This window comes from Ranitomeya variabilis, chromosome 4 (assembly GCF_051348905.1).
Source record: "Ranitomeya variabilis isolate aRanVar5 chromosome 4, aRanVar5.hap1, whole genome shotgun sequence".
Lineage (NCBI taxonomy): Eukaryota > Metazoa > Chordata > Amphibia > Anura > Dendrobatidae > Ranitomeya > Ranitomeya variabilis.
Genome location: NC_135235.1, coordinates 474,580,736 through 474,724,914, shown reverse-complemented (window position 1 = coordinate 474,724,914; position 144,179 = coordinate 474,580,736). Strand labels below are relative to the sequence as shown.

Here is a 144,179-nt window from a genome sequence, read left to right as displayed (position 1 = left end):
CTGTCCTCGCTGATAGATGTTATTTCAGCTTGTTGGCAGATTCTAGCTGATAGATGTTATTTCAGCTTGTTGGCAGATTCTAGCTGATAGATGTTATTTCAGCTTGTTGGCAGATTCTAGCTGATAGATGTTATTTCATCTTGTTGGCAGATTCTCGCTGATAGATGTTATTTCAGCTTGTTGGCAGATACATTACACTACCATGATCTCTGCACCGCACACGATTATACAAGTGAACCTCAGCTCTATTTATACCCCAGTAATGGACGAACATTTTAACTTATGGAGACTTAAAAAAAAAAAATCAAAAGTGACCTGTTGACAAAATGATGCACCCCTGCTGACAAATTGACCCGCCCCTGCTGACAAATTGACCCGCCCCACTGAACGATTAGGAGAAATATGTTGAAAAGTTGTTTCTTTTTGCCACCAACTCATTTGCATAATCCAGTGAGCGAGCGCTCTGATTGGCTGGCTGTAGTTTCCTGCATCTGCAGCTGTCATAGACCGGAACGTGATTAGGACAGGACAGGTCGGCTGAAAGAGGGACATGGCTCTATCTATCTATCAATCACATCCTATACTTAATCTGGAGTGTCATATTATTTATATATGTGTATACCATGTACATATATATACATATATTTATTTCGCAATCTCACTGCATATTATATACAGTTCTGGCAAAAATTAAGAGACCACTGCAAAATGTTCACTTTGTCTGATTTTTCTCTACATAGGTATAATTTTGAGTAAAATGTAAATTGTTCTTTTATTCTATAAACTACTGACAACATGTCTCTGAAGTTCCAAGCAATACATTTTGTATTTATTTTCTGAAAATGAGAAATGGTCAAAATAACAAAAAAAGCAGTGCTTGCAGACCTCACTTAATGCAAAGAAAACAAAAACAACAATACTAATGTTTTAACTCAGGAAGAGTTCAGAAATCAATATTTTGTGGAATAACCATGATTTTTAATCCCAGCTTTCATGCGTCTTGGCATGCTTTCCACCAGTCTTTCACACTGCTTTTGGGTGACCTTATGCCACTCCTGGTACAAACATTTAAGCAGTTCTATGTTTGATGGCTTGTGACTATCCATCTTCCTCTTGATTACATTCCAGAGGTTTTCAATGGGGTTGAGGTCTGGAGATTGGGCTGGCCATGACAGGGATTTGATGTAGTGGTCCTTCATCCACACCTTGATTGACCTAGCTGTGTGGCATGGCGCATTGTCCTGGTAAAACCAGTCCTCAGAGTTGGGAACATTACCTGAGCAGAAGGAATCAACTGTTTTTCCAGGATAACCTTGTATGCGGCTTGATTCAAACGTCCTTCGGAAAGATTAACTTGCCCAATTCCAGCCTTGCTGAAGCATCCTCAGATCATCACTGATCCTCCACCAAATTTCACAGTGGGTGCAAGACACTGTGGCTTGTACGCCTCTTCAAGTCTCCATCTAACCAATAGATGAACAGATGTTGGGCAAAGCTGAAAATTAGACTCATTTGAGAAGTTTACCTTACTCCACTCCTCTGTGGTCCAATCCTTATGGTATTTCTCAAACTTCGGCCTGGCTCTCCTTTGCTTCTCATTGATAAAAGGCTTTTTTCTAACTTTACATGACTTGAGTCCTGCCTCTAGGAGCCTGTTATGAATTGTTCTTGCCGTGCACTTCACTAAAGCTGCCATTTGCCATTCCTTTTAAAGATCACTTGATAAGATCCTGCAGTTGCTGAGTGACATTCGAATAAGATGACGGTCATCCTAGTCAGTGGAGAGTCGTTTTCGCCCTCTGACGGTCTGTAGCTTTGTTGTCCCCAATATCTGCTGCTTGACCTTGTTGTAATGGACTGCCATCTCAGAAATTTTAAGGATGGAGGCACCATGACGCTCACTGTGTCCCTCTGCTAGTAAAGCCAGAATTAATCCCTTCTTTTCCTCACTCAAGACTTTTGTTTTCAACTCCTTTGACATGGTTAAAAGTTATTTTTTCATTACTATTACTTTTGGGATATTACTAGCACTTGTTTTGCCATCCAGCTTGTCCTATTGCAAGTGGATTGTGATGACCACAGCAGTGTTTTTTTATACTTTCCGGTATAATATTTGGTTCAGGTGATCACCTAATCAGAAGCACATTAAGTAGAATGAGGTGTACTCTGGCTGGAATTCAACTGACTCTGGAATGGAATAGCTGTCAGGAGAAGCTGATTTTTATAAAACTGTGGAGTGGTCTCTTAATTTTTGCCAGAGCTGTACAATTCACTCTGCATAGTCCAAAATACAGTATAGCATAATGTACACCCCAAGGTTTTCCATACAGTATAATGCACCCCATGGTCCTCCATATAGTATAATTCACATCCCATAGTCCTCCATATAGTATAGTACACTCCCTATAGCCTTCCAAATAGTATAATGCATCCCATAGTCTTCCATATTGTATAATGCAACCCAAAGTCCTCCACAGAGTATAATGCAGCCCCATAGAGTACATATAGTATAGTGCACTCAACATAGTCCTTGGTAGAGTATAATGCCACCACATATAATATACTGCAGCCCCAGCGAGTATAATGCAGCCACAACGAGTATAATGCAGCCCCATAGTCCTCCAGTACTATGGCTACCACGTACCCTTTGAGTTTGAAAAAAATATATAATACTCACCTCTCCGTGGTCCCTCGCTGCTATGGGCTCTGCTGCACATCTTCTCAGTAGCTCCACTTATGTCACAACGTGGCGCGCGATGAAGTATCTTCATCACGCCGCTGAGTCAGACGTAGAGGAGTAATTATAGGCGAGTGAGCGTCACATTCAACTGTATCAACATCTATGATGCCGATACAGTTGAATGCACGATGGAGGGGCGGGGTAGGCGCTAGGGACAGGCCCCACTGACTCATGGGCCCCAGAGTGGCCACGTTGTGTGCCAATATTAGCAGCATGCCACTGGCTGGGGTCTTCTGAAAGAGTTGGGGCCCTAGGCAAATGCCAAGTTTTCCTGCCCCTAATGCCAGCCCTGTATACACATGTTGGAAATACACACACACACACACACACACATATATATATATATATATATATATATATATATATATATATATATACTTACATTCTCGCACACACACATGGCTGTAGACTCTTCACTTCCCAGTATTCCTATGTCAGGGGTAATGTGGAGGACATGTGACGGCTCTGTCACCACTGTGGATGTGATGTGAGGTAGATTATTGTACTATAGAAGAGGATACAGGATCACTGCTCTGTCAGCTCCAATGCAGAGATGAATGACAGAGGGCAGTGCTGGGGCAGATACTAACAATGAATGAGGTTGCAGTGGGCAGGCAGAGGGCAGTGCTGGGGCAGGTACTAACAGCCAATGAGTGTGTACTGGATGGGCAGAGGGCAGATGCGGCGCTTACTCTGGCTGCAAGCTTAGAAATAAAGCCCCGTAAGCTGCCTGGTCTGGAGAGCCAGATCTATACAAACTAGGTCCAGGGAATGAAGTGAAATTGAGGACAAACGAATGGTAGAAACAAAAATCAAAATGTATAGGGGTGTTGAATATTGCAACACAGCACAGATTAGCTTAAAAGAAAATTGGATTTTGGGGTTGGACATCCTCTTTCAGTCTGGTACTTGCTGTGTAGGGTCAATTCTACTCTATAGACCAGTGTTCTCCAACTCCATTTCAAGTCCTCAAGAGACACCAACAGATCATGTGTTCAGGATGACCTTAGTATGACCCAGGTGATGGAATCATTGCCTGTGCAGGTACTACAATTATCACCTGGGCAATACTAATGAAATCCTGAAAACATGACCTGTTGGTGGCTCTTGAGGATTGGGTTGGGGTCCACTGCTATAGACCAACATTCAGCCTATGAATTAACATTTAGAAGATTGGAGAAAAGCAGCACAAACCTAAAATATTGTGCGGGTGTGGCCACAGTGGGATTTGAACCCACAACCCCAGCGCCGCAAAAGTCACTAAGCTCTGAGCCACCAAACCTGTAAGAAAAAAGTGTGTCCGTGCAGAGTCAACTTCATATCGCCTAGTTCCGACTGAAGCCTGGCCATGTCCTGTCAGCCACATATGAGAACTGTCAGATCTGCCTATCTGTCCCATGCGCCTGTCCTCGCTGTTATTTCAGCTTGTTGGCAGATTCTAGCTGATAGATGTTATTTCAGCTTGTTGGCAGATTCTCGCTGACAGATGTTATTTCAGCTTGTTGGCAGATTCTAGCTGATAGATGTTATTTCAGCTTGTTGGCAGATTCTAGCTGATAGATGTTATTTCAGCTTGTTGGCAGATTCTAGCTGATAGATGTTATTTCAGCTTGTTGGCAGATTCTTGCTGATAGATGTTATTTCAGCTTGTTGGCAGATACATTACACTACCATGATCTCTGCACCGCACATGATTATACAAGTGAACCTCAGCTCTATTTATACCCCAGTAATGGACGAACATTTTAACTTATGGAGACTTTAAAAAAAAAAATCAAAAGTGACCTGTTGACAAAATGATGCACCCCTGCTGACAAATTGACCCGCCCCTGCTGACAAATTGACCCGCCCCACTGAACGATTAGGAGAAATATGTTGAAAAGTTGTTTCTTTTTGCCACCAACTCATTTGCATAATCCAGTGAGCGAGCGCTCTTATTGGCTGGCTGTAGTTTCCTGCATCTGCAGCTGTCATAGACCGGAACGTGATTAGGACAGGACAGGTCGGCTGAACGAGGGACATGGCTCTATCTATCTATCTATCACATCCTATACTTAATCTGGAGTGTCATATTATTTATATATGTGTATACCATGTATATATATATACATATATTTATTTCGCAATCTCACTGCATATTATATACAGTTCTGGCAAAAATTAAGAGACCACTGCAAAATGTTCACTTTGTCTGATTTTTCTCTACATAGGTATAATTTTGAGTAAAATGTAAATTGTTCTTTTATTCTATAAACTACTGACAACATGTCTCTGAAGTTCCAAGCAATACATTTTGTATTTATTTTCTGAAAATGAGAAATGGGCAAAATAACAAAAAAAGCAGTGCTTGCAGACCTCACTTAATGCAAAGAAAACAAAAACAACAATACTAATGTTTTAACTCAGGAAGAGTTCAGAAATCAATATTTTGTGGAATAACCATGATTTTTAATCCCAGCTTTCATGCGTCTTGGCATGCTTTCCACCAGTCTTTCACACTGCTTTTGGGTGACCTTATGCCACTCCTGGTACAAACATTTAAGCAGTTCTATGTTTGATGGCTTGTGACTATCCATCTTCCTCTTGATTACATTCCAGAGGTTTTCAATGGGGTTGAGGTCTGGAGATTGGGCTGGCCATGACAGGGATTTGATGTAGTGGTCCTTCATCCACACCTTGATTGACCTAGCTGTGTGGCATGGCGCATTGTCCTGGTAAAACCAGTCCTCAGAGTTGGGAACATTACCTGAGCAGAAGGAATCAACTGTTTTTCCAGGATAACCTTGTATGCGGCTTGATTCAAACGTCCTTCGGAAAGATTAACTTGCCCAATTCCAGCCTTGCTGAAGCATCCTCAGATCATCACTGATCCTCCACCAAATTTCACAGTGGGTGCAAGACACTGTGGCTTGTACGCCTCTTCAAGTCTCCATCTAACCAATAGATGAACAGGTGTTGGGCAAAGCTGAAAATTAGACTCATTTGAGAAGTTTACCTTACTCCACTCCTCTGTGGTCCAATCCTTATGGTATTTCTCAAACTTCAGCCTGGCTCTCCTTTGCTTCTCATTGATGAAAGGCTTTTTTCTAACTTTACATGACTTGAGTCCTGCCTCTAGGAGCCTGTTATGAATTGTTCTTGCCGTGCACTTCACTAAAGCTGCCATTTGCCATTCCTTTTGAAGGTCACTTGATAAGATCCTGCAGTTGCTGAGTGACATTCGAATAAGATGATGGTCATCCTAGTCAGTGGAGAGTCGTTTTCGCCCTCTGACGGTCTGTAGCTTTGTTGTCCCCAATATCTGCTGCTTGACCTTGTTGTAATGGACTGCCATCTCAGAAATTTTAAGGATGGAGGTACCATGACGCTCACTGTGTCCCTCTGCTAGTAAAGCCAGAATTAATCCCTTCTTTTCCTCACTCAAGACTTTTGTTTTCAACTCCTTTGACATGGTTAAAAGTTATTTTTTCATTACTATTACTTTTGGGATATTACTAGCAGTTGTTTTGCCATCCAGCTTGTCCTATTGCAAGTGGATTGTGATGACCACAGCAGTGTTTTTTTATACTTTCCGGTATAAGATTTGGTTCAGGTGATCACCTAATCAGAAGCACATTAAGTAAAATGAGGTGTACTCTGGTTGGAATTCAGGAATGGAATGGCTGTCAGGAGAAGCTGATTTTTATAAAACTGTGGAGTGGTCTCTTAATTTTTGCATAGTCCAAAATACAGTATAGCATAATTGTTATGATCCAGCGACCTTGGAGCCGCATGAGACTTTCTCTGGAGTAGGAGGAAGCTGTACTGACCGCAAACCCTAAACTGACACCGCAACTAGAAGTAGCCGTGGGGTGTACCTAACACATCCTAGACACCTCGACCCAGCCGGAGGACTAAATACCCCTATAGATGGAAATGGGAATTCTATCTTGCCTCAGAGCAGAACCCCAAAGGATAGGCAGCCCCCCACAAATATTGACTGTGAGTATTAGAGGAAAGACACACACAGGCAGAAAACAGGATTTAGCAAAAGAGGCCACTCTAGCTAAATAGAAAAGGATAGGACAGAATACTAAGCGGTCAGTATAAAAACCCTAAAAATATCCACAGCAGATAATACAAAAATTCCACCATCTAACTAAAGACATGGAATGTATATCTGCATCTCCTGAGAATCCAACTTGACTAAAAAAATCCAAACACCGTCTAAGCTGGACAAGGAAAAACAATGAATAGCACTGAATTGTAAAGCACACAGCATGTGTGCTGCAGAAAAAAAAAACAGACACTTGCTGATTTGGCAGAAGGGCAGGAGGAACCAGATAGAGATGCAAAACCTCCAAGAACAATGGACAACTGGCAATGGCTAATGAATCCTGCACACCTAAATACCCCAGTCAGAGCTGCAATCAGCAGGGACACCTGCCCAGGATTGCAACCCAGGGAAACCTGCATTACCACCAACAACCACCGGAGGGAACCCAAGAGCAGAATTCACAACAGTACCCCCCCCCCCTTTGAGGAGGGGTCACCAAACCCTCACCAGAGCCCCCAGGCCGATCAGGGCAAGCCAGATGAAAGGCACGGACCAAATCAGCAGCATGGACAGCAGAGGCAAAAACCCAAGAATTATCCTCCTGGCCATAACCCTTCCATTTGACAAGGTACTGAAGCCTCCTCGAAAAGCGAGAATCCAAAATCTTCTCAACCACATACTCCAACTCCCCATCAACCAACACAGGGGCCGGAGGATCAACAGAGGGAACAACGGGCACCACATATTTCCGCAATAAAGATCTATTGAAGACATTATGGATAGCAAAAGAGGCCGGAAGGGCCAATCGAAAAGACACTGGATTAATAATCTCAGAAATCCTATAAGGACCAATAAACCGAGGCTTAAACTTAGGGGAAGAAACCTTCATAGGAACATGACGGGAAGACAACCAGACCAGATCCCCAACCCGAAGCCGGGAACCAACACACCGACGACGGTTATCAAAACGTTGAGCCTCCTCCTGAGACAACACCAAATTGTCCACCACATGAGCCCAAATCTGCTGCAACCTGTCAACCACAGAATCCACACCAGGACAGTCAGAAGGCTCAACCTGCCCCGAAGAAAAACGAGGATGAAAACCAAAATTACAAAAGAAGGGCGAAACCAAAGTAGCCGAACTAGCCCGATTATTAAGGGCAAACTCGGCCAATGGCAAGAAAGCCACCCAATCATCCTGATCAGCAGACACAAAGCATCTCAAATAAGTTTCCAAAGTCTGATTAGTTCGCTGGGTCTGGCCATTTGTCGGAGGATAAAATGTGGAAGAAAAAGACAAATCAATGCCCAGCCTAGCACAAAAGGCCTGCCAAAACCTAGAAACAAACTGGGAACCTCTGTCGGACACAATATTCTCTGGAATACCATGCAAACGAACCACATGATGAAGAAACAACGGAACCAAATCAGAAGAGGAAGGCAATTTAGGCAAAGGCACCAAATGAACCATCTTAGAGAACCGGTCACAAACAACCCAGATAACCGACATCCTCTGGGAAACCGGAAGATCAGAAATAAAATCCATAGAAATATGCGTCCAGGGCCTCTCAGGGACCGGCAAAGGCAAAAGCAACCCACTAGCACGGGAACAACAAGGCTTGGCCCGCGCACAAGTCCCACAGGACTGCACAAAAGAACGCACATAACGTGACAAAGAAGGCCACCAAAAGGACCTACCAACCAAATCTCTGGTACCAAAAATACCAGGATGGCCAGCCAACACAGAACAATGAACCTCAGAAATCACTCTACTAGTCCATCTATCAGGAACAAACAGTTTCCCCACTGGACAGCGGTCAGGTTTGTCAGCCTGAAATTCCTGAAGAACCCGTCGTAAATCAGGGGAAATGGCAGAAAGGACCACCCCTTCTTTCAGAATGCCGACCGGTTCAAGGACCTCAGGAGAATCAGGCAAAAAACTCCTAGAGAGGGCATCAGCCTTAATATTCTTAGAACCCGGAAGATACGAGACCACGAAATCAAAACGGGAAAAAAAGAAGGACCATCGAGCCTGTCTAGGATTCAGCCGTCTGGCAGACTCGAGGTAAATCAGATTTTTATGATCGGTCAAGACCACAATACGGTGCTTAGCTCCCTCAAGCCAATGTCGCCACTCTTCAAACGCCCACTTCATAGCCAACAATAGACATCATAATTGCGTTCAGCAGGCGAAAACTTACGGGAAAAGAAGGCACACGGTTTCATCAAGGAACCAACAGAATCCCTCTGAGACAAAACGGCCCCTGCCCCAATCTCAGAAGCGTCAACCTCAACCTGAAACGGAAGAGAAATATCCGGTTGACGCAACACCGGGGCAGAAGTAAATCGGCGTTTAAGCTCCAGAAAGGCAGAGACAGCCGCAGAGGACCAATTCGTTACATCAGCGCCTTTCTTCGTCAAATCGGTCAAGGGTTTAACCACACTGGAGAAGTTAGCAATGAAACGGCGATAAAAATTAGCAAAGCCCAAAAATTTCTGAAGGCTCTTCACGGATGTGGGTTGAATTCAATCATGAATGGCCTGAACCTTAACCGGATCCATCTCTATAGATGAGGGAGAAAAAATGAAGCCCAAAAAAGAAACCTTCTGCACTCCAAAGAGACACTTAGACCCCTTCACAAACAAAGCATTATCATGAAGGATCTGAAATACCATCCTGACCTGTTCCACATGAGACTCCCAATCATCGGAAAAAATTAAAATGTCATCCAAATATACAATCATGAATTTATCAAGATAAGTCCGGAAGATATCGTGCATGAAGGACTGAAAAACAGATGGAGCATTAGAGAGCCCGAATGGCATCACAAGGTATTCAAAATGGCCTTCGGGCGTATTAAACGCAGTTTTCCATTCATCACCCTGCTTAATACGAACAAGATTATATGCCCCCCCGAAGGTCAATCTTCCTAAACCAACTAGCCCCCTTAATCCTAGCAAACAAATCGGAAAGCAGAGGTAAAGGGTATTGAAACTTGACCGTGAGCTTATTCAAGAGGCGATAATCAATACAGGGTCTCAAGGAGCCATCCTTCTTAGCAACAAAAAAAAATCCCGCTCCCAACGGTGAAGAAGATGGCCGAATATGCCCTTTCTCCAAAGACTCCTTAACATAACTCCGCATGGCGGTATGTTCAGGCACAGACAGGTTGAAAAGTCGGCCCTTAGGAAACTTACAGCCTAGAATCAATTCAATCGCACAATCACAGTCCCTATGCGGTCGAAGGGAACTGTACTTGGGCTCATCGAATACATCCTGAAAATCGGACAAAAACTCTGGAATTTCAGAAGAGGAAGAAGAGGAGATTGACATCAAAGGAACATCATTATGAACCCCCTGGCAACCCCAACTAGTCACAGACATAGACTTCCAATGCAACACAGGATTATGTACCTGCAACCATGGAAAACCCAGCACGATAGCATTATGCAAATTATGCAACACCAGAAAACGACAATCTTCCTGATGGGCTGGCGCCATGCACATGGTCACCTGTGTCCAAAACTGGGGCTTATTTTTAGCCAAAGGTGTAGCATCAATGCCCCTTAAAGGAATAGGGTTCTGCAAAGACTGCAAGGGGAAACCACAACGCCTGGCAAACTCAAAGTCCATTAAGTTCAAGGCGGCGCCTGAATCCACAAACGCCATGACAGAAAATGATGACAATGAGCAGATCAAGGACACAGATAACAGAAATTTAGGTTGTACAGTACTGATGGTAAATGAACTAGCGATCCTCTTTGTACGCTTAGGGCAGACTGAAATGACATGAGAAGCATCGCCACAATAAAAACACAACCTATTTTGACGTCTGAATCCTTGTTGTTCCGTTCTAGACAGAATCCTATCACACTGCATTGGCTCAGGCATCTGCTCTGAGGACAACGCCACAGCGCGCACAGTTCTGCGCTCCCGCAAGCGCCGATCAATCTGAATGGCCAGAGACATAGAATCACTCAGACCGAAAGGCGTGGGAAACCCCACCATAACATCTTTAACGGATTCAGAAAGACCCTTTCTGAAAATTGCCGCCAAAGCATAATCATTCCATTTAGTCGACACAGACCATTTTCTAAATTTCTGACAATACAATTCTGCCGCTTCTTGACCCTGAGACAGGGCCAACAAGGTCTTCTCCGCTTGATCCACAGAATTAGGTTCATCATATAATAATCCTAAAGCCTGAAAAAAGGCGTCTACATTAAGCAAGGCCGGATTCCCAGATTCCAGGGAAAATGCCCAATCCTGAGGATCGCCACGCAGCAGGGAGATGACAATTTTAACCTGCTGAATGTAATCACCAGAGGATCGAGGTCTCAGAGCAAAAAACAGTTTACAGTTGTTTTTAAAACTCAAAAACTTGGACCTGTCCCCAAAAAAACAAATCAGGAGTAGGAATCTTAGGCTCTAAACCCGGAGTCTGAACAATATAATCAGAAATACCCTGTACCCTAGCAGCAAGCTGGCCTACACGAGAAGCTAATCCCTGAACATCCATGCTAGCACAAGACTCCTCAGCCACCCAGAGAAAAAGAGGGAAGGAAAGACAAAGCAGGCTACAGAAAAAAAAATGGCTCAACACCTTTCTTCCCTTCTTCTGAGATGCATTTAACTCATTGTGGCCAGTTGTACTGTTATGATCCGCAGACCTTGGAGCCGCATGAGACTTTCTCTGGAGTAGGTGGAACCTGTACTGACCGCAAACCCTAAACTGACACCGCAACTAGAAGTAGCCGTGGGGTGTACCTAACACATCCTAGACACAGCCGGAGGACTAAATACCCCTATAGATGGAAATGGGAATTCTATCTTGCCTCAGAGCAGAACCCCAAAGGATAGGCAGCCCCCCACAAATATTGACTGTGAGTATTAGAGGAAAGACACACACAGGCAGAAATCAGGATTTAGCAAAAGAGGCCACTCTAGCTAAATAGAAAAGGATAGGACAGAATACTAAGCGGTCAGTATAAAAACCCTAAAAATATCCACAGCGGATAATACAAAAATTCCACCATCTAACTAAAGACATGGAATGCATATCTGCATCTCCTGAGAATCCAACTTGACTGAAAAAATCCAAACACAGTCTAAGCTGGACAAGGAAAAACAATGAATAGCACTGAATTGTAAAGCACACAGCATGTGTGCTGCAGAAACAAAAACCAGACACTTATCTTTGCTGATTTGGCAGCAGGGCAGGAGGAACCAGACAGAGATGCAAAACCTCCAAGAACAATGGACAACTGGTAATGACTAATGAATCCTGCACACCTAAATACCCAAGTCAGAGCTGCAATCAGCAGGGACACCTGCCCAGGATTGCAACCCAGGGACAACTGCATTACCACCAACAACCACCGGAGGGAACCCAAGAGCAGAATTCACAACACATAATGTACACCCCAAGGTTTTCCATACAGTATAATGCACCCCATGGTCCTCCATATAGTATAATTCACATCCCATAGTCCTCCATATAGTATAATGCACACCTCATAATCCTCCATATAGTATAGTACACTCCCTATAGCCTTCCAAATAGTATAATGCATCCCATAGTCTTCCATATTGCATAATGCAACCCAAAGTCCTCCACAGAGTATAATGCAGCCCCATAGAGTACATATAGTATAATGCACTCAACATAGTCCTCGAGAGAGTATAATGCAGCCCAATAGAGTATAATGCAACCCGAATATAGTACATATAGTATAATACACTCGCCATAGTCCTTTGTAGAGTATAATGCCACCACATATAATATACTGCAGCCCCAGCGAGTATAATGCAGCCACAACGAGTATAGTGCAGCCCCATAGTCCTCCAGTACTATGGCTACCACGTACCCTTTGAGTTTGAAAAAAATATATAATACTCACCTCTCCGTGGTCCCTCGCTGCTATGGGCTCTGCTGCACATCTTCTCAGTAGCTCCACTTACGTCACAACGTGGCGCGCGATGAAGTGTCTTCATCACGCCGCTGAGTCAGACGTAGAGGAGTAATTACAGGCGAGTGAGCGTCACATTCAACTGTATCAACATCTATGATGCCGATACAGTTGAATGCGCGATGGAGGGGCGGAGCAGGCGCTAGGGACAGGCCCCACTGACTCATGGGCCCCAGAGTGGCCACGTTGTGTGCCAATATTAGCAGCATGCCACTGGCTGGGGTCTTCTGAAAGAGTTGGGGCCCTAGGCAAATGCCAAGTTTTCCTGCCCCTAATGCCAGCCCTGTATACACATGTTGGAAATACACACACACACACACACACACACACACACACATATATATACTTACATTCTTACACACACACATGGCTGTAGACTCTTCACTTCCCAGTATTCCTATGTCAGGGGTAATGTGGAGGACATGTGACGGCTCTGTCACCACTGTGGATGTGATGTGAGGTAGATTATTGTACTATAGAAGAGGATACAGGATCACTGCTCTGTCAGCTCCAATGCAGAGATGAATGACAGAGGGCAGTGCTGGGGCAGATACTAACAATGAATGAGGTTGCAGTGGGCAGGCAGAGGGCAGTGCTGGGGCAGGTACTAACAGCCAATGAGTGTGTACTGGATGGGCAGATGCGGCGCTTACTCTGGCTGCAAGCTTAGAAATAAAGCCCCGTAAGCTGCCTGGTCTGGAGAGCCAGATCTATACAAACTAGGTCCAGGGAATGAAGTGAAATTGAGGACGAACGAATGGTAGAAACAAAAATCAAAATTTCAGCTTGTTGGCAGATACATTACACTACCATAATCTCAGCACCGCACACGATTACGGTATACAAGTGAACCTCAGCTCTATTTATACCCCCAGACGAACATTTTAACTTATGGAGACTTAAAAAAAAAAAAATCAAAAGTGACCTGTTGACAAAATGATGCACCCCTGCTGACAAATTGACCCACCCCTGCTGACAAATTGATACATATATTTATTTTGCAGTCTCACTGCATATTATATACAGTTCTGGCAAAAATTAAGAGACCACTGCAAAATGTTCACTTTGTCTGATTTTTCTCTACATAGGTATAATTTTGAGTAAAATGTAAATTGTTCTTTTATTCTATAAACTACTGACAACATGTCTCTGAAGTTCCAAGCAATACATTTTGCATTTATTTTCTGAAAATGAGAAATGGTCAAAATAACAAAAAAAGCAGTGCTTGCAGACCTCACTTAATGCAAAGAAAACAAAAACAACAATACTAATGTTTTAACTCAGGAAGAGTTCTGAAATCAATCTTTTGTGGAATAACCATGATTTTTAATCACAGCTTTCATGTGTCTTGGCATGCTTTCCACCAGTCTTTCACACTGCTCCTGGCGCAAAAAATGTAAGCAGTTCTTCTTTGCTTGATGGCTTGTGACTATCCATCTTCCTCTTGATTACATTCCCGAGGTTTTCAATGGGGTTGAGGTCTGGAGATTGGGCTGCCCATGGCAGGGTTTTGATGTGGTGTTGTCTTACCAACTCAATTTAAACCTACAGCTCGCTCACTAACATGCAAGTTAGACACAACTGAGAACAGTTCTTGTGGTAAAACAAAGTATTTTATTCATATATAATAGCAATTTTTAGCATGAATTAAAGGATATATAGTGACTATCAGAGTCATGTCATAAACATACAACAAATTACATAGGAATGAATAAGCATCAATATATCAACGGAAATTGTAGCATCACACCTCAATCGGAGGGACCTCGATTTAGTGAGGAGGAAAATTCCAGGAAAACATCAAGACGGCCAGCACGTCTGCTTCATCTGTCTGAAGAAAGTCCCTACCTCACTGAATCATCCCCATTCTTTTATATTCTTTTCTCATCTGACTATATCCGCTTCTGCACAGTACATTCTACAAAATCATCATTATATACTGTGGAGAAACGGGGTCGGTGGGTGCTCTGGTCCGCTGGCCCGGCTGTCTTTAGCAAGACTGCATGGACCACGGCTCATACCACTGAACGCCTGCTCTATCTCCCCGTGGGCAATACACTACACAGACAACACAGGGTTAAGATAAAACAGTGTGGCAATACTTTATTGAACCACAACACACAATAGCAAACAGAACAATCCCACTATGACTGGAATTGTTTGGTTACATGGGCGCATATAAAAGATCACTGCGTCTCCATGTGTTTCCAGTATGACATGATGTCAGAGCTCCCAGGGTCGCTACTCCATCTGTGGATGAACGCACAGAGAAGGGGTAACGACAAGCATAGGGAGATGACCAAGAACTGTCCATAGAGTCCATACAAGGTCCAAAGCCAGTTGACATGATGTCATAGCTCCCAGGGTCGCTACTCCATCTGTGGATGAACACACAGAGAAGGGGTAACGAGAAGCATAGGGAGATGACCAAGAACTGTCCATAGAGTCCATACAAGGTCCAAAGCCAGTTGACATGATGTCATAGCTCCCAGGGTCGCTACTCCATCTGTGGATGAACGCACAGAGAAGGGGTAACAACAAGCATAGGGAGATGACCAAGAACTGTCCATAGAGTCCATACAAGGTCCAAAGCCAGTTGACACGAGAGTCACCACCTGGCTTATCTGACCATCTCCATGGAACCAGGCAACCAGCGGGTCCCAACCCTGGCTTCCTCCAAACATATCCATGGTTCAGAGATGGTCACTGGATCAGATCTGTGTCCTTCCTACTGGAGCCGAAAACCCCTAGGTTGTATCCTATAGAATCCTAGATCAGTGTCCCTCGTGATGGTGCCATGATGAATTGGCTGCAGTCCTTTCTCTTGTCTGTTGGGTGGTTTGCAGAATGTTTGGCTGGTAGCGCTGTCTTACTTCAGACTCTCAGGATGTGAACTCTGAGTCATTTTATACCCAAGGCATGTAAGCTATTTTTAGAATTATCCAGGGTCTTTCAGTCCAACACCAAGATAAGGTAAACAATGGTGATGGGATTAAGTAGCACTATTAGGCCATGTTCACACTCTGCGGCGTGCTCTGCAGGTTTATCCCGCAGCGGAATTGATAAATCTGCAGGGCAAAACCGCTGCGGTTATCCCTGCAGATTTATCGCGGTTTGTTCCGCGGTTTCCGCTGCGGGATTACTCCTGTACTATTGATGCTGCATATGCAGCAATATGCAGCATCAATAGTAATGATAAAAATAATAAAAATTAGTTATACTCACCCCCTCTGATGTCCGGATCTCCTCGGCGCTGCACGCGGCGCTTCCATTCCAAAGATGCTGTGCCGAGAAGGACCTTCGTGATGTCACGGTCATGTGACCGCGGCGTCATCACGGTCATGTGACCGCGACGTCACCACAGGTCCTGTTCGCACAGCAAACCTGAGACCGGACGGCCGCGTGCAGCGCTGAGAGGTGAGTATAGCATTATTTTTTATTTTAATTCTTTTTTTTTTACACTATTTATGGTTCCCAGGGCCTGGAGGAGAGTCTCCTCTCCTCCACCCCGGGTACCACCCGCACATTATCCACTTACTTCCCGCAATGTGGGCACAGCCCCATGCGGGAAGTAAGCGGAACAATGCATTTCTATGGGTGCAGAATCGCTGCGATTCTGCACAAAGAAGTGACATGCTGCGGGTTTTAAACCGCTGCGTTTCTGCGCGGTTTTTCCCGCAGCATGTGCACTGTGGTTTGCGGTTTCCATAGGGTTTACATGTTAATGTAAACGCTATGGAAACTGCTGCGGACCCGCAGCATCAAAATCGCCGCGGATCCGCGGTAAAAACCGCTAAGTGTGAACATGGCCTTAGCATATAAGCACACATCAATAAACAAAGCTTAACCCACTCAATGTACAGTCACTATTACAGACTTAAGGTACCGTCACACTCAGCGACGCTGCAGCGATATAGACAACGAGCCGATCGCTGCAGCGTCGCTGTAGAGACGTCAAACACAGCAGCTCCGTAACGATGCAGGAGCGATTCTGTGACGTAACGGTGACTCACTTATCGTTCTCACAGGTCGTTAGCTCCATGTAAAACATTGCTGGCATCGTTGCTTTTGCTGTCAAACACGACAATACACGCCGACCTGACGACCAAATAAAGTTCTGGACTTCTAGCTCCGACCAGCGATATCACAGCGGGATCCAGATCGCTGCTGCGTGTCAAACACAACGAGATCGCTAACCAGGACGCTGCAACATCACAGATCATTGTCGTTCTCGTTGTAAAGTTGCTGCGTGTGAAGGTACCTTTACACAGTATGTTAGATAGTATATCAGTGGGCAAGTCTGTCTTCTTGATCCACCAGACATAAACACTTAAATTCACAAGCCAATGTGCAGATAAAAAGCCAGTTCTTTTGTTTTTGCAAAACATGGTTGTCTGGGAAATTAAGATACAATCTGGTTTCTTCACATATACTTCATCACGCACTGTCTTGCGCAATGAAGACTTCCAGAACCTTCTAGCACGTGATTACCTTTTAAGGTCATGCGCAGTTAGTTGTTTTTCCAAGGGTCTTATCAACTATTTTGTTCTTTTTCAAGGTTACTATACTCCTGTTTTGTGAGTAAGGGTACTGTCACACAGTACCATTTTGATCGCTACGACGGCACGATCCGTGACGTCGCAGCGATCGTATGATTATCGCTCCAGCGTCGTAGACTGCGGTCACACGTTGCAATCACGGCGCTGGAGCGATGCCGAAGTCCCCGGTAACCAGGGTAAACATCGGGTAACTAAGCGCAGGGCCGCGCTTAGTAACCCGATGTTTACCGTGGTTACCAGCGTAAACGTAAAAAAAACAAACAGTACATACTTACATTCCGGTGTCTGTCCCCGGCGTTCTGCTTCTCTCCACTGTGTAAGCGCCATAGCCGGAAAGCACAGCGGTGACGTCAGACGTCACCGCTGTGCTCGCTTTCCGGCTGGCAGACGCTCACACAGTGGAGAGAAGCTGAGACGCTGGAGGACAGACACCGGAATGTAAGTATGTACTGTTTGTTTTTTTTACGTTTACGCTGGTAACCACGGTAAACATCGGGTTACTAAGCGCGGCCCTGCGCTTAGTTACCCGATGTTTACCCTGGTTACAAGCGAACACATCGCTGGATCGCTGTCACACACAACGATCCAGCGATGTCAGCGGGTGATCAAGCGACGAAAGAAAGTTCCAAACGATCTGCTACGACGTACGATTCTCAGCAGGATCCCTGATCGCTGCTGCGTGTCAGACACTGCGATATCGTAACGATATCGCTAGAACGTCACGAATCGTACCGTCGTAGCGATCAAAATGGTACTGTGTGACAGTACCCTAAGAAGAGCTAGTTTCAACTTGACTATTCTCTTTCTGCAGCCATATTTTGTCCTATAATAACCTTGCACTCATACTCTAGAGCAAGAAACCATATTGATCACTATATATGTCTGGATACCTATCTATTACATCCATACAATCATCCTTGTCCCATTTGTATCACAATCGGTCCTTGATCAATTGGTTTGTTGCTGTTGCTGTAGGTCACCATGAGTACTTTTAGCTTCCTACAAAACATTTTATAGGCTATGAAATAATTCCACACAGATAATAGAATTATTAAAATAGCCATTACCAATACTGGATAAATTAACCAATTCAACATTTGCTCTGCAGAAGAAGAATATCCCATATATATATCAATATTTTATATAAGGAGTCATCACATTTGATTTTGAAACACTTGCTTTTTTTCACAAAGCATTTAGCACAATACATGATTATCTTAATAATTATATATATTAAAACAATAAGCAACATAATTTGACAAGCGCCTTGCAAAATTCCCACTAACCATCCTCCGATCCCTTTGAACCAATTAGTAGGATTAAGAAAAGAGAAAGTATTGGACCACCAACTACCTCTATTTTCATTATTATATCTTTGGTATTTTTCTCTTAGTCGTTGTATATTATCTAATTTAACTTGTAATTGCTCTTGAGGATCTATGTAATGACAGCAAGCAGGACCTATAATTTGACACATTCCTCCTTGCGCAGCAGTAAGATAATTGAGCACTAAGGTATGTTGGTTAGTAACTATTACCAATTGTTGCTGCACGGGAACAGTAGTATTCAATATTTCTAATGTTGTATATATTTGATCATCTAGATAATTTGTGGATTCCACTAATTTATCCCACATTTGCATAATCATTGGATATATAAACAAAGTACTAAAAATGTATTTTCTATTCCCATTTGAACTACATGAAGTCGTCCTGATTCCCTAGGTTTATTATCTGCAGCTTTTTTGAATATCATCTGTTTAGGTCAGTGGCGGACACTGACAGCTTTGGGCCCCTGTGCAAGAAATGTGTCTGGTCCCCTCCCTGCCCAGCATGCTGCTAATGGTGAGGGCAATCTGGCTCCGAACAACAAGCCAGATTGCCCTCATTATCAAAGATTTGGTTCTGCTGGTTCCAGCGCAGTCAGACTTGCAGTCAGGTGACAACTAGTGTCCGTTGTCAGTGACTAGAACACTGCAGATACGGCTGACTCTCTAGTTGGCACATGAAAGCAAGTGTGCGATGCGCCTCCTTGTGGTTGTTGAGGGAGGATCTAAATTGATCCTTCACGGTTGACTCAGTGATTTCCAAATTAATCTGCAGGGTGTTGCCGGCAACTGAAAATGACCAGACGGAGACGTGTGCCACCTGTATGGGGGATCGAGCAGATCTCTGGCCCCCGTTTTATTGTGTATCGCTTTTCATAATCATAGAAATTATACTTCAACCAATCAGCATAAGAACACGCTCACAGTTCTTAACCTATAAGAATGCAGGAAAAACCTAACCTATAAGGATACAGATAAACCGGAAACTACATATATGGTCATGTTTTCTTGGCATAGAAAAACACATACTAACAGGTGTCTCAGTCTTGTATAGGGAGTCTCTTATCTGGTTCATGCCAGGACATTCTGGCCTTGGAGCAGAGCATAAACAATAGCCTAGTTGAATACCAGGCTTGTGAACAACAAGATAAAGTTACTTCATGGCAGCTATAACCTTTTACCTAATTAAATAACAGAATTTATCTTTAAGCAACAAGAAAATGGAGTCAAAAACACAAAATGGAGAACCTTTCTAAATTTGTCCCTTCACATGGTTACGTGAGAACTTCTGGAACCGGCAGAGCCCAACCATGTATATATTATATTACATACAGTTTATGTCTGGCATCTGATAGTATACTACAAATAAAAGTATGGAATACTGTACTAGATTGCACTATTCCATACAACAGTATCATGTACAAGCCCCCACACAGCTCTCCCTATATACAATATGTGCACCCACATACATAGCCTCCTATATACAGTATGAGCCCTCACAGAGCCCCCTGTATACAACAGGAGCCCTCACAGAGCCCCTTATATACGACAGCAGTAGCATTCACAGAGCCTCAATGTATACAGCAGGAGCCCTCGCAGAGACCCCTATATACAGCAGGAGCCCTCACAGAATCTGTTATATAGAGCAGTAGCCCTTACAGAGCCCCTATATACATCAGGAGCCCTCACGAAGCCCCCTATATACAACAGGAGCCCTCACAGAGCCCCTTATATACAGCAGTAGCACTCACAGAGCCTCAATATATACAGCAGGAGCCCTCACAGAGCCCCCTATATACATCAGGAGCCCTCACAAAGCCCCCTATATACAACAGGAGCCCTCACAGAGCCCCTTATATACAGCAGTAGCACTCACAGAGCCTCAATATATACAGCAGGAGCCCTCACAGAGCCTCAATATATACAGCAGGAGCCCTCACAGAGCCCCCTATATAGAGCAGAAGCCCTCACAGAGCCCCTTATATACAGCAGTAGCACTCACAGAGCCTCAATATTTACAGCAGGAGCCCTCACAGAGCCCCCTATATAGAGCAGAAGCCCTCACAGAATCTCTTATATAGAGCAGTAGCCCTCTCAGAGCCCCTTATATACAGCAGTAGCACTCACAGAGCCTCAATATATACAGCAGGAGCCCTCACAGAGCCCCCTATATAGAGCTGAAGCCCTCACAGAAACTCTTATATAGAGCAGTAACCCTCACATAGCCCCCTATATACTGTACATCAGGAACCCTCACAGAGCCCCCATATACAGCAGGAGCTCTCACAGAGCCCCCTATATAGAGCAGGAGCCCACACAGAGCCCCCTATATACATCAGGAACCCTCACAGAGCCCCAATATACATCAGGAGCCCTCACAGAGCCATCTATATGTAGCAAGAACCCTCACAGAGCCACCTATATAGAGCAGGAGCCCACACAGAGCCCCCTATATACAGCAAGAGCCCTCACAGAGCCCCATATATACATCAGGAATGCTCACAGAGCCCCAATATACATCAGGAGCCCTCACAGAGCCATCTATATATAGCAAGAGCCCTCACAGAGCCCCCTATATAGAGCAGGAGCCCTCACAGAGCCCCCTATATAGAGCAGGAGCCCTCACAGAGTCTCCTATATAGAGCAGGAGCCCTCACAGAGTATGTTATACACAGCAGGAGCCCTCACAGAGTCTCCTATATACACACCATGATTTCTCATATAGCCTCATATATACAGTATGAGCCATCATATATCCTCTACATACAGGAACAAATCACACACACATTAAAAAAAAACAAAACATACCTCGCTCCTGAGTTGCCCACCAGGACAATGAGGATACTTGGTCCTGGGTCGAGACACACTTAAAGGGAATGTGACGGTGGCTGCGACCACGTCCGTGGCCCTGGGCACTCAATTAAAATAGGAAAAGTCTTTAAAGGGAAATTGGTAAAAAAGTTTATTCGTGACGCCCCCTGTGGTTCTCGGTCACAGGGACCGACGCTGCTTAAAGGGGTCCTCTGGGGTGATGTTGTTGCAGCAAGATGGTGTCGCTTCCCACAGGTAATGCAGGGTCCCCAGGGCTCCCAAGGTGTATGGCAAGGATGGTGGGTTGCTGGTAAATAACGGATGACACGAAGTTGTAGTCTTTACCTGGTTTACTAATGGTAGCAGGCCTCAGTCCAGGGTACTGGCAACAGGTGCAGAAGGAGTCCAGGCAGTCTGAAAACAAGTGGTAATCTCCCTTAGCAGGTCAGGTTGGGAGCCTTCCTCTATGCACTGGTTTTCTGGTCCCTTGCTAGTTCGCTGGCAATGTGCCCTTTTCTCTCTCCTGTCCTGGGACAGTACTTGCACGGCAGGCAGCTTGAGCTGTATTCTTGGGGGTCCCTGACATGGTGACTCCAGGCTCTATCTGCTGCGGTGCTTCAGGAATGGTATGGGCAATTAACATACAGTCCTATGCCCTCCTGTTCTGCTGTGGACCTAGTAGTTATCCACATCCTCGGGCTCCCGATGCCCGGTTTCTGCGCTCTGGCTTACAGGAGGCTCAATTTCAGACTCCCTGAGCTCTAATCACTCCTCTCCCTTCACTGTCTAATCCAGACTAACTCCTCCTCCAGACCAGGATGGAAATCAGGGAAGTTCCCCTAAAAAAGGGTCCTGAGCTCCCCCTTTTGGCCTGGAGTTAGAATATGTGGTGTGTAAGATTTACTTGCCAAAGGGATCCCACTTGTCTCCAGGCACAGCACTACCCTCCCCGAGAGGAAGGCAGCATCACTGTGGTACCCGAACTCCTGGGGTGCCACATTCCCCCCCCCCCCCCCGTTAAATCCAGTACTCCTGGACTGAGAAAAGAAACATAAACATCAGGTAAAAAAGGTGCAAACATTTTTGGAAATACATTCAAACAGGCAAATAAACTTCTTCCCTTACGGGAGGCACTTTTGGCTTTAAACGTTGCACACATATTTACAATTGCACAACTGGTTTTATACCAGGATGTCCTTGTCAATATTTAACAGTACTGATGCAAGGGACCCGTCATAAACCCCCAACGTAGGCTTGGGTGGGCTACAAGGCACATCCAGACCCGGTGTTCACCACGCAAGACGGTTTTAACGTCAGGCCTGTTAAGAAACAAGGCCCTACCCACACTGGCCATGTGGGCAGAACCAGGGTGCACCTTGAGGGTGCCAACTGTGTACAATGACAGTTTTTGGGGCCCACTGTTGTAGAGTCTCTTCTGGTTCAGGATGGTTTTGAATCACATTTTCCTCTGGCATTTCCAACTGGGGAAATGTCAAAACAGGTAACACTATGGCCTGATGTACTTGAGTCTAAGTCTGGGGAAAATCTCCAAGAACAGTATGGATTCTCTTTTCCTCTTCTTCCATAGGTTGAGAAGTACTTGGATCTTTTTCTTTGTCTCTCAATTTGTCAGGGCATACTTTAAGATGATCCCTTGATACCGCAGTTGAAGTTTCTCCTCTATCTTTGCTTGTGAGACACACTTTAGCATTGTCAAAGTTTGATTGTAAGATGGTATATGGTTCTGCTTCCCACTGGTCATCAAGTTTATGCATTCTCCTTTTACGCTTTAGCACTTGTTCACCTGGTGGCAATGGATTTGCAGGGGCATGCTGATTGTAGTTTCTCTCTTGTTTTTGTCTTGCCTTAGACAAGCTTCTTTCTACACACTCTTGTACTTAGCGGTATTTCTGTTGTTGCTCAGTATCCCAATCTGCATCTGGTGAGGTAGTTTCTGGGGTTAGGACTCCCATATCTAGATCAACAGGTAATTGTCTAGATCTTCCTCTCATCAGGTATGCTGGATTGCAGTTGGTGGAATTCACTGGGATGTGATTGTACAAATCTACTCTGGCAACTTCTCTGGCCATAAGTTTCTTTCTTCTAAAAGCAAGGTTTTCAGTAAGTCAATTACCACTTGATTTATCTTTTCACACGTACCATTTGTTTGTGGGTGGTACCGGGTTGTTGTTATCTTCTTACATCCGTACAGGTTGCAGAACTCCTAGAATACGTCCGCTTCAAAGGCTGGGCCTTGGTCGGTAAGTACCTTATAAGGGTATCCGTGTGGTAGACAAAAGTGTTGTTGTAAAGCTTTGGCTGCTGTCTTCACTGTCTGGTCCTTGACAGGCACGACTACCAGGAATCTGGAGTAATGGTCCACAATGGTCAGAGCATAGACATAGCCTGACCAGCTTAGAGTTAGCTTCACATGGTCTAAGGCCACCAGTTCAAGTGGCTGTTTGGTGACTATGGGCTGTAGGGGAGCCCTCTGGCTGTCACGGTCCTTTCTGCACTGGTTGCATGGGCCACACTCTCGGCACCACTTTTCAATGGCTTTTCTCATACCAATCCAGTAGAACCTTCCACGGAGTAGGATCTCTAACTTCTTCCATCCGAAGTGTCCTGCTTCATCGTGGTACGCTTCCAGAACCATAGACGCATCTTGTCTCGGGACCACTATCTGCCAGACCAACTCGTGAGTGCGTGGGTCAACATTCCTTCGGCACAGCTTAACGTTGTAGATGAACAATTTGCCCTTCTTCATCCACAGCTGTTGAGTCTCTTGTGGAGCATCTGGACCAGGGTGTGAATCTGCTTGCGTAAGCAGCTCTTTGACCAGATGGACCGCGGGGTCACTGTCCTGCGTCTCTGCCCATCCATGGTGGGGCAATGGGTTCAGCATAGCTTCTTGCTTGTTATTGCGCTTCTGGATCTTCTCCCACTTCGGGTAAGTTGGGCATCTTGGACAGCACATCGCCATTTGCATTCTTGTGCCCTGCACGGTATTTGATGGTGAATTCATAGTTGGACAACCAGTGAATCTTGCTGAGGCCAGGTAGTGTTTGAAGCGTTCTGTTAAGACCCAGACTATGGCAAAGAACTTCAGCTTGAAGGAACTGTAGTTTTCAGAGTTCCTTTCAGTGGGACGAAGCTTCCTGCTGGCGTAGGCAATTACTCTTTCTTTGCCTTTCTGCACCTGGGACAGCACTGCTCCCAATCCCACATTGCTGGCGTCTTTTTGGATGAGCAAAAGACTCACAGACTCACAACAAAAGCGTTGTTGTTTGCCTCGTTTTTTTTTACGGTGATCACTGAAGGGGTTAACTAGATGCGGCGATACTAAATATGTGTACTTTTTTTTTTTAATTATTATTTAGATAAAGAAATGTATTTATTGGAACAATATATATTTTTTTTTACACATGTAAATATTTTTTTTTCTACTTGTTTACTTTGCCCCAGGGAAGGCCATGACCATATATCAGCGATCTGACACTTTGCAGTGCACTGCGTCAGATCAGGGATCTGACAGGCACTGCAGGGAGGCTTGCTGGTGCCTGCTCTGAGCAGGCGCTTGTAAAGGTACCGTCACATTAAGCGACGCTGCAGCGATATCGACAACGATGCCGATCGCTGCAGCGTCGCTGTGTGGTCGCTGGAGTGCTGTCACACAGACAGCTCTCCAGCGACCAACGATGCCGAAGTCCCCGGGTAACCAGGGTAAACATCGGGTTACTAAGCACAGGGCCGCGCTTAGTAACCTGTTGTTTACCCTGGTTACCAGTGTAAATGTAAAAAAAACCAAACACTACATACTTACATTGCCGTGTCTGTCACGTCCCTCGCCTTCAGCTTCCCTGCACTGTGTAAGCGCCGGCCCTAAAGCACAGCTATACCAAACACTGAATTGCAGTTACATAGTTACATAGTTACATAGTTATTAAGGTTGAAGGAAGACTGTAAGTCCATCTAGTTCAACCCATAGCCTAACCTAACATGCCCTAACATGTTGATCCAGGGGAAGGCAAAAAAAACCCATGTGGCAAAGAGTAACTCCACCATGGGGAAAAAAATTCCTTCCCGACTCCACATACGGCAATCAGACTAGTTCCCTGGATCAACGCCTTATCAAGGAATCTAATATATATACCCTGTAATATTATACTTTTCCAGAAAGGTATCCAGTCCCCTCTTAAATTGAAGCAATGAGTCACTCATTACAACATCATACGGCAGAGAGTTCCATAGTCTCACTGCTCTTACAGTAAAGAATCCGCGTCTGTTATTATGCTTAAACCTTCTTTCCTCCAGACATAGAGGATGCCCCCTTGTCCCTGTCTCAGGTCTATGATTAAAAAGATCATCAGAAAGGTCTTTGTACTGTCCCCTCATATATTTATACATTAAAATAAGATCACCCCTTAGTCTTCGTTTTTCCAAACTAAATAGCCCCAAGTGTAATAACCTATCTTGGTATGGCAGACCCCCCAGTCCTCTAATAACCTTGGTCGCTCTTCTCTGCACCCGCTCCAGTTCAGCTATGTCTTTCTTATACACCGGAGACCAGAACTGTGCACAGTATTCTAAGTGTGGTCGAACTAGTGACTTGTATAGAGGTAAAATTATGTTCTCCTCATGAGCATCTATGCCTCTTTTAATACATCCCATTATTTTATTTGCCTTTGTAGCAGCTGCCTGACACTGGCCACTGAATATGAGTTTGTCATCCACCCATACACCCAGGTCTTTTTCATTGACGGTTTTGCCCAGAGTTTTAGAATTAAGCACATAGTTATACATCTTATTACTTCTACCCAAGTGCATGACCTTACATTTATCCCCATTAAAGCTCATTTGCCATTTATCAGCCCAAGCTTCTAGTTTACATAAATCATCCTGTAATATAAAATTGTCCTCCCCTGTATTGATTACCCTGCAGAGTTTAGTGTCATCTGCAAATATTAAAATTCTACTCTGAATGCCCCCTACAAGGTCATTAATAAATATGTTAAAAAGAAGAGGGCCCAATACTGACCCCTGTGGTACCCCACTGCTAACCGTGACCCAGTCCGAGTGTGCTCCATTAATAACCACCCTTTGTTTCCTATCCCTGAGCCAGCTCTCAACCCACTTACACATATTTTCCCCTATCCCCATTACTCTCATTTTATGTAACAACCTTTTGTGTGGCACCGTATCAAAAGCTTTGGAAAAGTCCATATATACTACGTCCACTGGGTTCCCTTGGTCCAGTCCGGAACTTACCTCTTCATAGAAGCTGATCAAATTAGTCTGACATGATCGGTCCCTAGTAAACCCGTGCTGATACTGGGTCATGAGGTTATTCCTCTTCAGATACTCCAGTATAGCGTCCCTTAGAATGCCCTCCAGGATTTTACCCACAGTAGAGGTTAAGCTTACTGGCCTATAATTACCGAGTTCAGTTTTTGCCCCTTTTTTGAATATTGGCACCACATTTGCTATACGCCAGTCCTGTGGTACAGACCCTGTTATTATGGAGTCTTTAAAGATTAAAAATAATGGTCTATCAATGACTGTACTTAGTTCCTGCAGTACTCGGGGGTGTATCCCATCCGGGCCCGGAGATTTGTCAATTTTAGTTATTTTTAGCCGCCGCTGTACTTCCTGCTGGGTTAAGCAGGTGACATTTAATGGGGAATTTTTATCACTAGTCATATTGGCTGCCATGGGATTTTCTTTTGTAAATACTGATGAAAAAAAGTCATTTAGCATATTGGCTTTTTCCTCATCCTCATCCACCATTTCACCCAGACTATTTTTAAGGGGGCCAACACTGTCATTTTTTAGTTTCTTACTATTTATATAGTTAAAGAATATTTTGGGATTATTTTTACTCTCTCTGGCAATGAGTCTCTCTGTCTCAATCTTTGCTGCCTTGATTTGCTTTTTACAGAATTTATTTAATTTTCTGTATTTATTTAATGCCTCCTCACTACCTACTTCCTTTAATTCTCTAAATGCTTTCTTTTTGTCCCTTATTGCGCCCCTTACAGCTCTATTTAGCCATATTGGTTTCCTCCTATTTCTAGTATGTTTATTCCCATACGGTATATACTGTGCACAGGTCCTATCCAGGATGCTAATAAATGTCTCCCATTTTCTTTGTGTATTTTTGTGTCTCAGGATATCGTCCCAGTTAATTGCACCAAGATCCTCTCTCATTCGTTGGAAATTTGCCCTCCTGAAGTTTAGTGTCCTTGTCACCCCCCTACTACCCATCTTATTAAAGGTTACATGAAAACTTATTATTTTGTGATCACTATTCCCCAAGTGACCCCCAACCCTTATATTTGATATGCGGTCTGGCCTGTTGGTTAATATTAGGTCTAGCAGTGCCCCCCTCCTTGTTGGGTCCTGAACCAGTTGTGAAAGGTAATTGTCTCTCATAGTTGTCAAAAATCGATTACCTTTACTGGAACTGCAGGTTTCTGTTCCCCAATCTATTTCAGGGTAGTTGAAGTCCCCCATAATAATGACTTCTCCTTGAGTCGCAGCTTCATCTATTTGCTTTACGAGGATATTCTCCATTGCTTCCATTAGTTTTGGAGATTTATAACAAACCCCTATCAGTAATTTATTATTTTTTCCCCCTCCCCTTATCTCCACCCACAGGGACTCTACATTTTCATTAAATTCACCTATATTATCACGCAGGATGGGTTTTAAGGAAGATTTTACATATAGACACACCCCACCCCCTCGCTTATCTGTACGGTCATTTCTGAACAGGCTATAGCCCTGCAAGTTAACAGCCCAGTCATGGCTCTCATCCAGCCACGTCTCAGATATCCCCACCATGTCATAATTATGCTCCAACAACATTAGTTCTAATTCGTCCATTTTGTTGGCGAGGCTTCTGGCATTAGTATACATGCACTTGATGTTACTCTCTGTACCTCTATTCTTTCTTAAATTATTAACTGTTCTAACCCCACCCCCCATGCCACCGCCACCCCCAACTTCCTTATTTGTGCCCAGGTCTCTATCTGCACTATCTTCCCCTCCTATAAAATGAATACCCTCCCCCCCAATCCCTAGTTTAAACACTCCTCCAACCTTCTAACCATTTTCTCCCCCAGCACAGCTGCACCTTCCCCATTGAGGTGCAGCCCGTCCCTAGCGTAGAGCCTGTAGCCAACTGAGAAGTCGGACCAGTTCTGCAGGAACCCAAACCCCTCCTTCCTACACCAATTCTTAAGCCACTTATTAACCTCCCTAATCTCCCGTTGCCTCTCTGGCGTGGCACGTGGTACAGGCAGTATTTCGGAAAATACCACGTTGGAGGTCCTTGCTTTCAGCTTGCAGCCTAATTCCCTGAAATCATCTTTAAGGACCTTCCACCTACCTCTAACTTTGTCATTTGTGCCAATGTGCACCATGACCGCTGGGTCCTCACCAGCCCCTCCCAGTAATCTGTCCACCCGATCAGCGATGTGTCGGACTCGAGCGCCAGGTAGGCAGCACACCGTCCGACGATCCCTGTCTTTGTGACAGATTGCCCTATCTGTTCCCCTAATAATTGAGTCCCCCACTACCAGCACCTGTCTGGCCTGCCCTGCTCTCCTTTTTCCCTCCTTACTGGAGCAGTCACTCCTCCGGCTTTCAGAGGACATGCCTGGCTGCAGCAGTGCTACCCCTGTACTGGCACCCCCCTCATCTGCCAACTTAGCAAACTTATTGGGGTGTGCCAGATCAGGACTAGCCTCCCTGGCACTCTTCCCTCTACCCCGCCTTCTATCTGTCACCCAGCTAACTGCCACACTGTCCTGCAGCTCCATCCTACCATCCCCCTCCTCATCTATCCCATTGAGCGTCTGCTCTGTGAGCAGAAGACTCCTCTCCATATTGTCTATGGATCTCAGTGTTGCCAGCTGCACATTTAGATCCAGTATCTGGGTTTCCAAATGCACAATGTGCTCACATCTCGCACAACAGTATGCACCCTCGACCGGCTGGTCAAGGACTGCATACATGTGGCAGTAATTTTATTGCTAGATTATCTGTCAGTGCACGACTACAGGTTTACGTATGCATTTGTTTCGGCCTTTATATATTCATGTATGTCATATTGGACCGTTACATGTTTAGACAGGATACATTTTGTACATATATATAGCACTCCATGCAGTGTTGTTATTTCATGATATTTGTGCTTAGGGGTGGTGACTCATGGTTCTGTATCCAGACCTTTTTAAATGGTTTTATATGTTTGTCATGTTCTTTGAGGTGTAATTAAACATTTTTTGATATTTTCACATATTTCATGGGTGTGCATACCATTATTGGTCGAGTCTTTTTTCTTTTGTGTTTATACCATACTGTATAATGGCCACACAGTGCTCCATACTGTATAATGGCCACACATGATGCTCCATACTGTATAATGGCCCCACATGATGCTCAATACTGTATACTGTATAATGGCCACACATGATGTTCCATACTGTATAATGGCCACACATGATGCTCCCTACTGTATAATGGCCACACATAGTGCTCCATACTGTATAATGGCCACAAATAGTGCTCTATACTGTATAATGCTGTATGATGCTCCATACTGTATAATGGCCACACATGATGATCCATACTGTATAATGGCCACACATGATGTTCCATACTGTATAATGGCCACACATGATGCTCCCTACTGTATAATGGCCACACATAGTGCTCCATACTGCATAATGGCCACACAGTGCTCCATACTGTATAATGGCCACACAGGATGCTCAAAAATGCTGTATAATGGCCACACACGATGATCCATACTGTATAATGGCCACACAGTGCTCAATACTGTATAATAGCCACACAGTGCTCCAAACTGTATAATGGCCCCACATGATGCTGCGTACTGTATAATGGCCACACATGATGCTCCATACTGTATAATGGCCACACATGATGCTCAATACTGTATAATGGCCACACATGATGCTCCATACTGTATAATGGTCACACATGATGATCCATACTGTATAATGGCCACACATGATGCTCCCTACTGTATAATGGCCACACATAGTGTTCCATACTGTATAATGGCCACACATGATCCATACTGTATAATGGCCCCACATGATGCTCAATACTGTACAATGGCCACACATGATGCTCAATACTGTATAATGGCCACACATGATGCTCCATACTGTATAATGGCCACACATGATGATACATACTGTATAATGGCCACACATGATGATCCCTACTGTATAATGGCCACACATAGTGTTCCATACTGTATAGTGGCCCCACATGATGCTCCATACTGTATAATGGCCACACATGATGCTCCATACTGTGTAATGGCCACACATGATGCTGCGTACTGTATAATGGCCACACATGATGCTCCCTACTGTATAATGGCCACACATAGTGTTCCATACTGTATAGTGGCCACACATGATGCTCCATACTGTATAATGGCCATACATGATGATGCATATTGTATAATGGCCACACAAGATGCTCAATACTGTATAATGGCCACACATGATGCTCCAAACTGTATAATGGCCACACATGATGCTCCATACTGTATAATGGCCACACATGATGCTCCATACTGTATAATGGCCACACATAGTGCTCCATACTGTATAATGGCCACACATAGTGCCTCATACTGTATAATGGCCACACATAGTGCTCCATACTGTAAAATAGCCACACATGATGCTCCATACTGTATAATGGCCACACATGATGCTCCATACTGTATAATGGCCACACATAGTGCTCCATACTGTATAATGGCCACACATGATACTGCGTACAGTATATGGCCACAGATAGTTACTCCTACACAAGCAGCTGTGCTCCGTACACCTTGCACATACGGCTCGGCTCCGATCCGTACACCTCGTACACACCCGGCTCCGCTCCGCACACCACACACACGCGGCTCCGCTCCGCACACCTCGAACACACATGGCTCCACTCCATACATCTCACACACACACGGCTCTGCTCCTTACACCTCGTAGATGCACAGCTCGGCTCCGCACACCTCGTACACACACGGCTCTGCTCCGTACATCTCACACACATACGGCTCCGCTCCTTACACCCCGCACACATACAGCTCTGCTCCGTACACCTCGCACACACACGGCCCGGCTCTGTACACCTTGCACACACACGGCTCCGCTCCGTACACCTCATACACACCCGGCTCCGCTCCTTACGCATCATTCACACACGGCTCCTCTCTGTACACCTTGTACACACACGGCTCCTCTCTGTACACCTTGTACACACGTGGCTCCTCTCCGTACACCTCGTACACACGTGGCTCTGCTCCGCACACCTCATACACACCCAGCTCCGCTCCATACACCTCGTACACACACGGCTCTGCTCCATACACCTCGCACACACGGCTCTGCTCCATACACCTCGCACACACACAACTCTGCTCCATACACCTCGCACACACCCGGCTCCGCTCCGTACACCTCGTACACACACAGCTCTGCTCCTTACACCTCGTACACACACGGCTCCACTCTGTACACCTTATACACACACGGCTCTGCTACATCCACACTGTAAAACCCCTAATGACCCCACACATAAGCTTACCCTCGTCCAGCAGTAAGCACTGCATGCATACACGGAGGTCCCGATCATGTGACCCCTGACTCCTCCCCTCCTGTGACCTCATCACAGGTCCTGTGCGCACAGAGCAGCGGCAGCCATAAATGTGGTGTGCGGATCTCTGCGGTGGAGGTATCTGTGGCTCTGCAGTGCGGGACAAATACGGTCCCACCTGTGACCGCGAGACAGACTGTCAAAATCGGGACTGCCCCGCGGAACACTGGACGGTTGGGAGGTGTGATAATCGCGTACCTCTGGTTGTGACCTAGAACCCACAGCTTGAGGTACTCAGAGAAACTGCTAAAAAACTTCACCATATCCTACACAAGGATGACCGGCTAAAGACAATATTCAAAGACCCTCCCTCACTATGCTACAGGCAACCTCCAAATTTAAGAAACCTCATGATACCAAGTTCAGTGCCCTTAGATACACAAAGAGAATCTTATCACTGCAATGTGACGAGCTGTATAACCTGCCCTCATGTAGAGACCAAAGACAGGGTACAGACCCAACACACAGCAGGACTTTAAGATTCCCGGGACATTCACATATCCTTCTTCCAACGGTGGTGTACTTGATTCTGTGAACTATATTGTCTTATTGGGGGCCTCTATGTGGGAGAAACAGGACAAAAACTGAGAGCAAGGATGTGGTCTCATCGCCACACAATTACAGACAAAAAAAAACCATTTACCTGTGGCCAAACACTTCTGTAGTCTGGGCGCAAGATAAACAATATGAAAGATGTCATATTAAAAGGCAGTTTTAAATCACAAGAACATCCCAGGGTTTGGGAATACAAACGTATTAGAGTCTTTGATTCCATCCACACAGGACTAAGGCTAATTTCACACTAGCATTCGGAAGGCCTGCGGACGAAAGCCTTCTTCCTCCATGAAGCCCCCCCACTGCCGCACCTCTTCCTTCAGCTCCGCCTACGTCGGCATGCGTCCTGCGTACCCTATCTTTAACCCCTTAAGCCCCGAGGGTGGTTTGCACGTTAATGACCGGGCCAATTTTTACAATTCTGACCACTGTCCCTTTATTAGGTTATAACTCTGGAACGCTTCAACGGATCTTGGCAATTCTGACACTGTTTTCTCGTGAGATATTGTACTTCATGATAGTGGTAAAATTTATTTGATATAACTTGTGTTTATTTGTGAAAAAAATGGAAATTTGGCAAAAATTTTGAAAATTTCGCAATTTTCCAACTTTGAATTTTTATGCCCTTAAATCACAGAGATACATCACGCAAAATACTTAATAAGTAACATTTGCCACATGTCTACTTTACATCAGCACAATTTTGGAACCAAAATTTTTTTTTGTTAGGGAGTTATAAGGGTTAAAAGTTGACCAGCAATTTCTCATTTTTACAACACCATTTTGTTTTAGGGACCACATCTCATTTGAAGTCATTTTGAGGGGTCTATATGATAGAAAATAACCAAGTGTGACACCATTCTAAAAACTGCACCCCTTAAGGTGCTCAAAACCACATTCAAGAAGCTTATTAACCCTTCAGGTGTTTCACAGGAATTTTTGGAATGTTTAAATAAAAATGAACATTTAACTTTTTTCACACAAAATTTACTTCAGCTCCAATTTGTTTTATTTTACCAAGGGTAACAGGAAAAAATGGATGCCAAAAGATGTTGTACAATTTGTCCTGAGTATGCCGATACCCCATATGTGGGGGTAAACCACTTTTTGGGCACATGACAGAGCTCGGAAGCGAAGGAGCGCCATTTGACTTTTCAATGCAAAATTGACTGGAATTGAGATGGGACGCCATGTTGCGTTTGGAGAGCCCCTGATGTGCCTAAACATTGAAACCCCCCACAAGTGACACCATTTTGGAAAGTAGACCCTTAAGGAACTTATCTAGATGTGTGGTGAGCACTTTGACCCACCAAGTGCTTCACAGAAGTTTATAATGCAGAGCCGTAAAAATAAAAAATCATATTTTTTCACAAAAATGATCTTTTCGCCCCCATTTTTTTATTTTCCCAAGGGTAAGAGAAGAAATTGGACCCCAAAAATTGTTGTGCAATTTGTCCTGAGTACGCTGATACCCCATATGTGGGTGTAAACCATTGTTTGGGTGCATGGCAGAGCTCGGAAGGGAAGGAGCGCCATTTGACTTTTCAATGCAAAATTGACTGGAATTGAGATGGGACGCCATGTTGCGTTTGGAGAGCCCCTGATGTGCCTAAACATTGAAACCCCCCACAAGTGACACCATTTTGGAAAGTAGACTAGACCCCTTAAGGAACTTATCTTTATGTGTGGTGAGCACTTTGACCCAACAAGTGCTTCACAGAAGTTTATAATGCAGAGCCGTAAAAATAAAAAATCATATTTTTTCACAAAAATTATGTTTTCGCCCCCAATTTTTTATTTTCCCAAGGGTGAGAGAAGAAATTGGACCCCAAAAATTGTTGAGCAATTTGTCCTGAGTACGCTGATACCCCATATGTGGGTGTAAACCATTGTTTGGGTGCATGGCAGAGCTCGGAAGAGAAGGAGCGCCATTTGACTTTTCAATGCAAAATTGCTTGGAATTGAGATGGGACGCCATGTTGCGTTTGGAGAGCCCCTGATGTGCCTAAACATTGAAACCCCCCACAAGTGACACCATTTTGGAAAGTAGACCCCTTAAGGAACTTATCTAGATGTGTGGTGAGCACTTTGACCCAACAAGTGCTTCACAGAAGTTTATAATGCAGAGCCGTAAAAATAAAAAAATCATATTTTTTCACAAAAAATGATCTTTTCGCCCCAAATTTTTTATTTTCCCAAGGGTAATAGAAGAAATTAGACCACAAAAGTTGTTGTTCAATTTGTCCTGAGTACAACGATATCCCATATGTGGGGGTAAACCACTGTTTGGGCGCATAGCAGAGCTCGGAAGGGAAGGAGCGCCATTTGACTTTTCAATGCAAAATTGACTGGAATTGAGATAGGACACCATGTCGCGTTTGGAGAGCCCCTGATGTGCCTAAACATTAAAACCCCCCACAAGTGACACCATTTTGGAAAGTAGACCCCCTAAGGAACTTATCTTGATGTGTTTTGAGAGCTTTGAACCCCCAAGTGTTTCACTACAGTTTATAACGCAGAGCCGTGAAAATAAAAAAATTTTTTTTCAGATAAATTATATTTTAGCCCCCAGTTTTGTATTTTCACAAGGGTAACAGGATAAATTGGACTCCAAAAGTTGTTGTCCATTTGTCCTGAGTACGCTGATACCCCATATGTGGGGGGGGGGGACCACTGTTTGGGCGCATGGCAGAGCTCGGAAGGGAAGGAGCGCCATTTGGAATGCAGACTTAGATGGATTGGTCTGCACGCATCACGTTGCATTTGCAGAGCCCCTGATGTACCCAAACAGTACAACCCCCCACAAGTGACCCCATATTGGAAACTAGACCTCCCGAGGAACTTATATAGATGTGTTTTGAGAGCTTTGAACCCCCAAGTGTTTCACTACAGTTTATAACGCAGAGCCGTGAAACTAAAAATTCTTATTTTTTTTCAGAAAAATGATTTTTTAGCCCCCAGTTTTATATTTTCACAAGGGTAACAGGTTAAATTGGACCCCAAAAGTTGTTGTCCAATTTGTCCTGAGTACGCTGATACCCCATATGTGGGGGGGAACCACTGTTTGGGCGCATGGCAGAGCTCGGAAGGAAGGAGCGCCATTTGGAATGCAGACTTAAATGGATTGGTCAGCAGCCGTCACGTTGCATTTGCAGAACCCCTGATGTACCCAAACAGTACAAACCCCCCACAAGTGACCCCATATTGGAAACTAGACCTCCCGAGGAACTTATCTAGATGTGTTTTGAGAGCTTTGAACCCCAAAGTGTTTCACTACAGTTTACAACGCAGTGCCGTGAAAATAAAAAAATCCTTTTTTTCCCACAAAAATTATTTTTAGCCCCCCAAATTTTTATTTTCCCAGAGATAACAAGAGAACTTGGACCCCAAAAGTTGTTGTCCAATTTGTCCCGAGTACGCTGATGCGCCATATGTTGGGGTAAAGCCCTGTTTGGGCGCATGGGAGAGCTCGGAAGGGAACGAGCACTGTTTTACTTTTTCAACGCAGAATTGTCTGGAATTGAGATCGGACGCCATGTCGCGTTTGGAGAGCTCCTGATGTGCCTGAACAGTGGAAACTCCCCAATTCTACCTGAAACTAATCCAAACACACCCCTAACCCTAATCCCAACTGTAACCCTAACCACATCCCTAACCCTGACACACCCCTAATTCTAATCCCAACCCTAATCCCAACCGTAAATGTAATCCAAACCCTAACCCTAACTTTAGCCCCAACCCTAACTTTATCCCCAACCCTAACTTTAGCCCCAACCCTATCCCTAACTTTAGCCCCACCCTAACTTTAGCTCCAACCCTAGCCCCAACCCTAGCCCTAGCCCTAACCCTAGCCCTAACCCTAGCCCTAACTCTAGCCCTAACCCTAACCCTAGCCCTAATGGAAAAATGGAAATAAATACTTTTTTTAATTGTATTATTTTTCCCTAATTAAGGGGGTGATGAAGGGGGGTTTGATTTACTTTTATAGCGTTTTTATATCGGATTTTTATGATTGGCAGCTGTCACACACTAAAAGACGCTTTTTATAGCAAAAAAGTTTTGCGTCTCCACATTTTGAGACCTATAATTTTTCCGTATTTTGGTCCACAGAGTCATGTGAGGTCTTGTTTTTTGCGGGACGAGTTGACGTTTTTATTGGTAACATTTTCGGACATGTGACAGTTTTTGATCACTTTTTATTCCAATTTTTGTGAGGCAGAATGACCAAAAACCAGCTATTCATGAATTTCTTTTGGGGGAGGCGTTTATACCGTTCCACGTTTGGTAAAATTGATAAAGCAGTTTTATTCGTCGGGTCAGTACAATTACAGCGATATCTCATTTATATCATTTTTTTATGATTTGGCGCTTTTATACGATAAAAGCTATTTTATAGAAAAAATAATTATTTTGGCATCGCTTTATTCTGAGGACTATAACTTTTTTATTTTTTTTGGTTATGATGCTATATGGCGGCTCTTTTTTTGCGGGACAAGATGACGTTTTCAGCGGTACCATGGTTATTTATATACGTCTTTTTGATCGCGTGTTATTTCACTTTTTGTTCAGCGGTATGATAATAAAGCGTTGTTTTTTGGCTCGTTTTTTTTTTCTTACGGTGTTCACTGAAGGGGTTAACTAGTGGGACAGTTTTATAGGTTGGGTCGTTACGGACGCGGCGATACTAAAAGTGTGTACTTTTATTGTTTTTTTGGTTTTTTTTAGATAAAGAAATGTATTTATGGGAATAATAATTTTTTTTTTCTTCTTTATTTAGGAATTTTTTTTTATTATTTTTTTTTACACATGTGGAAATTTTTTTTTAAACTTTTTTACTTTGTCCCAGGGGGGGACATCACAGATCGCCGATCTGATAGTTTGCATAGCACTCTATCAGATCGGCGCTCTCACTCATATCGCTGCAGGCTGCAGCTTTCATCTGCAGCCTGCTCCGGACCCGGAAGTACTCCCTGCAGGACCCGGATGCAGCCCCACGGCCATTTTGGATCCGGGGCCTGCAGGGAGGAGACGCTCGGTACAAGGTGAGTACATTCCCTTTTACCGATCGTCTCAAGGAAGCACGCAGGGAGCCCCCTCCCTGCGCGATGCTTCCCTCTACCTCCGGTACACCGCGATCATGTTTGATCGCGGTGTGCCGGGGGTTAATGTGCCGGGGGCGGTCCGTGACCGCTCCTGGTGCATAGTGCCGGATGTCAGCTGCGATAGGCAGCTGACACCCAGCCGCGATCGGCCGCGCTCCCCCCGTGAGCGCGGCCGATCGGCTATGACGTACTATCCCGTCACTGGGAATTAAGTCCCAGGTCACCTTGACGGGATAGTACGTCATATGGGATTAAGGGGTTAACATTGGGTATGCAGGCAATGCGGATGTATGCGGATCCCTCAGCATGCGTCGTTTTGAAGCTGCGCCAACCGCAACAAAATCTAACATGTTGCATTTGACGCAGATCAGCGCAGGGTCAAGACGACGCATGCGGAGGCATCCGTATGGCCTGCGTACCCAATGTTAAAGGTAGAGTACGCAGGATGCATGCAGACGTAGGCGGAGCTGAAGGAAGAGGCGCAGCAGTGGGCGGGGCTTCACGGAGGAAGAAGGCTTTCATCCGCAGCCCTGCCGAATGCTAGTGTGAAACTAGCCTAAATCTGTCAGGAGGATTTATGACTCACTAGAGAATCTGAAAAATCTGCTCCAAAGAAGTTGAGGGCACCAGGCCTTTGATCTTACTTGGATATTGGGACTATAAAACTTTCACAGCACTAATCTAGCCTAATTAAGGATTCTTTCTCTGAGCTCAGTTTGTTTGTTTATTCAAAGGTTAATTTATTATACCATGCCCCTCTTTTTTTGCTGTTTGTGCATATAAATTTGTGTTTCTTCAGAAACTTTGTGTAATAATTATAGGGGATAACTCAGGAGACTCTTTGCGTGGAACTACAGGACACAGTTTTATAAGTGGTAAAGTCTATATTATCACACGGTGATTCAAACAGGTGCAGAGAGAAACTCAAAGGGGTTGTCCACTACTTTCAATTAACCCCCCAATGTCTCCCCACAGGGCCCATGATGAATTGTGCAAATACCTTCCGTTGCCTGTGAGCGGCGCTATGCTGGCGGCTGAGTCCGGGTCACGTGACCCCCAGGCTGCAGCCGCCGCTTATTTCCACCGACGTCGCGTCAATTTCCAGACTCTGGAAATTGACGTGACATCAGCAGCAGGCATGACCAGCCTCACAGTCAGCAGTCACTCATCAAGAGTGACTGGGCTGTGGGCGGCGCTGGTGGCTGCAGGGCTGTGCTGGGGGTGGGCGGGGCTAGGCAGGGATGTGCGGGCGGGGCTAGGCAGGGATGATTGTGCGGGCGCCGGGGGTCTGCGGGCCGGCGCCGGTATGTGCGGTGGTCTGCGTGCCGGCGCCGGGATGTGCGGGCGGTGCTGGGGTCTGCGGTGGGTCTGCTGGCCGCGCTGGGGTCTGCTGCGGGGCGGTGCGGTGGTGGTGGCGGCGGCGGGGGTGTCTCTGTATGCAGGCTTTGTCCGATGGGACTACAAGTCCCATCGGGCTCTGCCTGCTACAGTGACAGTAAGTGACACATTAGCCAATGATGGGACAGTAGTAGTCCCATCATCCGGCTAATGTGTTGAATGTAAAAAACAAAACAAAAAACACATATACAGTACATACAACACACACCATATGACATGTGACATCATGCAACGACATGTGACAAGTGGCAACATGCACCATGCGGCGACATGCAACATGCGATGACATGTGTTAGGGGTCGAGTTCCTGCCTCTGCACAGGGGGAATCTCGATCCATCTCCGCTGCGGTCTCCCATAATTCTCCTGCCGCAGTGGAGCCTGCTCAGCGGAGGCGTCGGTCCCAGCGTCATGCTCAGTCTGACACTGTGCGAAGGGTTACTGCTGTCCTTCCAGCTTCTGCCATTGTGGCCAGTACTGGTCAGCAGCGAGCAGACGTCTTTGGGACCAAGTCCTACTTTTCCTCTTCTGAGCATGCCCAGGGTAAGATCTCTCATTGGAGATCAAGGGTCACATGCTCAGGTACTGCAGCAAATCCTATTGGTCCTCTAGGAAGGTCCTGAAGGTGTTCTACGTCTGTGGCAGTCTCTCATTGGTGCTTCTAGGAAGGTCCTGTACTTGCTGCAGCTATAAGAGGTGCGCATGACCGCACGGCCATGTGCTAGTGTCAATTCATGTACGAGCTCAGCGCCAGTGTGGTCATGTTTGTGTGTGTATTCAGGGACCCGGCTGAAGTAAGCCCCTAGAATGCTGGCACCTCTGACGAGGAGTTTGTTGTGTGTGTATTCAGGGACCTGGCTGAAATAAGCCCCTAGAATGCTGGCACCTCCGGCGAGGAGTTTCGTGTGTGTGTATTCAGGGACCTGGCTGAAATAAGCCCCTAGAATGCTGGCACCTCCGGCGAGGAGTTTGGTGTGTGTGTATTCAGGGACCCGGCTGAAATAAGCCCCTAGAATGCTGGCACCTCCAGCGAGGAGCTGCGTGTTTACATTTGACTGCATGACCACCATCTGCTCTACTAAGTAGCTGTGTTCCTCTGTGAGCCAAACAGGGCACAGCGTTATCCTTGCTAACAGACTCTATGAAGTAACAGAGTCTGTTTATATTACTAAATTGTACCGCCATATCTAGCTGCAGGTGCTTTCCTACACGGTGGATCCCGGGTTGCGAACGCACCAACTTCTAATAAATATATATATTCGGTGCGTTCCGCCAACCCTAACAACATGCAACATGCAGCATACAATGACATATGACAAGCGACAACATGCAACATGCGATGACATGCAGCATGCACCATGCGGCAACATGCGACGACATGCACCATGTGGCGCCATTCACAATGCGACATGCAACATATGCCATGCAACATGCGATGACATGCAACATGCAGCATGCAATGACATGTGACATGCGACGACATGCAATATGCGACATGCGATGACATGCAGTATGCAACATGTGACGACATGCACCATGCAACATGTGACATGCAACATGCCACATACAGTACATACATACAGTGCATACATACAACATACATATAGACATACAGTACATATAACATAGAGTACATACTCACCATCACTTGTCACCTTGATCCCCGAAGCCAGTGTCATCTGTAAAAAATATTAAAATAATAAACACTATACTCCCTGATCCGCAGAAATCCAATTAAAACGACGATCTCTTTTCTAAGCCATAAGGGAGATAGATTGAACAATACGGGTTAGATGGACGCCATTATAGGGGTGCAAGTTGCCCCCTTCTATATCAGACTCCATAGTTCCTCCCCCTCCCCCCTTTTTTTCATCCTCTCTCCTCCCCCATATTCCTCTTCTTAGTCTCATTCTTTCCGTTCGTGTTTATACCATTATTACTTGGAGTGACCTAGCTCCTCTTGTTTGGGTCGCTCTCTTTCAGAGGATACCTCATATGTATCACCAAAGGTCCTACAGTCTCCCTGGATAGGGGATACCTACATCTGCCATGGATTTTTCTTTTCTTTTCAGATCTTGTTGGACTTGATTGAAAATGATTTTGACCTGAAAGTTATACTATTTCGGGACTTGTTGGTTACAGGTCTTGATATACAGTTGTATATGAGATTTCTTTTTGTACTCAATACTTTTTATGTTGTTGAATCCTTTGTTCCTTGTTTGTTTTGAAGTTCTTTTCAATAAAAAACAGATTAAACATAAAAGGACGATCTCCCGCGGAGAGCAGGAGCATCAGCTGATGCGACCGCTCTCCAGGGGCTCCAGGAATACAATGATGGAAGGTATCCTTCCACAATGTATTCCTCACAATGTATTCCTACGCCCCTGTGAGAAAATAGTCCCTAGTCTCACTTTATGCCATTGCTGTGTGAGAAATTTTCCCAGGCAGCAATTGCCATAAAGTGAGACTTTTGTCTCCTGTCAGTGTGTCACTGAGGGTCCTATAGAGCAGTGACATCACCCGATGTCACTGTTCTATAGGGGAGATCGTCGTGGGACACTCGTTATTAATTGGACTACGGCGGCAGGTAGTATACGGTTTATTATTTTACGTTTTTTGCAGGCGCTGAAGTATGGTAAGTATGGTTAAATGAAGAATATTAAAATTATTTTTTCCTAATGTGTGTGTTTTATTAACCCTTTTTTAGTACTGGATTAATAATGGATAGGCATCTTATTGACGCCTCTCCGTTATTAACCCGACTTAATGTCACCTTACAATAGCCAGGTGACATTAACCCCTTATTACCCCATATCCCACCGCTACACTGGAGTGGGAAGAGAGGGGCTAAGTGCCGGATTTGGCGCATCTTACAGATGCGCCATATCCAGGGCAGCTGCGGACTGGTATTTGTAGCCGGGGGGGGGACCAATATCCATGGCCCCTCTCTAGGCTATGAATATCAGCCCGCAGCTGTCTGCATAGCCTTTCTGGCTATAAAATATAGGGGGACCCCACATCATTTTTTGGGGGGGTCCCCCTAATTTAATAGCCAGTAAAGGCTACGCAGACAGCTGCGGGCTGATATTCATAGCAGGCTTCAAATATTGGCCCCCGGCCATCGGCTTTCCCCCTCTGGTGCAGAAAATTGCGCGGTCGCCCACGCCGTTTTTTTAATTAAATTAAACGCTCATTAACCCCTTAATCCCATACGACGTACTATCCCGTCAAGGTGACCTGGGACTTAATTCCCAGTGACGGGATAGTACGTCATATGCGATCGGCCGCGCTCACGTGGGTAGCGCGGCCGATCACGGCCGGGAGTCAGCTGCCTATCGCAGCTGACATCCGGCACTATCACGGACCGCCCCCGGCACATCGCGATCAAACATGATCGCAGTGTACTGGCGGTACAGGGAAGCATCGCGCAGGGAGCGATGTACTCACCTTGTACCGAGCATATCCTCCCTGCAGTCCCCGGATCCAAAATGGCCACGGGGCTGCATCTGGGTCCTGCAGGGAGTACTTCCGGGTCCGGAGCAGGCTGCAGAGCAGCCTGCTCCGATGAAAGTATGATCGCCGATCTGACAGAGTGCTGTGCAAACTGTCAGATCGGCGATCTGTGATGTCCCCCCCTGGGACAAAGTAAAAAAGTAAAAAAAAAAAAATTTCCACATGTGTAAAAAAAATAAATAATAATAATTCCTAAATAAAGAAAAAAAATTATTCCCATAAATACATTTCTTTATCTAAAAAAAACCAAAAAAAACAATAAAAGTACACATATTTAGTATCGCCGCGTCCGTAATGACCCAACCTATAAAACTGTCCCACTAGTTAACCCCTTCAGTGAACACCATAAGAAAAAAAAAAAACGAGCCAAAAAACAACGCTTTATTATCATACCGCCGAACAAAAAGTGGAATAACACGTGATCAAAAAGACGGATATAAATAACCATGGTACTGCTGAAAACGTCATCTTGTCCCGCAAAAAACGAGCTGCCATACAGCATAATAAGCAAAAAAATAAAAAAGTTATAGTCCTCAGAATAAAGCGATGCCAAAATAATTATTTTTTCTATAAAATAGCTTTTATCGTATAAAAGCGCCAAAACATAAAAAATGATATAAATGAGGTATCACTGTAATCGTACTGACCCGAAGAATAAAACTGCTTTATCAATTTTACCAAACGTGGAACGGTATAAACGCCTCCCCCAAAAGAAATTCATGAATAGCTGGTTTTTGGTTATTCTGCCTCACAAAAATCGGAATAAAAAGTGATCAAAAACTGTCACGTGTCTGAAAATGTTACCAATAAAAACGTCAACTCGTCCCGCAAAAAACAAGACCTCACATGACTCTGTGGACCAAAATTTGGAAAAGTGATAGCTCTCAAAATGTGGTAAAGCAAAAAATATTTTTTTCAATAAAAAGCGTCTTTCAGTGTGTGACGGCTGCCAATCATAAAAATCAGCTAAAAAACCCGCTATAAAAGTAAATCAAACCCCCCTTCATCACCCCCTTAGTTAGCGAAAAATAGAAAAATTAAAAAAATGTATTTATTTCCATTTTCCCATTAGGGCTAGGGTTAGGGTTAGGGTTATTGTTAGGGCTAGGGTTAGGGTTAGGGCTAGGGTTAGGGTTAGAGCTAGGGTTAGGGCTAGGGTTAGGGCTAGGGTTAGGGCTAGGGTTGGAGCTAAAGTTAGGGTTGGGGCTAAAGTTAGGGTTGGGGCTAAAGTTAGGGTTAGGGTTAGGGTTGGGGCTAAAGTTAGGGTTAGGGTTTGGATTACATTTACGGTTGGGATTAGGGTTGGGATTAGAGTTAGGGGTGTGTCAGGGTTAGGGGTGTGGTTAGGGTTACCATTGGGATTAGGGTTAGGGGTGTGTTTGGATTAGGGTTTCAGGTAGAATTGGGGAGTTTCCACTGTTTAGGCACATCAGGGGCTCTCCAAACACGACATGGCATCCGATCTCAATTCCAGCCAATTCTTCGTTGAAAAAGTAAAACAGAGCTCCTTCCCTTCCGCGCTCTCCCGTGCGCACAAACAGGGGTTTACCCCAACATATGGGGTATCAGCGTACTCGGGACAAATTGGTCAACAACTTTTGGGGTCGAAGTTCTCTTGTTATCCTTGGGAAAATAAAAATTTGGGGGGCTAAAAATCATTTTTGTGGGAAAAAAAAGGATTTTTTATTTTCACGGCTCTGCGTTGTAAACTGTAGTGAAACACTTGGGGGTTCAAAGTTCTCACAACACATCTAGATAAGTTCCTTGGGAGGTCTAGTTTCCAATATGGGGTCACTTGTGGGGGGTGTCTACTGTTTGGGTACATCAGGGGCTCTGCAAATGCAACGTGATGCCTGCAGACCAATCCATCTAAGTCTGCATTCCAAATGGCGCTCCTTCCCTTCCGAGCTCTGCCATGCGCCCAAACAGTGGTTCCCCCTCACATATGGGGTATCAGCGTACTCAGGACAAATTGGACAACATCTTTTGGGGTCCAATTTATCCTGGTTTCCTTGTGAAAATACAAAACTAGGGGCTAAAAAATCATTTTTCTAAAAAAAAAAATAAATAATTTTTATTTTCACGGCTCTGCGTTATAAACTGTAGTGAAACACTTGGGGGTTCATAGCTCTCAAAACACATCTAGATAAGTTCCTTAGGGGTCTACTTTCCAAAATGGTGTCACTTGTGGGGGGGTTTTAATGTTTAGGCACATCAGGGGCTCTCCAAACGCGACATGGTGTCCCATCTCAATTCCAGTCAATTTTGCATTGAAAAGTCAAACGGCGCTCCTTCCCTTCCGAGCTCTGTCATGCTCCCAAACAGTCGTTTACCCCCACATATGGGGTATCAGCGTATTCAGGACAAATTGCACAACAACTTTTATGGTCCAATTTCTTCTTTTACCCTTGGGAAAATAAAAAATTGGGGGCGAAAATATCATTTTTGTGAAAAAATATTTTTTATTTTTACGGCTCTGCATTATAAACTTCTGTGAAGCACTTGTTGGGTCAAAGTGCTCACCACACATCTAGATAAGTTCCTTAAGGGGTCTAATTTCCAAAATGGTGTCAACTTGTGGGGGGTTTCAATGTATAGGCACATCAGGGGCTCTCCAAACGCAACATGGCGTCCCATCTTAATTCCAGTCAATTTTGCATTGAAAAGTAAAATGTTGCTCCTTTCCTTCCGAGCTCTGCCATGCGCCCAAATAGTGGTTTACCTCCACATATGGGGTATCAGCGTACTCAGGACAAATTGTACAACAACCTTTTGGGTCCATTTTCTCCTGTTACCCTTGGTAAAATAAAACAAATTGGAGCTGAAATAAATTTTGTGTGAAAAAAGTTAAATGTTCATTTTTATTTAAACATTCCAAAACTTCCTGTGAAACACCTGAAGGGTTAATAAACTTCTTGAATGTGGTTTTGAGCACCTTGAGGGGTGCAGTTTTTAGAATGGTGTCACAATTTGTTATTTTCTATCATATAGACCCCTCAAAATGACTTCAAATGAGATGTGGTCCCTAAAAAAAAATGGTGTTGTAAAAATCAGAAATTTCTGGTCAACTTTTAACCCTTATAACTCCCTAACTAACTAAAAAAAATTTTGGTTCCAAAATTGTGCTGATGTAAAGTAGACATGTGGGAAATGTTACTTATTAAGTATTTTGCGTGACATATCTCTGTGATTTAAGGGCATAAAAATTCAAAGTTAGAAAATTGCGAAATTTTCGACAAATTTCCGTTTTTTTTCACAAATAAACGCAAGTTATATCGAATAAATTTTACCACTAACATGAAGTACAATTTGTCACAAGAAAACAATGTCAGAATCGCCAAGATCCATTGAAGCGTTCCAGAGTTATAACTGTTGTGAATTCCGTTCTCGGACTCCCTCCTGTTGTCATGAATGGTACTTCGGTGAGTTCTGTCCTTGGACTCCCTCTGGTGGCTTTGAGTGGAACTGCTGGTCCTTGAGGTTGGCTTGCTCAGCTGCTCTCGTTTATTGCTATGCTGGCTTCCCTATTTAACTCCACTCTGATCGTTACTTCATGCCAGCTGTCAATGTCTCAGTATTGGTTCAGATCTCTCTTGGACTTCTCTGATGACCTGTCTACTCCAGCAGAAGCTAAGTCCCTGCTAGTTCATTTGTTGTTACTGCTTCCTGAATATATTTCTTGTACTGCTAAATTCTAGTCCAGCTTGCTATCATGATACTTCCTTGCTAGCTGGAAGCTCTGGGGGTGCAGAGTTGCACCTCCACACCGTGAGTCGGTGTGGAGGTCTTTTTGCATACTCTGCGTGGTTTTTTGTAGTTTTTGTGCTGACCGCATAGTTCCCTTTTCTATCCTCTGACTATTTGGTGAAGACTGGCCTCCTTTGCTGAAACCTGTTTCATTCCTGTGTTTGTGACTTTCCTCTTAACTCACAGTCAATATATGTGGGGGGCTGCCTTTTCCTTTGGGGAATTTCTCTGAGGCAAGGTAAGGCTTCTATTTCTATCTTTAGGGGTAGTTAGCTCTTAGGCTGTGAAGAGGCGTCTAGGGAGAGTTAGGTACGCTCCACGGCTATTTCTAGTGTGTGTGATAGGAGTAGGGTTTGCGGTCAGCAGAGTTCCCACTTCCCCAGAGCTTGTCCCTATTTCTAGTTTAACCATCAGGTCATTCTCCTAACCACCAGGTCCATAACAGTACAGCTGGCCCACAAAGTGTTAATGCATCTGAAAAGAGGGATAAGAGAAGTTCTGAACCCATTTTTTTTTCTTTGCAGTGTGTTTTGTCTTTCTTTTCCCCTTAACCTCTGGGTGGTTCAGGACTCAGGTGTAGATATGGATTTTCAAGGTTTGTCCTCTTGTGTGGATCAACTCGCTGCAAGGGTACAAAGTATTCAAAATTATGTGGTTCAGAATCCGATGTTAGAGCCTAGAATTCCAATGCCTGATTTGTTTTCTGGGGATAGATCTAAGTTTCTGAATTTCAAAAATAATTGCAGACTGTTTCTTGCTTTGAAACCTCGCTCCTCTGGTGACTCCATTCAGCAAGTAAAAATTATTATTTCTTTGTTACGTGGCGACCCTCAAGACTGGGCATTCTCCCTTGCGCCAGGAGATCCTGCATTGCTTAATGTAGATGTGTTTTTTCTGGTGCTTGGATTGCTTTATGACGAACCGAATTCAGTGGATCAGGCAGAGAAAATCTTGCTGGCTCTGTCTCAGGGTCAGGATGAAGCAGAGGTATATTGCCAGAAGTTTAGGAAGTGGTCTGTACTTACTCAATGGAATGAGTGTGCCCTGGCAGCAATTTCAGAAAGGGTCTTTCTGAAGCCCTTAAGGATGTTATGGTGGGGTTCCCCACGCCTGCTGGTCTGAATGAATCAATGTCCTTGGCCATTCAAATTGATCGGCGTTTGCGCGAGCGCAAAGTTGTGCACCATTTGGCGGTGTCCTCTGAGCAGAGGCCTGAGCTTATGCAATGTGATAGGACTTTGACCAGAACTGAACGGCAAGAACACAGATGTCAGAATGGGCTGTGTTTTTACTGTGGTGATTCCACTCATGCTATCTCTGATTGTCCTAAGCGCACTAAGCGGTTCGCCAGGTCTGTCACCATTGGTACTGTACAGCCTAAATTTCTTTTGTCTGTTACTCTGATTTGCTCTTTGTCGTCCTACTCTGTTATGGCATTTGTGGATTCGGGCGCTGCCCTGAATTTGATGGACTTGGAGTTTGCCAGGCGCTGTGGTTTTTTCTTGGAGCCTTTGCAGTATCCTATTCCTTTAAGGGGAATTGATGCTACGCCTTTGGCCAAGAATAAACCTCAGTACTGGACTCAGATGACCATGTGCATGGCTCCTGCACATCAGGAAGATATTCGCTTTTTGGTGTTGCATAATTTGCATGATGTGGTCGTATTTGGTTTGCCATGGCTACAGGTTCATAATCCAGTATTGGATTGGAAATCAATGTCTGTGTCTGTTGGGGATTTGGTTTGGTTGTCTTCTCGTTATGTTCCTATGAAGGTTTCTTCTCCTAAGTTTAAGCCTCGTTTCATTGGTCCTTATAAGATTTCTGAAATTTTCTGAAATTCTCAATCCTGTGTCATTTCGTTTGGTCCTTCCAGCTTCTTTTGCCATCCATAATGTGTTCCATAGGTCGTTGTTGCGGAGATATGTGGCGCCTATGGTTCCCTCCGTTGATCCTCCTGCTCCGGTGTTGGTCGAGGGGGAGTTGGAGTATGTGGTAGAGAAGATTTTGGATTCTCGTATTTCAAGACGGAAGCTTCAGTACCTGGTTAAGTGGAAGGGCTATGGTCAGGAGGATAATTCCTGGGTTGTTGCCTCCGATGTCCATGCTGCCGATTTAGTTCGTGCCTTTCATTTGGCTCGTCCTGATCGGCCTGGGGGCCCTGGTGAGGGTTCGGTGACACCTCCTCAAGGGGGGGTACTGTTGTGAATTCCGTTCTCGGACTCCCTCCTGTGGTCATGAATGGTACTTCGGTGAGTTCTGTCCTTGGACTCCCTCTGGTGGCTTTGAGTGGAACTGCTGGTCCTTGAGTGTTGTGAACTCCGTTTTCAGGCTCCCTCTTGTGGTCACAGATGGTATTGTGTGACTTTGGTTTTTTGGCTCCCCCTGGTGGTTTGGTTTATTATCCTGCGGGTCTGGCTGGATCAGCTGCCTCGTTATTCACCAGGGAGGCTCCTATTTAGCTCTGCTTCACTTCCACTTGTTGCCGGCTGTCAATGTATTCAGTGCTATTCTGATTACTCCTGATTATCTCGTTTTCTGCCTCTTCAGGATAAGCTAAGTTCTGTTTGAATATTTTTTGCTCATCTGCCTGCAATATGATTTCTGTGTATGATGAGTCTAGTCCAGCTTGCTAACATGTGATTTCTTTTTGCTGGTAAGCTCTGGGGTACGGAGTTGCTTCCCCCACACCGTTAGTTGGTGCGGGGGCTCGAGCAATCTCTGCGTGGATATTTTGAATAGGGTTTTTTATTGACCGCACAGTGCCCTTCCTATTTTCTGCTATCTAGTATTAGCGGGCCTCATTTGCTAAATCTGATTTCATCTCTGCGTTTGTGCTTTCCCCTTAACTCACCGTTAATATTTGTGGGGGGCTATTCTATATCTTTGGGGTCATTCCACTGAGGCAAGAGAGGACTTTCTTTCCCTCCAGGAATAGTCAGTTTCTCAGGCCGTGAAGAGACGTCTAGGATTTTTAGGTAACGTTCCACGGCTGCCTATAGTTGTGTGCGGATAGGATCAGGTTGCGGTCAATCTAGTTACCACTTCCCCAGAGCTAGTAGTCTGTTCAGTTACTTAGCTAGTCCGACCTGCGATCCTTGCCACTAGGATCATAACAGTACAGCCGGCCGGTAAAGTGTTAATTGCATGGCAGAAGCAGGAGAAAAGAAGCTTGGAGATATTTTTTTTTTTTCTTTTGCTGCCGTGTGTCTAGCTGCTGTGTGTCTGGCTTCTCTCCTCCTCTTAATCTTGGTGTGGCTCTGAGTTCAGCTGCTGATATGGATATCCAGGGTTTAGCCTCCAGTGTAGATCATCTTGCTGCAAGGGTACAAAGTATTCAGGATTTTGTTGTGCACAGTCCTATGTCAGAGCCTAGAATACCTATTCCGGAGTTGTTTTCTGGAGATAGATCTAGGTTCCTGAATTTTAAGAACAATTGCAAGTTGTTTCTTTCTTTGAAACCTCGTTCCTCTGGGGATTCTGTTCAGCAAGTTAAGATTATTATTTCTTTCTTGCGTGGCGAATGGAAGATTGGGCTTTCGCATTGGCTCCAGGGGATCCTGCATTGCTCAGTGTGGATGCGTTTTTTCTGGCCCTTGGATTGCTCTATGAGGAACCTAATCTTGAGAACCAGGCTGAAAAAGTGTTGTTGGCCCTCTCTCAGGGGCAAGATGATGCAGAGGTGTACTGCCAGAAATTTCGGAAATGGTCGGTGCTTACTCAATGGAATGAGTGTGCCCTGGCTGCAAATTTCAGAAAAGGTCTTTCTGAAGCCATTAAGAATGTCATGGTGGGGTTCCCTACGCCTGCAGGTCTGAATGAGTCAATGACTCTGGCCATTCAGATTGATCGGCGTTTGCGGGAGCGCAAACCTGCGCACCATTTGGCGGTGTCTTCTGAACAGACACCTGAGTCTATGCAATGTGATAGAATTCTGACCAGAAGTGAACGGCAAAATTATAGACGGCAAAATGGGTTGTGCTTTTACTGTGGTGACTCAGCTCATGTTATCTCAGCATGCTCTAAGCGCACAAAAAAGATTGATAAATCTGTCACCATCGGTACTTTACAGCCTAAGTTTATTTTGTCTGTTACCCTGATTTGTTCCCTGTCATCTTACCCGGTTATGGCTTTTGTGGATTCAGGTGCTGCCCTGAGTCTGATGGATTTGTCATTTGCCAGGCGCTGTGGTTTTGTTTTGGAGCCTTTAAAATTCCCTATTCCACTAAGGGGAATTGATGCTACACCATTGGCTACGAATAAACCTCAGTACTGGACACAAGTGACCATGTGCATGACTCCTGTTCATCAGGAGGTGATTCGCTTTCTTGTATTTCATAATTTGCATGATGTTGTCGTGTTGGGCCTGCCATGGTTGCAGACTCATAATCCAGTCCTGGATTGGAAAGCAATGTCTGTGTCAAGTTGGGGTTGTCAGGGAATTCATGGCGACGCTCCTGTGGTGTCAATTGCTTCATCCACTCCTTCTGAGGTCCCTGCGTTTTTGTCAGATTACCAGGATGTATTTGATGAGCCCAAACTCAGTTCTCTACCTCCTCATAGGGATTGTGATTGTGCTATAAATTTGATTCCTGGTAGTAAGTTTCCTAATGGACGACTTTTCAATTTGTCAGTGCTGGAGCATGCTGCTATGCGGAGTTATATAAAGGAGTCTTTGGAGAAAGGACTTGTTCGCCCCTCCTCCTCCCCTCTTGGTGCGGGGTTCTTTTTTGTGGCTAAGAAGGATGGTTCCTTGAGACCTTGTATTGATTATCGCCTTCTAAACAAAATCACGGTCAAATTTCAGTATCCTTTGCCATTGTTATCTGATCTGTTTGCTCGCATTAGGGGGTCTAGTTGGTTCACCAAGATAGATCTTCGTGGTGCGTATAACCTTGTGCGTATTAAGCAGGGTGATGAATGGAAAACTGCATTTAATACGCCCGAAGGCCATTTTGAGTACTTGGTGATGCCTTTTGGACTTTCTAACGCTCCTTCTGTATTTCAGTCCTTTATGCACGACATCTTCCGCGAATATCTGGATAAATTTATGATTGTGTATCTGGATGATATTCTGGTTTTTTCGGATGATTGGGAGTCCCATGTTAAGCAGGTCAGGATGGTGTTTCAGGTCCTGTGTGCCAATGCTTTATTTGTGAAGGGCTCAAAATGTCTTTTTGGAGTCCAGAAGGTCTCTTTTTTGGGTTTCATTTTTTCTCCTTCTGCTATTGAGAAGGACCCAGTCAAGGTTCAGGCTATTCATGACTGGACTCAGCCTACATCTGTTAAGAGTCTTCAGAAGTTCTTGGGTTTTGCTAATTTTTACCGTCGCTTCATCGCTAATTTTTCTGGTGTTGTTAAGCCATTTACGGATTTGACCAAGAAGGGTTTTGATGTTACTAATTGGTCTTCTGCGGCTGTGGAGGCCTTTCGGGAGCTGAAGCGCCGGTTTTCTTCGGCTCCGGTCTTATGTCAGCCAGACGTCTCCCTTCCTTTCCAGGTCGAGGTTGATGCTTCTGAGATTGGAGCGGGGGCTGTTTTGTCGCAGAGAAGCTCTGATGGCTCTGTGATGAAGCCATGTGCTTTCTTTTCAACAAAGTTTTCGCCTGCCGAGCGGAATTATGATGTTGGTAATCGGGAGTTGTTGGCTATGAAGTGGGCATTTGAGGAGTGGCGACATTGGCTCGAGGGAGCTAAGCATCGTGTGGTGGTCTTGACTGATCACAAAAATCTGATTTACCTCGAGTCGGCCAAGCGGCTGAATCCTAGACAGGCTCGTTGGTCGTTGTTTTTCTCTCATTTTGATTTCGTGGTCTCATACCTGCCTGGTTCGAAGAATGTGAAGGCTGATGCTCTTTCTAGGAGTTTTGTGCCTGACTCTCCTGGTGATTCAGAGCCAGCTGGTATCCTCGGAGAGGGGGTGATTTTGTCTGCCATCTCCCCAGATTTGCGACGAGTGCTGCAGGAGTTTCAGGCGGATAGACCTGACCGTTGTCCACCGGAGAGACTGTTTGTCCCGGATAGATGGACCAGCAGAGTTATTTCCGAGGTTCATTCTTCGGTGTTGGCAGGCCATCCTGGGATTTTTGGTACCAGGGATTTGGTGGCTAGGTCCTTCTGGTGGCCTTCCTTGTCGCGGGATGTGCGTTCCTTTGTGCAGTCTTGTGGAATTTGTGCTCGGGCTAAGCCTTGCTGTTCTCGTGCCAGTTGGTTCCTCTGTTTTTTCAAAATGTGGTTCGTTTGCACGGGATCCCTGAAAATATTGTTTCCGACAGAGGATCCCAGTTTGTGTCTAGATTTTGGCGGACCTTTTGTGCTAAGATGGGCATTAATTTGTCTTTTTCGTCGGCCTTCCATCCTCAGACGAATGGCCAAACCGAGCGCACTAATCAGACTTTGGAAACCTATTTAAGATGTTTTGTTTCTGCTGATCAGGACGACTGGGTGACTTTTTTGCCATTGGCCGAGTTTGCCCTTAATAATCGGGCTAGTTCTGCTACTTTGGTTTCGCCTTTTTTTTGTAATTCAGGGTTTCATCCTCGTTTTTCCTCGGGTCAGGTGGAGCCTTCTGACTGTCCTGGAGTGGATGTTGTGGTGGATAGGTTGCATCAGGTTTGGAATCATGTGGTGGACAATTTGAAGCTGTCACAAGAGAAGGCTCAGCGCTTTGCCAACCGCCGTCGCTGTGTGGGTCCCCGACTTCGCGTTGGGGATTTGGTGTGGTTGTCTTCTCGCTTTGTTCCTATGAAGGTCTCCTCTCCTAAGTTTAAGCCTCGGTTTATCGGTCCTTATAAGATTTTGGAAGTCCTTAACCCTGTGTCATTTCGTTTGAACCTCCCGGCATCGTTTGCTATTCATAATGTATTCCATCGGTCGTTGTTGCGGAGGTATGTGGTGCCTGTGGTTCCTTCGGTTGAGCCTCCTGTCCCTTTGCTGGTTGAGGGAGAATTGGAATACGTGGTGGAGAAGATCTTGGATTCTCGTATTTCTAGACGGAGGCTTCAGTATTTGGTTAAGTGGAAAGGCTATGGTCAGGAGGATAATTCCTGGGTTGTCGCCTCTGATGTTCATGCGGCCGATTTGGTTCGTGCCTTCCATGTGGCTCACCCTGATCGCCCTGGGGGCTTTGATGAGGGTTCGGTGACCCCTCCTCAAGGGGGGGTACTGTTGTGAACTCCGTTTTCAGGCTCCCTCTTGTGGTCACAGATGGTATTGTGTGACTTTGGTTTTTTGGCTCCCCCTGGTGGTTTGGTTTATTATCCTGCGGGTCTGGCTGGATCAGCTGCCTCGTTATTCACCAGGGAGGCTCCTATTTAGCTCTGCTTCACTTCCACTTGTTGCCGGCTGTCAATGTATTCAGTGCTATTCTGATTACTCCTGATTATCTCGTTTTCTGCCTCTTCAGGATAAGCTAAGTTCTGTTTGAATATTTTTTGCTCATCTGCCTGCAATATTATTTCTGTGTATGATGAGTCTAGTCCAGCTTGCTAATATGTGATTTCTTTTTGCTGGTAAGCTCTGGGGTACGGAGTTGCTTCCCCCGCACCGTTAGTTGGTGCGGGGGCTCGAGCAATCTCTGCGTGGATATTTTTAATAGGGTTTTTTATTGACCGCACAGTTCCCTTCCTATTTTCTGCTATCTAGTATTAGCGGGCCTCATTTGCTAAATCTGATTTCATCTCTGTGTTTGTGCTTTCCCCTTAACTCACCGTTAATATTTGTGGGGGGCTATTCTATATCTTTGGGGTCATTCCACTGAGGCAAGAGAGGACTTCCTTTCCCTCCAGGAATAGTCAGTTTCTCAGGCCATGAAGAGACGTCTAGGATTTTTAGGTAACGTTCCACGGCTGCCTATAGTTGTGTGCGGATAGGATCAGGTTGCGGTCAATCTAGTTACCACTTCCCCAGAGCTAGTAGTCTGTTCAGTTACTTAGCTAGTCCGACCTGCGATCCTTGCCACTAGGATCATAACACTTGAGGTTGGCTTGCTCAGCTGCTCTCGTTTATTGCTATGCTGGCTTCCCTATTTCCACTCTGATCGTTACTTCATGCCAGCTGTCAATGTCTCAGTATTGGTTCAGATCTCTCTTGGACTTCTCTGATGACCTGTCTACTCCATCAGAAGCTAAGTCCCTGCTAGTTCATTTGTTGTTACTGCTTCCTGAATACATTTCTTGTACTGCTAAATTCTAATCCAGCTTGCTATCATGATATTTCCTTGCTAGCTGGAAGCTCTGGGGGTGCAGAGTTGCACCTCCACACCGTGAGTCGGTGTGGAGGTCTTTTTGCATACTCTGCGTGGTTTTTTGTAGTTTTTTTGTGCTGACCGCATAGTTCCCTTTTCTATCCTCTGACTATTTAGTGAAGACTGGCCTCCTTTGCTGAAACCTGTTTCATTCCTGTGTTTGTGACTTTCCTCTTAACTCACAGTCAATATATGTGAGGGGCTGCCTTTTCCTTTGGGGAATTTCTCTGAGGCAAGGTAAGGCTTCTATTTCTATCTTTAGGGGTAGTTAGCTCTTAGGCTGTGAAGAGGCGTCTAGGGAGAGTTAGGTACGCTCCACGGCTATTTCTAGTGTGTGTGATAGGAGTAGGGTTGGCGGTCAGCAGAGTTCCCACTTCCCCAGAGCTTGTCCCTATTTCTAGTTTAACCATCAGGTCATTCCGGGTGCTCCTAACCACCAGGTCCATAACATATAACCTCATAAAGGGACAGTGGTCAGAATTGTAAAAATTGGCCCGGTCATTAACGTGCAAACCACCCTCGGGGCTTAAGGGGTTAAGGCCCTTTTCACACTTGCGTCGGTACGGGTCCGTCGCTATACATAGATGTATCTATCCATATATCTGGCTGCTTTCACACATCAGGTTTTTTTCTCATAGAGTTGTATTAGCGCCGGATTGCGCCTGATGGCCACACGTTTCATCCGTTTTTTGCCAGATTCGTCAAAAAAGCTGTTTCCGCCGGACGGAAAACACACACAGAGGAACGTTTTTTCTGTCCGGCAAAAAAACACACAGCGACGGATCCGGCAAAAAAACGTATGAAACTGAGATGTGAAATGATGAATCCGGCCTCCGAATCCGTTTTTTCATGCATGTTTCCATTCAAATCATGCACATTTTCCGTTTATTTATTTATTTCCAAAAACTGCATCAAAACCGCGCAAAAACCGCACCAAAAACAGCATCAAAACTGCACCAAAAACTGCATCAAAACTGCACCAAAAAAATGCATCAAAACCTGGTGCAGTTTTGGTGCGGTTTTGATGCAGTTTTTGGTGCGGTTTTGATGCAGTTCTTGGTGCGGTTTTGATGCAGTTTTTGGTGCAGTTTTGGTGCGGTTTTGATGGAGTTTTTTGTGCGGTTTTGATGCTGTTTTTTGTGCAGTTTTGATGCAGGTTTTGGTGCGGTTTTGGTGCAGTGTTGATACAATTTTGGTGCGGTTTTGATGCAGTTTTTGGTGCAGTTTTGATGCGTTTTTTATGCAGTTTTTTGTGGGGTTTTGATGCATTTTTTAATTCGCTTTTGGTGTGGTTTTTGCGCATTTATTATGCGTTTTGGTGCGTTTTTGAAAGCTAAATAAAGATGTATTATTGAACAAAAAAAAAGATTTGTGATTATTGTCCAACCTCCTCTTTTACATTTGTCCAACCCACACTCCATTACACACACAGATAGACATATAGATGATAGATGAAATGGATGAACAGATCTACATATAGATAGATCTATAGATGCATACATCTATCTATTCCTATATCTATCTATAGATATATCTGGATAGATATATCTATTGATAAATGTATGGATAGCGTAGGGTGTGTCCACTGTCCAGATTACATCCGAATTAGCTGCAGATTGGATGCTGCGTACTTGTAGTCCCAGTGGATGATGCCTGCACACACACACCCCAAAAGACCCCCCGCACAGCCCCGCACACACCCGAACAGTCCCGCACACACCCGAACAGTCCTGCTCACACCCGAACAGCCAGGCACACACCCGAACAGTCCCGCACACACCCGAACAGCCCCGCACACACACGAACAGTCCCGCACACATCCGAACAGCCTGCAGACCCAGCACACACATACACGCACACAGTCACCGCCCACACACTTCCCTCCTCCCGAACTGCAGCGTTTCTCGGACCCACATCCGCAGCAAAACTGCAGATCTTTTTAACATCTGCGGTTTTGCTGCGGATGTGCCCGACTCAATGAAAGTCTAAGGGTGCATAAACGCTGCAGTTCCGCACAAAAGAAGTGACATACTGCGAGAAAAAAAAGCTGCATTTGGTGCGGCTTTTTCCGCAGCATGTGCACAACAAGTCTGCGGCTCCCATAGATTTACATTGGTTGTGCACTACACTGCGGATTTGATGCAATTCTGTGCGGCAAAAAAACGCTGCAGATCTGCAATCAAATCCGCAACATGTGCACACAGCCTTAGCATTTAGTGAACCTAGCAAAACAACCAAGCAAAAAACAAGTGTGGGATTGCACTTTATTTGCAATTTCATTGCACTTTGAATTTTTTTCACATTTTCTGTTACACGACATGCTAAAACCAATGGTGTCGTTCAAAAGTAGAACTTGTCCTGCAAAAAATAAGCCCTCACATGGCCATATTGACAGAAAAATTATTGCTCTGGAAAGAAGGGGAGCGATAAACGAAAAAAGCTCCAGGGGTGAAGGGGTTTAGAAACATGGATATGGACATATCTATGGAAATAGACATAGATATATAGATATATCTGTATGTATTCATCTATCTATCTATCTATCTATCTATCTATCTATCTATCTATCCATCTATCTGTGTGTAATGGAGTGTGGGTTGGACAAATGTAAAAGAGGAGGTTGGACAGAAATGACATCACAAATCTTTTTGAAGATAGAGGAGGGAGGGGTTGGGGTGTGTTTTGGAGTGGGTGTGCCAGGTGCAGAGTTACAGGCGAGTTCAATGCATCATGGAACTTGTAGTATTAGAGCACAATAACTCAGGAGAAAGGAAGTTGTTGATTAACCCCATGAGAGCTGGATCCAGCACTAAAGATGTGCTGCTGCTGCATGATAAAAGGTTATATTGCTAAAATAAACACAGTAGATGTTTTCCGTGGCACATAATAGCAAGATTTATGAAAAAAAAAAAAAAGTTATAGTAGTGGACAACTTCTTCAAGTCCACAACACTTGGTGCAAATATCAAATGCAGCTCAGCAGTCTATAGGAAACTTCAGAGGAAAATGCAATCACGCAGAAAGTCTATGAAGCACAATTATTCTTGAGGATACTTGACACGAATAAGTCCTTGTCTTAGTCCAAAACACAGATAGATATGCTTATAAGGCAGTTTAAATAATATCTTAGCTCATCCAGGGAGGTCTGGGTAACAGTCTCAGGTTCTTGCAGAGCAGAAACAGCTTACATGTCCAGCAAATGCAGATGGAAGTAAACACGAGCAGCAGATGAAGGATTACTGGAAACTTGTGTATGCAGCAGGAACTGTCATGTCGGACGCTGTTCAGACCAGGTCGTCCGACAGACAGCGGTAATTCCGCTTTTGACCACTATTTGCTTATAATGTCAGGGAGAGACTAGGTGGGCGCGAGCTTATAACCCGGGCCCCTGCAATTTCCCTAAGACTAGGGAAATCCTGACTGACCCTCTACCTGAAGTTTACACTGATGGTGTGCATGTTCAGGCCTCGAACCTCACCCTGACTCCTGAGCTCAGCCCTAGGCTGAAACCTCCACCCACCACCCAGTGAAGAGGTAATACTTAAATACCCACAGAAAGCACAAACAAGGATAAAGGAAAATATACACCACGCCGCAGACACTCAGGAATACACTATAAATGTGCAGGGCAAAATAAACACAAATATAGGAAGGAGTAAATAAGACAAAGGTAAATACACCACCAGCAACGAATCTCCAACCACCAGCTCTCCACTCCAGACAGAGATAACAACGCAAGACAGAAGCTATAATCAGCGACGCCCAATGATCAGGAGAACTATTTAAAGGCCATGGAAATGGCCCAGCCTCCAATCCGAGGATCAGGTAAATTAACCCCGTAACAGCTAGACAAAATCTAGCAGACGCCAATGAGCAAATAGTGGTCAAAATCGGAATTACCGCTGTCTGTCGGATGACCTGGTCTGAACAGCGTCCGACATGACAGGAACTCAGAGCAGAATAGCAGGATAACCCCACAGGTTCACAGGAGCAGGTATATAGCCAGTGAGTCACCAGAGGTCAGGAGCTGGATGCAAGGCAGAATACTCTAGCACAGACTGAAGGCTGGGGTGGAGTTTTATAACAGGAAGACACAGTGCACATGAGACCAAAGACGCCATCTTGGAAAAGGGCAGTAATGCACAAAAAGGTAATAAAAAATGTTCAGAGTCCTGACACTTTGTTATACCATGCCTGAGGAAGGGACCTAAGAAGTCCCAAAAGCTTGCTTTGTAACATCATTTATTTTATTTTTGTTAGCCAATAAAACGTATCATAACTACAAAATTATCTTGTTTTTCACACTGAGAGCATTATTTTTTCAACTGGCTAACACGGTACCAAACCTCTTTTTTTCTTTTAACTCATTTCTCCTGTGATGTTTATGCCCCCAGCCCTTCCAGTGATATATATGCCCCCAGCCCTTCCAGTGATTTATATCTATGCCCCCTGCCCCTCCGATGCAGTGTATGCCCCCATGTTTTCTGTGATGTGTAAGCCCCCAGCTCCTCCTGTGCTGTGCATACCCCCAGCACGTTCTGTGTTGTGTTTGCCCCCAGGCCCTCCTGTCATGTACAGGCGCATCTCACAAAATTAGAATATCATCAAAAAGTTAATTTATTTCAGTTCTTCAATACAAAAAGCGAAACTCAAATATTAGATAGAGTCATTACAAACAGAGTGATCTATTTCAAGTGTTGATTTCTGTTAATGTTGATGATTATGGCTTACAGCCAATGAAAACCCAAAAGTCATTATCTCAGTAAATTAGAATACTTTATAACACCAGCTTGAAAAATGATATTAACATCCGAAATGTTGGCCTACTGAAATGTATGTTTAGTAAATACACTCAATATTTGGTCGGGCTCCTTTTGCATCAATTACTGCATCAATGCAGCATGGCATGGAGGCGATCAGCCTGTGGCACTGCTGAGGTGTTATGGAAGCCCAGGTTGCTTTGATAGCAGCCTTCAGCTCATCTGCATAGTTGGATCTGGTGTCTCATCTTCCTCTTGGCAATACCCCATAGATTCTCTGTGGGGTTAAGGTCAGACGAGTTTGCTGGCCAATCAAACACAGTGATACTGTTGTTTTTAAACCAGGTATTGGTACTTTTGGCAGTGTGGACAGGTGCCAAGTCCTGCTGGAGAATGAAATTTCCATCTCCAAAAATCTTGTCTGCAGAGGGAAGCATGAAGTGCTCTAAAATTTCATGATAGGTGGCTGGTTTAAAAACAACAGTATCATTGTGCTTGATTGGCCAGCAAACTTGCTGTCATGGTTTGGACACGGTTAATGCCCTGCCCTCTCAGGGTTAATTGTTATAGCCTCCTTTTGGATCTGGGAGGGATATTTATACCCACGCTGGACTAGGATTCTCTGTCAGTTATACTTTCGTTCTGTAGTGTGTCTGACCCCCTGGTGTGCGTGTGCATTCTGTGTTGTTTGTTTGCTCTCCATGCCTTATCTGATGTTTAATCCTCTTGGCTTCCCTGCTTTGTGTTTCTATCCATTCCCTTACTCGGCTTTCTGACCTCCGGCTTCCACCTGACTATCCTTCCGTCTCACCCTCAGGTACCTCGCTTATTCCCTGGTTACTGACCTTGACACGTTTGACTACTGTCCGGCGCCATTCGCCTCCTTGCACCCCGGTGCCTGGCTCCGCCCCTGGCCACTTCCGCTTGGTAACATGGTTCAGGTCCTGCTTGCTACCCGGTGAGTTCTCCACTGTTCTGCTCTGTGCTCCCTTACTGCAGTGAGTAGCCTCACAGCAGTAATTACACCCGGGAGCCGTGACACTTGCCTGACCTTAACCCCATAGAGAATCTATGGGGTATTGTCAAGAGGAAGATGAGAGACACCAGACCCAACAATGCAGATGAGCTGAAGGCTACTATCAAAGCAACCTGGGCTTCCATAACACCTCAACAGTGCCACAGGCTGATCGCATCCATGCCACGCCGTATTGATGCAGTAATTGATGCCAAAGAAGCCCTGACCAAGTATTGAGTGCATTTACTGAATATACATTTTAGTAGGCCAACATTTCTGATTTTAAAATCATTTTTTCAAGCTGGTGTTATAAAGTATTCTAATTTACTGAGATAATGACTTTTGGGTTTTCATTGGCTGTAAGCCATAATCATCAACATTAACCCCTTAATTCCATATGACGTACTATCCCGTCAAGGTGACCTGGGACTTAATTCCCAGTGACGGGATAGTACGTCATACGCGATCGGCCGCGCTCACGGGGGGAGCGCGGCCGATCGCGGCCGGGTGTCAGCTGACTATCGCAGCTGACATCCGGCACTATGTGCCAGGAGTGGTCACGGACCGCCCCCGGCACATTAACCCCCGGCACACTGCGATCAAACATGATCGCAGTGTGCCGGCGGTACAGGGAAGCATCCCGCAGGGAGGGGGCTCCCTGCGTGCTTCCCTGAGACGATCGGTACAAGGGAATGTACTCACCTTGTACCGAGAGTCTTCTCCCTGCAGTCCCCGGATCCAAAATGGCCACGGGGCTGCATCCGGGTCCTGCAGGGAGTACTTCCAGGTCAGGAGCAGGCTGCAGCTGCAGCTCTGTAAGCCTGCAGCGATGAATGAGATCGCCGATCTCACAGAGTGCTATGCAAACTGTAAGATCGGCGATCTGTGATGTCTCCCCCCCGGGACAAAGTAAAAAAAAAAATTTCCACATGTGTAAAAAAAAAACCAAATTCCTAAATAAAGAAAAAAAAATATATTATTCCCATAAATACATTTCTTTATCTAAAAAAAACAAAAAAACAATAAAAGTACACATATTTAGTATTGCCGCGTCCGTAACAACCCAACCTATAAAACTGTCCCACTAGTTAACCCCTTCAGTGAACGCCGTAAGAAAAAAAGAAAAAAAACGAGCCAAAAAAGAACGCTTTATTATCATACCGCCAAACAAAAAGTGGAATAACACACGATCAAAAAGACGGATATAAATAACCATAGTACCGCTGAAAATGTCATCTTGTCCCGCAAAAAAACGAGCCGCCAAACAGCATTATCAGCGAAAAAATAAAAAAGTTATAGTCCTCAGAATAAAGCGATGCAAAAATAATTATTTTTTCTATAAAATAGCTTTTATCGTATAAAAGCGCCAAAACATAAAAAAATATATAAATGAGATATCACTGTAATCGTACTGACCCGACGAATAAAACTGCTTTGTCAATTTTACCAAACGCAGAACGGTATAAACGCCTCCCCCAAAAGAAATTCATGAATAGCTGGTTTTTGGTCATTCTGCCTCACAAAAATCGAAATAAAAAGTGGTAAAAAACTGTCACGTGTCCGAAAATGTTACCAATAAAAACGTCATCTCGTCCCGCAAAAAACAAGACCTCACATGACTCTGTGGACCAAAATATGGAAAAATTATAGGTCTCAAAATGTGGAGACGCAAAAACTTTTTTGCTATAAAAAAGCGTCTTTTAGTGTGTGACAGCTGCCAATCATAAAAATCCGATATAAAAAACACTATAAAAGTAAATCAAACCCCCCTTCATCACCCCCTTAGTTAGGGAAAAATAATAAAATTTAAAAAATGTATTTATTTCCATTTTCCCATTAGGGCTAGGGTTAGGGCTAGGGTTAGGGTTGGGGCTAGGGTTAGGGTTGGGGCTAGGGTTAGGGTTGGGGCTAGGGTTAGGGCTAGGGTTGGGGCTAGGGTTAGGGCTAGGGTTGGGGCTAGGGTTGGAGCTAAAGTTAGGGTTAGGGTTTTGGGGCTAAAGTTGGGGTTAGGGTTGGGGCTAAGGTTAGGGTTGGGGCTAAAGTTAGGGTTAGGGTTGGGGCTAAAGTTAGGGTTGGGGCTAAAGTTAGGGTTAGGGTTTGGATTACATTTACGGTTGGGATTAGGGTTGGGATTAGAATTAGGGGTGTGTCAGGTTTAGGGGTGTGGTTAGGGTTACTGTTGGGATTAGGGTTAGGGGTGTTGTTGGATTAGGGTTTCAGGTAGAATTGGGGAGTTTCCACTGTTCAGGCACATCAGGGGCTCTCCAAACGCGACATGGCGTCCAATCTCAATTCCAGCCAATTCTGCGCTGAAAAAGTAAAACAGTGCTCCTTCCCTTCCGAGCTCTCCCGTGCGCCCAAACAGGGGTTTACCCCAACATATGGGGTATCAGCGTACTCGGGACAAATTGGACAACAACTTTTGGGGTCCAATTTCTCTTTTTATCCTTGGGAAAATAAAAATTTGGGGGGCTAAAAATCATTTTTGTGGGAAAAATAAGATTTTTTTATTTTCACGGCTCTGCGTTGTAAACTGTAGTGAAACACTTGGGGGTTCAAAGTTCTCAAATCACATCTAGATAAGTTCCTTGGGAGGTCTAGTTTCCAATATGGGGTCACTTGTGGGGGTTTCTACTGTTTGGGTACATCAGGGGCTCTGCAAATGCAATGTGACGCCTGCAGACCAATCCATCTAAGTCTGCTTTCCAAATGGCGCTCCTTCCCTTCCGAGCTCTGCCATGCACCCAAACAGTGGTTCCCCCCCACATATGGGGCATCAGCGTACTCAGGACAAATTGGACAACAACTTTTGGGGTCCAATTTATCCTGTTACCCTTGTGAAATTACAAAACTGGGGGCTAAAAAATCATTTTTGTGAAAAAAATAATAATTTTTATTTTCACGGTTCTGCGTTATAAACTGTAGTGAAACACGTGGGGGTTCAAAGCTCTCAAAACACATCTAGATAAGTTCCATAGGGGGTCTACTTTCCAAAATGGTGTCACTTGTGGGGGGTTTTAATGTTTAGGCACATCAGGGGCTCTCCAAACGCAACATGACGTCCCATCTTAATTCCAGTCAATTTTGCATTGAAAAGTAAAATGGCGCTCCTTCACTTCCGAGCTCTGATATGCGCCCAAACAGTGCTTTACCCCCACATATGGGGTATCGTCGTACTCAGGACAAATTGCACAACAACTTTTGTGGTCTAATTTCTTCTCTTACCCCTGGGAAAATTAAAAAATTGGGGGTGAAAAGATCATTTTTGTGAAAAAATATGATTTTTTATTTTTACGGCTCTGAACTATAAACTTCTGTGAAGCACTTGTTGGGTCAAAGTGCTCACCACACATCTAGATAAGTTCCTTAAGGGGTTTACTTTCCAAAATGGTGTCACTTGTGGGGGGTTTCAATGTTTAGGCACATCAGGGGATCTCCAAACGCAACATGGCGTCCCATCTCAATTCCAGTCAATTTTGCATTGAAAAGTCAAATGGCGCTCCTTCCCTTCCGAGCTCTGCCATGCGCCCAAACAATGGTTTACACCCACATATGGGGTATCAGCGTACTCAGGACAAATAGCACAACAACTTTTGTGGTCTAATTTCTTCTCTTACCCTTGGGAAAATAAAAAATTTGGGCCGAAAAGATCATTTTTGTGAAAAAATATGATTTTTTATTTTTACGGCTCTGCACTATAAACTTCTGTGAAGCACTTGTTGGGTCAAAGTGCTCACCACACATTTAGATAAGTTCCTTAAGGGGTCTTCTTTCCAAAATGGTGTAACTTGTGGGTGGTTTCAATGTTTAGGCACATCAGGGGCTCTCCAAATGCAACATGGCGTCCCATCTTAATTCCAAGCAATTTTGCATTGAAAAGTAAAATGGCGCTCCTTCCCTTCCGAGCTCTGCCATACGCCCAAACAATGGTTTACACCCATATATGGGGTATCAGCGTATTCAGGACAAATTGCACAACAATTTTTGGGGTCCAATTTCTTCTCTTACCCTTGGGAAAATAAAAAATTGGGGGCGAAAAGATCAATTTTGTGAAAAAATATGATTTTTTATTTTTACGGCTCTGCATTATAAACTTCTGTGAAACACTTGGTGGGTCAAAGTGGTCATCACACATCTAGATAAGTTCCTTAGGGGGTCTACTTTCTAAAATGGTGTCACTTGTGGGGGGTTTCAATGTTTAGGCACATCAGGGGTTCTCCAAACGCAACATGGCGTCCCATCTCAATTCTAGTCAATTTTGCATTGAAAAGTCAAATGGCGCTCCTTTCCTTCCGAGCTCTGCCATGCGCCCAAACAGTGGTTTACCCCCACATATTGGGTATCAGCGTACTCAGGACAAATTGTGCAACAACATTGGGGTTCCATTTTCTCCTGTTACTCTTGGTAAAATAAAACAAATTGGAGCTGAAATAAATTTTGTGTGAAAAAAAGTTAAATGTTTATTTTTATTTAAACATTCCAAAAATTCCTGTGAAAAACCTGAAGGGTTAATAAACTTCTTGAATGTGGTTTTGAGCACCTTGAGGGGTGCAGTTTTTAGAATGGTGTCACACTTGGGTATTTTCTATCATATAGACCCCTCAAAATGACTTCAAATGAGATGTGGTCCCTAAAAAAAAATGGTGGTGTAAAAATGAGAAATTTCTGGTCAACTTTTAACCCTTATAACTCCCTAACGGAAAAAAAATGTTGGTTCCAAAATTGTGCTGATGTAAAGTAGACATGTGGGAAATGTTACTTATTAAGTATTTTGCGTGACATATCTCTGTGATTTAAGGGCATAAAAATTCAAAGTTGGAAAATTGCGAAATTTTCAAAATTTTCGGCAAATTTCCGTTTTTTTCACAAATAAACGCAAGTTATATTGAATAAATTTTACCACTAACATGAAGTACAATATGTCACGAGAAAACAATGTCAGAATCGCCAAGATCCGTTAAAGTGTTCCGGAGTTATAACCTCATAAAGGGACAGTGGTCAGAATTGTAAAAATTGGCCCGGTCATTAACGTGCAAACAACCCTCGGGGCTTAAGGGGTTAACAGAAATAAACACTTGAAATAGATCACTCTGTTTGTAATGACTCTATATAATATAGGAGTTTCACTTTTTGTATTGAAGAACTGAAATAAATTAACTTTTTGATGATATTCTTATTTTGTGAGATGCACTTATGCCCCCAGAGTCTTCTTTTCAGAATTCATCGATAAGAGTTGACTGCGCTTCAGACCGATGTAAAGCTGGAAAATCACTTACGAGTAGAAACATCAATACCACCTAACATCGCAGCAACTCCAAAAAGAAGAAGTTCCAGTATGGGTGAGTTAAAAAATGCTTATATAGCAGGATAAATATAGAAATCATTAAAGAGAAGAACAATGCAAACCATTTAAAATCATTATACAAACCTTTATTAGTATATACAGACAAAACAATCTAAAAGATAAAATAATAATAATAATTTTATTTCTATAGCGCCGACATATTCCGCAGCACTTTACAAATTAGAGGGGACTTGTACATACAATAGACATTACAGCATAACAATCAACACATAGGTCAAAAAAATCATAAACGATCATTAAAAGAATGAAGCACGACAGGTAATGAAGATTCGGAGGCACAACAACCTAATAAATTAGACCATAATCGGTACCTTGCTGAGTAATAAATAAAGCATCAACAAATGTCTGTTTGTGGCCCATCCGCCACCAGACGAGAAGAGACTCCAACGCAAAAATAGGATAAAATTTTGCAAAGTTTATTGAAACAATTAAAAAATATATTTAGAAAGGGTACTAAAATTAGACAGGGCTAAAGCCTCAAAAAACAGGGAGGAAAAAACACAGCTCAGGCCAAGCACAGCATAGTGAATTCATAAAGAGACAGTTGCTCTATCAAAATATAGATAACAATTATGTAAGATTCATGAAAGCTGTCACTATTAAATATCTCAGTATAAGTCACATGAAGTTTATCAATGACATATTATGAATCCAATAGGCAAATCAAAGAATTAAAAGATACATAGGTGCAAAATAGGTGGTCTCACTGCAGGAAAACAAATGTGCAGTATCCAGAAATATTGTGTCCTAAGCAGTGGCAATTCTATTAATAGCAGCAAAGTCTATAGAGTCATGGGCTAAGGCATCATAATATCCTGGTAATTTGAGGCAAAAGAGTCCCCCTAAAAAAGTTTATTACCTGGGTAAAGTAGATGTATAAACCGGTATTATTACTGCTGGCCAAGGTGGATGTAGCAGAGCTATGTGATCCTCCCGCCCGACGTTTCGCTACTTGCTTCTTCCTTTTTAGGTATTTTTTGTTAATTATTCTAATTTACTGAGATAACGACTTTTGGGTTTTCATTGGCTGTAAGCCATAATCATCAACATTAACAGAAATAAACACTTGAAATAGATCACTCTGTAATGACTCTATATAATATATGAGTTTCACTTTTTGTATTGAAAAATTGAAATAAATTAACTTTTTGATGATATTCTAATTTAGTGAGATGCATTTCTATATACCTAAATATGGGTAACCAAGACAAAATCCTTAGTATGATAACAGTAAAACAGTAAGAAGAGTAAGGTAACCAATAATACTATGCCTAAGTAGGAATCTTGTATAACATACTAGTCACTTATTAAGGTCAAATAGCAGTTAACATACGCACGTGGTCAATATTGTTGGTACCCCTCAATTAATGACAGAAAAACCTACAATGGTCACAGAAATAACTTGAATCTGACAATAGTTATAATAAAAAAAAAATCTATGAAAATGAACAAATGGAAGTCAGACATTGCTTTTCAACCATGCTTCCACAGAATTAAAAAAAAAAAAAATAAAACTCATGAAATAGGCCTGGACAGAAATGATGGTACCCTTAACTTAATATTTTGTTGCACAACGTTTTGAGGCAATCACTGCAATCAAAAGATTCCTGTAACTGTCAATGAGACTTCTGCACTTCTCGACAGGTATTTTGGCCCACTCCAAACACGAGACAACTGGAGCAGTTTGCTCTTGAGAGAAGGTTGCCTTTTCCAGACGGCATGTTTCAGCCCTTTCCAAAGATGCTCAATATGATTTAGGTCAGGGCTCATAGAAGGCCACTTCAGAAGAGTCCAATGTTTTCCTCTTAGCCATTCTTGGGTGTTTTTTTTTACCTGTGTGTTTTGGGTCATTATCCTGTTGCAAGACCCATGACTGGTGACTGAGACCAAGCTTTCTGACACTGAGCAGCACATTTCTCTCTAGAATCCCTTGATAGCCTTGAGATTTCATTGTACCCTGCACAGATTCTAGACACCCTGTGCCTGATGCAGCATAGCAGCCCCAGAATATAACAGAGCCTCCTCCATGTTTCACAGTAGGGACAGTGTTCTTTTCTTGATATGCTTCAGTTTTCCGTCTGTGAACATAGAGCTGAGGTGCCTTGCCAAAAAATTCCATTTTTGTCTCATCTGTCCATAGGACATTCTCCCAGAAGCTTTGTGGCTTGTCAACATGTAGTTTGGCAAATCCAGTCTGGCTTTTTTATGATTTGTTTTCAACAATGGTGTCCTCCTTGGTTGCCTCCCATGAAGTCCACTTTGGCTCATACAACGACGGATGGTGCGATCTGACACTGATGTTCCTTGAGCTTGAAGTTCACTTTTGATCTGTTTAGAAGTTTTTCTGGGCTCTTTTGTTACCATTCGTATTATCCGTCTCTTTGGTTTGTCATCAATTTTTCTCCTGCGGCCACGTCCAGTGAGTTTGGCTACAGTCCCATGGATCTTAAATTTCTGAATAATATGTGCAACTGTAGTCACAGGAACATCAAGCTGCTTGGAGATGGTCTTATAACTTTTACCTTTAACATGTTTGTCTATCATTTTCTTTCTAATCTCCTGAGACAACTCTTTCCTTTGCTTCCTCTAGTCCATGTTGAGTGTGATACACACCATGTCACCAAACAGCACAGTGAGTATCTGTAGCCCTATATACAGGCCCACTCACTGATTCCAAGATTGTAGACACCTGTGATGCTAGTTAGTGGACACACCTTTTGTCACATTATTTTCAGGGGTACCATCATTTCTGTCCAGGCCTATTTCATGAGTTTTATTTTTATTTTTTTAATTCTGTGGAAGAATGGTTACTTTTGTAAGATTCAAGTTATTTCTGTGACCATTGTGGGTTTTTCTGTCATTAAACGAGGGGTACCCACAATTTTGACCACATGTGTAATAGTCACCAGAGGATGCCAATGCTGTGACAAGGTAGTGGCTGAGTCTCACCGCACCTGACGCGCGTTTTCAGGAAATGCCTCCCTCACCATTTTCTGTGCTGACTTTTCTATGCAGCATTTCCCCATAGACTTGCATTGGGTCCACAGGTAAAAAAACAAATCGGAAACGCATCAAAAATGCATGTAATCCGTAAATAAGTATGACGTTTTGTCAAAGCTAAATACCAGGAAGTATAAAAAATAAATCAGATTTATTTAAAACATGACATACCAACAAAACAAAAACCACAGCATCAAAAACACGATAAAACTGAAAAAACACAATAAAGAAACACAAGGAACCTAATTTAAATAATAGGTGCAGAAATTCCGCAACATTAAGAACTCACCAGAAGCTCATCATGGGAACGTAGCTTTCAAAATGTATCACTAGTGAAATCCTTCTTGTAGTTTCTGCCTTTTCTCAAGGCCCTGGTGAAAAACTACTGAATGTAAGAGAGAGGTTTTACAATTTTAGAATTTACAGCACATTGTAGGGTCAGTCATTTAAATAACGATAAATGGCTGATTCCATCATGTTCTTGAAACTGACAATGGAATCAATAGTGCTCTAAAAGTAATAATTTACTACTCATGGTACATGTAAAGCTGCTGGAATTGGCATGAATTGCTTTTAGTTTCATAGACTTTGGCCACAAGTCATCATTTGCGGGGTTTTTTTTTTTTTTTTGTCTTATGACATATTCTATGCCGTTTACTACACCAAATTTTTCAAAATGGCTCCCGCAGTTCATGATTTTTGTGGAAAGTCAAAACTCATTTTTAATTTTTTCTTTACTTTTTTGTGAATTTTTAGCACAAAAAGTCACACATTTTGAAAAATGTTGCAAAAAATATGGGAAAGGGGTAATATCAGGCATACATAAAATCACTCCAGGGGAAGGCGTGGGATACTGGAGTACATTTGCTATAAATATTTGACTTTTTGAAAAGTTGAAAATGGTGAAACTGACAAAAACATCTGGAAATCGTAGACATAACACAAAATAGGAAAACACATATAAAATAGACTTCAAAAAAGGCGGAAATTACAGGAAGAATAAGGTGCAAGGAAAATGAGACACACAAAGAAATAGACAAAAAAGGTGCCAACATTATAATGAATTGGGCTCTTTGTATTTTTAGGACCCGGTCCCTTGTGCAGATGAAGTTTGCTCCGTTAAACGATCCTAGGAAATAAAAATCTTACTTTGCTGTAGCTGGTGCTGCAGGCAGTGTGGCTTGGTGGCATCTCACCTGGCACCCAGCACATTCCCCCCCAGCCCCTGGTTGCAGGTCCCTACATTGATGTCACGGCAGCAAATTGCATGTCTGCTCAGCGTCCACCCCCCCACTCACCGTGAAAATACCTCCTTGCCCCTCCTTGGTTACATTGTCTCAAACCAAGGTCTTGAAGTGGATCCTGAGAAGATTTTTGCTGTTTTATAATGGCCCCATCCTCAGGGTCTGCGTGCCATCCAGCGCTTCATGGGTTTTGCCATCTTCTACAGGCAATTTATCCCGCACTTCTCATCCCTTATAGCACCTATTTCCACCTTAACCAAGAAGGGTGCCAATGCCACAGACTGGCCTGAGTCAGCAGTGTTGGCATTCCAGCAATTGAAAGAGGCCTTTGCGAGTGCTGCATCACCCCGATCCCAAAAAGCAGTTTCTCTTGGAGGTAGATGCCTCATCTGTCAGTTCCAGGGCAGTGCTTCTGCAAAGAACTTTTTTCCAAACTGTTTTCGCCGATTGAGCGAAATTATACTATTGGGGATCGCATATTTCTAGCTATTAAGATGGTGCTTGAGGAGTGGAGACGTACTGGAGGGTGCCAGCTCTCTGACAATAATTTCCATAGAATTCTGACCTTCCTGCAGTCCACCAAGAGATTGAATCCCCGCCAAGCCAGGATGGCATTCTTCTTCGCTCGTTTTAACTTTGAATCGCAATCCCGTCCTATGGAGAAGAATGTTTAGGCAGATGTCCTGTCTCGATCCTTTGATGTGACCGATTCCATGGAAGAGCCTCAGCACATCATCGATCCGTTCAGGATTATTGAGGCAGCCCCTGCCCTTTTAAAGTACATTCCTCTGGGCAAAACCTTTTTCCCCTCTGCTAAAAGGATGAAAATGTTGTCCCAGGGACAGGAGTCCCAATTTGCTGGTCATATGGGCATTAGTAAGTGGATTTCTCGCCGCTTTTGGTGGTTTACTATGTGTCAGAAACAAGTCTTCCAGAGATAAGCCTGCTGGTTTCCTCCAGCCTCTGCTGATTCCTTCTGGTCCGTGGCAACATATTGCTATGGATTTTATTATGGACCTGCCTCTCTCAGTGGTTGCAACAACTTATGGGTCGTGTGATGTATCAATTCTCTAGGATGGCTCATTTCACACCTCTGGCAGGCCTTCCCTCCTCTCCGAAGCTCGCCACCCAGTTCTTCCAACATGTATTTCATCTCCACGGTTTCACTCTCCACATAGTCTCTGATCATGGAGTACAGTTCACGTCTAAATTTTGGAGAGCCCAGTGCAATCTGTTGAACATCTAGCTAGACTTCTCCGACGAGTACCATCCGCAGACCAGTGGGCAAATGGAAAGGATAAACCAAATCCGCAAAAGCTACCTTCGTCACTTCATCTCTGTCCATCAAGATGACCAGGTATAACAACCCCCCGGGTGGAAATTTCCTACAATAACCACATTGGGGCGTCTTCCAGAGCATCTCCATTCTTTGTGGTATACTCCTAGTACCCTCAAGTACCTCTGCTATGTCTGCTTCTTCTGGGGTTCCAGCAGCTAATGCCTCGTACGGGGACTTCTTCCTGATTTGGCAGCAGACAGGGGATTCTCTCATAAAGGCAATGTCTCGGATGAAGAGAGGTTAGCCACCTCTGTATCATTCTGGAGATAAAGTCTGGTTGTTATTCTGTAATAATAATCATAATAAATAAATAATATTTGCCTGAAGGTGCCCTTGTACACATTTGCTCCCTGTTGCCTTGGTCCGTCCAAAGTTATCAAGCAACTTAATCCAGTGACCTACCTTCTTCAACTACCTGCGAATCTACAGATTCCAAATGCCTTCCATGTTTCGCTCCTGAAGCTGGTGGTCTTGAACCTCAAGTCCTCAAGTTACTTCTGCTACCACTGTTCCTGGGGGTCCCTCGGAAGTCTTCAAGGTTAAGAACATTCTAGATACAAAAAAAGGTATGGGAAAGGACCTTCTATCTGGTGGACTGAAAGGGCTTTGGGTCTAAGGAGAGATCCTGGAGAGAATATCTGTGCGCCTGTTATCCTGTAGAGGTTTCTCCGTTGGACTGTTCGATAAAGAAGGGGGTATAAGGGAAGGAGGTACTGTCACGGTGGCAACTTGCTGTCTCCTCAGCGCTGCCCCACTCAGACAGTCTCTGCAGGAAATTAGCCCACCACTTCCTGCAGAGATTAGGTTCCCTGGCCTATCCCATCCTGGCAGGGCCTTTATTAGGCAGCTCCACCCTACCACTTCCCACCTGGACATTGATTCTATTACTATAGCACTCGTTCATGCCTTCTCCCATTGTCTGCATCTCATTAATGACCCGGCCTGTGTGACCACTCTGCTTCTGACCTCGGCTACATGTTTTGAACCTGTGTTACCTGCTCCGACCTTGGACCGTCTGACCACGTTTTGTCTTTGCATTCCTGTACCGCGTACCCGTGGGTCTGACCCTACGGTCAGCTGCTGTAGCCCCTGGGACTGTCCTGGAGCATTGCATGACGACTACCTGTGCATTTACGTAAACCTATCAGTCGATCCATGCTGTCTATACCATGGGCAGCAGTAATCAGAACCAGGATGCACCATTGCAACCAGGTATATTCTGCAGCATTTCAGAGAAAACATAGTAAGGACTATAGAAGTAGATGAGACTAATCCGGTGTCACCATTGGCCATCTTCACCGTTATCGTTCTAGTTGATTGGTAGGTGTCTTCCATGTGTATATCGGCAGGGAGAAGCCGGCCACGGGCAGCGCTGGACTAGTCTCGAGACTCTCATATAGTCCTATAGTCCACGGATGCATTTCTCTGGGTTTCAGAAGCCTCTGATGGTAGGTGATAGTGTGAGGCTTAACAGTATTAAAATAATCTCACCAAAAAAGGAGCCACGAAGACTACAATACTCAAAAATGCCTAGTCACATAAATACACACAAAATCAATGGTGGGATGTGAGGATAAAATGGCAAGTTATGCCAACACTTATTGATAGTCATTTTACCAACACACTGTAATTATATTACAAGTGAAAAATGTCAATCCTTGGAGTTCTTCGCATTTGTGGGAGATCTTAAAGGGAATCTGTCACCCCAAAAATCGTATATGAGCTAAGGCCACCGGCATCAGGGGCTTATCTACAGCATTCTGTAATGCTGTAGATAAGCCCCCGATGTAACCTGAAAGGTAAGAAAAACAGGTTATATTATACTCACCCAGTGGTGGTCCCGCTGCGGTCCGGTCCAATGGGAGTCGCGGTCCGGCGCCTCCCATCTTCTTACGATGACATCCTCTTCTTGTCTTCCTGCCGCGGCTCTGGCGCAGACGTACTGATTTGACCTGTTGAGGGCAGATCAAAGTACTGCAGTGCGGAGGGGCCGAGAAAGGTCAGAGAGGCCCGGCGCCTGCGCACTGCAGTACTTTGCTCTGCTCTCACCAGGGCAAATCAGTACATCTGCTCCGGAGCCGCGGCAAGAAGACAAGAGGACATCATCCTATGAAGATAGGAGGCACCGGACCGGACTGCAGCAGGACCGCCCCTGGGTGAGTATAATCTAACCTTTTTCTTACCTTTCAGGTTACATCGGGGCCTTATCTACAGCATTACATTATTTATAGTGAGATTATAAGTCATGTTTTCATATTGTTGCGCCTCACATTACTGCTATTACCAGTGGATGTAGTGAGTCGTGCTCATTTTGTGGGGTCTGGCTGTGTATACAAGCCCCCGATGGTGACAGAAAAGGAGGCTCTAATGTGGCGTGTAGCAAGTAGAAGTAACAGCGCTGAGTGCTACACTTTTATTTCCGATAACATAATGGAAATCCAGTGGCCCCTATCTGTCATAGTCAGTGGTCCGCGGGCGCAGTGCGCCATGTGATGGATCCGAATCCTGCATAAAATCCTGTTTACTGTGTGAACCTATCGTAAGACATGTCAAAACGTTTTTTTGTGCAAAAATGTTTACATCTTCTGTAGGCTATATTCACACATCACTGATTTACAGTGGTGACACATTCTGCACATGTATCCCCCCTTTCTGAATCCCCTCCAGTGCATATTAGGGTCCTTGTAAACCCATCTCCATGACCTGGAGAAAAAGACTCCAGATAAGGCAAAGTTAGGAGTAACACAGGGATATAATAACTGTCCCCACCCATGAATGAGCCCCCCACTCCACCACGACCACCGTGAGTGACCTGGCGGAGGCGGCGTATTCACATTACGCTTTCCAAGACTCCGCTCCTGCTCTCTGCCGCCCCTAGTGGCTCGCGGTGGACATGACCAGTGTGAGGCGGATTCTCTTCCTGTGCGGCCGTAGAGGGGGAGCCGAGGTCACAGGATGGAGTCTCAGGGACCAGTGCAGAGCAGCGCAGGTGAGAGGGACGTAGCATTACGGGGAACAGGCGCCATTACCGGGTGACAGCCGGTACTCCCTGCATTGTCTAATCACGTGACCATCAGTAGACTAACGGGGTGTTCTGTTTGTAGTGCGGGCGGATTTCGGGGCTTATTCTCCTCCCGGCTCCACGCGGAAGCGGCACATCCGGTTCGCAGCGCACCATGACATCCTCCTGCTGCGGGAGGTCATCCACCACAACCCGTTCTGGGTGCGGGAGTTCGGCCAGGTGTGGGCGGCGGTGGCCGAGAGGATGAGCAGCGCCCTGCAGAGTGAGGGCTTCGAGGTGGACGGCAGGAGGTGCAGGGAGAGGACGGCGCTGCTGCTGGACTACTACAAGCGGCAGAACTACGCCATGCTGCGCAGGTGAGCGCCCCCTGCCTGCTTACTGCTGCTACTCCCATCACTGCTGCTACCCCCATCACTGCTGCTACTCCCATCACTGCCTGTAACTCCATCACTGCTGCCACTCCCATCACTGCCTGTAACTCCATCACTGCTGCCACTCCCATCACTGCTGCTACTCCCATCACTACCTGTAACTCCATCACTACCTGTAACTCCATCACTGCTGCTACTCCCATCACTACCTGTAACTCCATCACTGCTGGTGCTCCCATCACTGCTGCTACTCCCATCACTGCTGGTACTCCCATCACTGCCTGTAACTCCATCACTGCTGCCACTCCCATCACTGCCTGTAACTCCATCACTGCTGCCACTCCCATCACTGCCTGTAACTCCATCACTGCTGCCACTCCCATCACTGCTGCTACTCCCATCACTGCTGCTACTCCCATCACTGCTGCTACTCCCATCACTGCCTGTAACTCCATCACTGCTGCCACTCCCATCACTGCCTGTAACTCCATCACTGCTGCCACTCCCATCACTGCTGCTACTCCCATCACTGCTGCTACTCCCATCACTGCTGCTACTCCCATCACTGCCTGTAACTCCATCACTGCTGCCACTCCCATCACTGCCTGTAACTCCATCACTGCTGCCACTCCCATCACTGCTGCTACTCCCATCACTACCTGTAACTCCATCACTACCTGTAACTCCATCACTGCTGCTACTCCCATCACTACCTGTAACTCCATCACTGCTGGTGCTCCCATCACTGCTGCTACTCCCATCACTGCTGGTACTCCCATCACTGCCTGTAACTCCATCACTGCTGCTACTCCCATCACTGCTGCTACTCCCATCACTGCTGCTACTCCCATCACTGCTGCTACTCCCATCACTACCTGTAACTCCATCACTACCTGTAACTCCATCACTGCTGCTACTCCCATCACTACCTGTAACTCCATCACTACCTGTAACTCCATCACTGCTGCTACTCCCATCACTACCTGTAACTCCCATCACTACCTGTAACTCCATCACTGCTGCTACTCCCATCACTACCTGTAACTCCATCACTGCTGCTACTCCCATCACTACCTGTAACTCCATCACTGCTGCTACTCCCATCACTACCTGTAACTCCATCACTGCTGCTACTCCCATCACTACCTGTAACTCCATCACTGCTGCTACTCCCATCACTGCTGCTACTCCCATCACTGCTGCTACTCCCATCACTGCTGCTACTCCCATCACTGCTGCCACTCCCATCACTGCTGCTGGTGCTCCCATCACTGCTGCCACTCCCATCACTGCTGCTACTCCCATCACTGCTGCTACTCCCATCACTGCTGCTACTCCCATCACTGCTGCTACTCCCATCACTGCCTGTAATTCCATCACTACCTGTAACTCCATCACTGCTGCCACTCCCATCACTGCTGCTACTCCCATCACTGCTGCTACCCCCATCACTGCTGCTACTCCCATCACTGCCTGTAATTCCATCACTACCTGTAACTCCATCACTGCTGCTACTCCCATCACTGCTGCTACTCCCATCACTGCTGCTACTCCCATCACTGCTGCTACTCCCATCACTGCCTGTAATTCCATCACTACCTGTAACTCCATCACTGCTGCCACTCCCATCACTGCTGCTACTCCCATCACTGCTGCTACTCCCATCACTGCCTGTAATTCCATCACTACCTGTAACTCCATCACTGCTGCCACTCCCATCACTGCTGCTACTCCCATCACTGCTGCTACCCCCATCACTGCTGGTACTCCCATCACTGCCTGTAACTCCATCACTGCTGCCACTCCCATCACTGCTGCCACTCCCATCACTGCTGCTACTCCCATAACTGCCTGTAACTCCACCACTGCTGCTACTCCCATCACTACCTGTAACAACCATAACTGCCTGTAACTCCACCACTGCTGGTACTCCCATCACTGCTGGTACTCCCATCACTGCCTGGTACTCCCATCACTGCCTGGTACTCCCATCACTGCCTGTAACTCCATCACTGCTTCTACTCCCATCACTACTGCTGCTACTCCCATCACTGCTGCTACTCCCATCACTGCCTGTAATTCCATCACTACCTGTAACTCCATCACTGCCTGTAACTCCATCACTGCTTCTACTCCCGTCACTACTGCTGCTACTCCCATCACTGCTGCTACTCCCATCACTGCCTGTAATTCCATCACTACCTGTAATTCCATCACTACCTGTAACTCCATCACTGCTGGTACTCCCATCACTACCTGTAACTCCATCACTGTTTTTACTCCCATCACTGCCTGTAACTTCATCGCTGCTGGTGCTCCCATCACTACCTGTATCTCCATCACTGCTGGTACTCCCATCACTACCTGTAACTGCATCACTGCTGGTGCTCCCATCACAACCTGTAACTCCATCACTGCTGGTACTCCCATCACTGCTGGTACTCCCATCACTGCCTGTAACTTCATCGCTGCTGGTGCTCCCATCACTGCCTGTATCTCCATCACTGCTGGTACTCCCATCACTACCTGTATCTCCATCACTGCTGGTACTCCCATCACTACCTGTAACTCCATCACTGTTGTTACTCCCATCACTGCTGCTACTTCCATCACTGCCTCTAACGCCATCACTGCTGGTACTCCCATCACTGCCTGTATCTCCATCACTGCTGGTACTCCCATCACTGCTGTTACTCCCATCACTGCTGCTTCTCCCAACACTGCCTGTATCTCCATCACTGCTGGTACTCCCATGACTGCTGCTTCTCCCAACACTGCCTGTAACTCCATCACTGCTGGTACTCCCATCACTGCCTGTATCTCCATCACTGTTGCATCTCCCATCACTGTCTGTAACTCCATCGATGCTGGTACTCCCATCACTGCTGTTACTCCCAGCACTGCTGTTACTCTCATCACTGCTGGTACTCCCAGCACTACCTGTAACTCCATCACTGCTGGTACTCCCATCACTGCTGGTACTCCCATCACTGCTGGTACTCCCATCACTGCCTGTTACTCCCATCACTGCCTAGTACTCCCATCACTGCCTGCAACTCCATCTCTGCTGGTACTCCCATCACTACCTGTAACTCCATCACTGTTGGTACTCCCATCACTACCTGTAACTCCATCACTGTTGGTACTCCCATCACTGCCTGTAACTCCATCACTGCTGGTACTCCCATCACTGCCTGTAACTCCATCATTGCCTGTAACTCCATCACTGCTGGTACTCCCATCACTGCCTCTAACTCCATCACTGCTGGTACTCCCATCACTACCTGTAACTCCATCACTGCTGGTACTCCCATCACTACCTGTAACTCCATCACTGCTGGTACTCCCATCACTGCCTGGTACTCCCATCACTGCCTGGTACTCCCATCACTACCTGTAACTCCATCACTGCTGGTACTCTTATCTCTACCTGCAACTCCATCACTGCTGGTACTCCCATCGCTGCCTGTAACTCCATCATTGCCTGTAACTCCATCACTGCCTGTAACTCCATTACTGCTGGTATTCCCATCACTGCTGGTATTCCCATCACTGCCTGCAACTCCCATGAACGCTGGTACTCCCATCACTGCCTGTAACTCCATCACTGCTGGTACTCTCATCATTACCTGTAACTCCATCACTGCTAGTACTCCCATCACTGCCTGTAACTCCATCACTGCTGGTACTCCCATCACTACTGGTACTCCCATCACTACCTGTAACTGCATCACTGTTGGTACTCCCATCACTACCTGTAACTCCATCACTGTTGGTACTCCCATCACTGCCTGTAACTCCATCACTGCTGGTTCTCCCATCACTGCCTGTAACTCCATCACTGCTGGTATTCCCATCACTGCCTGTAACTCCATCACTGCTGGTACTCCCATCACTGCCTGTAACTCCATCACTGCTGGTACTCCCATCACTGCCTGTAACTCCATCACTGCTGGTACTCTTATCTCTTCCTGCAACTCCATCATTGCTGGTACTCCCATCACTACCTGTAACTCCATCACTGTTGGTACTCTCATCACTGCCTGTAACTCCATCATTGCCTGTAACTCCATCACTGCTGGTACTCCCATCACTGCCTGTAACTCCATCATTGCCTGTAACTCCATCACTGCTGGTACTCGCATCACTGCCTGTAACTCCATCACTGCTGGTACTCCCATCACTGCTGGTACTCCCATCACTGCTGGTACTCCCATCACTGCTGGTACTCCCATCACTGCCTGTTACTCCCATCACTGCCTAGTACTCCCATCACTGCCTGCAACTCCATCTCTGCTGGTACTCCCATCACTACCTGTAACTCCATCACTGTTGGTACTCCCATCACTACCTGTAACTCCATCACTGCTGGTACTCCCATCACTGCCTGTAACTCCATCATTGCCTGTAACTCCATCACTGCTGGTACTCCCATCACTGCCTCTAACTCCATCACTGCTGGTACTCCCATCACTACCTGTAACTCCATCACTGCTGGTACTCCCATCACTACCTGTAACTCCATCACTGCTGGTACTCCCATCACTGCCTGGTACTCCCATCACTGCCTGGTACTCCCATCACTACCTGTAACTCCATCACTGTTGGTACTCCCATCACTACCTGTAACTCCATCACTGTTGGTACTCCCATCACTGCCTGTAACTCCATCACTGCTGGTACTCCCATCACTGCCTGTAACTCCATCATTGCCTGTAACTCCATCACTGCTGGTACTCCCATCACTGCCTCTAACTCCATCAATGCTGGTACTCCCATCACTACCTGTAACTCCATCACTGCTGGTACTCCCATCACTGCCTGTAACTCCATCATTGCCTGTAACTCCATCACTGCTGGTACTCCCATCACTGCCTCTAACTCCATCACTGCTGGTACTCCCATCACTACCTGTAACTCCATCACTGCTGGTACTCCCATCACTACCTGTAACTCCATCACTGCTGGTACTCCCATCACTGCCTGGTACTCCCATCACTGCCTGGTACTCCCATCACTACCTGTAACTCCATCACTGCTGGTACTCTTATCTCTACCTGCAACTCCATCACTGCTGGTACTCCCATCATTGCCTGTAACTCCATCACTGCCTGTAACTCCATTACTGCTGGTATTCCCATCACTGCTGGTATTCCCATCACTGCCTGCAACTCCCATGAACGCTGGTACTCCCATCACTGCCTGTAACTCCATCACTGCTGGTACTCTCATCACTACCTGTAACTCCATCACTGCTAGTACTCCCATCACTGCCTGTAACTCCATCACTGCTGGTACTCCCATCACTACCTGTAACTGCATCACTGTTGGTACTCCCATCACTACCTGTAACTCCATCACTGTTGGTACTCCCATCACTGCCTGTAACTCCATCACTGCTGGTACTCCCATCACTGCCTGTAACTCCATCACTGCTGGTACTCCCATCACTGCCTGTAACTCAATCACTGCTGGTACTCCCATCACTGCCTGTAACTCAATCACTGCTGGTACTCCCATCACTGCTGGTATTCCCATCACTGCCTGCAACTCCCATCAATGCTGGTACTCCCATCACTACCTGTAACTCCATCACTGCTGGTACTCTTATCTCTACCTGCAACTCCATCACTGCTGGTACTCCCATCGCTGCCTGTAACTCCATCATTGCCTGTAACTCCATCACTGCTGGTACTCCCATCACTGCCTGTAACTCCATCACTGCTGGTACTCCCATCACTGCTGCTACTCCCATCACTGCCTGCAACTCCCATCAATGCTGGTACTCCCATCACTGCCTGTAACTCCATCACTGCTGGTACTCTCATCACTATCTGTAACTCCATCACTGCTAGTACTCCCATCACTGCCTGTAACTCCATCACTGCCTGCAACTCCCATCACTGCTGGTACTCCCATCACTACCTGTAACTGCATCACTGTTGGTACTCCCATCACTACCTGTAACTCCATCACTGCTGGTACTCCCATCACTGCCTGTAACTCCATCACTGCTGGTACTCCCATCACTGCCTGTAACTCAATCACTGCTGGTACTCCCATCACTGCCTGTAACTCAATCACTGCTGGTACTCCCATCACTGCTGGTATTCCCATCACTGCTGGTATTCCCATCACTGCCTGCAACTCCCATCAATGCTGGTACTCCCATCACTACCTGTAACTCCATCACTGCTGGTACTCTTATCTCTACCTGCAACTCCATCACTGCTGGTACTCCCATCGCTGCCTGTAACTCCATCATTGCCTGTATCTCCATCACTGCTGGTACTCCCATCACTGCCTGTAACTCCATCACTGCTGGTACTCCCATCACTGCCTGTAACTCCATCACTGCTGGTACTCCCATCACTGCTGCTACTCCCATCACTGCCTGCAACTCCCATCAATGCTGGTACTCCCATCACTGCCTGTAACTCCATCACTGCTGGTACTCCCATCGCTGCCTGTAACTCCATCATTGCCTGTATCTCCATCACTGCTGGTACTCCCATCACTGCCTGTAACTCCATCACTGCTGGTACTCCCATCACTGCCTGTAACTCCATCACTGCTGCTACTCCCATCACTGCTGCTACTCCCATCACTGCCTGCAACTCCCATCAATGCTGGTACTCCCATCACTGCCTGTAACTCCATCACTGCTGGTACTCTCATCACTACCTGTAACTCCATCACTGCTAGTACTCCCATCACTGCCTGTAACTCCATCACTACTGGTACTCCCATCACTGCTGGTACTCCCATCACTACCTGTAACTGCATCACTGTTGGTACTCCCATCACTACCTGTAACTCCATCAGTGTTGGTACTCCCATCACTGCCTGTAACTCCATCACTGCTGGTACTCCCATCACTGCCTGTAACTCCATCACTGCTGGTACTCCCATCACTGCCTGTAACTCCATCACTGCTGGTACTCCCATCACTGCGTGTAACTCCATCACTGCTGGTACTCCCATCACTGCCTGTAACACCATCACTGCTGGTACTCCCATCACTGCTGGTACTCCCATCACTACCTGTAACTCCATCACTGTTGGTACTCCCATCACTGACAGTAACCCCATCGCTGCTGGTACTCCCATCACTGCCTGTAACTCCATCACTGCTGGTACTCCCATCACTGCCTGCAACTCCATCACTGCTGGTACTCCCATCACTGCTGGTACTCCCATCACTGCTGGTACTCTTATCTCTACCTGCAACTCCATCACTGCTCGTACTCCCATTACTGCTGGTACTCTTATCACTGCCTGTAACTCCATCACTACCTGTAACTCCATCACTGCTGGTACTCCCTGCACTACCTGTATCTCCATCACTGCTGGTACTCCCATCACTACCTGTAACTCCATCACTGCTGGTACTCCCATCACTGCCTGTAACTCCATCGCTGCTGGTACTCCCATCACTACCTGTAACTCCATCACTGCTGGTACTCCCATCACTACCTGTAACTGCATCACTGCTGGTACTCCCATCACTATCTGTAACTCCATCACTGCTGGTACTCCCATCACTGCTGGTACTCCCATCACTGCCTGTAACTCCATCACTGCTGGTACTGCCATCACTGTCTGTAACTCCATCACTGCTGGTACTCCTATCACTACCTGTAACTCCATCACTGCTCGTACTCCCATCACTACCTGTAACTCCATCACTGCAGGTACTCCCATCACTACCTGTAACTGCATCACTGCTGGTACTCCCATCACTATCTGTAACTCCATCACTGCAGGTACTCCCATCACTACCTGTAACTGCATCATTGCTGGTACTCCCATCACTATCTGTAACTCCATCACTGCTGGTACTCCCATCACTGCCTGTAACTCCATCACTGCTGGTACTCCCATCACTGCCTGTAACTCCATCACTGCTGGTACTCCCATCACTGCGTGTAACTCCATCACTGCTGGTACTCCCATCACTGCCTGTAACACCATCACTGCTGGTACTCCCATCACTGCTGGTACTCCCATCACTACCTGTAACTCCATCACTGTTGGTACTCCCATCACTGACAGTAACCCCATCGCTGCTGGTACTCCCATCACTGCCTGTAACTCCATCACTGCTGGTACTCCCATCACTGCCTGCAACTCCATCACTGCTGGTACTCCCATCACTGCTGGTACTCCCATCACTATCTGTCACTCCATCACTGCTGGTACTCCCATCACTGCTGGTACTCCCATCACTGCCTGTAACTCCATCACTGCTGGTACTGCCATCACTGTCTGTAACTCCATCACTGCTGGTACTCCTATCACTACCTGTAACTCCATCACTGCTCGTACTCCCATCACTACCTGTAACTCCATCACTGCAGGTACTCCCATCACTACCTGTAACTGCATCACTGCTGGTACTCCCATCACTACCTGTAACTCCATCACTGCCTGTAACTCCATCACTGCCTGTAACTCCATCACTGCCTGTAACTCCATCACTGCTTGTACTCCCATCACTGCTGGTACTCCCATCACTACCTGTAACTCCATCACTGTTGGTACTCCCATCACTACCTGCAACTCTATCACTGCTCGTACTCCCATTACTGCTGGTACTCTTATCACTGCCTGTAACTCCATCACTACCTGTAACTCCATCACTGCTGGTACTCCCTGCACTACCTGTATCTCCATCACTGCTGGTACTCCCATCACTGCCTGTAACTCCATCACTGCTGGTACTGCCATCACTGTCTGTAACTCCATCACTGCTGGTACTCCTATCACTACCTGTAACTCCATCACTGCTCGTACTCCCATCACTACCTGTAACTCCATCACTGCAGGTACTCCCATCACTACCTGTAACTGCATCACTGCTGGTACTCCCATCACTATCTGTAACTCCATCACTGCAGGTACTCCCATCACTACCTGTAACTGCATCATTGCTGGTACTCCCATCACTATCTGTAACTCCATCACTGCTGGTACTCCCATCACTGCCTGTAACTCCATCACTGCTGGTACTCCCATCACTGCCTGTAACTCCATCACTGCTGGTACTCCCATCACTGCGTGTAACTCCATCACTGCTGGTACTCCCATCACTGCCTGTAACACCATCACTGCTGGTACTCCCATCACTACCTGTAACTCCATCACTGTTGGTACTCCCATCACTGACAGTAACCCCATCGCTGCTGGTACTCCCATCACTGCCTGTAACTCCATCACTGCTGGTACTCCCATCACTGCCTGCAACTCCATCACTGCTGGTACTCCCATCACTGCTGGTACTCCCATCACTGCTGGTACTCCCATCACTGCTGGTACTCTTATCACTGCCTGCAACTCCATCACTGCTCGTACTCCCATTACTGCTGGTACTCTTATCACTGCCTGTAACTCCATCACTACCTGTAACTCCATCACTGCTGGTACTCCCTGCACTACCTGTATCTCCATCGCTGCTGGTACTCCCATCACTACCTGTAACTCCATCACTGCTGGTACTCCCATCACTACCTGTAACTGCATCACTGCTGGTACTCCCATCACTATCTGTCACTCCATCACTGCTGGTACTCCCATCACTGCCTGTAACTCCATCACTGCTGGTACTGCCATCACTGTCTGTAACTCCATCACTGCTGGTACTCCCATCACTACCTGTAACTGCATCACTGCTGGTACTCCCATCACTACCTGTAACTCCATCACTGCCTGTAACTCCATCACTGCCTGTAACTCCATCACTGCCTGTAACTCCATCACTGCTTGTACTCCCATCACTGCTGGTACTCCCATCACTACCTGTAACTCCATCACTGTTGGTACTCCCATCACTACCTGTAACTCCATCACTGTTGGTACTCCCATCACTGCCTGTAACTCCATCACTGCTGGTACTCCCATCACTGCCTGTAACTCCATCATTGCCTGTAACTCCATCACTGCTGGTACTCCCATCACTGCCTCTAACTCCATCACTGCTGGTACTCCCATCACTACCTGTAACTCCATCACTGCTGGTACTCCCATCACTACCTGTAACTCCATCACTGCTGGTACTCCCATCACTGCCTGGTACTCCCATCACTGCCTGGTACTCCCATCACTACCTGTAACTCCATCACTGCTGGTACTCTTATCTCTACCTGCAACTCCATCACTGCTGGTACTCCCATCGCTGACTGTAACTCCATCATTGCCTGTAACTCCATCACTGCCTGTAACTCCATTACTGCTGGTATTCCCATCACTGCTGGTATTCCCATCACTGCCTGCAACTCCCATGAACGCTGGTACTCCCATCACTGCCTGTAACTCCATCACTGCTGGTACTCTCATCACTACCTGTAACTCCATCACTGCCTGTAACTCCATCACTGCTGGTACTCCCATCACTGCTGGTACTCCCATCACTACCTGTAACTGCATCACTGTTGGTACTCCCATCACTACCTGTAACTCCATCACTGTTGGTACTCCCATCACTGCCTGTAACTCCATCACTGCTGGTACTCCCATCACTGCCTGTAACTCCATCACTGCTGGTACTCCCATCACTGCCTGTAACTCCATCACTGCTGGTACTCCCATCACTGCCTGTAACTCCATCACTGCTGGTACTCCCATCACTGCCTGTAACTCCATCACTGCTGGTACTCTTATCTCTTCCTGCAACTCCATCATTGCTGGTACTCCCATCACTACCTGTAACTCCATCACTGTTGGTACTCTCATCACTGCCTGTAACTCCATCATTGCCTGTAACTCCATCACTGCCTGTAACTCCATTACTGCTGGTATTCCCATCACTGCTGGTATTCCCATCACTGCCTGCAACTCCCATGAACGCTGGTACTCCCATCACTGCCTGTAACTCCATCACTGCTGGTACTCTCATCACTACCTGTAACTCCATCACTGCTAGTACTCCCATCACTGCCTGTAACTCCATCACTACTGGTACTCCCATCACTGCTGGTACTCCCATCACTACCTGTAACTGCATCACTGTTGGTACTCCCATCACTACCTGTAACTCCATCACTGTTGGTACTCCCATCACTGCCTGTAACTCCATCACTGCTGGTACTCCCATCACTGCCTGTAACTCCATCACTGCTGGTACTCCCATCACTGCCTGTAACTCCATCACTGCTGGTACTCCCATCACTGCCTGTAACTCCATCACTGCTGGTACTCCCATCACTGCCTGTAACTCCATCACTGCTGGTACTCTTATCTCTTCCTGCAACTCCATCATTGCTGGTACTCCCATCACTACCTGTAACTCCATCACTGTTGGTACTCTCATCACTGCCTGTAACTCCATCATTGCCTGTAACTCCATCACTGCTGGTACTCCCATCACTGCCTGTAACTCCATCATTGCCTGTAACTTCATCACTGCTGGTACTCGCATCACTGCCTGTAACTCCATCACTGCTGGTACTCCCATCACTGCTGGTACTCCCATCACTGCTGGTACTCCCATCACTGCTGGTACTCCCATCACTGCTGGTACTCCCATCACTGCCTGTTACTCCCATCACTGCCTAGTACTCCCATCACTGCCTGCAACTCCATCTCTGCTGGTACTCCCATCACTACCTGTAACTCCATCACTGTTGGTACTCCCATCACTACCTGTAACTCCATCACTGTTGGTACTCCCATCACTGCCTGTAACTCCATCACTGCTGGTACTCCCATCACTGCCTGTAACTCCATCATTGCCTGTAACTCCATCACTGCTGGTACTCCCATCACTGCCTCTAACTCCATCACTGCTGGTACTCCCATCACTACCTGTAACTCCATCACTGCTGGTACTCCCATCACTACCTGTAACTCCATCACTGCTGGTACTCCCATCACTGCCTGGTACTCCCATCACTGCCTGGTACTCCCATCACTACCTGTAACTCCATCACTGCTGGTACTCTTATCTCTACCTGCAACTCCATCACTGCTGGTACTCCCATCGGTGCCTGTAACTCCATCATTGCCTGTAACTCCATCACTGCCTGTAACTCCATTACTGCTGGTATTCCCATCACTGCCTGCAACTCCCATGAACGCTGGTACTCCCATCACTGCCTGTAACTCCATCACTGCTGGTACTCTCATCACTACCTGTAACTCCATCACTGCTAGTACTCCCATCACTGCCTGTAACTCCATCACTGCTGGTACTCCCATCACTGCTGGTACTCCCACCACTACCTGTAACTGCATCACTGTTGGTACTCCCATCACTACCTGTAACTCCATCACTGTTGGTACTCCCATCACTGCCTGTAACTCCATCACTGCTGGTACTCCCATCACTGCCTGTAACTCCATCACTGCTGGTACTCCCATCACTGCCTGTAACTCAATCACTGCTGGTACTCCCATCACTGCCTGTAACTCAATCACTGCTGGTACTCCCATCACTGCTGCTACTCCCATCACTGCCTGTAACTCCATCACTGCTGCCACTCCCATCACTGCCTGTAACTCCATCACTGCTGCCACTCCCATCACTGCTGCTACTCCCATCACTGCTGCTACTCCCATCACTGCTGCCACTCCCATCACTACCTGTAACTCCATCACTACCTGTAACTCCATCACTGCTGCTACTCCCATCACTACCTGTAACTCCATCACTGCTGGTGCTCCCATCACTGCTGCTACTCCCATCACTGCTGGTACTCCCATCACTGCCTGTAACTCCATCACTGCTGCTACTCCCATCACTGCTGCTACTCCCATCACTGCTGCTACTCCCATCACTGCTGCTACTCCCATCACTACCTGTAACTCCATCACTACCTGTAACTCCATCACTGCTGCTACTCCCATCACTACCTGTAACTCCATCACTACCTGTAACTCCATCACTGCTGCTACTCCCATCACTACCTGTAACTCCCATCACTACCTGTAACTCCATCACTGCTGCTACTCCCATCACTACCTGTAACTCCATCACTGCTGCTACTCCCATCACTACCTGTAACTCCATCACTGCTGCTACTCCCATCACTACCTGTAACTCCATCACTGCTGCTACTCCCATCACTACCTGTAACTCCATCACTGCTGCTACTCCCATCACTGCTGCTACTCCCATCACTGCTGCTACTCCCATCACTGCTGCTACTCCCATCACTGCTGCCACTCCCATCACTGCTGCTGGTGCTCCCATCACTGCTGCCACTCCCATCACTGCTGCTACTCCCATCACTGCTGCTACTCCCATCACTGCTGCTACTCCCATCACTGCTGCTACTCCCATCACTGCCTGTAATTCCATCACTACCTGTAACTCCATCACTGCTGCCACTCCCATCACTGCTGCTACTCCCATCACTGCTGCTACCCCCATCACTGCTGCTACTCCCATCACTGCCTGTAATTCCATCACTACCTGTAACTCCATCACTGCTGCTACTCCCATCACTGCTGCTACTCCCATCACTGCTGCTACTCCCATCACTGCTGCTACTCCCATCACTGCCTGTAATTCCATCACTACCTGTAACTCCATCACTGCTGCCACTCCCATCACTGCTGCTACTCCCATCACTGCTGCTACTCCCATCACTGCCTGTAATTCCATCACTACCTGTAACTCCATCACTGCTGCCACTCCCATCACTGCTGCTACTCCCATCACTGCTGCTACCCCCATCACTGCTGGTACTCCCATCACTGCCTGTAACTCCATCACTGCTGCCACTCCCATCACTGCTGCCACTCCCATCACTGCTGCTACTCCCATAACTGCCTGTAACTCCACCACTGCTGCTACTCCCATCACTACCTGTAACAACCATAACTGCCTGTAACTCCACCACTGCTGGTACTCCCATCACTGCTGGTACTCCCATCACTGCCTGGTACTCCCATCACTGCCTGGTACTCCCATCACTGCCTGTAACTCCATCACTGCTTCTACTCCCATCACTACTGCTGCTACTCCCATCACTGCTGCTACTCCCATCACTGCCTGTAATTCCATCACTACCTGTAACTCCATCACTGCCTGTAACTCCATCACTGCTTCTACTCCCGTCACTACTGCTGCTACTCCCATCACTGCTGCTACTCCCATCACTGCCTGTAATTCCATCACTACCTGTAATTCCATCACTACCTGTAACTCCATCACTGCTGGTACTCCCATCACTACCTGTAACTCCATCACTGTTTTTACTCCCATCACTGCCTGTAACTTCATCGCTGCTGGTGCTCCCATCACTACCTGTATCTCCATCACTGCTGGTACTCCCATCACTACCTGTAACTGCATCACTGCTGGTGCTCCCATCACAACCTGTAACTCCATCACTGCTGGTACTCCCATCACTGCTGGTACTCCCATCACTGCCTGTAACTTCATCGCTGCTGGTGCTCCCATCACTGCCTGTATCTCCATCACTGCTGGTACTCCCATCACTACCTGTATCTCCATCACTGCTGGTACTCCCATCACTACCTGTAACTCCATCACTGTTGTTACTCCCATCACTGCTGCTACTTCCATCACTGCCTCTAACGCCATCACTGCTGGTACTCCCATCACTGCCTGTATCTCCATCACTGCTGGTACTCCCATCACTGCTGTTACTCCCATCACTGCTGCTTCTCCCAACACTGCCTGTATCTCCATCACTGCTGGTACTCCCATGACTGCTGCTTCTCCCAACACTGCCTGTAACTCCATCACTGCTGGTACTCCCATCACTGCCTGTATCTCCATCACTGTTGCATCTCCCATCACTGTCTGTAACTCCATCGATGCTGGTACTCCCATCACTGCTGTTACTCCCAGCACTGCTGTTACTCTCATCACTGCTGGTACTCCCAGCACTACCTGTAACTCCATCACTGCTGGTACTCCCATCACTGCTGGTACTCCCATCACTGCTGGTACTCCCATCACTGCCTGTTACTCCCATCACTGCCTAGTACTCCCATCACTGCCTGCAACTCCATCTCTGCTGGTACTCCCATCACTACCTGTAACTCCATCACTGTTGGTACTCCCATCACTACCTGTAACTCCATCACTGTTGGTACTCCCATCACTGCCTGTAACTCCATCACTGCTGGTACTCCCATCACTGCCTGTAACTCCATCATTGCCTGTAACTCCATCACTGCTGGTACTCCCATCACTGCCTCTAACTCCATCACTGCTGGTACTCCCATCACTACCTGTAACTCCATCACTGCTGGTACTCCCATCACTACCTGTAACTCCATCACTGCTGGTACTCCCATCACTGCCTGGTACTCCCATCACTGCCTGGTACTCCCATCACTACCTGTAACTCCATCACTGCTGGTACTCTTATCTCTACCTGCAACTCCATCACTGCTGGTACTCCCATCGCTGCCTGTAACTCCATCATTGCCTGTAACTCCATCACTGCCTGTAACTCCATTACTGCTGGTATTCCCATCACTGCTGGTATTCCCATCACTGCCTGCAACTCCCATGAACGCTGGTACTCCCATCACTGCCTGTAACTCCATCACTGCTGGTACTCTCATCATTACCTGTAACTCCATCACTGCTAGTACTCCCATCACTGCCTGTAACTCCATCACTGCTGGTACTCCCATCACTACTGGTACTCCCATCACTACCTGTAACTGCATCACTGTTGGTACTCCCATCACTACCTGTAACTCCATCACTGTTGGTACTCCCATCACTGCCTGTAACTCCATCACTGCTGGTTCTCCCATCACTGCCTGTAACTCCATCACTGCTGGTATTCCCATCACTGCCTGTAACTCCATCACTGCTGGTACTCCCATCACTGCCTGTAACTCCATCACTGCTGGTACTCCCATCACTGCCTGTAACTCCATCACTGCTGGTACTCTTATCTCTTCCTGCAACTCCATCATTGCTGGTACTCCCATCACTACCTGTAACTCCATCACTGTTGGTACTCTCATCACTGCCTGTAACTCCATCATTGCCTGTAACTCCATCACTGCTGGTACTCCCATCACTGCCTGTAACTCCATCATTGCCTGTAACTCCATCACTGCTGGTACTCGCATCACTGCCTGTAACTCCATCACTGCTGGTACTCCCATCACTGCTGGTACTCCCATCACTGCTGGTACTCCCATCACTGCTGGTACTCCCATCACTGCCTGTTACTCCCATCACTGCCTAGTACTCCCATCACTGCCTGCAACTCCATCTCTGCTGGTACTCCCATCACTACCTGTAACTCCATCACTGTTGGTACTCCCATCACTACCTGTAACTCCATCACTGCTGGTACTCCCATCACTGCCTGTAACTCCATCATTGCCTGTAACTCCATCACTGCTGGTACTCCCATCACTGCCTCTAACTCCATCACTGCTGGTACTCCCATCACTACCTGTAACTCCATCACTGCTGGTACTCCCATCACTACCTGTAACTCCATCACTGCTGGTACTCCCATCACTGCCTGGTACTCCCATCACTGCCTGGTACTCCCATCACTACCTGTAACTCCATCACTGTTGGTACTCCCATCACTACCTGTAACTCCATCACTGTTGGTACTCCCATCACTGCCTGTAACTCCATCACTGCTGGTACTCCCATCACTGCCTGTAACTCCATCATTGCCTGTAACTCCATCACTGCTGGTACTCCCATCACTGCCTCTAACTCCATCAATGCTGGTACTCCCATCACTACCTGTAACTCCATCACTGCTGGTACTCCCATCACTGCCTGTAACTCCATCATTGCCTGTAACTCCATCACTGCTGGTACTCCCATCACTGCCTCTAACTCCATCACTGCTGGTACTCCCATCACTACCTGTAACTCCATCACTGCTGGTACTCCCATCACTACCTGTAACTCCATCACTGCTGGTACTCCCATCACTGCCTGGTACTCCCATCACTGCCTGGTACTCCCATCACTACCTGTAACTCCATCACTGCTGGTACTCTTATCTCTACCTGCAACTCCATCACTGCTGGTACTCCCATCATTGCCTGTAACTCCATCACTGCCTGTAACTCCATTACTGCTGGTATTCCCATCACTGCTGGTATTCCCATCACTGCCTGCAACTCCCATGAACGCTGGTACTCCCATCACTGCCTGTAACTCCATCACTGCTGGTACTCTCATCACTACCTGTAACTCCATCACTGCTAGTACTCCCATCACTGCCTGTAACTCCATCACTGCTGGTACTCCCATCACTACCTGTAACTGCATCACTGTTGGTACTCCCATCACTACCTGTAACTCCATCACTGTTGGTACTCCCATCACTGCCTGTAACTCCATCACTGCTGGTACTCCCATCACTGCCTGTAACTCCATCACTGCTGGTACTCCCATCACTGCCTGTAACTCAATCACTGCTGGTACTCCCATAACTGCCTGTAACTCAATCACTGCTGGTACTCCCATCACTGCTGGTATTCCCATCACTGCCTGCAACTCCCATCAATGCTGGTACTCCCATCACTACCTGTAACTCCATCACTGCTGGTACTCTTATCTCTACCTGCAACTCCATCACTGCTGGTACTCCCATCGCTGCCTGTAACTCCATCATTGCCTGTAACTCCATCACTGCTGGTACTCCCATCACTGCCTGTAACTCCATCACTGCTGGTACTCCCATCACTGCTGCTACTCCCATCACTGCCTGCAACTCCCATCAATGCTGGTACTCCCATCACTGCCTGTAACTCCATCACTGCTGGTACTCTCATCACTATCTGTAACTCCATCACTGCTAGTACTCCCATCACTGCCTGTAACTCCATCACTGCCTGCAACTCCCATCACTGCTGGTACTCCCATCACTACCTGTAACTGCATCACTGTTGGTACTCCCATCACTACCTGTAACTCCATCACTGCTGGTACTCCCATCACTGCCTGTAACTCCATCACTGCTGGTACTCCCATCACTGCCTGTAACTCAATCACTGCTGGTACTCCCATCACTGCCTGTAACTCAATCACTGCTGGTACTCCCATCACTGCTGGTATTCCCATCACTGCTGGTATTCCCATCACTGCCTGCAACTCCCATCAATGCTGGTACTCCCATCACTACCTGTAACTCCATCACTGCTGGTACTCTTATCTCTACCTGCAACTCCATCACTGCTGGTACTCCCATCGCTGCCTGTAACTCCATCATTGCCTGTATCTCCATCACTGCTGGTACTCCCATCACTGCCTGTAACTCCATCACTGCTGGTACTCCCATCACTGCCTGTAACTCCATCACTGCTGGTACTCCCATCACTGCTGCTACTCCCATCACTGCCTGCAACTCCCATCAATGCTGGTACTCCCATCACTGCCTGTAACTCCATCACTGCTGGTACTCCCATCGCTGCCTGTAACTCCATCATTGCCTGTATCTCCATCACTGCTGGTACTCCCATCACTGCCTGTAACTCCATCACTGCTGGTACTCCCATCACTGCCTGTAACTCCATCACTGCTGCTACTCCCATCACTGCTGCTACTCCCATCACTGCCTGCAACTCCCATCAATGCTGGTACTCCCATCACTGCCTGTAACTCCATCACTGCTGGTACTCTCATCACTACCTGTAACTCCATCACTGCTAGTACTCCCATCACTGCCTGTAACTCCATCACTACTGGTACTCCCATCACTGCTGGTACTCCCATCACTACCTGTAACTGCATCACTGTTGGTACTCCCATCACTACCTGTAACTCCATCAGTGTTGGTACTCCCATCACTGCCTGTAACTCCATCACTGCTGGTACTCCCATCACTGCCTGTAACTCCATCACTGCTGGTACTCCCATCACTGCCTGTAACTCCATCACTGCTGGTACTCCCATCACTGCGTGTAACTCCATCACTGCTGGTACTCCCATCACTGCCTGTAACACCATCACTGCTGGTACTCCCATCACTGCTGGTACTCCCATCACTACCTGTAACTCCATCACTGTTGGTACTCCCATCACTGACAGTAACCCCATCGCTGCTGGTACTCCCATCACTGCCTGTAACTCCATCACTGCTGGTACTCCCATCACTGCCTGCAACTCCATCACTGCTGGTACTCCCATCACTGCTGGTACTCCCATCACTGCTGGTACTCTTATCTCTACCTGCAACTCCATCACTGCTCGTACTCCCATTACTGCTGGTACTCTTATCACTGCCTGTAACTCCATCACTACCTGTAACTCCATCACTGCTGGTACTCCCTGCACTACCTGTATCTCCATCACTGCTGGTACTCCCATCACTACCTGTAACTCCATCACTGCTGGTACTCCCATCACTGCCTGTAACTCCATCGCTGCTGGTACTCCCATCACTACCTGTAACTCCATCACTGCTGGTACTCCCATCACTACCTGTAACTGCATCACTGCTGGTACTCCCATCACTATCTGTAACTCCATCACTGCTGGTACTCCCATCACTGCTGGTACTCCCATCACTGCCTGTAACTCCATCACTGCTGGTACTGCCATCACTGTCTGTAACTCCATCACTGCTGGTACTCCTATCACTACCTGTAACTCCATCACTGCTCGTACTCCCATCACTACCTGTAACTCCATCACTGCAGGTACTCCCATCACTACCTGTAACTGCATCACTGCTGGTACTCCCATCACTATCTGTAACTCCATCACTGCAGGTACTCCCATCACTACCTGTAACTGCATCATTGCTGGTACTCCCATCACTATCTGTAACTCCATCACTGCTGGTACTCCCATCACTGCCTGTAACTCCATCACTGCTGGTACTCCCATCACTGCCTGTAACTCCATCACTGCTGGTACTCCCATCACTGCGTGTAACTCCATCACTGCTGGTACTCCCATCACTGCCTGTAACACCATCACTGCTGGTACTCCCATCACTGCTGGTACTCCCATCACTACCTGTAACTCCATCACTGTTGGTACTCCCATCACTGACAGTAACCCCATCGCTGCTGGTACTCCCATCACTGCCTGTAACTCCATCACTGCTGGTACTCCCATCACTGCCTGCAACTCCATCACTGCTGGTACTCCCATCACTGCTGGTACTCCCATCACTATCTGTCACTCCATCACTGCTGGTACTCCCATCACTGCTGGTACTCCCATCACTGCCTGTAACTCCATCACTGCTGGTACTGCCATCACTGTCTGTAACTCCATCACTGCTGGTACTCCTATCACTACCTGTAACTCCATCACTGCTCGTACTCCCATCACTACCTGTAACTCCATCACTGCAGGTACTCCCATCACTACCTGTAACTGCATCACTGCTGGTACTCCCATCACTACCTGTAACTCCATCACTGCCTGTAACTCCATCACTGCCTGTAACTCCATCACTGCCTGTAACTCCATCACTGCTTGTACTCCCATCACTGCTGGTACTCCCATCACTACCTGTAACTCCATCACTGTTGGTACTCCCATCACTACCTGCAACTCTATCACTGCTCGTACTCCCATTACTGCTGGTACTCTTATCACTGCCTGTAACTCCATCACTACCTGTAACTCCATCACTGCTGGTACTCCCTGCACTACCTGTATCTCCATCACTGCTGGTACTCCCATCACTGCCTGTAACTCCATCACTGCTGGTACTGCCATCACTGTCTGTAACTCCATCACTGCTGGTACTCCTATCACTACCTGTAACTCCATCACTGCTCGTACTCCCATCACTACCTGTAACTCCATCACTGCAGGTACTCCCATCACTACCTGTAACTGCATCACTGCTGGTACTCCCATCACTATCTGTAACTCCATCACTGCAGGTACTCCCATCACTACCTGTAACTGCATCATTGCTGGTACTCCCATCACTATCTGTAACTCCATCACTGCTGGTACTCCCATCACTGCCTGTAACTCCATCACTGCTGGTACTCCCATCACTGCCTGTAACTCCATCACTGCTGGTACTCCCATCACTGCGTGTAACTCCATCACTGCTGGTACTCCCATCACTGCCTGTAACACCATCACTGCTGGTACTCCCATCACTACCTGTAACTCCATCACTGTTGGTACTCCCATCACTGACAGTAACCCCATCGCTGCTGGTACTCCCATCACTGCCTGTAACTCCATCACTGCTGGTACTCCCATCACTGCCTGCAACTCCATCACTGCTGGTACTCCCATCACTGCTGGTACTCCCATCACTGCTGGTACTCCCATCACTGCTGGTACTCTTATCACTGCCTGCAACTCCATCACTGCTCGTACTCCCATTACTGCTGGTACTCTTATCACTGCCTGTAACTCCATCACTACCTGTAACTCCATCACTGCTGGTACTCCCTGCACTACCTGTATCTCCATCGCTGCTGGTACTCCCATCACTACCTGTAACTCCATCACTGCTGGTACTCCCATCACTACCTGTAACTGCATCACTGCTGGTACTCCCATCACTATCTGTCACTCCATCACTGCTGGTACTCCCATCACTGCCTGTAACTCCATCACTGCTGGTACTGCCATCACTGTCTGTAACTCCATCACTGCTGGTACTCCCATCACTACCTGTAACTGCATCACTGCTGGTACTCCCATCACTACCTGTAACTCCATCACTGCCTGTAACTCCATCACTGCCTGTAACTCCATCACTGCCTGTAACTCCATCACTGCTTGTACTCCCATCACTGCTGGTACTCCCATCACTACCTGTAACTCCATCACTGTTGGTACTCCCATCACTACCTGTAACTCCATCACTGTTGGTACTCCCATCACTGCCTGTAACTCCATCACTGCTGGTACTCCCATCACTGCCTGTAACTCCATCATTGCCTGTAACTCCATCACTGCTGGTACTCCCATCACTGCCTCTAACTCCATCACTGCTGGTACTCCCATCACTACCTGTAACTCCATCACTGCTGGTACTCCCATCACTACCTGTAACTCCATCACTGCTGGTACTCCCATCACTGCCTGGTACTCCCATCACTGCCTGGTACTCCCATCACTACCTGTAACTCCATCACTGCTGGTACTCTTATCTCTACCTGCAACTCCATCACTGCTGGTACTCCCATCGCTGACTGTAACTCCATCATTGCCTGTAACTCCATCACTGCCTGTAACTCCATTACTGCTGGTATTCCCATCACTGCTGGTATTCCCATCACTGCCTGCAACTCCCATGAACGCTGGTACTCCCATCACTGCCTGTAACTCCATCACTGCTGGTACTCTCATCACTACCTGTAACTCCATCACTGCCTGTAACTCCATCACTGCTGGTACTCCCATCACTGCTGGTACTCCCATCACTACCTGTAACTGCATCACTGTTGGTACTCCCATCACTACCTGTAACTCCATCACTGTTGGTACTCCCATCACTGCCTGTAACTCCATCACTGCTGGTACTCCCATCACTGCCTGTAACTCCATCACTGCTGGTACTCCCATCACTGCCTGTAACTCCATCACTGCTGGTACTCCCATCACTGCCTGTAACTCCATCACTGCTGGTACTCCCATCACTGCCTGTAACTCCATCACTGCTGGTACTCTTATCTCTTCCTGCAACTCCATCATTGCTGGTACTCCCATCACTACCTGTAACTCCATCACTGTTGGTACTCTCATCACTGCCTGTAACTCCATCATTGCCTGTAACTCCATCACTGCCTGTAACTCCATTACTGCTGGTATTCCCATCACTGCTGGTATTCCCATCACTGCCTGCAACTCCCATGAACGCTGGTACTCCCATCACTGCCTGTAACTCCATCACTGCTGGTACTCTCATCACTACCTGTAACTCCATCACTGCTAGTACTCCCATCACTGCCTGTAACTCCATCACTACTGGTACTCCCATCACTGCTGGTACTCCCATCACTACCTGTAACTGCATCACTGTTGGTACTCCCATCACTACCTGTAACTCCATCACTGTTGGTACTCCCATCACTGCCTGTAACTCCATCACTGCTGGTACTCCCATCACTGCCTGTAACTCCATCACTGCTGGTACTCCCATCACTGCCTGTAACTCCATCACTGCTGGTACTCCCATCACTGCCTGTAACTCCATCACTGCTGGTACTCCCATCACTGCCTGTAACTCCATCACTGCTGGTACTCTTATCTCTTCCTGCAACTCCATCATTGCTGGTACTCCCATCACTACCTGTAACTCCATCACTGTTGGTACTCTCATCACTGCCTGTAACTCCATCATTGCCTGTAACTCCATCACTGCTGGTACTCCCATCACTGCCTGTAACTCCATCATTGCCTGTAACTCCATCACTGCTGGTACTCGCATCACTGCCTGTAACTCCATCACTGCTGGTACTCCCATCACTGCTGGTACTCCCATCACTGCTGGTACTCCCATCACTGCTGGTACTCCCATCACTGCTGGTACTCCCATCACTGCCTGTTACTCCCATCACTGCCTAGTACTCCCATCACTGCCTGCAACTCCATCTCTGCTGGTACTCCCATCACTACCTGTAACTCCATCACTGTTGGTACTCCCATCACTACCTGTAACTCCATCACTGTTGGTACTCCCATCACTGCCTGTAACTCCATCACTGCTGGTACTCCCATCACTGCCTGTAACTCCATCATTGCCTGTAACTCCATCACTGCTGGTACTCCCATCACTGCCTCTAACTCCATCACTGCTGGTACTCCCATCACTACCTGTAACTCCATCACTGCTGGTACTCCCATCACTACCTGTAACTCCATCACTGCTGGTACTCCCATCACTGCCTGGTACTCCCATCACTGCCTGGTACTCCCATCACTACCTGTAACTCCATCACTGCTGGTACTCTTATCTCTACCTGCAACTCCATCACTGCTGGTACTCCCATCGGTGCCTGTAACTCCATCATTGCCTGTAACTCCATCACTGCCTGTAACTCCATTACTGCTGGTATTCCCATCACTGCCTGCAACTCCCATGAACGCTGGTACTCCCATCACTGCCTGTAACTCCATCACTGCTGGTACTCTCATCACTACCTGTAACTCCATCACTGCTAGTACTCCCATCACTGCCTGTAACTCCATCACTGCTGGTACTCCCATCACTGCTGGTACTCCCACCACTACCTGTAACTGCATCACTGTTGGTACTCCCATCACTACCTGTAACTCCATCACTGTTGGTACTCCCATCACTGCCTGTAACTCCATCACTGCTGGTACTCCCATCACTGCCTGTAACTCCATCACTGCTGGTACTCCCATCACTGCCTGTAACTCAATCACTGCTGGTACTCCCATCACTGCCTGTAACTCAATCACTGCTGGTACTCCCATCACTGCTGGTATTCCCATCACTGCCTGCAACTCCCATCAATGCTGGTACTCCCATCACTACCTGTAACTCCATCACTGCTGGTACTCTTATCTCTACCTGCAACTCCATCACTGCTGGTACTCCCATCGCTGCCTGTAACTCCATCATTGCCTGTAACTCCATCACTGCTGGTACTCCCATCACTGCCTGTAACTCCATCACTGCTGGTACTCCCATCACTGCTGCTACTCCCATCACTGCCTGCAACTCCCATCAATGCTGGTACTCCCATCACTGCCTGTAACTCCATCACTGCTGGTACTCTCATCACTATCTGTAACTCCATCACTGCTAGTACTCCCATCACTGCCTGTAACTCCATCACTGCCTGCAACTCCCATCACTGCTGGTACTCCCATCACTACCTGTAACTGCATCACTGTTGGTACTCCCATCACTACCTGTAACTCCATCACTGCTGGTACTCCCATCACTGCCTGTAACTCCATCACTGCTGGTACTCCCATCACTGCCTGTAACTCAATCACTGCTGGTACTCCCATCACTGCCTGTAACTCAATCACTGCTGGTACTCCCATCACTGCTGGTATTCCCATCACTGCTGGTATTCCCATCACTGCCTGCAACTCCCATCAATGCTGGTACTCCCATCACTACCTGTAACTCCATCACTGCTGGTACTCTTATCTCTACCTGCAACTCCATCACTGCTGGTACTCCCATCGCTGCCTGTAACTCCATCATTGCCTGTATCTCCATCACTGCTGGTACTCCCATCACTGCCTGTAACTCCATCACTGCTGGTACTCCCATCACTGCCTGTAACTCCATCACTGCTGGTACTCCCATCACTGCTGCTACTCCCATCACTGCCTGCAACTCCCATCAATGCTGGTACTCCCATCACTGCCTGTAACTCCATCACTGCTGGTACTCTCATCACTACCTGTAACTCCATCACTGCTAGTACTCCCATCACTGCCTGTAACTCCATCACTGCCTGCAACTCCCATCACTGCTGGTACTCCCATCACTACCTGTAACTGCATCACTGTTGGTACTCCCATCACTACCTGTAACTCCATCAGTGTTGGTACTCCCATCACTGCCTGTAACTCCATCACTGCATGTACTCCCATCACTGCCTGTAACTCCATCACTGCTGGTACTCCCATCACTGCCTGTAACTCCATCACTGCTGGTACTCCCATCACTGCGTGTAACTCCATCACTGCTGGTACTCCCATCACTGCCTGTAACACCATCACTGCTGGTACTCCCATCACTGCTGGTACTCCCATCACTACCTGTAACTCCATCACTGTTGGTACTCCCATCACTGACAGTAACCCCATCGCTGCTGGTACTCCCATCACTGCCTGTAACTCCATCACTGCTGGTACTCCCATCACTGCCTGCAACTCCATCACTGCTGGTACTCCCATCACTGCTGGTACTCCCATCACTGCTGGTACTCTTATCTCTACCTGCAACTCCATCACTGCTCGTACTCCCATTACTGCTGGTACTCTTATCACTGCCTGTAACTCCATCACTACCTGTAACTCCATCACTGCTGGTACTCCCTGCACTACCTGTATCTCCATCACTGCTGGTACTCCCATCACTACCTGTAACTCCATCACTGCTGGTACTCCCATCACTGCCTGTAACTCCATCGCTGCTGGTACTCCCATCACTACCTGTAACTCCATCACTGCTGGTACTCCCATCACTACCTGTAACTGCATCACTGCTGGTACTCCCATCACTATCTGTAACTCCATCACTGCTGGTACTCCCATCACTGCTGGTACTCCCATCACTGCCTGTAACTCCATCACTGCTGGTACTGCCATCACTGTCTGTAACTCCATCACTGCTGGTACTCCTATCACTACCTGTAACTCCATCACTGCTCGTACTCCCATCACTACCTGTAACTCCATCACTGCAGGTACTCCCATCACTACCTGTAACTGCATCACTGCTGGTACTCCCATCACTATCTGTAACTCCATCACTGCAGGTACTCCCATCACTACCTGTAACTGCATCATTGCTGGTACTCCCATCACTATCTGTAACTCCATCACTGCTGGTACTCCCATCACTGCCTGTAACTCCATCACTGCTAGTACTCCCATCACTGCCTGTAACTCCATCACTGCCTGCAACTCCCATCACTGCTGGTACTCCCATCACTACCTGTAACTGCATCACTGTTGGTACTCCCATCACTACCTGTAACTCCATCAGTGTTGGTACTCCCATCACTGCCTGTAACTCCATCACTGCTGGTACTCCCATCACTGCCTGTAACTCCATCACTGCTGGTACTCCCATCACTGTCTGTAACTCCATCACTGCTGGTACTCCCATCACTGCGTGTAACTCCATCACTGCTGGTACTCCCATCACTGCCTGTAACACCATCACTGCTGGTACTCCCATCACTGCTGGTACTCCCATCACTACCTGTAACTCCATCACTGTTGGTACTCCCATCACTGACAGTAACCCCATCGCTGCTGGTACTCCCATCACTGCCTGTAACTCCATCACTGCTGGTACTCCCATCACTGCCTGCAACTCCATCACTGCTGGTAATCCCATCACTGCTGGTACTCCCATCACTGCTGGTACTCTTATCTCTACCTGCAACTCCATCACTGCTCGTACTCCCATTACTGCTGGTACTCTTATCACTGCCTGTAACTCCATCACTACCTGTAACTCCATCACTGCTGGTACTCCCTGCACTACCTGTATCTCCATCACTGCTGGTACTCCCATCACTACCTGTAACTGCATCATTGCTGGTACTCCCATCACTATCTGTAACTCCATCACTGCTGGTACTCCCATCACTGCCTGTAACTCCATCACTGCTGGTACTCCCATCACTGCCTGTAACTCCATCACTGCTGGTACTCCCATCACTGCGTGTAACTCCATCACTGCTGGTACTCCCATCACTGCCTGTAACACCATCACTGCTGGTACTCCCATCACTACCTGTAACTCCATCACTGTTGGTACTCCCATCACTGACAGTAACCCCATCGCTGCTGGTACTCCCATCACTGCCTGTAACTCAATCACTGCTGGTACTCCCATCACTGCCTGTAACTCAATCACTGCTGGTACTCCCATCACTGCTGGTATTCCCATCACTGCTGGTATTCCCATCACTGCCTGCAACTCCCATCAATGCTGGTACTCCCATCACTACCTGTAACTCCATCACTGCTGGTACTCTTATCTCTACCTGCAACTCCATCACTGCTGGTACTCCCATCGCTGCCTGTAACTCCATCATTGCCTGTAACTCCATCACTGCTGGTACTCCCATCACTGCCTGTAACTCCATCACTGCTGGTACTCCCATCACTGCTGCTACTCCCATCACTGCCTGCAACTCCCATCAATGCTGGTACTCCCATCACTGCCTGTAACTCCATCACTGCTGGTACTCTCATCACTATCTGTAACTCCATCACTGCTAGTACTCCCATCACTGCCTGTAACTCCATCACTGCCTGCAACTCCCATCACTGCTGGTACTCCCATCACTACCTGTAACTGCATCACTGTTGGTACTCCCATCACTACCTGTAACTCCATCACTGCTGGTACTCCCATCACTGCCTGTAACTCCATCACTGCTGGTACTCCCATCACTGCCTGTAACTCAATCACTGCTGGTACTCCCATCACTGCCTGTAACTCAATCACTGCTGGTACTCCCATCACTGCTGGTATGCCCATCACTGCCTGCAACTCCCATCAATGCTGGTACTCCCATCACTACCTGTAACTCCATCACTGTTGGTACTCCCATCACTGACAGTAACCCCATCGATGCTGGTACTCCCATCACTGCCTGTAACTCAATCACTGCTGGTACTCCCATCACTGCCTGTAACTCAATCACTGCTGGTACTCCCATCACTGCTGGTATTCCCATCACTGCTGGTATTCCCATCACTGCCTGCAACTCCCATCAATGCTGGTACTCCCATCACTACCTGTAACTCCATCACTGCTGGTACTCTTATCTCTACCTGCAACTCCATCACTGCTGGTACTCCCATCGCTGCCTGTAACTCCATCATTGCCTGTAACTCCATCACTGCTGGTACTCCCATCACTGCCTGTAACTCCATCACTGCTGGTACTCCCATCACTGCTGCTACTCCCATCACTGCCTGCAACTCCCATCAATGCTGGTACTCCCATCACTGCCTGTAACTCCATCACTGCTGGTACTCTCATCACTATCTGTAACTCCATCACTGCTAGTACTCCCAACACTGCCTGTAACTCCATCACTGCCTGCAACTCCCATCACTGCTGGTACTCCCATCACTACCTGTAACTGCATCACTGTTGGTACTCCCATCACTACCTGTAACTCCATCACTGCTGGTACTCCCATCACTGCCTGTAACTCCATCACTGCTGGTACTCCCATCACTGCCTGTAACTCAATCACTGCTGGTACTCCCATCACTGCCTGTAACTCAATCACTGCTGGTACTCCCATCACTGCTGGTATGCCCATCACTGCCTGCAACTCCCATCAATGCTGGTACTCCCATCACTACCTGTAACTCCATCACTGCTGGTACTCTTATCTCTACCTGCAACTCCATCACTGCTGGTACTCCCATCGCTGCCTGTAACTCCATCATTGCCTGTATCTCCATCACTGCTGGTACTCCCATCACTGCCTGTAACTCCATCACTGCTGGTACTCCCATCACTGCCTGTAACTCCATCACTGCTGGTACTCCCATCACTGCTGCTACTCCCATCACTGCCTGCAACTCCCATCAATGCTGGTACTCCCATCACTGCCTGTAACTCCATCACTGCTGGTACTCTCATCACTACCTGTAACTCCATCACTGCTAGTACTCCCATCACTGCCTGTAACTCCATCACTGCCTGCAACTCCCATCACTGCTGGTACTCCCATCACTACCTGTAACTGCATCACTGTTGGTACTCCCATCACTACCTGTAACTCCATAAGTGTTGGTACTCCCATCACTGCCTGTAACTCCATCACTGCATGTACTCCCATCACTGCCTGTAACTCCATCACTGCTGGTACTCCCATCACTGCCTGTAACTCCATCACTGCTGGTACTCCCATCACTGCGTGTAACTCCATCACTGCTGGTACTCCCATCACTGCCTGTAACACCATCACTGCTGGTACTCCCATCACTGCTGGTACTCCCATCACTACCTGTAACTCCATCACTGTTGGTACTCCCATCACTGACAGTAACCCCATCGCTGCTGGTACTCCCATCACTGCCTGTAACTCCATCACTGCTGGTACTCCCATCACTGCCTGCAACTCCATCACTGCTGGTACTCCCATCACTGCTGGTACTCCCATCACTGCTGGTACTCTTATCTCTACCTGCAACTCCATCACTGCTCGTACTCCCATTACTGCTGGTACTCTTATCACTGCCTGTAACTCCATCACTACCTGTAACTCCATCACTGCTGGTACTCCCATCACTACCTGTAACTCCATCACTGCTGGTACTCCCATCACTACCTGTAACTGCATCACTGCTGGTACTCCCATCACTATCTGTAACTCCATCACTGCTGGTACTCCCATCACTGCTGGTACTCCCATCACTGCCTGTAACTCCATCACTGCTGGTACTGCCATCACTGTCTGTAACTCCATCACTGCTGGTACTCCTATCACTACCTGTAACTCCATCACTGCTCGTACTCCCATCACTACCTGTAACTCCATCACTGCAGGTACTCCCATCACTACCTGTAACTGCATTACTGCTGGTACTCCCATCACTATCTGTAACTCCATCACTGCAGGTACTCCCATCACTACCTGTAACTGCATCATTGCTGGTACTCCCATCACTATCTGTAACTCCATCACTGCTGGTACTCCCATCACTGCCTGTAACTCCATCACTGCTAGTACTCCCATCACTGCCTGTAACTCCATCACTGCCTGCAACTCCCATCACTGCTGGTACTCCCATCACTACCTGTAACTGCATCACTGTTGGTACTCCCATCACTACCTGTAACTCCATCAGTGTTGGTACTCCCATCACTGCCTGTAACTCCATCACTGCTGGTACTCCCATCACTGCCTGTAACTCCATCACTGCTGGTACTCCCATCACTGCCTGTAACTCCATCACTGCTGGTACTCCCATCACTGCGTGTAACTCCATCACTGCGTGTAACTCCATCACTGCTGGTACTCCCATCACTGCCTGTAACACCATCACTGCTGGTACTCCCATCACTACCTGTAACTCCATCACTGTTGGTACTCCCATCACTGACAGTAACCCCATCGCTGCTGGTACTCCCATCACTGCCTGTAACTCCATCACTGCTGGTACTCCCATCACTGCCTGCAACTCCATCACTGCTGGTACTCCCATCACTGCTGGTACTCCCATCACTGCTGGTACTCTTATCTCTACCTGCAACTCCATCACTGCTCGTACTCCCATTACTGCTGGTACTCTTATCACTGCCTGTAACTCCATCACTACCTGTAACTCCATCACTGCTGGTACTCCCTGCACTACCTGTATCTCCATCACTGCTGGTACTCCCATCACTACCTGTAACTCCATCACTGCTGGTACTCCCATCACTACCTGTAACTCCATCACTGCTGGTACTCCCATCACTGCCTGTAACTCCATCGCTGCTGGTACTCCCATCACTACCTGTAACTCCATCACTGCTGGTACTCCCATCACTACCTGTAACTGCATCACTGCTGGTACTCCCATCACTCTCTGTAACTCCATCACTGCTGGTACTCCCATCACTGCTGGTACTCCCATCACTGCCTGTAACTCCATCACTGCTGGTACTACCATCACTGTCTGTAACTCCATCACTGCTGGTACTCCTATCACTACCTGTAACTCCATCACTGCTCGTACTCCCATCACTGCCTGTAACTCCATCACTGCTGGTACTCCCATCACTGCTGGTACTCCCATCACTACCTGTAACTGCATCACTGTTGGTACTCCCATCACTACCTGTAACTCCATCACTGTTGGTACTCCCATCACTGCCTGTAACTCCATCACTGCTGGTACTCCCATCACTGCCTGTAACTCCATCACTGCTGGTACTCCCATCACTGCCTGTAACTCCATCACTGCTGGTACTCCCATCACTGCCTGTAACTCCATCACTGCTGGTACTCCCATCACTGCCTGTAACTCCATCACTGCTGGTACTCTTATCTCTTCCTGCAACTCCATCATTGCTGGTACTCCCATCACTACCTGTAACTCCATCACTGTTGGTACTCTCATCACTGCCTGTAACTCCATCATTGCCTGTAACTCCATCACTGCCTGTAACTCCATTACTGCTGGTATTCCCATCACTGCTGGTATTCCCATCACTGCCTGCAACTCCCATGAACGCTGGTACTCCCATCACTGCCTCTAACTCCATCACTGCTGGTACTCTCATCACTACCTGTAACTCCATCACTGCTAGTACTCCCATCACTGCCTGTAACTCCATCACTACTGGTACTCCCATCACTGCTGGTACTCCCATCACTACCTGTAACTGCATCACTGTTGGTACTCCCATCACTACCTGTAACTCCATCACTGTTGGTACTCCCATCACTGCCTGTAACTCCATCACTGCTGGTACTCCCATCACTGCCTGTAACTCCATCACTGCTGGTACTCCCATCACTGCCTGTAACTCCATCACTGCTGGTACTCCCATCACTGCCTGTAACTCCATCACTGCTGGTACTCCCATCACTGCCTGTAACTCCATCACTGCTGGTACTCTTATCTCTTCCTGCAACTCCATCATTGCTGGTACTCCCATCACTACCTGTAACTCCATCACTGTTGGTACTCTCATCACTGCTTGTAACTCCATCATTGCCTGTAACTCCATCACTGCTGGTACTCCCATCACTGCCTGTAACTCCATCATTGCCTGTAACTCCATCACTGCTGGTACTCGCATCACTGCCTGTAACTCCATCACTGCTGGTACTCCCATCACTGCTGGTACTCCCATCACTGCTGGTACTCCCATCACTGCTGGTACTCCCATCACTGCTGGTACTCCCATCACTGCCTGTTACTCCCATCACTGCCTAGTACTCCCATCACTGCCTGCAACTCCATCTCTGCTGGTACTCCCATCACTACCTGTAACTCCATCACTGTTGGTACTCCCATCACTACCTGTAACTCCATCACTGTTGGTACTCCCATCACTGCCTGTAACTCCATCACTGCTGGTACTCCCATCACTGCCTGTAACTCCATCATTGCCTGTAACTCCATCACTGCTGGTACTCCCATCACTGCCTCTAACTCCATCACTGCTGGTACTCCCATCACTACCTGTAACTCCATCACTGCTGGTACTCCCATCACTACCTGTAACTCCATCACTGCTGGTACTCCCATCACTGCCTGGTACTCCCATCACTGCCTGGTACTCCCATCACTACCTGTAACTCCATCACTGCTGGTACTCTTATCTCTACCTGCAACTCCATCACTGCTGGTACTCCCATCGGTGCCTGTAACTCCATCATTGCCTGTAACTCCATCACTGCCTGTAACTCCATTACTGCTGGTATTCCCATCACTGCCTGCAACTCCCATGAACGCTGGTACTCCCATCACTGCCTGTAACTCCATCACTGCTGGTACTCTCATCACTACCTGTAACTCCATCACTGCTAGTACTCCCATCACTGCCTGTAACTCCATCACTGCTGGTACTCCCATCACTGCTGGTACTCCCACCACTACCTGTAACTGCATCACTGTTGGTACTCCCATCACTACCTGTAACTCCATCACTGTTGGTACTCCCATCACTGCCTGTAACTCCATCACTGCTGGTACTCCCATCACTGCCTGTAACTCCATCACTGCTGGTACTCCCATCACTGCCTGTAACTCAATCACTGCTGGTACTCCCATCACTGCCTGTAACTCAATCACTGCTGGTACTCCCATCACTGCTGGTATTCCCATCACTGCCTGCAACTCCCATCAATGCTGGTACTCCCATCACTACCTGTAACTCCATCACTGCTGGTACTCTTATCTCTACCTGCAACTCCATCACTGCTGGTACTCCCATCGCTGCCTGTAACTCCATCATTGCCTGTAACTCCATCACTGCTGGTACTCCCATCACTGCCTGTAACTCCATCACTGCTGGTACTCCCATCACTGCTGCTACTCCCATCACTGCCTGCAACTCCCATCAATGCTGGTACTCCCATCACTGCCTGTAACTCCATCACTGCTGGTACTCTCATCACTATCTGTAACTCCATCACTGCTAGTACTCCCATCACTGCTTGTAACTCCATCACTGCCTGCAACTCCCATCACTGCTGGTACTCCCATCACTACCTGTAACTGCATCACTGTTGGTACTCCCATCACTACCTGTAACTCCATCACTGCTGGTACTCCCATCACTGCCTGTAACTCCATCACTGCTGGTACTCCCATCACTGCCTGTAACTCAATCACTGCTGGTACTCCCATCACTGCCTGTAACTCAATCACTGCTGGTACTCCCATCACTGCTGGTATTCCCATCACTGCTGGTATTCCCATCACTGCCTGCAACTCCCATCAATGCTGGTACTCCCATCACTACCTGTAACTCCATCACTGCTGGTACTCTTATCTCTACCTGCAACTCCATCACTGCTGGTACTCCCATCGCTGCCTGTAACTCCATCATTGCCTGTATCTCCATCACTGCTGGTACTCCCATCACTGCCTGTAACTCCATCACTGCTGGTACTCCCATCACTGCCTGTAACTCCATCACTGCTGGTACTCCCATCACTGCTGCTACTCCCATCACTGCCTGCAACTCCCATCAATGCTGGTACTCCCATCACTGCCTGTAACTCCATCAGTGCTGGTACTCTCATCACTACCTGTAACTCCATCACTGCATGTACTCCCATCACTGCCTGTAACTCCATCACTGCTGGTACTCCCATCACTGCCTGTAACTCCATCACTGCTGGTACTCCCATCACTGCGTGTAACTCCATCACTGCTGGTACTCCCATCACTGCTGGTACTCCCATCACTACCTGTAACTCCATCACTGTTGGTACTCCCATCACTGACAGTAACCCCATCGCTGCTGGTACTCCCATCACTGCCTGTAACTCCATCACTGCTGGTACTCCCATCACTGCCTGCAACTCCATCACTGCTGGTACTCCCATCACTGCTGGTACTCCCATCACTGCTGGTACTCTTATCTCTACCTGCAACTCCATCACTGCTCGTACTCCCATTACTGCTGGTACTCTTATCACTGCCTGTAACTCCATCACTACCTGTAACTCCATCACTGCTGGTACTCCCTGCACTACCTGTATCTCCATCACTGCTGGTACTCCCATCACTACCTGTAACTCCATCACTGCTGGTACTCCCATCACTGCCTGTAACTCCATCGCTGCTGGTACTCCCATCACTACCTGTAACTCCATCACTGCTGGTACTCCCATCACTACCTGTAACTGCATCACTGCTGGTACTCCCATCACTATCTGTAACTCCATCACTGCTGGTACTCCCATCACTGCTGGTACTCCCATCACTGCCTGTAACTCCATCACTGCTGGTACTGCCATCACTGTCTGTAACTCCATCACTGCTGGTACTCCTATCACTACCTGTAACTCCATCACTGCTCGTACTCCCATCACTACCTGTAACTCCATCACTGCAGGTACTCCCATCACTACCTGTAACTGCATCACTGCTGGTACTCCCATCACTATCTGTAACTCCATCACTGCAGGTACTCCCATCACTACCTGTAACTGCATCATTGCTGGTACTCCCATCACTATCTGTAACTCCATCACTGCTGGTACTCCCATCACTGCCTGTAACTCCATCACTGCCTGCAACTCCCATCACTGCTGGTACTCCCATCACTACCTGTAACTGCATCACTGTTGGTACTCCCATCACTACCTGTAACTCCATCACTGCTGGTACTCCCATCACTGCCTGTAACTCCATCACTGCTGGTACTCCCATCACTGCCTGTAACTCAATCACTGCTGGTACTCCCATCACTGCCTGTAACTCAATCACTGCTGGTACTCCCATCACTGCTGGTATGCCCATCACTGCCTGCAACTCCCATCAATGCTGGTACTCCCATCACTACCTGTAACTCCATCACTGCTGGTACTCTTATCTCTACCTGCAACTCCATCACTGCTGGTACTCCCATCGCTGCCTGTAACTCCATCATTGCCTGTATCTCCATCACTGCTGGTACTCCCATCACTGCCTGTAACTCCATCACTGCTGGTACTCCCATCACTGCCTGTAACTCCATCACTGCTGGTACTCCCATCACTGCTGCTACTCCCATCACTGCCTGCAACTCCCATCAATGCTGGTACTCCCATCACTGCCTGTAACTCCATCACTGCTGGTACTCTCATCACTACCTGTAACTCCATCACTGCTAGTACTCCCATCACTGCCTGTAACTCCATCACTGCCTGCAACTCCCATCACTGCTGGTACTCCCATCACTACCTGTAACTGCATCACTGTTGGTACTCCCATCACTACCTGTAACTCCATCAGTGTTGGTACTCCTATCACTGCCTGTAACTCCATCACTGCATGTACTCCCATCACTGCCTGTAACTCCATCACTGCTGGTACTCCCATCACTGCCTGTAACTCCATCACTGCTGGTACTCCCATCACTGCGTGTAACTCCATCACTGCTGGTACTCCCATCACTGCCTGTAACACCATCACTGCTGGTACTCCCATCACTGCTGGTACTCCCATCACTACCTGTAACTCCATCACTGTTGGTACTCCCATCACTGACAGTAACCCCATCGCTGCTGGTACTCCCATCACTGCCTGTAACTCCATCACTGCTGGTACTCCCATCACTGCCTGCAACTCCATCACTGCTGGTACTCCCATCACTGCTGGTACTCCCATCACTGCTGGTACTCTTATCTCTACCTGCAACTCCATCACTGCTCGTACTCCCATTACTGCTGGTACTCTTATCACTGCCTGTTACTCCATCACTACCTGTAACTCCATCACTGCTGGTACTCCCATCACTACCTGTAACTCCATCACTGCTGGTACTCCCATCACTACCTGTAACTGCATCACTGCTGGTACTCCCATCACTATCTGTAACTCCATCACTGCTGGTACTCCCATCACTGCTGGTACTCCCATCACTGCCTGTAACTCCATCACTGCTGGTACTGCCATCACTGTCTGTAACTCCATCACTGCTGGTACTCCTATCACTACCTGTAACTCCATCACTGCTCGTACTCCCATCACTACCTGTAACTCCATCACTGCAGGTACTCCCATCACTACCTGTAACTGCATCACTGCTGGTACTCCCATCACTATCTGTAACTCCATCACTGCAGGTACTCCCATCACTACCTGTAACTGCATCATTGCTGGTACTCCCATCACTATCTGTAACTCCATCACTGCTGGTACTCCCATCACTGCCTGTAACTCCATCACTGCTGGTACTCCCATCACTGCCTGTAACTCCATCACTGCTGGTACTCCCATCACTGCGTGTAACTCCATCACTGCTGGTACTCCCATCACTGCCTGTAACACCATCACTGCTGGTACTCCCATCACTACCTGTAACTCCATCACTGTTGGTACTCCCATCACTGACAGTAACCCCATCGCTGCTGGTACTCCCATCACTGCCTGTAACTCCATCACTGCTGGTACTCCCATCACTGCCTGCAACTCCATCACTGCTGGTACTCCCATCACTGCTGGTACTCCCATCACTGCTGGTACTCTTATCTCTACCTGCAACTCCATCACTGCTCGTACTCCCATTACTGCTGGTACTCTTATCACTGCCTGTAACTCCATCACTACCTGTAACTCCATCACTGCTGGTACTCCCTGCACTACCTGTATCTCCATCACTGCTGGTACTCCCATCACTGCCTGTAACTCCATCACTGCTGGTACTGCCATCACTGTCTGTAACTCCATCACTGCTGGTACTCCTATCACTACCTGTAACTCCATCACTGCTCGTACTCCCATCACTACCTGTAACTCCATCACTGCAGGTACTCCCATCACTACCTGTAACTGCATCACTGCTGGTACTCCCATCACTATCTGTAACTCCATCACTGCAGGTACTCCCATCACTACCTGTAACTGCATCATTGCTGGTACTCCCATCACTATCTGTAACTCCATCACTGCTGGTACTCCCATCACTGCCTGTAACTCCATCACTGCTGGTACTCCCATCACTGCCTGTAACTCCATCACTGCTGGTACTCCCATCACTGCGTGTAACTCCATCACTGCTGGTACTCCCATCACTGCCTGTAACACCATCACTGCTGGTACTCCCATCACTGCTGGTACTCCCATCACTACCTGTAACTCCATCACTGTTGGTACTCCCATCACTGACAGTAACCCCATCGCTGCTGGTACTCCCATCACTGCCTGTAACTCCATCACTGCTGGTACTCCCATCACTGCCTGCAACTCCATCACTGCTGGTACTCCCATCACTGCTGGTACTCCCATCACTGCTGGTACTCCCATCACTGCTGGTACTCTTATCTCTACCTGCAACTCCATCACTGCTCGTACTCCCATTACTGCTGGTACTCTTATCACTGCCTGTAACTCCATCACTACCTGTAACTCCATCACTGCTGGTACTCCCTGCACTACCTGTATCTCCATCGCTGCTGGTACTCCCATCACTACCTGTAACTCCATCACTGCTGGTACTCCCATCACTACCTGTAACTGCATCACTGCTGGTACTCCCATCACTATCTGTCACTCCATCACTGCTGGTACTCCCATCACTGCTGGTACTCCCATCACTGCCTGTAACTCCATCACTGCTGGTACTGCCATCACTGTCTGTAACTCCATCACTGCTGGTACTCCTATCACTACCTGTAACTCCATCACTGCTCGTACTCCCATCACTACCTGTAACTCCATCACTGCAGGTACTCCCATCACTACCTGTAACTGCATCACTGCTGGTACTCCCATCACTATCTGTAACTCCATCACTGCAGGTACTCCCATCACTACCTGTAACTGCATCACTGCTGGTACTCCCATCACTATCTGTAACTCCATCACTGCTGGTACTCCCATCACTGCTGGTACTCCCATCACTTCCTGTATCTCCATCACTGCTTGTACTCCCATCACTACCTGTAACTCCATCACTGCTGGTACTCCCATCACTACCTTTAACTCCATCACTGCTGGTGCTCCCATCACTACATTTAACTCCATCACTGTTGGTACTCCCATCACTGCCTGTAACTCCATCACTGCTGCTACTCCCATCACTTCTGGTACTCCCATTACTGCTGGTAGTCCCATCACTACCTGTAACTCCATCACTGCTGGTACTCCCATCACTACCTCTATCTGCATCACTGCTGGTACTCCCATCACTACCTGCAACTCCCATCACTGCTGGTACTCCCATCACTGCGTGTAACTCCATCACTGCTAGTACTCCCATCATCCTGCTGTGTGTATACTGCTGGTACTTCCATCACTGCTAGTACACCCAACATGCTGCTGTGTCTGACTCTTGAAGTATACTGATAGTACCTCATGTAGTGGTGATGCTACATTTGTGTCACTCTGATCATTGCTGGTGCTCATCATGGCCGACAGTCCCGTTGCACTCGTTACTCCCTCTACTGCTGGTGCTACATCCTTCATGATCTTGTGTGTAGGCTGCTGTGCTAGTACTGCCATCTAGTGGTGATGCTGCTTATTCACCTGGCACTTCCATCGCTAGCTGTCATATACACATTGCCCCTAGACCTCTGTGGTCATATTATCGTGTCTAGCAGAAGGTCTTGGTAGCTGGAGACCCCCTGACAGAGTCTGTGCGGATTAGTCTGTGTTAGAGCTCTGTATTGTTGCTCCTATAGGGCACCTGAAAGTCCTTGGGTGTCACTTTATATATTCATTTGCTTATGGGTTGTTGAAATGAATGGCTGCCATAACAAAGAAACACAAGAAGACAATAAATAGTGCCCAGTGTGCCGACACACAGAACATGGGAATGGATTAGCACAACGCTGTCCGAGGACCCCTACACTGCCACATACAAATGCATTGCACATGTTATTCAGTACTTTCATGTATAATGACATGGATGTGTTTGCGCCATTCTCTGTGCCCTGATGGGCAGGATGCTCTGACAGCGTGTTCGCTTTAACAGGGTGTTCTCAAGAGTCCAGACATACAGGGATCCTGTGCATAGATGATGTGTTTGGACATGGCGGTCGTGTGACTCCCAAGTATGCAATTTGCATAGTCCCGGCCACAGTCCGATTAGACACTCGCATTGAGCGAGTCCGCTCCCATCTAGTAGGCATGTGGCCGGGAGTAGGGATAGCACATACTTGAGGTCAGATGACCCAGGATGGGTGATAACTTTCTGATCAGTGGGGGCCTACTCCTGGCAGAATGGGCAGCTTTTAAAAGGAGCGACAGTGCGCAAGTTCCATGTCAACTCCATTTATTCCCCTTGAGGCTGCTGGAATAAAGCATAGAGCAGCACTCTGTAGTCCTATAGGGAATGAATGGAGCTGCGGTCAGGCACCGGCACTACTGCTTCATTCTAATGGGATAAAAGTGCCCCGTGATCAGTGCGGGTCTCAATATGTGCACACATTGCAGATTTGCTTGTGTATAATTCTTTGCGGATTTCACTTGGCAGAAAACACAGTTGAAATGCCGCTCTGATTTGATGTGGTTTTTATGCGGATTTTCATGCGGATTTGTAAGCTAAATAAAGATATATTATTAAAAAAAATGTGATGTAATTTCCTTGTTCAACCTCTTCAGCCAGATACCCTCATTAAAATTAAATGACACACACACACACACAGTCACCAGCCTATGTAGGAGCATTAACAGAATGAACCTACATAGGCTGTAACAAAACACCAACTGTTATTAGGCTTCAGCCCCACGGTCAGTAATTGGCAGCGCTTTGGACTCCGCACTGCCGGCTTTTGAACGCAGGTGTTTATTGAACCGTGCGGAATCACTGCATCCTGTACATTGGACGGGTGACATTTATCTTGTGGAAACTGAGCGTCTCCACAAGATAAATTGACATGCTGCGGTCTGGAAAGACACGACGCATGTCTGTCACTGCAGGGAAGCTGTGGGCACCGGTGCACACATAGTGGACGTGGGATTTCTTGAAATCCCATCCACTATGCTGTAACATCTGGCCGCTACGGGTTGGACGCTGTGGATGTACGCAGCGTCCAACCCGCAGCATTTACTTACTGTGGAAACATACCCTCAGAAATCTGCGTGAAATGCAATATCTTTTTATTTAAAAAAAAGAAAAATTGCACGGGCTCCTGCGTAATTTTAATAACCAGCAGAGGGTAAACCGGTTGAGGGTTGATGTTAATATTCTGGGAAGGAGCCAATAGCCACAAAGGTTCCCAGGCTATCAATATCAGCTCACAGCTGTTTGCTTAGTCTTTACTGGCTAGTTTACAGGGTAACCCCAGAAAAAAAATTACATGGGGTTCAGCTATAAAATCGAACGAGCAAAGGCTAGGCAGACAGCTACGGGCTGATATTAATAACCTGGGAAGGGGCCATGTATATTGGCACCCCCCAGGCTAAAAACATCAGCTTTCAGCCGCCCCAAAAATGGTTCATCTTATATATGCGCCAATTCAGGCACTTAGCCTCGCTCTTCCCACTTGCCCTGTAGCGGTGGCAAGTGCGGTAATATTTGAATTGTCCGGTGACATCAAACCCACGGCTTAGTAATGAGGAAGCATCAAAAAGACACCTACCCATTACTAATCCTATAGTAAATAAAGACACGGCCAAAATAAAGTCCTTTATTTGAAATAATCACACAGACTCTTTTATTGAATCTTAATTTGCCATACTTACTGCATCGCCTAATCCCCGACGCCTTCATCTCCTGCAACAAAAATAAAATAATAAAGCAACACAAAGACTCTCTGTCCGCCATAGTCCATTTACCGAGTGTCCTGCGACGATCTCACGTGTAGAACAGTCACATCGGGAGATGTGACAGCTCTACCTGGCCTCCGGCGGTACACTGACAGGAGGTAATTGCACCTGCAGTGTATCACTGAGAGTTCACCGGAGTTCGTTCTCTCATGGCACCGCTGCGTGATAATTTTCTCACGCAGCGGTGCTGCAAGTGACCGGGAGCTGATCAGCTGATGAACTCTGTGAACTCACGGCAGGGATACACTACGGGAGGGATTACCTCCTGTCAGTGTATCACCAGAGGCCGGGTAGAGCTGTCACATCTCCCAATGTGACTGTTCTACACATGAGATCATCGTGGGACACTGAGTATTAGGGCTCATTTCCACTGGCGAGGAAAACGGACGAGTGCAATCCGATAAAAAAATTGGATTGCACTCGGACCAATGTTATTCAATAGGTGTCTTTTCATTTGCGATTTTTTTTCTCAGCCGAAATCGGACTGAGAAAAAAATCGCAGCATGCTGCGATTTGCTGCGAGTCTCGGACGAGACTCGCCAATGCAAGTCAATGGGTGCAAGAAAAAAAACGTACGGAATACGGACCATCCGTATTCCGTCCGTTTTTTCCGGATACATCACCATTCTGTGGCCTAGAACACTGTCCATGGTCCTGTAAATGACTGTCTAAAAATAGTTGCAGAGAAAAAAAACGGATTGCATACGGATGTCATACGGATGTAAAACGGATGGTGCGATTAAAAATCGCATTGCACTCGCATGACAATCGCATGACAATCGCATACGCTACATCCCTTTTTTCGGTCCAGATTACGGACCGATTTGTCTCTCGCCATTGGAAATGAGCCCTTAAATGGACTATGGCAGACTGGGAGCATTATATGTTGATGTATTATTTTATTTTTGTTGCAGGAGACGCAGACGTTGGGGATTAGATATTTCGTGAGCATGAATGTTTTTTTTTGTTTGTTTGTTTTACTATAGAACACAGTCACCAGATTATGGGACTACTCTCCCATCATCAGCTCATGCTGTCACTGTTATATGTGACAGCAGACATAGTCGGATGTGGGTAGTAGTTCCATCAGACGATGCCTGGCTACACACAGACACCCGCAGACAGACACACACACACACACACACAGATATCCGCACATACGCCCACGCACAGACGCCCGTACACAGCAGCACAGACACCCACACCCGCAGAAGGACCCGCACCCAGCTGCACAGACACCTGCACACACAGATACACACCGGCAGACAGACCCACACATTCTCCACCCACACACTCTTCCTCCTTCCTTTCTGCAGCATTTTTGACACGCAAATCCACAAACCTTTTTACACCTGCAGTTTTGCAGCGTATTTGACTGACTCAATGTATGTCAATGGGTGCAGAAACGCTGCAGATCTGCAAAAAGAATTGACATGTTGCGGAAAATAGAACACTGCAAATCAGTGCAGAATTTTCCCTAGCAAGTGCACAACAATTCTGATTAACATTGCTTGAGTACTCCTTTGCGGATTTGGTGCAATTCTGCACAGAAAAAAACGCTGCGGATCCGCAACGTGTGCACATAGCCTAAACCAGGTATACATAGGGCCGCGGTTGGGAACAAGTGCTGGAGCGAGGTAGCGGGAGCATTGGGCAGTGAGTTTAGTGGTAGGTCCTATATTTCCCCATCCTGATGAGCATCTGGTGGCAATACTGCACTCTGTGGTTCGGCCCACGTTACCCTTCTCTCCATCCTGTGCTCTCTGTCTGCATCCTGCTGCATGCTCCACATAACATTACATTGTATAGGACGGCCATGATCTACTCTGCCTGATCTGGTACCTCTACGCAGGGGTGGCACAGAGGCCATGTATATGGAGAAGGAGGACTTGCTGCAGAAAATTCTCGAACTGGAGTCTGAGAAACGGGAAGTCGGCTCTGATCCACGGCATAGGGACCCGCTCAGAGAAACCATGTGTGTCACCGTCACTGAGGAGACCCTGCGCAGAGCCCAGGAAGAGGCCTCTATCCCACCCGGTCTGTACATCTTATACTAGCCCTCATATATAGAGCATGCCGATGAAATAGTGCTTCCATGGCAGATACCTCCTGCTCCTTTACCTTGAGCCTAACACTGGCCGTGCATTGCTTTTTGGACCCAATTCATCACTCAGTCTTTTCATTATTATTCATTGATGCTTTTTTTGTGCCAAATTCATCAAAATGGTGCATGTGGTTTATGAAGTTGCCGCGCAAAATAGAAAAAATAAACCCTTTATTTTTGCCTTTAATCCTTTCTTTTTTTAATATTGCAAAAAGCTGCACATTCCGTTACAGTGTTTCAAAATTTGTGCCAAAATTTCAGGAATACATAAAATACCCCCAGGGTACACTATAAAACATAAAATTAACCATTTATCTGTTAAATCCCCCAGCTGCACCAATGCCAATCAAGCCACGAGATAACGTGGTGATCATCCACATGACCGCTGCTGCCAATCACATGCCTGGCAGATCATGCTGGCACTTACATGACCCCATTGATTGAGCAGGATTAAAGGCAAGCGACTGAAGTAATACATACAATGGGTGTACTATAGTACCCAGAAAGATTATTGAAATTCAGTTTTATTTTATTTTTAAAACAAAGGCTGAGTGGGCCACGTAATATTTATGTTTTAATATCAAAAGTTAGAGTTCCTATTTATACCCAGGACTGTGGCTGTATCAAGAGGAACAAAGGTTTCTCTACCAGAAAAGTTTGGGATTCTTTACCGTAAGAGCAGTAATTCCACAGACCTCTGCCAGAGCAAGGAATTATATATAGTGAACCCACTAAAAGGTTTCAAAAGGGGCCTGCATGTGTTTTTCAAGTTGGAGATGGGTCGGATTTACCCATTTTATTAATAGCTGGATGTATACTGTCTTTTTTAGACTATAATCCTTGTTAAAAAGTCCTTGTATCTTCTAGTCTGCAGTTACAGATCGGGCAGAGGCCAGTCATTGATGTAGGTCCTGCTGACTTTAGGGGAAGTGTGTGATCTTGTGAACCTCCTTGGAGCATCAGTGCATCTGGTGCCACGTCTCGCTATCTTGCCCATGCCGCCAGTTTCTGTCATGCCCACTACGGTATCATCCGTGCATCACGGCCTGCAGTGCAGCCCTGAGATGAGCTTCCTCTGATCAGGGATCATGGGAACCATTGGGTACCATCATTTTATTGGAGGCCCTAGAAACGGTTTTGTCTGGCCCCCAACAGTACTATCTTCAGCCTAGCAGCCATTCAGGACCGCAGTCTGCATTGCCTGCCGTCCCAAACCGCTGAGGATGAGCTATATACACCTGGGGGCGAGTACAGCAGTGCCTCCTGGCGATACAGACATTTATCCAAGGAGACGACTGACAAGCCATGGTGTGCTGTGCCAAAAGGCAAAGAGAAACTAAGGCCTCATTCACACATCAGTCATATGTTTTTATGTTTTTGTACTAAAAAAAGACCATTTTGCATCAGTGTTGTTAATTAGATTTTCATTAGGATTTGGTCAGTTTCATCAGCACTTATTGCATTAAAAAAAACTGATATAGGTTCCTCAAGTCTGTGAAAAACAGATGGTACATGAATGGCATCTAAGGCTACTTTCACACTTCCGTATGTTCGGGCCCGTCGCAATGCATTGGGCCGACGTACCGAAGGACGCTGTGAAATAACTGCAAGAGGTGGGCAGCGGATGCAGTTTTACAACGCATCCACTGCCCATTCTGCAGTCCGGGGAGGAGGGGGCAGAGTTTCGGCCGTGCATGCGCGGTCGAAAATGGCGGACGCGATGCACAAAAAAGTTACATGTAACTTTTTTTGTGCCGACGGTCCGCCAAAACACGACGCATCCGTCGCACGACGTGTGGCAATCCGTCGCAATGCGTTGCTGATGCAAGTCTATGGAGAAAAAACGCATCCTGCGGGCAACTTTGCAGGATGCATTTTTTCTCCAAAACGACGCATTGCGACGTACGTCACACGACGCTAGTGTGAACATAGCCTTAGTTCTGTCTTCTTTGCTTTTTTATGCACCCTTAGACTTGCATTGGCAAGTTTGACCTGTGACTTTGGCATGTCTCCCTGCTTTGGTGCAGACCCTTCAAAAATACACCGAAGTGTGAGCAGAGCCCCATAGACTATAATAAATGTGAGTTCTGTCCATGAAAACCACAGATATCACTCGTACGTGATAAACTGACATCTGAATGAGCCCACAACTGTTTCACTACCTGGTGAAGTACGTGTCTATACAACACAGAATCATAGTTTTTCTCTGTAGGTTCCACTCCTGGTTTTAGCATACAAACACCAATGTAAAATACTGATCAAAAATAGTGATGTGTGAATGAGGCCTAACGGTTTCACTACCAAGCCGTGTTTTTTCAGTCTATACATGAGAACTGCTTTTCATTTTGACTCCTCAGCTCTGATCCCTCACAAATTACACTCATCTAGTACATAAGTTAATAAACGAGCTTATATTGTGGGGATTTGTGTATGAAATATTAGACCTCATTCACACTATCAGTATTTGGTCAGTATTTTACCTCAGTATCTGTAAGCAAAAACCAGGAGTGGAACAATCAGAGGAAAAGTATAATAGAAACATATGCACCACTTCTGTATTTATCACCCACTCCTGGTTTTGGCTTACAGATACTGAGGTAACATACTGACCAAATACTCAGTGTGCAGGTGGCCTTAGGTGTCAGAGTCCTGGTGAAGGCAGGTATAGTGATGGCTGAAAATGTGATTGCTACTAGTGATGGGACTTCGGGGTTTTTTTTGGGAATCGGCTCTTTCGGCTCGGCTCAGCAAGAAGAGCCGGCTCTTTCGGCTCTTGAATCGGCTCTTCAGTAATCTCACCAAAATAATGACTCAAAACCTTCTAGTTAACAGATTAACATTGTTTATATTATTTTTCATCATAAGAACATCAAACAAATGCAAAAAATGTGCAACGGGGTATAGGAACGGAGACCCGGCCATCATACCTCATGTGAGTTTATCCTTAGCTTGCCCTGTCCACTCTGTAATTGTAATCTTTATCGGTACAATTTGATAGAGGTAGTGAGCGCTAATATACATGCTGTGTGGCAGTAATTAACTAATTAAAGCTCTATTTATTCCACCACCGATGTTCATTGAGCTCTGTGCACCACTGTCACATTTTCTGACAGGTTGCAGCTCATTAAAAGACAGGTCCTTTTGTATGGGCATTTTTTGCTATTGATTCCTCAGATAGGTTTTTTTATTGATGTTATGTGGATATATCCGCTCCATTTACATTTGGAGGTTTTTTTGCTGGTAAAAATTATTATTGTTATTTTGTAATTATTAATAAACATTACTGCATTTAATATTATTGAACATTGTGGTTTGAGTCTTGTTGCGTGTTTTTCATGGCAATTCTAGACTTATTTTTGGATTTGAGTACTTTCAGCAGCAGCTTTCCTCTCTCCCCCTCCAGCACACAGTCTCTCCTGGCTCGTCTCCTCCCCTCCACCACCAGGCTGAGGGAAGGGAGGAGAGCAGAGAGCCACTAGATAACAAGCGGCTCACTGATAGGTGCCGGCTCATATCGTTCACAGTGAAGAGCCGGCTCTTTGAGTCGGCTCGTTCGTGAACGTCACATCACTAAGGCTAGGTTCAGATTGCGTTAGTGCAATCCGTTTAGCGCGAGCGCTAGCGGATTGCGCTAACGCAATGTCTTTTTCGGGGCCGCGTTCAGGGGTCGCGTTAACGTCCCCGCTCTCGCAGATCCCCGATCTGCGAGAGCGGGGAACGGACCTCTGGCGCGCCGCGGACGCTGCAAGCAGCGTCCGAGGCGCACTACAAAAGACCGGCACATCGCTAGCGCGTGCCGAAAATGACACGCGCTAGCAATGCGCTCTAACATTGCCGGCAATGGGAGCGCTAACGGACGCGGTGCACGGCGTTAATTTCGCCGTGCAACGCTGTCCGTTAGCGCTATCCCATTAACGCAATGGGAACCTAGCCTAATTGCTACTGACATCAGTCACTCCCTCACACGCCACCAGAAGAGTTTTAATTAGTATGATAATTTTTTCCCCTTCTCATCTATATCTGGGGTGCAGTCAGGTGCATCTTGTACCCTGAAAAATCCAGTATATTCAGTTAGGTATATTAGTACAATTACCCAAGCAGGAAATCCTGAGTTATCTTTTTATGGGTCTGTAAGCAGGTACATGATGGCACATAACAAAGCGATGGCTGAGTCATTGTCCACATTGAATGCCAACAGCAGGATTCCTCGGACTCTGAATGGATCTTTAACCCCATCACAACCATATAACGTAACTGTATGTCATATACAGCTGGCAGCAATCAGAGTTAGGTGCCGTCTGTGTATTGCGCGCATTAAATAAAAATAAAAAACAACAGCTGGGGGCTGGTGTTAATATTCAGGGAAGTGGCTAATAGCCATGGAGGTTGCCAGCATATTAATAACAGTTCTTTGCTTAGCCTTTACTGGTTATAGGGGAGGATCCCCCCCAAAAAAAAATCATGTGGGCCCCCCCCTATATTTACTTGCCAGCAAAGGCTAGACAGACATTTGTGGGCTGATATTAATAGGCAGGGACAGGGCCATGAATATTGGCCCCCTCCCAGACTAAGAACATCAGCCCTTAGCTGCCCCAGAAATAGCACATGCATTAGATGCACCAGTTCTGGAGCTTCGCCTTTGCTCTTCCCATTTGCCCTGCTGCGGTGGGGTAATAGTTGTGGGGTTGATATCAGTGGGATTTATGTCCATTGACATCAAGCCCAGGAGTTAGTAATGGAGAGGTGTCTATAAGACACGCTCATTACTAACCCCATAGTTAAATTTAATAAAGACACACACAGAGTAAAGTCCTTTAATTGAAATAAACACTCCCCAACCCTCTTTTATCCATTTATTAACCAAAAAATCATAGTAATCTTCACCTTTCTGCCGATAATCCATAATGCTCATGATCCCCAACTCGGCTACATCCAGATGGTGTGGTGAGCTGTGACATCAGTAAGTAAGCGGTTATTAATACTCTGGTACCTCTATGGCCATTAGCCCTTTCCCAGAATATTGACACCAGCTGTCAGCTTTCCCTCAGCTGGCTAGAAAGATGAAGAGGGACCCCACTCAGTTTTTTAATTTTATAATTTATTTAATATACGCGATACACAGACGGCTAATGCTGACTACAAGTCTCATCAGCCTCCCTTGGTCTCGCTGATCGCAGGGAGGCCAGGCGTAACTGATGAGAGCTGCACCCAGTCCCTGGCAATAGCGCTAATTGTACTAGTTTTCCCAGGTGACTGTACGTGTTACACTGATAACACATGGATAACATCCGTATGCACTTGTGCGGGACGTATTGCGGACCATTCTGCCGGCAAAAAAAACAAACATGTCAAAGTGTTTTGCACACGGACACAAGGTCCTTGGAAACACACTGACGAGTACATACCTATATTTTTGAATGGATCTATGTGTGTACGTGTCTCCTGTATGTTTCACCACACGTACTGGAGTCATTGACGTGTGAAGGGGCCTTATGTTCTAAAAGTTAGTCAAATAGTTGCATATACCCTAAAATGGTTCCTATGAAACTCATACAAGACTCATACTGTAAAAGTATACACATGAACGCTTGAGTTAAAAAGATCTATTGTGCGCTTTTGTGATGACCTTATGACGCCATTATGTAGCCGAATAAACAAGAACTGATGTGGGACCAGACAGAGGAACCATGGAGCTAAGGTGATTCATCTGAGTTTGAAAAAAAAATAAAGATTTAGTTTTTTTGGCCATATAATCTATCCCTAATTGCAGTCTATTGTAGAAGTGGTCGACTGAGGTTTGGGTTCCCTATAGGGAGCTAAATAATGTGGAAATAAAGATTCTGAACATCCACATTTATTCAGCCCATACAGTAAATGCTGGTAAGATAAAAAAATGAAATAAAAATTAAAGAATTCTATTTTTTTCAGTCCCCTTGCCTCCCCCAAAAAATGAAATAAAAGTCATAAGTACACCAAATTACAGTAGTACAAATAAAAACAATGACTTAACCTACTAAAAACAAGCCTTCAAACAGCATCTTTCACTGGGAAAATGAAAAAAAAAAAATTATGGGTCATAAAAAATTGTAGACAAACCAATTGATTTATTTATACAAACTTTTTAATCTTTTGATGCAAGAAATTACAAAAAATAATAATAAAAAAGTGTATACATTTGGTATCTCCTTAATCAATCTGAACAGGAGAATCAAGGTGCCAGAACTGATCTGTACCGCACAATGATCAACGTATAAACAAACCCCAAAAAACAATAGCAGTATTGTATTTTATCCATCATTTCATCCTAGATCAAAAATGTTCCTGTTCTTCAGTACATGATATGGTACAGTGAATAGGTGCTATTGAAGAGCCAAGACATTAATGACACATAGACATATTTATTTATTTTACTCACTTATATAGCACCATTAATTCCACAGCACTTTATTATATGTCAATAATGTTTGTAAAGTATTATACTTTTATTGCCTTTTATACAGCAGAACACTACAAACCTCAAGCAATCCCAGTCCATTCCTTAGTGAATGTGTCACTGTTCCTCCCTACATACGCGCTCCTTTCTCTAGGTTTATTAGTAACCAATTAATTTCATTAATAACTTCCATGTACATGGGCGTAACTCAATCTGCATGCCATGTATTGCATGTCGTAGGCCTTTCGTTATAGGGCGTTTTCTGCATTTCTTCTCTGCCTTTGTGAAAATTATGCAAATTTCTAAACTTTTTTTCACAATTCTGAGCATCAATAACGCAATAATTTTCCTGAAGTTGAAGAACCGCTGTTCTAGTGGACCTGACATTGTAATATGCTTCCCTTAAAGGGGTATTCCAGTATACACCAGTTATTGCTTATCCACTGGATAGGTAACTATTAGATCGTGAAAAAATGGGAAAATCCAGCAAACGTCCTAAAACATCACATTTATTATGCTGACATAGATTACCTAACGGTATGAAGTGACACATAGGTGAATAAAAGTAAAATTATCTTTATTGACATATTATTTTAAAATTACATCCTGTCTTTTTAAGATTTGTAATTTTAAAATAATATGTCAATAAAGATAATTTTACTTTTATTCACCTATGTGTCACTTCATACCTTGTTAGGTAATCTATGTCAGCATTCATGATCGAAGTGCTAATTTTTTGCCTATAAAATTTTTTTTTTTCGGATTATGAGATTAACATCACATTTATTAGTAGATTAAAACACGAAAAGGAAAAATGTAAAAAAAAATGATAATGGTCGATGCGTTTCGAGCTACACTAGCTCTTAAAGGGAAACGGTCACCCCCAAAATCAAAGATGAGCTAAGCCCACCGCCATCAGGGGCTTATCTACAGCATTCTGGAATGCTGTAGATAATCCCCCGATGTATCCTGAAAGGTGAGAAAAAGAGGTTAGATTATACTCACTCATGGGGCGGTCCCGGTGCAGTGGGTGCCGCGGTCCGGGGCCTCCCATCTTCTTACGATGACGTCCTCTTCTTGTCTTCACGCTGCTGCTCCAGCGCAGGCGTACTTTATCTGCGCCGCAGCGTGAAGACAAGACGAGGACGTCATCCTATGAAGATGGGAGGCCCCGGCCAGGACCGCGACACCCATCAGACCGGACCGCAGGGGGACCACCCCTAGGTGAGTATAATCTAACCTCTTTTTCACATCTTTCAGGATACATCGGGGGCTTATCTACAGCATTACAGAATGCTGTAGATAAGCCCCTGATGCCGGTGGGCTTAGCTCACCTTCGATTTTGGGGGTGACAGGTTCCCTTTAATAAGAAATGGAGCTGCTGGCCATACATGAGCCTCTATGTTCAGACTTGTGGCACTGTGATACTGTGCACAGTGCACAGTGTGGCTATCTTTGTCAGTGCCACAGACTCGAATGGAGCAGGACAGCTCATATTGGACCCATATAGTTCCAATAGTGCTCACTTACACAGTGGATAGGTGATGAATTATTTAGACTAGAATATCTCTCTAAATGCATATGGATTCACACTTGCAAGGAGATGGACAATTTATTCTTTTTTTATGTTAATTTTCTTGCTAAATGGAAATGAATACATTGATGGTCTACCAATATTAGATCTGGGGGGGTTCAATTCAAGAACAGCGCCTTACATCTTGTAGTGGCTGCGCCCTGGTATTACAGGTCAGTCAGATAGTTAGATAGCTGCCATTTATCCAAGAGCTATGGCGCCCATGCATAGGAGCGGTTGCTTGGCTTTACGAGACCGCTCTGGAGGCAGCTTATCTTGGACATCTAGAACATTGGCAGTCTAAAATCAGACATGCTGGATCCTTATCTCCCCGACGTCTTATGTTGGTGGCCCCCATACACATTAGACTGTCAGCACAGCGTTTTCGGATGTCAGTTTAATGTGTGTGAGGCCTTAAGAATAGGCCATCATGGTGAATATTCAGCCTTACCTGATATTCAAGTTATATTAACCAAACACTTCCTTGTCTTCCAGTTCTGGAGTCCAAACCAGAAGATAACAACGTGGGAGAGAGAGCGGTGAGGAAGCAAGAATGTGAGGGATGCTGCAGCGCGTATGCCCGCATCCTGCAGCACCTGGAGAGGAGGGCAGAAGCAGAGCAGCGGCTACGGGAAGAGGAGCTGGCGCTCCGACGTGAGGAGCTGCAGCTGCAGAGGGAGCGCGCTGCGCTGGAGAGGGAGAGGCAGGAGGCTGAGCGCAAGGAGAGGGAGAGACGGTTCGAGCTAGAAAGAGAGGAGAGGCAAGTCATATTGGAAATACTGCGCGAGAAGATGATTAAGTGACAGCAGGGACGGGCACTCAGTGGGTGCGGGGCATTCACAGGTACTACTACATGCACAAAGCAGGTGGACCGCAAGGCCATGCATTGGATAGGCAAGTCACCGGCTATGGTGGAAAGGAACGTCTTGGGAGGGGAACATCACGAATAATGTCAAAAAAGGGAAGGGACAGACAGCATACACCAGAGAGAAGGAAGGCAGGTGGTGCTGTAATGCAGAGGGTGCCCTCCCGGTGCCCAGATAATGCCAAGCTAAGAGAGCCATTGTTATCAGTGGTTGTGCCAGGAATAGCTGAAGGGTGTTTCACTCTTTCACTGCCAGGATAAACAATACCCCCTATAGTTATTTACATGGGGACAGTCTACCAGCCCTGGAATAAAAGATTCCTCTGGACGGTGATGGAACGTGTACAGACAGGCGGTTTACTGTGTGTAAATGTTTCTTTTCAGGATCATTAATAAACTAATGACTGAAAAGGTCTTGTTGGTTCTCACTTAAGTGGATCTGGTCATTCAGCCTGACAGCCATTTAAAGGGAACCTGTCATGGCTATTGACCTGCAGATACATTCTGACATCGTGCAGCACCCGCACTTAATTTTATTCACCCCCGGCAGAGTTCGACGTCCAGTCATAAGGTTGGCGACAGCTTAATTTTAGTCACCGCTCTGTGTATAGAAAGCAGTGACTGTAACTGCATCTTGGCACTAACCGACACCCGGCCCTAATGCTGAGCTGTCAGTCTGGCCGGGGCACGGTTACAGCCGCGGCTCTCTATATACAGCGCCGTCACTAAAATAAAGACATCGCCATCCTTATGACTGGAAGTCGGAGTCTGCCAAGAGGAATAAAGTCCATTTCCTCCTGGCACAGGGGCTCTCAATGCCAGCGCTGCCTAGTAAAGTAAAGCAACCACGATACATCTTCCAATAAAGTGACAATAACCTGCCGGACTCCATTGAGGTCAGTTGGGTCCGTCTGGTGCTATTAGAGTTTGTTACGTTGTCACTGCTGTCATTTTTGTTTTTCCAATTTTATAAGGGACCGCAATATGAAAAATACGATGCAGATATGAAGATCGGCTAAATTGCAATGGACTGTATGGATGCCCCCAGAGCCAAGATCAACACACGTCTCTATGCTCTGGTTAGACATTGACCATGCATTTATTGCTGTGGCCGGCACTCTACTGGTTTCTTGGCATACTTGAATAGCAAGATAAGACCTCAGGTTTAAAGGGCGTTTACAAAAAATTGTTATATTGGGCAAATATGTCCAATCATTCTCCAATATATAGATGTGTATCAAATTCATGATCAGTGAGAATTTGCGTGTGTTGCTGATCAAATCTTTTATGATGGTCTAAAATTATCCCTAGTCCGTATTGTGTTCTCTCGGACAAACAGACATCTGCTAAAGTACGAGAAAGGAGACCACAAAAGTGATCAAAATGACCAAACCCATCTGATTCCCGACTCATATAAGTGCATGGCCTTGGATATTAAAACTATCTGTATCAGGCATTGTTTTTACAATTTTATCTTTCCGTGTAAAAAGGACTCTCAGACCAATGTCCCAGTTAGGTTTGGTGCCACCTTGCTTGTCCAGGACATATCATGTGTACTCAGAACGTTAAGTAACCGGAGACATATTTGTACATAGCAACGTCAACAGATATGTAAAGTGTCAGGGTTACTGCAGTCCCAACTCATGTGCGCGTCATATATTTGTATACATACCCCATTGCGGACATTTCTCATCGGAATTCCACTAAGCAAGATTGTAAAAACCCCCGTTACTGTCATCATAATTGAGATACCTAGACTTCCAAGAAGACCCCATCTGACACCAGGACTCAGGTTTCCAGAACAGGTGCTGGTTGTCAGTCACTCCAGAGATGACGTGATGTGTAGAAGATATACAACCTTGTCTATATGGTCTACATGAGACAAAAACAAAGAAACGAGCGGATGTGGATTAAGTCAATAAAGGACCAGAAGTATGTTTATGTTTAGACCCCCGTCATCACTGTGGAGTTGGAGGGCCGGCTGCATAACCAGATGACGAGGGCTGGTAGAGTAGTGATTACAGGAGATTTTACCTTTCCTGATATTGACTGGGATCATGGTTCAAGGGGAGAAAATTCCTCAGCTTGTTGCAGGATAATTTTATGGACCATTTTGTGGAAGACCTGACAAGAAGCCATGCTTGGTTGGACCTGCTCATTTCAATGACCACAAAATAACTTAAGTTTGTTTAAGGGGAATCTGAATGCTGAGCGCTTTATAACACCACCCACACCACTGATTGGTATCTTTCTGTGTATGCTGTTCATAGGCAGAAAGCTGCCAATCAGTGGTGGAATTATACAGAACTCATGGATATGGAGGACTACATTATAGCAGGTTTACTAGTCCTCTAGTGATCATCTGCTGATTATACTAATATACTTGTTTTAAAAATTCTCTACTGTTCCCTAACTCCACTATCTAACTGCTTTTCTATTTTTTTACTTTACTTCCTGTCTCATGACTATTCATTTGAGTATCCCCAGTGCATGCTCGGATACTCAGACGAAGAATCATCAAGGGGCAGAGGCTGCGGTCACTGTCACAGCCCCCCCCTGAAATGAAGTGCCATCAGTGATGCTCATTTCAGGGGCTGGTCCCTGAGTGTCTCCTCCTTTGTGCTCTCTGTGATGTCTGTTGTTGGCTTAGCTGAATAGTAGTAAGCCATCAGCAGAGCGTTGTCACTGTACCCAGCGTGCAGGAGGACTCACTGGTCTCTGCTGGACATAGTGACCGCTCTGCTTCCGGCTTATTACAATTCAGATAAGCAGACAGCAGACTGAACGCTGTGCTCATGGTACTGGGGGAGACCCGGCACAAGGACGACTCCACACAAGGGAGACACTGCACAAAGGAGACACTCAAGCACAGCACCACCCCTGAAGTAAGCGTCACTGATGATGATGACGCTTCATTTCAGGGAGGGGGCTGTGACAGTGACTGCATCCTCTGCCCCTGATGATACTTTGAGTATCACACCATGCACTGGGGATACTCGAATGAATTGTCATCAGACAGGAAGTAGAGAAAAAGAATACAAAAGCAGTTAGTGTAGTTAGGGAACGGGAGGGAATTTTTAAAGCAAGTATATTAGAAAATAGCTTAGACTATGGCACTAAATAGGAAAAAAATGCTTTGCCTTTGGACCGCCCCTTTAACTTTTTCAACCACATAAGACTCACAAAGTATGGTAAAAAGCTGTTTTATGTAAAACACTCCCTAAAATACCAAAGGGCACTCCTTCTATCTGGAGAAAATAAATACCTTATTGGAAAACCTCCTTAAATAGAGCTGGTGTCATCCTATCCCAACACTGTATCTATCTGGCAGCCTCACATTGTGCAAGAATAATTGTGTCATTCTCCATTATTTGCTGTAGGTGTCACTGGACACTAAGGACAATGCCTGAAGATGCTAGTGGTATTTCCAGTCTACAAATGCATTGTAAACACAGAATGGATGCATATTGTCACTGCAGTCATAGCAATGTAATAATTTATAGCATCAGCCATTCCTTTTTATCTGTGGCCTTTTCAAGAGAAGAACTGTTACCTTTCTGTTTTTAGCATACAAACCACCATTTTAGGACAAAAATTGTCATTGACAATATTTAAAAATAGCAGAAATAATAATAAGAACCTTAACCTGTGCAGAATATTTCTGTCCTCACTAAATATTCATACGAAACTTTAAAAGATCCTTTCGCTATGAGATGTTATCTTTCTGGTTGCACTGTCTCACAGAACACTAGAGAAGAAGCTGGAGTGCTCTTTCTACCTACAGAGCCACATACATCTGTGGATAGTTATAGAAGAAAGATCAAAATATTAGGTCACTAATAAAAATAAAATAATTTTCCACTCATAGAAAATGAAGTATATGGTTAGTATGTTTGTGTGACTCCAAAGAGCGCCACAGATTGTAAAAACCAAGGTTATAGTTTAAGGCCGGGGTCACACTAGAGAGAGAGTTTTACGGACGTATGAGAGGCGCAAAAACTACGCATTGCACACGGACCAATGATTCTCTAAGGGGCAGCTCCTATCAGCCGTATATTTCGCAGCCGCATTTTACGTGCGTAGAAAATCGCAGCATGCTGCGTTTGTCAGCGTATTGCGCAAAAAATCTGCTAATGAAAGTCTATAGGGGCGAGAAAAATACAGATTACACACGGACCATCAGTGTGACTTGCGAGAAATACGCACCGGTGTTCTATAGAAAAGCCGGTAATTCACTGACAGAATAAAACAAATAAATGTCTACACATAGTATAGGTATATATATATATATATATGTATATATCATTGAGACACACATATATATTTATATTTAATACAGAACTAGATAGCATAAAAGCCGGTAATTCAATTACTGGCTTTTGCTATATCCTTATCAAACCCGACAGGATATGAGACATGGTTTACATACAGTAAACCATTTCATATCCCTTATGTTTTTTTACATATTCCTCACTAATGATGTTAGTAGAGTGTGTGCGCAAAATTTGGGGGCTCTAGCTGTTAAAGTAAAGGGTTAAATCACGGGAAAAAACTGGCTCCCACGCAATTTTCTCCTCCAGAGTGGGAAAGCCAGTGACTGAGGGCAGGTATTAATAGCCTAGAGAGGGACCATGGTTATTGGCCCCCCTGGCTAAAAACATCTGCCCCCAGCCACCCCAAAAAAGGCACATCTGTAAGATGCGCCTATTCTGGCACTTAGCCTCTCTCTTCCCACTCCCGAGTAGCGGTGGGATATGGAGTAATAAAGGGTTAATGTCACCTTGCTAATGTAAGGTGACATTAAGCCTGGTTAATAATGGAGAGATGTCAACAAGACACCTATCCATTATTAATCCAATAGTAGCAAAGGGTTAATAATACACACACATGAAGAATAAAGTATTTTAATGAAATAAAAACACATGGGTTGTAAAATCTTTATTGCACGCTTAATCCACCTGAAGACCCTCGTTCTGTAAAAGAAAAAAGCAACAATATCCCATACCTCTCCAGCGCTCAGTCATGTCCAACACTGTAAATCCATCTGAAGGGGTTAAATAATTTTACAACCAGGAGCACTGCTAATGCAGCTGTTGCTCCTGCTTGTAAAAACTGAAGAATGAATGGAAAGCAGGGGAACCTAGCTAACTAGACTTGCGGTGCTGCGCCCCCTGCTGGCATAAACTCATATGAACTCGAGCATGAGAAAATATTCAGAAAAATTCTCATGCTAGAGCTGGGCGCAACCAATCAGCGAAGCGTGGTTCAAATCCCGCGCCAATTCGCGGCTGGACTGCGCTTGTCGCTGATTGATTGCGGCCGGGCACGACCAATCAGCAAAGCGTGGTTGAAATCCCATGCCAATTCGTGGCCGGACTGCGCCAATATCGCTGATTGGTCGCGGCCGGCCGGGCGCGACCAATCAGCACAGCGGGGTTTAAATCCCGAGCCAATATCGCTGATTGGTCGCAGCCGGGCGTGACCAATCAGCAAAGCGTGGTTTAAATCCCGTGCCAATTCGAGGCCGGACTGCGCCTGTCGCTGATTGGTGGTGGGCAGCCGGCGAGACCAATCAGCGATGTGGGATTTCCGTTACAGACAGAATTAGACGATTATATAGTAGATACCCGATGCGTTAGAATTGGGCCACCATCTAGTATTCATATAAACATTGGTGCTTACATTTATGTTTTAACCCATTGGACACACTGCCACTGTTTTTCTCCTGTCTTTATTTTAAGAGTCAAAACTTTATTAGTCATCTATTGCTGTATGACAGGATGACTTATAGTTTTCAAAGACACCATTTATTTTACCATATGATAAACTTAAAGACGGGGAACATTTTTATTCTTTACCTTACACACTGTCCTCCATGTTCTCTCCCTCACAGACTGTCCTCCATGTTATTCTCTCCCTCACACACTGTCCTCCATGTTATTCTCTCCCTCACAGACTGTCCTCCATGTTATTCTCTCCCTCACAGACTATCCTTCATGTTATTTTCTCCCTCACACACTGTCCTCCATGTTATTCTCTCCCTCACACACTGTCCTCCTTGTTATTCTCTCTCTCACAGACTGTCCTCCTTGTTATTCTCTCCCTCACTGTCATCCATGTTATTCTCTCCCTCACAGACTGTCCTCCTTGTTATTCTCTCCCTCACAGACTGTCCTCCATGTTATTCTCTCAAACACACACTGTCCTCCATGTTATTCTCTCCCTCACACACTGTCCTCCTTGTTATTCTCTCCCTCACAGACTGTCCTCCATGTTATTCTCTCTCACAGACTGTCCTCCATGTTATTCTCTCAAAAACACACTGTCCTCCATGTTATTCTCTCCCTCGCACACTGTCATCCATGTTATTCTCTCCCTCACAGACTGTCCTCCATGTTATTCTCTCCCTCACAGACTGTCCTCCATGTTATTCTCTCCCTCACAGACTGTCCTCCATGTTATTCTCTCCCTCACAGACTGTCCTCCATGTTATTTTCTCCCTCACACACTGTCCTCCATGTTATTCTCTCCCTCACAGACTGTTCTCCATGTTATTCTCTCCCTCACAGATTGTCCTCCATGTTATTTTCTCCCTCACAGACTGTCCTTCATGTTATTCTCATTCTAGTATATGTATGTAGTTTATTTTTGAACGCTGATTGGTCGAGGCTGGCTGGGCGCGACCAATCAGCGACGCGGGATTTCGGTTACAGACAGACACTTAGACAATTATATATATAGATACAGGGTGGTACAAAAGTAGGTGGTCAGTATGTGTAATAGGGTTATGAAGGGGGAGATTTATCAAACATGGTGTAAAGTGAAACTGACTCGGTTGCCCTTAGCAACCAATCAGATTCCACTTTTCATTCTTCACAGACTATTTGGAAAATGAAAGGTGGAATCTGATTGGTTGCTAAGGGCAACTGAGTCAGTTTCACAGATCCAGTTTTCACAGATAAATCTCCCCCAAATCTGTTTTCTTTTCTGATAATTCAGATAATCCATAATGGCAAATAATTTAAATACAGATCAAAGAAAATGGATTTTAAAAGAGTATTGGAAATACCAAAATGCTGAAACAGTTAGAGCAAATTGGGTTGAAACATTTGGTACTCAAGCCCCAAAGGGACAAACCATTTACCGCATTCTTGACAAATTCGATGCCACTGGCTCAATCCTTAATGCTCCAAAAACTGGTTGACCCAAAACAGCCTGTACAGAAAATAATAACTTGTTGCTGAAACATTTGTTCAGAGTCCAAAAAAGTCCACCAGAAGAGTCTCTTTAGAATTGGGAATTTCACGAGCTTCTATCATGCGAATCCTGAAATCTATTGGGTGGAAAGCTTATCGTCCACGTCTAATTCATGGTTGATTGGAGGATGATCCAGACAGGCGGCTGCAATTTAGTGAGATTATGCTTAACGAAATTGAAGAAAATCTAGTAATTTTAGATAACATTATGTGGAGTGATGAAGCTTCTTTCAAATCTGGCCATATTAACAGACATAATTGTATTTACTGGTATAATGAGAACATGCAGTTAACATTAGAGCAGCAACAAGTAAATGACCCTGGTGTCAATGTTTGGGGTGGTATTTCAAGTTTTGTTGTTTTTGGACGATGAACAGTCACAGGAGATAAGTATCTCGAAATTCTAATAAATCAAGTTGTTCCCCAGTTACAGCAACAGCCTAATTCAAATTACCTTTATTTCCAACAAAATGGGGCCCCTCCACATTATTCAAGAGTAGTCCGCGAGTATCTTGATGAAATATTTCCTAATAAATAGATTGGCTGAAGAGGCCCACTTGATTGGCCGGCACGTTCACCAGACTTGACCCCAATGGATTTTTTCTTTTGGCGAGTACTCAAGGACAAAGTTTATAGTCGAAAACTGAAAAGTGTCAGTGATTTGAAAAATTACATAAGAGATGGATTTCAAGAAATTAATACCCAAAGAGACTTGTGCAAAAATGTTTGTCGAAGCGTAAGAGGCAGACTTCAAAGCTGTGCAAATTGTGATGGAAAACAGTTTGAGCACCTGCGTTGATAAAATATAAGGGCTTTTGTATTGTTCAAAATAAAATTTAACTGTCAATGTTATGCTTGTGTTAGTAAATATAATTTTATATATGTCAAAATGTTATTTTCTGTCCACCTACTTTTGGTCCCCCCATTATTTATATATTATATATATATATATATATATATATATATATATATATATACATACATACAATCATGGCCAAAAGTATTGACACCCCTGCAATTCTGTCAGATAATACTCAGTTTCTTCCTGAAAGTGATTGCAAACACAAATTCTTTGGTATTATCTTCATTTAATTTGTCTTAAATGAAAAAACAAAAGAGAATGAAGCAAAACATTGATCATTTCACACAAAACTCCAAAAATGGGCCAGACAAAAGTATTGGCACCCTCAGCCTAATACTTGGTTGCACAACCTTTAGCCAAAATAACTGCGACCAACCGCTTCCGGTAACCATCAATGAGTTTCTTACAATGCTCTGCTGGAATTTTAGACCATTCTTCTTTGGCAAACTGCTCCAGGTCCCTGATATTTGAAGGGTGCCTTCTCCAAACTGCCATTTTTAGATCTCTCCACAGGTGTTCTATGGGATTCAGGTCTAGACTCATTGCTGGCCACCTTAGAAGTCTCCAGTGCTTTCTCTCAAACCATTTTCTAGTGCTTTTTCAAGTGTGTTTTGGGTCATTGTCCTGCTGGAAGACCCATGACCTCTGAGGGAGACCCAGCTTTCTCACACTGGGCCCTACATTATGCTGCAAAATTTGTTGGTAGTCTTCAGACTTCATATGCCATGCACACGGTCAAGCAGTCCAGTGCCAGAGGCAGCAAAGCAGCCCCAAAACATCAGGGAACCTCCGCCATGTTTGACCGTAGGGACTGTGTTCTTTTCTTTGAATGCCTCTTTTTTTCTCATGTAAACTCTATGTTGATGCCTTTGCCCAAAAAGCTCTACTTTTGTCTCTTCTGACCAGAGAACATTCTTCCAAAACGTTTTAGGCTTTTTCAGTTAAGTTTTGGCAAACTCCAGCCTGGCTTTTTTATGTCTCGGGGTAAGAAGTGGGGTCTTCCTGGGTCTCCTACCATACAGTCCCTTTTCATTCAGACGCCGACGGATAGTACGGGTTGACACTGTTGTACCCTCGGACTGCAGGGCAGCTTGAACTTGTTTGGATGTTAGTTGAGGTTCTTTGTCCAACATACGCACAATCTTGCGTTGAAATCTCTTGTCAATTTTTCTTTTCCGTCCACATCTAGGGAGGTTAGCCACAGTGCCATGGGCTTTAAACTTCTTGATGACACTGCGCATGGTAGACACAGGAACATTCAGGTCTTTGGAGATGGACTTGTAGCCTTGAGATTGCTCAGGCTTCCTCACAATTTGGTTTCTCAGGTCGTCAGACAGTTCTTTGGTCTTCTTTCTTTTCTCCATGCTCAATGTGGTGCACACAAGGACACAGGACAGAGGTTGAGTCAACTTTAATCCATGTCAACTGGCTGCAAGTGTGATTTAGTTATTGCCAACACCTGTTAGGTGCCACAGGTAAGTTACAGGTGCTGTTAATTACACAAATTAGAGAAGCATCACATGATTTTTCGAACAGTGCCAATACTTTTGTCCACCCCCTTTTTTATGTTTGGGGTGGAATTATATCCAATTTGGCTTTAGGACAATTCTTTTTGTGTTTTTTTCATTTAAGACAAATTAAATGAAGATAATACCAAAGAATTTGTGTTTGCAATCATTTTCAGGAAGAAACTGAGTATTATCTGACAGAATTTAAGGGGTGTCAATACTTTTGGCAATGACTGTATATATATATATATATATATATATATATATATATATATATATATATATATATATATATAGTATATATATTGTGAGATAGCGCTTACTGCCTGTGTTGGGCAACAGGATTAAAGCACTCGGGCACGTTTTCTCAAAAAACAGTCTATCCGGTTTATTAAACATCATAAACCGCACCACGAACAGTTCATTATTTATATCAATGGAACATAACCACCGACGGTCTGTTCCAATGGCAGATACTTCTCTGTCCGTAACTCCCTTTATCTGGAGTTACCTTACAGGAGCACCTGCTCCACACGATGACTCCTGTCAGTCCTGGTTCCCAGAGAAGCGGCCGAACTGGGATCGCCATCCTTGTGACCAGGGCACTTCAGATAGTCCAGACCTGCAGACGGAACTGTAGCTTCCTCAACACAGTAGCCACCAAAGGCTCTGCAGATACGGCCTCTCTGTGCGCTATTCAGGAAGTCCAGTCCCAGGCACCTCCAACACACAGGTCATCAGTCCATAGCCACACCAGGTGCTTCCAGGAATCCAGTCCACTCCAGGACATTCCAACACAGGCTATCCAGGACTTCACACTCTGACCATTCAGATCCATACACTCTCAACATGTGACCAAATCCTGGTCACATTACGTAGCTGTAACCACCCCCATAGGTGGGAGGTGTGTGTGTGTGGTTAGCCAGTCCCGCCCAGCTCTCCGTCTAACCCTGCAAGCCTCCCTTTTAACTATATAAATACTTGTGGGACTACAAGTCCCAGAACAACATTACTACAGGCTTACCGCGCAGACTCCCTCTGTGACACATACCAGCTATTTACAATGATGCCGAACACTTTCATTATCACCATTATAGATACGTCTCCATGTGTATCCTGAGGAGCACACATAGCGCCCCCTGGCTGTAACATGGGTCACTGCATCACTATAATATATATATATATATATATATATATATATACACACACAAACAGTATCCTCCTCTCTTTCTATACACACACAGTATCTCCCTGGTTTTATATATATATATATATATATATATATATATATATATATATATATATACTGCTCAAAAAAATAAAGGGAACACTAAAATCCCACATCCTAGATATCTCTGAATGAAATATTCCAGTTGTAAATCTATTCATTACGTAGTGGAATGTATTAAGAACAGTAAAACCTAAAAATTATCAACGTCAATCAGAACTATTATCCCACGGAGGTCTGGAGTTGGAATGATACTCAAAATCAAAGTGGAAAATAAAATTACAGGCTGATCCCACTTCAGTGGAAATGCCTCAAGGAAATGATATTCAGTTGTGTGTGTGTTGCCTCCATGTGCGTGTATGACCTCACACCTGGGCATGCTCCTGATGAGGCGGCGGATGGTCTCATGAGGAATCTCCTCCCAGACCTGGACTAAAGCATTTGCCAACTCCTGGACAGTCTGTGGTGCAACGTGACTGGTGGATGGTGCGAGACATGATGTCCCAGATGTGTTCAATCGGATTCAGGTCTGGGGAACGGGCGGGCCAATCCATAGCTTCAATGCCTTTATCTTGCAGGTACTGCTGACACACTCCAGCCACATGAGGTCTGGCATTGTCCTGCATTAGGATGAACCCAGGGCCAACCGCATCATCATATGGTCTCACAAGGGGTCTGAGGATCTCATCTCGATACCTAATGGCAGTCAGGCTACCGCTGGTGAGGACATGGAGGGCTGTGCGGCCCTCCAAAGAAATGCCACCCCACACCATTACTGACCCACTGCTAAACCGCTCATGCTGAAGGATGTTGCAGGCAGCAGATCACTCTCCACGGCATCTCCAGACTCTGTCACGTCTGTCACATGTGCTCAGTGTGAACCTGCTTTCATCTGTGAAGAGCACAGGGCGCCAGTGGCGAATTTGCCAATCCTGGTGTTCTGTGGCAAATGCCAAGTGTCCTGCATGGTGTTGGGATGTGAGCACAACCCCCATCTGTGGACGTCGGACACTCAGACCATCCTCATTGAGTTGATTTCTAATCGTTTGTGCAGAGACATGCACATTTGTGGCCTGCTGGAGGTCATTTTGGAGGTCATTTTGCAGGGCTCTGGCAGTGCACCTCCTGTACCTCCTTGCACAAAGGCTGAGGTATCAGTCCCGCTGCTGGGTTGTTGCCCTCCTACAGCCCCCTCCACTTCTGGTGTACTGGCCTGTCTCCTGGTAGCGCTTCCAGCCTCTGAACACTACGCTGACAGACAGCTAACCTTGCCACATCTCGCATTGATGTGCCATCCTGGATGAGTTGCACTACCTGAGCCACTTGTGTGGGTTGTAGAGTCCGTCTCATGCTACCATGAGTGTGAAAGCACAACCAACATTCAAAAGTGACCGAAACATCAGCCAGAAAGCATTGGTACTGAGATGTGGTCTGTGGTACCCACCTGCAGAACCACTCCTTTATTGAGTGTGTCTTGATAATTGCCAATAATTTCCACGGCTTTCAGTACCATCTATATGCCGATGACACTCAGATCTACCTCTCTGGCCCAGATGTCACCTCTCTGCTCTTCAGAATCCCAGAGTGTCTATCAGCCATATCCTCCTCTCGCTTCCTCAAACTCAATGTGGACAAATCTGAACTAATATCTTTCCTCCATCTCGCACACCTTTCCTACCTCATCTATCTATCACAATAAATTAATTCATACTTTCCCCTGTCCCGGTAATCCGCTGCCTCGGAGTAACCCTTGACTCTGCCCTGTCCTTTAAACCGCACATCCAAGCTCTCGCCACCTCCTGTCACCTCCATCTCAAAAATATTTTCAGAATCCGTCCTTTCCTCAACCCTCACTCTACCAAAATGCTTGTACATGCCCTAATCATCTCCCACCTCGACTACTGCAACATCCTCCTCTGTGGCCTACCTTCTAACACTCTCGCACCCCTCCAGTCCATCCTTAAATCTGCTACCCAACTAATTAATCTCTCCTCACTACACTCCTGCTTCCCTTCTTTGCAAATCCCTTCCCTGGCTCCCAATTTCCCAGCGTATCCAGTTTAAACTACTAACACTGACCTACAAAGCCATCCATAACCTTTCTCCTTCGTATATTTCCAAACTAATCTCTCAATATCTTCCCTCACGTAATCTCCGGTCCTCCCAAGAACTCCTTCTCTCCTCCACGCTTATTCGCTCCTCACCCAATCGCCTCCAAGACTTCTCCCGGATATCCCCCATCATCTGGAATTCAGTGCCCCAGCACGTCCGGTTATCCACCACATTTAGATCCTTAATAATAACAATCTTTATTTTTATATAGTGCTAACATATTCCGCAGCGCTTTACAGTTTGCACACATTATCATCGCTGTCCCGATGGGGCTCACAATCCAAATTCCCTATGAGTATGTCTTTGGAATGTGGGAGGAAACCAGAGGAAACCCATGCAAACACGGGGAGAACATACAAACTCCTTGCAGATGTTGTCCTTAGTGGGACTTGAACCCAGGACTCCAGAACTGCAAGGCTGCAGTGCTATACACTGAGCCACAGATCATTCAAACGGAACCTGAAAACCCATCTCTTCAAAGTAGCTTACAACCTGTAATGACCACACGACCACCTCACCACCTTTGGAGCTACTGCAACCCGTACTGTCTCCTTCCCTACAATCCTGTAGAATGTAAACCCGCAAGGGCAGGGTCATCTCCCCTCTGCATCAGTCTGTCATTGTTAGTTTTGTTTACTGTGATATTTGTATTTTGATGTAACCCCGTCTCATGTGCAGCACCATGGAATTAATGGTGCTATATAAATAAATAATAATAATCTGTTGTCTATTCCATTTGCACAACAGCATGTGAAATTAATTGTCAAACAGTGTTGTTTCCTAAGTGGACAGTTTGATTTCACAGAAGCTTGATTTACTTGGAGTTATATTCTATTGTTTAAGTGTTCCCTTTATTTTTTTGAGCAGTGTATATGTATACACATGGTCAAATTTTGTTGGTACTCCTCGTTTAATGACAGAAAAACCCACAATGGTCACAGAAATAACTTGAGTCTGACAAAAGTAATAACAATTTAAAAATCTATGAAAATGAACAAGTGAAATTCAAACATTGCTTTTCAACCATGCTTCCACGGAATTAAAAAAAAATATGACTCATGAAATAGGCCTGGACAGAAATGACGATACCCCTGAAAATAATGTGACAAAAGGGACATGTTAAATCAGGGCATGTCAACTAGCATCACAGGTGTCTACAATCTTGGAATCAGTTAGTGGGCCTGTATATAGGGCTACAGATACTCACTGTGCTGTTTGGTGACATGGTGTGTATCACACTCAACATGGACCAGAGGAAGCAAAGGAAAGAGTTGTCATAGGAGAATAGAAAGAAAATTATAGTCAAACATGTCAAAGGTAAAAGTTATAAGACCATCTCCAAGCAGCTTTATGTACTTGTGACTACAGTTGCACATATTATTCAGAAATTTAAGATCCATGGGACTGTAGCCAAACTCACTGGACGTGGCCGCAGGAGGAAAATTGATGACAAATCAAAGAGACGGATAATACGAATGGTAACAAAAGAGCACAGAAAAACTTCTAAATAGATTAAAGGGGAACTTAAAGCTCAAGGAACATCAGTGTCAGATTGCACCATCCGTCGCTGTTTGAGCCAAAGTGGACTTCATTGGAGACGATCAAGGAGGACACCATTGTTGAAAAATAATTATAAAAAAGCCAGACTGGAATTTGCCAAACTACATGTTGACAAGCTACAAAGCTTCTGGAAGAATATCCTATGGACAGATGAGACAAAAATGGAACTTTTTGACAAGGCACATCAGCTCTATGTTTACAGATGGAAAAATGGGGCATATGAAGAAAAGAACACTGTCCCTACAGTGAAACATGGAGGAGGCTCTGTTATGTTCTGGGGCTGCTATGCTGCATCGGGCACAGGGTGTCTAGAATCTCTGCAGGGTACAATGAAATCTCAAGACTGTCAAGGGATTCTAGAGAGAAATGTGCTGCCCAGTGTCAGAAAGCTTGGTCTCAGTCACAGGTCATGGGTCTTGCAACAGGATAATGACCCAAAACACACAGCTAAAAAAAAAAAAAAAAATGGCTAAGAGGAAAACATTGGACTATTCTGAAGTGGCCTTCTATGAGCCCTGACCTAAATCCTATTGAGCATCTTTGAAAAGAGCTGAAACATGCCATCTGGAAACGACAACTTCAAACACGAGACAACTTGAGCAGTCTGCTCTTGAGGAGTGGGCCAAAATACCTGCCGAGAAGTGCAGAACTCTCATTGACAGTTACAGGAATCATTTGAGTGCAGTGATTGCCTCAAAAGGTTGTGCAACAAAATTTTAAGGTAAGGGTACCATCATTTCTGTCCAGGCCTATTTCATGAGTTTTTTTTTTTTTTTTTAAATTCTGTGGAAGCATGGTTGAAAAGCAATGTCTGACTTTCATTTGTTCATTTTCATAGATTTTTAATTTATTACTTTTGGCAGATTCAAGTTATTTCTGTGACCATTGTGGGTTTTTCTGTCATTAAACAAGGGGTACCAACAATTTTGACCACGTGTGTATACACATATATACAAAGCAGTGTCACCTATATAATGTATGTACACATCAGTCACAGTTTCACCTATATAATGTATATAGACTGCTGTATATCTAATATATAAAGCTGAATGTGTGTGTGTGTGTATGTATGTATGTATGTATGTATGTCCGGGATTGGCATCTGAACCGTAGCAGCTACAGCCACAAAATTTTGCACAGTCACACGTCTGGACCCCGAGAGCGTCATAGGCTATGTTGTGAGGTGAAATTTTAACCCCGCGCTTTCCAATTCACCAAACAATTTTGCCCCTATCTACATAATGGGGAAAAAGTGAAAGGAAAAGTGTTGGAGGCGTCGCAGCTACAGGCACAAAATTTTGCACAGTCACACGTCTGGACCCTGAGAGCGTCAAAGCTATATTGTGAGGTGAAATTTTAACCCCGCGCTTTCCAAGTCACCAAACAATTTTGCCCCTATCTACATAATGGGGAAAAAATGAAAGGAAAAGTGTTGGAGGCAAATTAACAGCTGCCAGATGTGAACAAGGGGGACTTAAAGAATGACAGCGATGGCACCAAAGAGTATATACTGTACAGTTGCTAAGGTGGGGCCCCAACATGGGATAATCACACCACCACGGGGATATGAACACACACACAAAATGCGCCACACACTACCACGTGCTCGAACACATATACCACCCTCAGTGCACATTTCACCACACATACACCAACCTCGCCACATAAAAGTAGAAACACAAAAGTCGCCGCTCAAAACTCGCCACGCGCAAAACTCTCCACATGCAAAACTCGCCACACGTGCAAAACTCGCCACACGCAAAACTTGCACACGCAGAAAAATTGCCACACGCAGAAAAATTGCCACATGCACAAAAGTTGCAACACATGCAAAAGTTGCCTCACACAAAACTTGCACATACTCAAAAGGCACCACACATAAAACTCGCCACGCGCAAAACTCGCCATGCGCAAAACTTGCTGCACACAACTTGCTACACTAACCTGTCACATGCAACTCGACACACAAAAAGTTGCTACACGCATGTCGCCACACAAAACTCATCTCACAAAAGTCCCTACATGCATGTCGCCACACGCAACTCAACACACACAACTTGACACACGAAACTCGCCCTAAAACACACACAAGTCTGGTATCCTTCAAAAATAAAAATCTGATTAATAAGCAGACAAACTACAAGAGCAACAAATGTACCATATAGGAATCCGGCAGCTGTCAGTCACATGACCAGTCTATTATGTGTATGTGTGAGCTAATATATACTGCCAGGGGGTGGGCTTACTGTTGGCTGGGGATTTATCAGGCTGCCATTTTAGCTTACAAATACTGAGGTAAAAATACTGACCAAATAACGTGTGAACGAGGGC

The 144,179-nt window shown here is 46.0% G+C and overlaps 1 protein-coding gene across 1 annotated transcript; it reads left to right on the top strand.

Moving 5' to 3' along the window:
* Positions 1-74,258: 74,258 nt before the first annotated feature.
* LOC143769044 (uncharacterized) lies at positions 74,259-127,735 on the top strand. Its single transcript, XM_077257638.1, has 4 exons — positions 74,259-74,416; positions 74,532-74,805; positions 118,200-118,384; positions 126,953-127,735. Exons 1-4 carry the CDS (start codon positions 74,383-74,385, stop codon positions 127,258-127,260), a joined length of 801 nt encoding a protein of 266 aa, XP_077113753.1. The 5' UTR covers positions 74,259-74,382; the 3' UTR covers positions 127,261-127,735.
* Positions 127,736-144,179: the final 16,444 nt, after the last annotated feature.

Excerpts from the sequence above, each read along its gene's own strand:
- LOC143769044 (XM_077257638.1), top strand. The coding sequence starts at position 74,383 with ATGGAGTCTCAGGGACCAGTGCAGAGCAGCGCAG. Across the intron at positions 74,417-74,531 it reads ACCAGTGCAGAGCAGCGCAG|TGCGGGCGGATTTCGGGGCT; the intron begins GTGAGAGGGACG and ends TTCTGTTTGTAG. Across the intron at positions 74,806-118,199 it reads AACTACGCCATGCTGCGCAG|GGGTGGCACAGAGGCCATGT; the intron begins GTGAGCGCCCCC and ends ACCTCTACGCAG.